General features: G+C 33.0%; 14 protein-coding genes and 1 non-coding gene across 25 annotated transcripts; 7 read left to right on the top strand and 8 right to left on the bottom strand.

The window, feature by feature from the left end:
• Positions 1-13,066: 13,066 nt before the first annotated feature.
• Positions 13,067-15,155, bottom strand: LOC130970296 (protein RGF1 INDUCIBLE TRANSCRIPTION FACTOR 1). 2 transcript variants are annotated; one of them, XM_057896334.1, is made up of 4 exons: positions 15,031-15,155; positions 14,777-14,947; positions 14,318-14,557; positions 13,067-13,423 (listed from the first exon to the last, which is right to left on the bottom strand). In XM_057896334.1, exons 1-4 carry the CDS (start codon positions 15,031-15,033, stop codon positions 13,208-13,210), a joined length of 630 nt encoding a protein of 209 aa, XP_057752317.1. In that variant the 5' UTR covers positions 15,034-15,155; the 3' UTR covers positions 13,067-13,207. The 2 variants fall into 2 exon arrangements, with proteins under 2 accessions (XP_057752317.1, XP_057752316.1); XM_057896333.1 differs by lacking the exon at positions 15,031-15,155 and having other exon boundaries at positions 14,777-15,020.
• Positions 15,156-19,892: 4,737 nt separating this feature from the next.
• Positions 19,893-25,355, top strand: LOC130970639 (serine carboxypeptidase-like 51). 2 transcript variants are annotated; one of them, XM_057896777.1, is made up of 12 exons: positions 19,893-20,269; positions 20,364-20,458; positions 20,555-20,662; positions 20,760-21,044; positions 21,152-21,219; positions 21,830-21,935; positions 22,023-22,249; positions 23,040-23,109; positions 23,195-23,245; positions 23,365-23,417; positions 23,539-23,671; positions 24,973-25,355. In XM_057896777.1, exons 1-12 carry the CDS (start codon positions 20,143-20,145, stop codon positions 25,039-25,041), a joined length of 1,392 nt encoding a protein of 463 aa, XP_057752760.1. In that variant the 5' UTR covers positions 19,893-20,142; the 3' UTR covers positions 25,042-25,355. The 2 variants fall into 2 exon arrangements, with proteins under 2 accessions (XP_057752760.1, XP_057752761.1); XM_057896778.1 differs by having other exon boundaries at positions 19,898-20,259.
• A 4,078-nt stretch (positions 25,356-29,433) lies between these two features.
• Positions 29,434-41,283, bottom strand: LOC130968409 (uncharacterized). 3 transcript variants are annotated; one of them, XM_057893663.1, is made up of 25 exons: positions 40,702-41,277; positions 39,826-39,993; positions 38,842-38,916; positions 38,419-38,497; positions 37,944-38,008; positions 37,770-37,859; positions 37,408-37,497; positions 37,184-37,270; positions 36,904-36,987; positions 36,638-36,757; positions 36,394-36,422; positions 36,176-36,308; positions 35,257-35,721; positions 33,931-34,472; positions 33,767-33,830; positions 33,529-33,631; positions 33,276-33,436; positions 32,671-32,796; positions 32,274-32,344; positions 31,765-31,827; positions 31,191-31,263; positions 30,868-30,987; positions 30,249-30,326; positions 30,025-30,075; positions 29,434-29,939 (listed from the first exon to the last, which is right to left on the bottom strand). In XM_057893663.1, the coding sequence occupies exons 1-25, from the start codon at positions 40,954-40,956 to the stop codon at positions 29,838-29,840; spliced, it is 3,294 nt and encodes a 1,097-aa protein (XP_057749646.1). In that variant the 5' UTR covers positions 40,957-41,277; the 3' UTR covers positions 29,434-29,837. The 3 variants fall into 3 exon arrangements, with proteins under 3 accessions (XP_057749646.1, XP_057749648.1, XP_057749647.1); XM_057893665.1 differs by lacking the exon at positions 40,702-41,277 and having other exon boundaries at positions 37,944-38,003; positions 39,826-39,863; XM_057893664.1 differs by lacking the exons at positions 29,434-29,939; positions 30,025-30,075; positions 30,249-30,326; ... (2 more) ...; positions 31,765-31,827; positions 32,274-32,344 and having other exon boundaries at positions 32,750-32,964; positions 40,702-41,283.
• A 2,844-nt stretch (positions 41,284-44,127) lies between these two features.
• On the top strand, positions 44,128-51,686 carry LOC130968416 (vacuolar protein sorting-associated protein 41 homolog). The gene is made up of 19 exons (XM_057893677.1): positions 44,128-44,701; positions 45,062-45,331; positions 45,450-45,629; positions 45,825-46,085; positions 46,673-46,805; positions 46,892-46,982; positions 47,566-47,668; positions 48,168-48,271; positions 48,347-48,440; positions 48,545-48,700; positions 48,780-48,842; positions 49,006-49,071; positions 49,414-49,614; positions 49,994-50,071; positions 50,153-50,272; positions 50,362-50,442; positions 50,588-50,673; positions 50,928-51,009; positions 51,106-51,686. Exons 1-19 carry the CDS (start codon positions 44,438-44,440, stop codon positions 51,535-51,537), a joined length of 2,865 nt encoding a protein of 954 aa, XP_057749660.1. The 5' UTR covers positions 44,128-44,437; the 3' UTR covers positions 51,538-51,686.
• Positions 51,687-56,935: 5,249 nt separating this feature from the next.
• Positions 56,936-62,769, top strand: LOC130970736 (protein argonaute 5). Its single transcript, XM_057896905.1, has 22 exons — positions 56,936-57,579; positions 57,728-57,954; positions 58,094-58,249; positions 58,342-58,475; positions 58,600-58,706; positions 58,951-59,054; positions 59,160-59,298; positions 59,400-59,516; positions 59,588-59,695; positions 59,780-59,851; positions 60,070-60,192; positions 60,288-60,438; positions 60,514-60,635; positions 60,725-60,862; positions 60,955-61,097; positions 61,179-61,241; positions 61,334-61,397; positions 61,544-61,679; positions 61,832-61,905; positions 62,006-62,100; positions 62,198-62,229; positions 62,330-62,769. The coding sequence occupies exons 1-22, from the start codon at positions 57,151-57,153 to the stop codon at positions 62,491-62,493; spliced, it is 2,898 nt and encodes a 965-aa protein (XP_057752888.1). The 5' UTR covers positions 56,936-57,150; the 3' UTR covers positions 62,494-62,769.
• Positions 62,770-63,095: 326 nt separating this feature from the next.
• On the bottom strand, positions 63,096-67,192 carry LOC130970737 (aspartic proteinase 36-like). Of its 2 annotated transcripts, XM_057896906.1 has the most exons (10): positions 66,712-67,192; positions 66,359-66,488; positions 65,989-66,239; positions 65,649-65,876; positions 65,099-65,261; positions 64,932-65,005; positions 64,721-64,817; positions 64,249-64,315; positions 63,865-63,936; positions 63,096-63,732 (listed from the first exon to the last, which is right to left on the bottom strand). In XM_057896906.1, the coding sequence occupies exons 1-10, from the start codon at positions 66,942-66,944 to the stop codon at positions 63,575-63,577; spliced, it is 1,473 nt and encodes a 490-aa protein (XP_057752889.1). In that variant the 5' UTR covers positions 66,945-67,192; the 3' UTR covers positions 63,096-63,574. The 2 variants fall into 2 exon arrangements, with proteins under 2 accessions (XP_057752889.1, XP_057752890.1); XM_057896907.1 differs by lacking the exon at positions 66,712-67,192 and having other exon boundaries at positions 65,989-66,252; positions 66,359-66,440.
• Positions 67,193-70,900: 3,708 nt separating this feature from the next.
• Positions 70,901-72,775, bottom strand: LOC130970470 (uncharacterized). Of its 2 annotated transcripts, none has more exons than XM_057896561.1 (4): positions 72,555-72,775; positions 72,364-72,463; positions 72,191-72,252; positions 70,901-71,124 (listed from the first exon to the last, which is right to left on the bottom strand). In XM_057896561.1, the coding sequence occupies exons 1-4, from the start codon at positions 72,678-72,680 to the stop codon at positions 71,008-71,010; spliced, it is 405 nt and encodes a 134-aa protein (XP_057752544.1). In that variant the 5' UTR covers positions 72,681-72,775; the 3' UTR covers positions 70,901-71,007. The 2 variants fall into 2 exon arrangements, with proteins under 2 accessions (XP_057752544.1, XP_057752545.1); XM_057896562.1 differs by lacking the exon at positions 70,901-71,124 and adding an exon at positions 71,764-72,074 and having other exon boundaries at positions 72,555-72,729.
• An 895-nt stretch (positions 72,776-73,670) lies between these two features.
• On the bottom strand, positions 73,671-76,128 carry LOC130969769 (GDSL esterase/lipase At5g22810-like). Of its 2 annotated transcripts, none has more exons than XM_057895653.1 (6): positions 75,986-76,128; positions 75,245-75,653; positions 74,980-75,110; positions 74,514-74,747; positions 74,102-74,357; positions 73,671-74,016 (listed from the first exon to the last, which is right to left on the bottom strand). In XM_057895653.1, the coding sequence occupies exons 2-6, from the start codon at positions 75,498-75,500 to the stop codon at positions 73,823-73,825; spliced, it is 1,071 nt and encodes a 356-aa protein (XP_057751636.1). In that variant the 5' UTR covers positions 75,501-75,653; positions 75,986-76,128; the 3' UTR covers positions 73,671-73,822. The 2 variants fall into 2 exon arrangements, with proteins under 2 accessions (XP_057751636.1, XP_057751637.1); XM_057895654.1 differs by lacking the exon at positions 75,986-76,128 and adding an exon at positions 75,929-75,939.
• A 4,607-nt stretch (positions 76,129-80,735) lies between these two features.
• Positions 80,736-81,470, bottom strand: LOC130968976 (putative phospholipid:diacylglycerol acyltransferase 2). Its single transcript, XM_057894512.1, has 3 exons — positions 81,294-81,470; positions 81,016-81,093; positions 80,736-80,921 (listed from the first exon to the last, which is right to left on the bottom strand). Exons 1-3 carry the CDS (start codon positions 81,468-81,470, stop codon positions 80,913-80,915), a joined length of 264 nt encoding a protein of 87 aa, XP_057750495.1. The 3' UTR covers positions 80,736-80,912.
• Positions 81,471-89,535: 8,065 nt separating this feature from the next.
• LOC130969114 (UDP-D-apiose/UDP-D-xylose synthase 2-like) lies at positions 89,536-92,674 on the top strand. The gene is made up of 9 exons (XM_057894708.1): positions 89,536-89,965; positions 90,164-90,256; positions 90,371-90,478; positions 91,033-91,147; positions 91,242-91,375; positions 91,478-91,579; positions 91,690-91,782; positions 91,876-92,011; positions 92,110-92,674. Exons 1-9 carry the CDS (start codon positions 89,675-89,677, stop codon positions 92,220-92,222), a joined length of 1,185 nt encoding a protein of 394 aa, XP_057750691.1. The 5' UTR covers positions 89,536-89,674; the 3' UTR covers positions 92,223-92,674.
• Positions 92,675-93,325: 651 nt separating this feature from the next.
• LOC130971745 (U4 spliceosomal RNA) lies at positions 93,326-93,458 on the bottom strand. Its single transcript, XR_009082956.1, has one exon. It is a non-coding gene; the product is annotated as a U4 spliceosomal RNA (small nuclear RNA).
• Positions 93,459-95,665: 2,207 nt separating this feature from the next.
• LOC130967656 (BTB/POZ domain-containing protein At3g44820-like) lies at positions 95,666-98,883 on the top strand. 3 transcript variants are annotated; one of them, XM_057892611.1, is made up of 5 exons: positions 95,674-95,864; positions 96,083-96,152; positions 96,686-96,770; positions 96,867-97,879; positions 97,956-98,883. In XM_057892611.1, the coding sequence occupies exons 1-5, from the start codon at positions 95,815-95,817 to the stop codon at positions 98,526-98,528; spliced, it is 1,791 nt and encodes a 596-aa protein (XP_057748594.1). In that variant the 5' UTR covers positions 95,674-95,814; the 3' UTR covers positions 98,529-98,883. The 3 variants fall into 3 exon arrangements, with proteins under 3 accessions (XP_057748593.1, XP_057748595.1, XP_057748594.1); XM_057892610.1 differs by having other exon boundaries at positions 95,666-95,864; positions 96,686-97,879; XM_057892612.1 differs by lacking the exon at positions 96,083-96,152 and having other exon boundaries at positions 95,669-95,864; positions 96,686-97,879.
• A 1,348-nt stretch (positions 98,884-100,231) lies between these two features.
• On the top strand, positions 100,232-101,735 carry LOC130970605 (transcription elongation factor 1 homolog). Of its 2 annotated transcripts, XM_057896737.1 has the most exons (5): positions 100,232-100,297; positions 100,552-100,710; positions 100,971-101,041; positions 101,309-101,330; positions 101,447-101,735. In XM_057896737.1, the coding sequence occupies exons 2-5, from the start codon at positions 100,595-100,597 to the stop codon at positions 101,511-101,513; spliced, it is 276 nt and encodes a 91-aa protein (XP_057752720.1). In that variant the 5' UTR covers positions 100,232-100,297; positions 100,552-100,594; the 3' UTR covers positions 101,514-101,735. The 2 variants fall into 2 exon arrangements, with proteins under 2 accessions (XP_057752720.1, XP_057752719.1); XM_057896736.1 differs by lacking the exon at positions 100,232-100,297 and having other exon boundaries at positions 100,413-100,710.
• A 1,255-nt stretch (positions 101,736-102,990) lies between these two features.
• LOC130968214 (AP-2 complex subunit alpha-1-like) lies at positions 102,991-111,730 on the top strand. Its single transcript, XM_057893384.1, has 27 exons — positions 102,991-103,425; positions 103,927-104,058; positions 104,265-104,390; positions 105,308-105,370; positions 105,444-105,541; positions 105,631-105,838; positions 106,018-106,089; positions 106,166-106,258; positions 106,733-106,834; positions 107,024-107,121; positions 107,414-107,495; positions 107,659-107,747; positions 107,851-107,956; positions 108,038-108,103; positions 108,313-108,419; positions 108,512-108,616; positions 108,708-108,828; positions 108,927-109,127; positions 109,220-109,450; positions 109,785-109,865; positions 110,034-110,198; positions 110,276-110,362; positions 110,466-110,591; positions 110,711-110,791; positions 110,886-110,957; positions 111,078-111,157; positions 111,243-111,730. Exons 1-27 carry the CDS (start codon positions 103,294-103,296, stop codon positions 111,385-111,387), a joined length of 3,069 nt encoding a protein of 1,022 aa, XP_057749367.1. The 5' UTR covers positions 102,991-103,293; the 3' UTR covers positions 111,388-111,730.
• Positions 111,731-111,759: 29 nt separating this feature from the next.
• LOC130968213 (DDT domain-containing protein PTM-like) lies at positions 111,760-120,360 on the bottom strand. Its single transcript, XM_057893383.1, has 9 exons — positions 119,212-120,360; positions 118,388-119,080; positions 117,017-118,169; positions 116,390-116,675; positions 114,849-114,973; positions 114,294-114,757; positions 114,156-114,184; positions 113,342-113,899; positions 111,760-113,252 (listed from the first exon to the last, which is right to left on the bottom strand). Exons 1-9 carry the CDS (start codon positions 120,006-120,008, stop codon positions 112,366-112,368), a joined length of 4,992 nt encoding a protein of 1,663 aa, XP_057749366.1. The 5' UTR covers positions 120,009-120,360; the 3' UTR covers positions 111,760-112,365.
• Between the last annotated feature and the right edge of the window lie 20,719 nt (positions 120,361-141,079).

Below are 141,079 nucleotides of genomic sequence, written 5' to 3'. Positions count from 1 at the left end.
ATAATTTTAAATCTTAACTCTTTTCTTCTCTCTATGCAGTCATAGGATTAAAATTTAGAATTTTTAAAATTAATATATATAATCAAAAGATTTTAGTCATTTTTTATAATAAGAGTATTATAGTCATTTTTTATAAAAAAATATTAATTTATATCAATTCAATATTTGATTTACCGATTTTTCAGTTAAACTGGTTTGTTTGGTCTAATTTTGACAAAAATAACATAATTTAATCGATTATATAGATTGAATTTTAATTATTAAAAAACGTCTTTTTTTAAAGATATTTTAAACGTCTTTACGTGAGTGGCTCTTAAATATTTAAACTATGTTAGAGGTATAAGATTTAATGTTCGTGTATCTTAAGTGATTAGATTCTCAATTTGTTCAAGAGAATTTATGTAATCTCTTACTACTAATAGATAATCAAGAGGTGAATATCAAAATTTGAAATTAAAAATATAATAATTATTATAGGAGCAAATAATTTTTTTTGTGAATCATAAAAAAAAAGTCAATTATCACCCGATTTTTTTACAGAAATAAGATAAAAATATATGTTACATTTAATTTTATAGACTTGCATGCTAAATGTGTGGACTGGTTTTGGGTTAATATTGCTGAAAATTCTAATTGTTGATAAAGAATGAATATGCATAATTGTGTTTTTTAATAGAAAATTAGAAAGCCTTGTTCTCAAACTAAAGACCTTATTTTTGGATAAGACTAATTTTATATTGAAGCTAGAGATATCTATTAGGACTTCACCAAATTTGTTATGACTATAAAGAAAATGAAATTATGTATAATTGAAGCCTGACTGCCTATCCGATTCTTAAAACTAATTTTTCTAAATTGAATTTGTCAAAGTTATTATGATTACATTTTAATTTCGGTTACTATTATTGTTAACATTATCTTATGCAGATAAAAGAAGTTCTAGATAGTTTGTTAAGATTCTCTCTATTTTTTTATATTTTTAATTATATATATGTTACAGATTTTGAATCACTATACAGATAAAATTATTTAATTATATTCTTCTAGTCATGAAATAGTTTTATAATTGAGATTATTATTATTAGCTTTACACATTAGAATTATGTTGGATTATATTATTTGAATTTACATGTTATGAAAACATATTAAAAATTTGTGGCTTGAATTTATAATTTTGTAGGATTATAACTATATAAAACTTGTTAGATATATTATTTTTTGAAATACAATGTTGGGTATTTTTGCAAAATTCTATTTTGAGAAGGAAATCTTTGATATTATAGTATTTGTATATATATAAATTATTATTTATAACGAAAATAATTTTTGTAAAAATTAATAAAAGAAAAATCTGATGCTAAAAATATTGTGACAGTTTTGATCTGCCACAAATCTTTAAAAAGATAAATTTAATGTTAAAGAAATTGTGACAATTTAAAATAGTTATTAAATATAGAAAAAATATCATAGAAATTAGTAATTTAGAAGTAAATTTAAATGATTGCTAGATATATTGTGACAATTTAAAATAATTATTAAATATATGAAAAAAATTATCACATAATTTAGCAATTTAGTGACAAATTCAAATCGTCGTTAAATATAACATAAAAGACACCCTACTACTACTAACTAACCGTAATAGAACTTAAAAAAAAATTTGAAGCAAAAAATGTAACGAAATTTATTTATTTTTTAATCAAAATTCTTTATTGTTTAAAAATCTTTATAAGCATGATACTTATTATTCAAATTCATTAAATTATCTTTATATCATAAGATAAAATTCAAATAAAAAATATCAATGTGATAAATTAATTCAATGATCGAAATATATGGAATATAACAATATTATTTTGTGTTATTTTAGAAATAATTTACATTAATAAATTAGTAAAACATGTATTTTAAAAGGAATAAATTTTTAATTTTTTAAAAATATTGTGAAAGCTAATAAAAGACAAGGAAGATATAAGATTGTATAATTTGAAAATAATTGGAATTGTGATTTGAACCCACAAATTTATAAGAGAAAAAAAAACTTAGTAAATTAGCCAAATCAACTACAAAACACTTGTATCATCATATGTATGCCTAATAATTTTTTAAAACTTTAGTTGTCATTACCCAATTGTTTCTATTAAACTCCGCTTCTCGTAACAAGTATTATAAATTAGTGACGATTTTAAATTTTATTCTATTTTTTAATATATTTTATATTTTAATACTATTTTATATTGATAATTAATTTTAATGATTGATTTTAGTATATATCTAATAAAATTATTGTTCATACCCTGGCTCAATAATAAAAGCCAAAATCTAAAAGAAAGGCTTAGTCCAGAAGATTGAACCTTACTACGCACCAACTTGGTGTCAAGAAGTCGGTATTGACTACGATTTGTCTTAAAGAAGTCGGGCACGAGATTAGCTGGCAGGTAAACACTCATTCAAATGAGTAACTGCCCCTAAAATCTCTCTAACCACTTCCTCGAACCATATCTTAACCTCCTTAAGATAAAGGGACGGTTAGCATCCTAAAAATATGGCACTACTCCAACGGTGGTTATTGGCTCACCACTATAAATACACTGACACCCCTCAGGTATCTCTAAGCCCAATACTCTCTAGACCTGCTCACACCCTTGCTAACTTAGGCATCGGAGTGTCTTTGCAGGTACCACCCCCAATTCACTCACGAACACAAGTTGGAAGGAGGCTCCAACGTGCAAATCAGCTCGGAAGCCACCATCCGCGGGCGATTGGGCCAATAAAAGCCATCTATCTTATTAATCTCCGGTTACCCACCGTAACATTGGCGCCGTTGCCGGGGACCTGAGAGATCATCCATCGATGGCGGATAGATCCCACGAAGAAGGCCATGTGGAGACAGATTCTGGACAAGAGAATCTGGATACAGGCAACAACGATGTGGAAATCGATAATCAACACAGGGAAGGTACTTCTGGAGTAAAGAACCCGAAGGTAAACTCTTCAGAAGGACACGAGTCAGAAAAAGAAGGACCACCCCATGTAAATGAACTCATGGGATTAGTCCACAGCCGCCTAGAGCAGTTAGAGCAGGAGCGAGAGCGGTAAAAGGAAACTGAAAAGAGCTTAAAAGAGGAGATGGAACGACGAAAAGAGTTAGAAAGAAAACTCTTAAAGTTGGAATCCTCCCTCAAAAGTCGCAACTCCCGCGACGAACAAGAAGAACCACCCTTAGGTGGGGAGGATCCCTTCAGTGAGGACATAATGAGGGCTAAAGTCCCGAGAAACTTCAAAAGCCCTGATATGGACCTCTATGACGGAACCACGGATCCTAAGCATCATCTAAGCAACTTCAAAAGTCGGATGTATCTAGTTGATGCTTCCGACGCTACACGATGCAAAGCTTTCCCGACCACTCTATCGAAAGCAGTGATGAAGTGGTTCGATAGCCTCCCCCCGAGGTCGGTTACTAGTTTTGAAGACCTCTCGAGGAAGTTTTTGATGAGGTTCTCAATTCAGAAAGACAAAGTGAAACATGCACCGAGCCTCCTGGGAATAAAACAGGAGGTCAAAGAATCTTTACGAACCTATATGGAAAGGTTCAACAAAGCATGTTTGGAGATTCAAGACCTATCCACCGAAGCAGTAATAATGGGGTTAGTCAATGGACTTAGAGAAGGTCCTTTCTCGCAGTCCATATCCAAAAGACACCCCACCTCCTTGAGTGATGTACAGGAAAGAGCTGAAAAGTACATCAACATGGAGGAAAACGCCAAATTAAGAGATCTGAGTTGGCAACCGGGGCCCCCTCCCTCAACAAAAGAGAGGGAAAGGGAAGCCAAGAAAAAGGAAGAACTCGGTCTCAAAAGGCCAAGAAAATATCACTCTTATACTCCTCTGAAAGTTTCTATAGTGGACGTATATAGAGAGATTTGTAACACAGAGAGATTGCCACCCCCTAGACCCATTAAAAATAAAAAAGGGGGAAGCCGCAACGACTACTGCGAGTACCATAAAATATATGGTCACTCCACAAACGATTGTTACGACCTTAAAAATGTGATAGAAAAGCTGGCTAGAGAAGGTCGGCTTGATAGATATCTCACAGAAAGGTCGGACGGTCACGGAAAGAGAAAGCGAGATGACATGGATATAAGAGACCCACCACCGCAAACTCCAGAAAGACATATCCATATGATCTCAGGAGGGTTCGCGGGAGGGGGACTTACCAAATCCTCTCGCAAAAGACATCTCAAAAGAGTTTATCAGGTCGGAGAAGAGTCATCCGACCTCCCTACCATTTCATTCACAAAAGAAGATGGGCAAGGAATAATCCCTGGACATGATGATCCAGTAGTGATAACCATGATCCTAGCAAATGCCGATCTCCACAGAACCCTAGTAGATAAAGGAAGCTCGGCGGACATCCTTTTTAAGCCCGCTTTCGACAAGCTAGGGTTAGATGAGAAAGAATTAAGAGCCTACCCCGACACCCTATACGGATTAGGGGACACGCCAATAAAACCACTAGGATTTTTGCCCCTTCACACTACTTTTGGAAAAGGGGAAAAATCAAAGACTCTGAGTATAGACTTCATAGTCATTGATGTAGGGTCAGTATATAATGCTTTAATCGGCAGAGCTACCCTCAATCGGCTCGGAGCAGTGGTATCTACCCCTCACCTCTGCATGAAATTCCCGACCTCAGCGGAAATAGCAACGGTAAGGGGAGATCAAAAGTTGGCAAGAAAGTGCTACAATGAAAGCCTAAATCTGAGAGGAAAAGGCAGAGAAGTTCACACGATAGAACTCGGGGGTGCAAGGGCCAAAGAAGAGCTGCGACCACAACCGGGAGGAAAAACCGAAGAAATACAGGTCGGTAAAGAGGAAGGGAAAAATACTCATATAGGAGCCAATCTAGGGGAGACCCTAAAACAAGGATTGGCTAAGCTCCTAAGAGATAACTCCGACCTCTTCGCTTGGAAAGCTTCGGACATGCCTGGGATAGATCCCGAGCTCATGTCCCACAAACTCTCGGTTTATCCAGGATCCCGACCTGTGCAGCAAAGAAGACGGAAGCTCGGCCCAGAACGAACCCTAATAGTAGAAGAACAAGTACATGCACTCCTGGAAGCTGGCTTCATCAGAGAAGTCAAGTACCCAACATGGCTAGCCAATACAGTGCTAGTCAAAAAACAGAATGGCAAATGGAGAATGTGTGTCGACTACACCGACTTAAATAAGGCATGTCCCAAGGACCCTTATCCCCTACCAAATATTGATACCCTAGTGGATTCCAGCTTGGGGTATCAATACTTATCGTTCATGGATGCCTACTCGGGATATAATCAAATCCCGATGTACGAGCCCGACCAGGAGAAAACATCATTCATCACACCCAGAGCTAATTTCTGCTACGTGGTCATGCCATTCGGATTAAAGAATGCAGGGGCCACATATCAAAGGTTGATGAATAAAGTGTTTTTCCCTTATCTGGGAGTCTAATGGAAGTATACGTCGACGACATGCTGGTAAAGACCAAGAAGGAAGTCGACCTCATGTCAGACCTCTCTCAAGTCTTTAACACCATAAGACTACACGGGATGAGACTAAACCTCGCAAAGTGCGCCTTCGCGGTGGAAGCAGGGAAATTTCTAGGGTTTATGCTAACACAAAGAGGGATCGAAGCTAACCCCGACAAGTGTAGAGCCATCCTAGAAATGAAAAGTCCGACTTGTTTGAGAGAAGTCCAGCAGCTAAACGGCCGACTTGCAGCTCTCTCCAGATTTTTGGCAGGCTCGGCATTGAAATCCCTGCCACTATTCTCCTTATTAAGAAAGGGATGCCAGTTCGAATGGACTCCTGAATGCGAGGAGGCATTCCAGGAGTTCAAAAAGTTTTTAAGCCAACCTCCTATTCTAACCCGACCAGTACCTGGGAAAGACCTCGTCCTGTACTTATCCGTAGCAAACAAGGCTGTCTCATCAGCCCTGATAAAAGAAGACGAGGTCGGACAATGTCCAGTCTACTTCAGCAGTAAAGTTCTACAAGGCCCTGAACTAAGGTACCACAAACTAGAAAAGTTTGCCTACTCCTTAGTAATAGCCTCACGAAGGCTACGACCCTACTTTCAGGCCCATAAAATAAGAGTCCGTACGAACCAACCCATGAAGCAAATCCTCCAAAAGACGGATGTTGCAGGGAGAATGGTCCAATGGGCAATAGAGCTTTCCGAGTTCGACTTAAGATATGAAACTCGGACAGCGATCAAAGCTCAATGCCTCACCGACTTCGTTGCAGAATACGCAGGGGAACAAGAGGAAAAACCAACTACATGGGAACTCTATGTAGATGGATCCTCCAACAAAACGGGAAGCGGCGCAGGCATAATATTGGTAGATGAAAGAGGAACCCAGATAGAGGTTTCTCTAAAATTTGAATTCCCAGCCTCAAATAATCAGGCAGAATATGAAGCCTTGATTGCTGGGCTAAAACTAGCAGAAGAAGTCGGTGCTACAAAGGTGATGATATACAGCGACTCGCAAGTGGTGACCTCCCAAATAAATGGAGAGTATCAGGCAAAGGACCCAAATATGAAGAGGTACTTGGAAAAAACTTTGGAATACCTTGGGCGCTTTGCAGAAACCGAGGTCAAACACATAACTCGGGATCTGAACAGCAAAGCAGACGCCCTATCTAAGTTAGCAAGTACCAAACCAGGAGAGAACAACAGAAGCCTGATCTAAGAAACCCTTCAGGAACCCTCAGTAATAAAAGACAAGCAAGAAGTACTTGAGGTAGTCGGTTTAGACCTCGGATGGATGAACCCTTTAGTTGAATACATGAAATTCGACATCCTCCCCAAAGAGGAGAAAGAAGCTAAAAAGATCCGGAGGGAAGCACAACACTACACCTTGGTGAGAAATATCTTTTACAGAAGGGGGATATCAACACCACTATTAAAGTGTGTACCAACCTCAAGAACTGACGAGGTGTTGGAGGAAGTACATAATGGAATCTGCGGAAACCATCTCGGAGCAAGGTCACTAGCCAGGAAAGTAATCCGAGCTGGGTTCTATTGGCCGACCTTGTAGAAAGATGCCACAGAATTTGTGAAAAAATGTCAACCATGTCAGATGCATGCAAATTTCCACGTGGCTCCACCAGAAGAGCTCATCAGTATCACTTCTCCATGGCCTTTTGCAAAATGGGGAATGGATTTGCTAGGTCCTTTTCCCCAAGCGCCAGGACAAGTCAAATACCTGATCGTGGGAATAGATTATTTCACAAAGTGGATAGAAGCAGAACCATTGGCCACCATCACCGCCCAAAGAAGTCGGAGGTTCCTCTACAAAAATATCATCACAAGATATGGGATACCTTATTCCATTACTACAGATAATGGGACCCAATTCACCGACGCTACCTTCAGAAGCCTAGTAGCCAGTATGAAAATCAAACATCAGTTCACCTCGGTGGAGCACCCACAAGCCAATGGGCAAGCCGAGGCAGCCAACAAAGTCATACTGGCAGGGCTAAAGAAGAGATTGCAGGAAGCAAAAGGAGCTTGGGCTGAAGAGCTCCCTCAAGTGCTATGGGCTTACAGGACAACCCCCCAATCCGCCACTGGAGAAACGCCCTTCCGACTAGTCTATGGCGTGGAAGCAATGATACCAATAGAAATCAATGAGCAAAGCCCAAGGGTAATTCTCCACGATGAGATCGGAAATATACAGGGGCACAAAGAGGAGCTCGATCTGCTCCCCGAAGTTCGAGAAGATGCCCAGATAAGAGAAGCAGCATTGAAGCAGAGGATAACTACAAGGTACAACAAAAAAGTCATTCGAAGAACATTTGCCCCGGATGACTTGGTACTAATCAGAAACGACATTGGAGTTAACAAATCAGGAGAAAGAAAGCTCGCCGCAAATTGGAAGGGACTATACAAAGTCAATGAAGTTTTAGGAAAAGGTTATTATAAATTAACCGACCTGAACGGTACCGAGTTCCCGAGGTCGTGGCATGCTTGTAACATGAAAAGGTACTACAGTTAAAAGCGAACTCTACTCCCTGATGTACTCTTTTCCCAACTTCATGATTTTTTCCCAAAAGGATTTTTTCTGAAGAAGGGTTTTTAACGAGGCATCATAGTAGAGGCTAAGGGAAAATAGGCCATTAAAACCCTTAGTAGCAAGAAGGTACCTCCCCAATTAATAAAGATCTTTACTCATCTACAATATCTCTTATGAATTCCTTTCTATTTTTTCTAAGTCTCTCTACGAAACGCGCCGACTTAAGCTCGACAAAACGTGAAAATCCCATGAACCGACCTAGATGGTCGTCAGGATAAAACGACGAGGTACAAGTCGGTGTAAAGAGGTTATATGAGTTGATCGTAAAAAAAACTCGGGAACAATCCGATTCATAAGTCGAAACGAGAACCCGAGTAGAAAAGCTCGGAAATACTTCGACCCGTAAATCGGAATGAAGGACCGAGTAGAAGAAAAACGCATCGTAAAAGTAACCTAAGTCATAAAAACTCACTAAAGCAAAGTTGAGTACAAGGGATGATAAAAAGAGATTGAAAAACCTAGGAAAAAGTTTAAAGGCTGCCCCAAAAGTCCTTAAACAAAAGGCTCAGAAAAACAAACAAGCCAAAGGTTTTCAGAAAAGATCAAGGGGACTTCGAAAAATCAGAAAAGCATACACGCATAAAGGTAACTTAAACCCTTATCCAAAAAAAGGGTATTCGTTTCGCTAACATAAAAATCCCTTATTAAAAAAGGGTACTTATAAAATATTTTGTTTACGGCCTTAAAAGGCCAAAAGAAATTGTTCAACCAACCAACAAGAAATAAAAAAGTTTAAAAAAGGGGGGACTCACAGGCCGAGCCCCCATATAGCCATAAAAAGGTTATTTTTTCAGGGGAGTAGACGGATCACCACCATCAGAGTCAGGAAGAGCGCCATCAGGACCAGGAAGAGAGGCAGCCACAGGAGATGAAGAGAAAATCGGAGGAACAACTGAAGAACTCGGAGCGTCCTTAGAACGAGGAGGGGACTCAATGATCCTCTGCCCCCGAGTCTTCAATTCTAACTCGGAAACGATCACGGGGACAGGAGGATCCACAATAGCACTATCAATAACAACTTTGTCAGGATGTAAAGGAGAAAGATCCAAGTCGGGAGGAATAACTCTGACTTGCTCCAGAAAAATCCTCCAAGACTCCTCGGCACCATCAGCGATAGAGTCCTCCAACTCGGCGTACGCATTCTGAGAATTCAGCAAATCCTTCTTCACAGACACAAGATCTTGAAATAAACTCTGATAACTCTCCTATGCTGTCTTCCTCAAGTTCGCCTCCATGTTCCATTGGGCCCGCAGCTTGCTCTCCTCTCCCGAAGGCTATCTCTCTCCGCCCTCAGTTTAGCTACCTCCTCCTTCAACTCCCTCTCGTGGTCCTGGTAAGAAAGAAGCCTCCCCTCCAACTCTTCAACCTTCGAGGTTACCCCCAAAGAGCTGAGAGGAGTCTTCTCAAAAATGTCCAAAAGCTTCCCGCAAACACCCGCCGCCCTAAAACTCTCCTCAGCCAGAGCGGTGAGGTGGTTTCGAACAGAAACATCATCCATACTTATATGAGGATAGATGTTCTTTCGGACGAATGCGAGAGCATCCGCCTTAACCCCACCATCAAAAGAAGAGCCAGACTCTAAAGTCTTGCGCTTCTTCTTCTCCGGCTCAGGAAGAAGACGGGCGGAAGGGAGTGGCCGAGACAAAGTTGAAGAAATCACAATGGGCTGAGAGGGAGTCCCCACGTTTTGAGGAGGAGGAGGAGGAGGAGGAGGAGAGATGATTGCCCTGGCACCACCTGCCCTGGCCCGGGACTTTGCCTTAGCCTCCTGAACTCTCTGGTAAGATTCCTGAGCATTCTTCCTTGCCATGTCTGCAAAAGAAACAAATAGCAAAGATTGGCAAACCGAAAGTCGGCAGATACAAGTCGGAAATAAGGAATACATATACTACCTAGTTGCGACTGAACAAAGGTCGGCGATCCCTGGAGGAATTTCCTAGTGTCCAAGTATGGGGCCCTCCTCCACACTTCTCGGAAAAACCCCACAACGGCCGCCTCCACCTCATCCAGGTCGTCTAGGCTGTACTTTTCACAAGGAGAAGCCTCCAGCCAGTATAAAGGAAAGCGAGGAGAGGAGTTGTCGTCCAGAAAAAAGGGGTGGTGACCCTCTACAGCTTGCACTTTGAAAAAGTAATTTTTAAAGTCATGGAAGGACTCGTCAAAAAGGGTAAAAATTCTCCGACCTTGTATGGCTCGGAAGGAAACCCATTGTTGTTTATTGTTTAGCCCACTAAAGGGCTTGGTCATGTGAAAAAGAAAGAAGAAAATCCTCAAAGAGGTCGGAAAGTCCAAAGCATGGCTAATAAACTGATAAATTTTCAAGAAACCCCAAGAGTTGGGGTGAAGTTGGGTAGGGGCAACTCGACAGTGATGTAAAACAGATATTTCAAAATCTGAAAAAGGAAGAAAAACACCCAAACGGGTGATCATACATTCATACATAAAGAAAAAATGAGGGGCCGCCTCATTGGCCCTCCCAAAACAAACCCGGTCTTTCGGACCCGGGATTACCAACTCATATTTTGGCTCGTCCTCCTTCGAAGTACAAACCCTGTGGTGAGTACGAAGATGAGTAATAAACTCAGCATCGACCAAGGGTTCCTCCCCCAGGACCGTAACATCAACCTACTGAGAAAGAACATCTACGGAAGCCATTTTCTTTTTTCTTATAAAAGGTGACAGAAACCTACAAAAAGAAAAAAGAAAAGAAAAATAAAAAAACACGGTTCCTAAAGGGAGGAGACACGAAGCCAAAATCTACAAACCAACCTATCTACCCGCAAAATAAAAGCATGCAAACACAAGGCATGTCATAAAAGAAGAAAAGCTAACCTTTATCTGAAAAGGTGGAGGTTGAAAGAAGCAGAAGTCTTCAAACGCAAGAATGCAGCACGAACGAAGAAAGAAGAAATTTGAAAGATTGCAGAAATGGAAAAATGAAAGAGAGGGAAAGTATTTATAAACATGCTAAGGGGCATAATGGTAAAACCGGAGCAGTCATTAATGAGAGTGCACCGTTACCAAAACCATCAATCCCTAAGTGCATCCCTAACGGACACGACGCTTGAATAGACGTAACTGTCAGAAACAAAAGGTCGCGGAAATCACGTCGGTTTAAAAACCCGTGTTTCCTCCGAGAAAGTCGGCTACGAACCCGAGTTAAATACTTGAATCCAAGCCCTAAAGGAATCTTGAGCTCAAGTAGGGGCACTGTTCATACCCTGGCCCAATAATAAAGGCCCAGGTCCAAAAGAAAGGCTTAGTCCAGAAGATTGAGCCTTACTACGCACCGACTCGGTGTCAAGAAGTCGGTATTGACTACGATTTGTCTTAAAGAAGTCGGGCACGAGATTAGCTGGCAGGTAAACACTCATTCAAATGAGTAACCGCCCCTAAAATCTCTCTAACCACTTCCTCGAACCATATCTTAACCTCCCTAAGATAAAGGGACGGTTAGCATCCTAAAAATATGGCACTACTCCAACGGTGGTTATTGGCTCACCACTATAAATACACTGACACCCCTCAGGTATCTCTAAGCCCAATACTCTCTAGACCTGCTCACACCCTTGCTAACTTAGGCATCGGAGTGTCTTTGCAGGTACCACCCCCCATTCACTCACGAACACAAGTCGGAAGGAGGCTCCAACGTGCAAATCAGCTCGGAAGCCACCACCCGCGGGCGATTGGGCCAACAAAAGCCATCTATCTTATTAATCTCCGGTTACCCACCGTAACAGTTATGTAAATAATTTTATACATGATTTTTTTTCTTGTAATGTTATAAACTAGAATTTAATTTTAAAATACTAGTAATATAATTTTTTATTTTTCCAATCATCTGATTTAATTATTAGATCTATATATTTAAATAATAAATGTTAAAATCAATTGCTCTTATTAATATATCAATACGTAATTAATTATTTATGTAAAATTCCTTTATATTTATGTAAATAAAAAAATTAAATTCTATAAACTATTTCTAGATTTTCTCCTTGTCAATATCATGAACTTTTAAACTTCCCAGTGCATATTATTGCAGATACGTGTGGCACGATTAACATAATTAAAAGATTATTACTCAAAGAAGATATACCAATGATTAACAATGAGAAAAAGCAGTTGCATCATTGTTTCCTTACATAAAACCATTCATGTGTTTGGGGTACATTTACACCTATCATGTTTAATATATTAATTTAAATGAATGCAAAGAACATACATAATTGCACCTAAACCAGCCTGCTATATCTACAAAAGCAACATATATTTTTCTTTTTTGTTCTTAAATTAATGCTACCCGTTAAGCCAGCTTAGGATGCTTGGTTTATGGGTATTCATACCCACATGGGCTTTGTGATCAATGAGCTGGATAAAGACGCCAAATCCACCCTTCAAACTAATCATTTACAATTATATATTTTGACTTTTTATTATATCTTCTACTAGAATAAAGATTAATTTATTGCATAATTAAATTTTATTTGTAAATTTATTATTAATTAATAAATTATTGGTGCATATATTGTATAAGATTTCAACTTTTCACGCTTTTTTAAAGGAATAAGTATTATTTTGGTCCCTAACGTTGAGGCTCAGAATCGAAACCGTCTCTGGTGTAATTTTAGATTTAAAATCATCCTTAATGTTTTTTTTGTATTAAACTAATGAGTGAATTAATCATTTAATATTTGAAACTAAATATAATATTATTATTACTCCTTATTTTATTTTATTTATTTATTTTAACTACATTACATATTGGATCAAATGTAATATATATATTTAGATGCATTGATATATAAATTTATTAAAAAAAATATAGTGACAGATAAAAAAGCACATAGACACAAAAGAGAAAAGTATCATATATATATATATATATATATATATATATATATATATATACTATTTAAACTACTATTTGAGTGTTTGAAACATAAAGAAAACAATAATAATATTATTTTTCTTTATAGGTCTCTTTTTTGTTGGTGTAAAAGAGACACCCAAATGATGGCTCAAATAGCATTGGTGAAAAAAACAATACACATTTTTTTTAATCAATTCTTCTAAGTACTAATTTAGAATCCTAAAGGCGCCCTTTGAGGTATTCCTTTTCTTCTCCTTGAATTATTATTATGATTAGAGCAAGGAGTGCTTATTTGGTATACTTGTTGTTTTTGTTTGTGGAATACTATTATTCCTTCACGCAATAATAATTCTTCGTTTTCTTCTTCTTCTTCTTTCTTTGCGGTTGAGACAAAGCTCCCATTCCCATTTTTCTTTATACCTACAAGCTATTATCATATACATACATACACAAACAATTACATCATTCACAATCATTATTATTAGAAAAAGTATTAGAAAAAGTATGCGCAGACAATGAGAATATTAAACAATATGAATAATGAATATATTGAATGTTTAATTTAATAGGTATTCAGATAATTATTTCTTTTGATTCAATTTACTCATGCACAATTAATTATAGTTCGATGTTCAATTCACTAAATGTGCAGATAGTTATCCTAATATTAAGGTTTAGAAAGTAATTTAAGAGTGAAATATTTTTTTATTTTATTGGGTTAATTCTAAAACTCATTGTTCACGTTATTTATAAAAGTCATTATCACCCTTATTATTATTATACGTTTACCCAAAATAAATAACAAAATAGTAAAACCAACTACTCCAACATCACAGCTATGCTTCCACTTTATTTATTTATCTTTTGTTTAATTAAATAAATAAAGCAAAACCAATAATAACTCCCTAGAAAAAAATACAAGTTTCTAGCTAACTAGCTAGCTACCCTCATGCATGATGAATGTAGCTTCATGACTTTAATTAAATGAATTAATAATGAAACATTTGGGATTATAGAAGCCAATCATCATATATAGAAGAAGATAATTGCAATTCATTTGGGATTACAAAAGAGTATTCCATTTCTTTCAAAAATAAGGAAAAAAAAAAAGAAAAGGACATATTATTATTAAAAATGCTATTATATATACAACTATTAAAAATTAATTATATTTACAACAAACAAATCAAATTTTAATTAGTAACTCCTGCAAATTAACTTAAATAATTTAATAACTTCTTCAGTTTGTGAACCATTTTGCAAATTTTAGAAGGAAAAAGAAAAAGCATAATTAATAAATTGAGAAGAAGAAATAACTAACCTTGCATCCCAAAGAGCAGAAACGAAAAGGATCAAGGAGATTTCTTCTGCATATTTCACAAAAATGTGAATTGCTTTTACCACTATTATTATTATGATTGGCCTTAAGTTGATTCTGTGGCCTCTCATTGAGAAATAGAACTCTAGCACTGTTTATAACATATGTCTGAACACCACTTATGTCCAAAACATTCTGAATCTCCGTTACTCTCACTACATCATGATATGAAGACCTCCTTATCTGCATTATCATTATTATTAATAATAATTAACGACTATATTACGTGTACACTAAATTCAGCCATTAATATAAAAATACATATTGAAATATAAATACACATTAAAAATAAATTAAATCATACATATATTTATACACAAATATATTTGTGATTGATTTTGATGTTCCAATAGCATTTTTGAATAATTAAAACTAAAGAAGATTAATTATATATATACGCACTTGAATGACTTGATGATGGTTATGGAAAGAAGATTTGCAGTAGAAGCAGAATGCATTGTTCCCACAATCGAGACAGAACATGTTGCATTCGTTTCTTGGTGACTTCATGTGTTCTTTGCATATTCTGAAGAATGTGATTCTCAATAGTCCTTCCAGCCATGGAGGTTCCACCTTCATCACACACACTTACACATATCAAATCAACAATTCTAACATATATTATATACATATTGAGTGCTATATATGTACATTACCATCTTGAAGGAATGTGGATTAATTATTAATGATAATGATTATATATAATAGTAATATATATAGTTGATGATAATGATGATTATGGAAGCTGGAATAATACAAGCATGGAGGAGAAGAAGAGAGAGTAATGGCATAAGATTCATCAACAAAACAATAGTAGCGGATGAAGCAAGGAACAAAGCAAGAGCATATATATTATAGATATGCATTTAATTATTTAATTAATATATATAATGTTATGGTGACGGTTCAAATGATGAGAGAGGATGGTAGGTCAAGTGGGTTTTGGATCGTTGGATTGGATGAAAATTATTATTTTAACATTTCAGTGTGTGATTATTTAATATCATGATGTATGTGTATTTAATTTGGAGGGGTTACATTATATATATAGAGATTCTACTAATAATTATGATATATAATTTTTTTTCTTTCAATTTTAGTAATAACTTTTGGCGTCTTCTTCTTTGTTGGTCTATCTTCACCAAATTTTAAGTTTCCAAGTTCCGTGTGATTTGGAGATGGCAGAAAGTGGAATTGTGGAAAGGAAGATGAGACTGGAGGTCAATGTAATTTTCCTAAACTTTGAAATTATCCAATTTTGACATTTATAATATCTAAAGATTAGGCTCCACCAATCCCTTTCTATTCCATGTGACACAATCATTTTATAAAAATTTGAATTTTCTTTTGAAATTATGTGTTGTATATTTATGATCATAGTTATAAAATTGTCTCGTTAATTATCTTTAAAAAAATACTCATGGATAATTTAGATATATATAAAAATATTATATTAATAATATTTTTATAATTTAAATATAAATATGGCATTCTAAAAATACTCTCATGTATATTTTTATTAAAATAAAAAATTATATATTCTAATATAATATTTTTATATATATATTTAAATTATCCATTAATATCATATCTTACGCACCGAAAGAAAATTTAACTCAAAATAATATTGATCTATTAAATTAAAAAATATCATAACTTAAAGTACATATATTATATATATATATATATATATATATATATATATATAAAACCTTATTTATTTACGCAATGTAAAATTTAAAACCCTATTTTACCGAAATGAAGCTCCATGTGTAAATATTTATTTCTCTTAATATTATCTATTATTTTAATATATTTATAAATTCATACATGTGGATACAATTTATATTTAAATACACTAATTATATTACATACATTAATTTATAAATATACCAAAAATTCAAAATGTAGTGGTTAATTTAATTCTAGTTTATATTACATGCATGTGGTTAATTTAGTTCTAATTTTAATAATTTTTTCCCTTCCCAGCCCCGTTGGTAACATAAGTTCAATTCCTTAAAATTGTAGTGTGTCCACAAACTTATTTTTAAAACTATTTTGTTGTTGTTAGAATCACTCATGGACTTTTGTTTTCAGCCCAAAAGATACATGTGTTGGCCCCAAAAAAGATACCTGTTAAAAGTTATTGGAGGGCTAACCAAAAATATCTTCGTCCAAAAAAAAGTTTTTCTCCACAAGAAAATAAAACTCTGTTCATAGTTCATAATTTGTTGAGGAAAATGCAAGTAGGTGAGTAGAGTATGACACATTACACAATGGTCCCATAATTGACAAGTTACTATTTTTTTATTTAGGCTCAACATGGTCCCATATTATATTGAATATAACCATGGTGTTTAGGGAAAAATTAATTACTATTATTGTTGATGATAGGCAACTCAAGTAGGACCTAAAAATTCCTTTAAGTTGTAATGACAATAGAAGGGATAATTAAGACAGCAAAAGTGATAATAATGTGCAAACATATGCTGATGATGCATAATCCTAATTCTGAGCTACAAGGCCAGCTAGGTTCCCATTTTTGTGTCCCGGCCCCTAAAGTTCTTTTATACTTTGACAACGACCTTATACCATAAAAATTATCATTTCTTCCCTCATATTTCGGAACCTTTTTTATTTTTTAATATTTCATTTTAAAGAATAAATAGTCATTTTTAATCACAACAAATTTAAATACTGATAAAATTACCAGTAATAATTTAAATAAATATTGTGCCAATGAATGATTATATTCATTCGATAGTTTTAACTAAACATTAGTCTATAAGTAGCTTCGTTAATTTTTAATCCAATGTGATTGTTGGTTAATAATGTCATTTAAACATTTTTTTTTTCAAAATAGCTATTTACTTTTCTATGGTTAGAACGGTCAAATGGATATAATCATTTATGGGCACAACACTTATTTAAATTATTCATAATCAGTTTTATCGGTATCTAAATTTTTTATGATAAAAAATAATTATTTACTCTTATTTTAAATAAATTTTGATCGATAATGTTTGAAAGAAATATATTTATATCTACTTTTGGCCGAGACTAAATAATATGGCAATGTAGCGTCACATGCATTGTAATAATCTTCAATTAGACAATTAGCAAAGGTGAAATTTTGTACACTTCGTTCATTGCTCATCAACTCCTACTCACCAAAGCATAAACCACTATTATATAACGAAGGACGATGACAAAATGAATATTAATGTGGAGTTTTTCTTCATACCATAAACAGATTTTGTTGACCAATTAAGAAATAAATAAATAAATAATACAAAGTTTCAAAATTTACAACTTTTTCCAAGCTAATAAGCAATATATTATCCTGCTTTTGGGACTTCAATTCCGTATTAGAAAACAATTTATTATAGAACTTAATTAATTATTATGTGTGCTGACTTTTGCCAAGGTTAGCAGCCACTATGGTTATAATCATTAATGAGATCCAAATCCATTGCATGAGTAGTTTTCTCCCTAATAAACTTTTTGCATTCTCCACCAAAATGTTTGACCACTGTGTTTTGGCAATAATAATAATAATAATAATAATAATAATAATAATAATAATAAGCCACCCAAAAGTAATAACTCAATGAAATGATACCAAAAAATATTTTATTAGCTAAAGTTAAAGTGCAAATAATTGAAAATAAGTAAATCTTTTACGCACTTTGTTTCTCTTTTCAAGAGCAAGTTGTTGGGGGGTTTGTACAGGGCATGCAACACGTGATTTATTTTGCAATAAACTAGTTGTTAATTAGGTGCTACCAATTATAAATAAAATTATGTTTAGTTAAAAAAATATTTTCACCATATTTGGATAGATTCTTTTAATAATAGCTAGATCATCAGAAAAAAAACTATATTATTTTTGTTAAACTTATAGATTTTTACCAACCAGAGTAATATTTGTTTAAATCAAATATACTATAAAAACAAATGTTTAATTATTCATTAGTTAAATAAATTATAATTAAATAATATAACATGTAGTTTCTAAAAGTAAGGACTAATAATTAAAGTACCTTAAATTAATAATAAAAGATTCTTATTTTATTTTGATATTTATCCATTTTTATAAGGGTAATTTACGCATTTAAATTGCTTAGAGAAATACATTACCATATTTCAACTTTTAGGATATGCAGACGCAAATGCAATTTTTATAATTATATATAAACTACGACACCCTCTTACAGATTAGGTTGCATGTAAATTGTTACATTCTGTTGCGGTTTACGTTGAATAGTGTGAAAGTTGTTTATGAAGAAATTGGTGCGTGAAAAAATTGCAGTACTCTTTAATAATTTCTTCGAAAATGGTATGCGTATAAAATCCGCTTGAGACAGTAGCGGATTATTCATTTGGAGAGTTTTAAAAATTTGGCATAGAGAGAAGGTAGTGAGAAGGTAGAGAGAAGAAGTTGGAGATAATTTGAATTTCTTGAAGCAATCTCTTCACGCCAAGATGACACAACCGTAATAATAATTTTGTAGAATAATTTTTTCACCCACTTTGTCCCGCACACGATCAATTTTTGTAATATACTGGTTTTTAGATTTAACAACGTATTCGACGATCGAATGAAAACATTCAGATCGGTAAACTTTACACCGTATCTTTTGCTTTTTTTAATTTTTCTAGAGTAATGCACTAGAATTAAAAAGCTTTTCTCACTCTCCATTCTAAAAGTTTTGAATGAAAATGATACTCTACACATCATTTTCTCTTGCTAGTATATATAGGTATTTTCCAAACAGCCATACCATAAAGAAACTGTTATAGGATATCGTGGTTTCTTCATGCATGTAACTTCTTCAAAAATTGCTATATAATGTAGCAAATTCTGTGTTCACACAAATCAACGTAAATTCTTACACCCTGTAATCGTAATACTCTATCGTGGTTTATATATAATTACTAAAATTACATTTGCATTTACATATTTAAAAAGTTGTAATATGATAACATTTTTTTTGAACAATTTAAATACGTAAATTACCTTTTTTATAAATACTGAAAAATAAGTAATACTTTTATAAAATGTACTATTTTAATCTTATTATCCCAAATACCAGGCTGTATTAAAAGCTTATCAGATTTTATACCATCACACTTTATACTATTAGCATTTAATTATCCAATCAAATGTTTGAAGTGGACTCGGAAAAAATTAATAAGCATCCATATCTCTTCAACCATCCCCATATTAATAAGACAATAGGTTTAGTAAAAAATAAATGTGAATTTTCTCTCTCTTTAATAAATTATACATTATCATCTAACATTAATAAGTTATATATTCTCTTTCTACAATATAATTTGTGTAAGAATTTGACATTTTCTCTCATTTAATTTACTAGAGAGAGAGAAAGAGAGAAAACAAGATGATAATTACAATGTAGGACTAAATAACTTCTCTTGAGAAAAAGACAATGATTTATGATATTGAAACAAGACACAAAGTAATATAAGTTGGTGTGGTTGGGTTTGTTGTTGTTCATGGATTCAGGTTGTGTTATGAGTGAGTGTGTGTGTGTGTTTGCAGTAACTAGTTACCTTGCTTTTAAGGATACCCTTTACCTTAAAGAACAGAACAAATAACCTACTTGCTTGACTCATCTTTTGTCTTCCTTACTGACACAATATTTTGACTCAACCACTGTGTCTATATATATATATATATATAGATACCCTTTTATATATCCTTTTATTATCTCAATCACTTTTTTCCCACCTTTATTCTCCAAATGGCTAAGCTTCTTCTTCTCCTATTCTTTGCTCTTCTCTTTCATGGAGGAATTGGAATTGTATCAGTTTTGGGGAAGAGTAACCAAGATGGATCAGAGGAATGGGGCTATGTAGAAGTAAGACCCAGTAAGTCCACAAATTCTTTAATTCATTCCATACTCTCTCATCATCTCCAAATTAATAATTGAATTTGTAATTTTTTATTATTATTATATTACAGAAGCTCACATGTTCTGGTGGCTTTACAAGAGTCCTTATAGAGTGGAAGATCCATCAAAACCATGGCCAATTATTCTGTGGTTGCAAGGAGGACCTGTAATAACTACTTATATATATATATATGTTATGGTTTTATTAGATTGAAATATTGTGAATAGTAATATATAATTGTTAAAACATTTTAATGAATAGGGTGCTTCAGGAGTTGGAATTGGAAACTTTGAAGAGGTTGGTCCATTGGATACTGATTTGAAGCCAAGAAACTCAACATGGCTCAAAAAAGCAGATCTATTGTTTGTGGTAAGTGGTGAATAACTAATTAAGAGATAATAATCAAACATTTTTCTTTTATTTTCTTTTATCAAATTATGACAACAATTTTTTTTTTTTGGTATAGGATAATCCAGTTGGAACAGGGTACAGTTTTGTGGAGGATAAGAGTTTGTTTGTGAAAACAGATGATGAAGCAGCCACAGATTTAACAACATTGTTAATTGAGTTATTTAACAAAAATGAGAGCCTAAAAAAGAGCCCTCTTTACATTGTGGCAGAATCATATGGTGGCAAATTTGCTGTGACGCTTGGATTATCCGCCACTAAAGCCATTCAAGAAAAAAGACTCAACCTCACACTTGGAGGTGTGGCATTAGGTGATAGTTGGATCTCCCCAGAAGATTTTGTGGTATGAAATAATCAAATCAAATCAAATAGAATAATTATAGTTCATCATCCATGTGTTTTTTTTCTTTGGTTGAAGTTAACTACTTTATTCACATTCATATATTGTAGTTCTCATGGGGCCCTCTGCTTAAAGACCTTTCACGCCTTGATGACAATGGACTACAAAAATCTAACAGGTAAATTCATTCAAATTCAATCTCCTCTTTTTCTTCCCATATACCCATTTTCTGATAAATAGGGTTTTTATTTTTTTGCTTGGATTTATAAATTTTTAACAAAATTAAATATTTAAGGCTTTTTAGATAACAAATGAAAAAATAACTATTTTTTGTTGAGATATTTAGATATTTTTTCATAATAAAAATACTATATATGCACTAAATTAGCTATTAAATGAATTACTATGTATTTATGTATAAATATATTTTTTATATATTTTAATATGTATTTTATATTTAAACATACAATAACTTTTTTTGTTAAGACAATTTCGATTTTTTTTGTAATAAAAAATACATAATGTTTAATAAAAATATTATGTATACACTAAAAATTAATTATTAAACTATGTGTTTGTGTATAAATATATATATTATTTTATATATTTTAATATGTATTTATATTTAAACATATAATTTATATGATTAATTAATTTGATGATTTATTTTTAATTAAAAACTCGGGCGGTATTTCAGGAAAAAGATATTAGGAATGTAGCTATATTTTATTTATGGCGTATTGTTGTATATACATTAATGTTTGGATGAAAATATGAAACGAAATCAGTGTGGCTGAGAAGATCAAGCAACAACTTGAGGAGGGTAAATTTGTTGATGCAACCAACTCATGGAGTGAACTTGAGTCTATTATTAGCCAAAACAGTAACAGCGTGGTACCTACCATAATATAATATTAAAAATTCACTATCACCTTCTAGAAAAATTAATTTCATTTAATTAATAAATTAAGCGTACGGCAGGATTTTTACAATTTCCTAGTGGATGCTGGAAGTGATTCAGTAGCGTTATCGTCAGCAATGGAGTTGGGGTTATTTAGGGAATTTTCTATGAAGAAATATTCAAAATATCTGACTTCAATGAGGCTGAGTTCTTCGTCATCTTCATCTCCCGGTGGTGGCAATGATCTTGACACTTTACTTAATGGGGTCATCAAGAAGAAATTGAAGATCATCCCCCAAAACGTTTCGTAAGTGCAAATTTCTATGTTGTTTAGTTAATTATGTTAAATTATTAAATAATTTTCAATTATTAAAATATTATCAAATTTCTTATTATAAATCTAAATATCATAGTTTTGTTTTTGGTGTCAAAATATCATAGTTTTGTTGACATAAAAAAGAAATGTTTACATGCATTTTCGTTTAAATATAATAAATGTAAGATAAATAATAATAGTTAATAAATGTTACTTTTTTTATTGTTAGTTATAAGCATATTTATTTAAATAAATAGAATTAGAATATATATATATATAAAGAGTTATTCAGAGGGTTTAAAATGTCTTTTTTAAGATATTTTTTAATAATTAAAATTTTATATATATAATCGATTAAATTATATTATTTTTGTTAAAATTTGGCCAAATAAATTAATTTAATCAAAAAAATAGTAAATTAAACTTTAAACTGATATAAATTAATATTATTTTTATAAAAAATAATTATAATATTCTTATTAAAAAATAATTAAAATATTTTTATTATAAAAATAATATAATTGTGTTAAATTTTAATTATTAAAAAATATTTAAAAAAATAAATTTTTTAATTTTTTTTATCTAAGTGATCCCATCTATATATATGTATACTGAAATTCTGATTAAAATGATCAATTATTTGGACATGATTTGAAGTCCGAAAAAGTAATGTTAAAATAATAGGAAGAGAAGGACTTCAAAGAAAAAGAAAAGAAAAGCTTATGCACAGTTCCATTTTATTGGAAGGGTTTGATGACACAGATACTGTGGTGACTGACAGGTGGGGAGGACAGTCTGATGGTGTTTTCACCAATCTTGAATCCGATTTCATGAAGCCAAGAATTAATGAGGTCAGCAAATAATAATTACTATAATTATAATTATATAAATGTCAAACCAACTAATTGTTTTTTTTTTTTGTTTTAACATTTTTAGGTTGACCAACTTCTGGCTAAAGGGGTCAATGTGACCATCTACAATGGACAGGTAATACTTCTTTTAATTTCCACAACACTTCATTCTTGCTAATTAAAAATCTTGAGTTCTAGATTTTGGAACAGGAATTAGATGACTATTATTTTGCTTTAATTGTGATTATGTTATAGGTTGATCTGATTTGTGCCACCAAGGGGACCGAAGCTTGGGTTAGGAAACTCAAGTATGCACTATTATAATTTATATCCCTCTTAATTTATACCTTTTTAAGATTAGTGTAAAAAAAAAATCAAGAATGCTTATTCATTATTTTATTGTATGGTTTATATTTGTTACTTATATAGGTGGGAAGGGCTTCAAAATTTCTTGTATAAAGAGAGAACACCACTCTACTGTGGAAGTGACAAAACAACCAAAGGATTTGTTAAGTCATACAAAAACCTACACTTCTATTGGATCCTTGGAGCTGGCCATTTTGTAAGTCAACATCTAACACCTATCTTATATTATATGCATGCCTTTTTAATTTGGCAATATTAATTGCTTTTGGATATTCTAAAATTTATAGTGTAACTTGCCGTGTGCTTCATCCCTCCCTGTTATCTATTAATAGTGATGGATAATATAACCACAACCAAATGTTTTTTTTTTTTTTAATTGTATCATATATTTATTTATTTTTTAATTCGTATTATGTGATGTGAATAAATTATGAATATTTATGAACCTTTTGTTTAAGAGTTTTTGCATTTACAAGATTATTACTCATTATTCTTTCTAGTTTCTACTTACTTGGATTCTTTCGTATGAAGCCACTAAAGAGAATAAAACCCAATAATTAGTGGGAATCATTTTAGAAATACATTTTTCAAGACAATAAAATTAAGGTGGAAAATCAGGTACAGTCAACTTCACGTGAAGTTGATAGGTGAGAGTTGTTAGATAATTTGACTGATTTAACTAAATTTTCATCTTATAACTCTCAGCTATCAACTTCACGTGAAGTCGACTGCACTTGAGTTTCCACCTAAAATTAAATGGCATATTACAAGATCCGATGAATTCTCATGTGTATGACAACTAGCATATTGGAGTTTATCTATTCCTCATGTGATATATAGAACAAAAACGAGTGTCTTGTTAAAATTTAAAATAATTAATTTAGGATCACTTTCTGGTTTTTCTTTATCCGAAAAAAAAAAAGAGAATCATCCTTTGAATCTTGATGTGGGTCTTAGTGGAAGGTACTGAAAATAACATAAGAAATGATGAAAGGCATGAAATTACAAATGAATCATATTCATTTATATATGATGGCGTAATGATACCGGAATGACAAATATATCCAAGAGAAAAAAGTACGAAAATAGAATGATCTGTAATGGATTGTAATATTCGTCATCCACTTGCCTACTTAAAGAAGAAATATAGGAAATTATTTTTTAATTAGTTAATTTTTTTTTATTGTAAAGTTTTTTTAGAGAATTTAGAATTTAAGATAAAAAATTATTTCAAAAAATTAAGTGAAAGAAGTTGGCTCCATAATTCAACTCTATTTAAATATATGTTTACTGAGACTATTACATTTTATTAAGATACACAATTTTACAAATATTTAATATTTTAAGAATAGTAGGGTGCAACTCCATGTGTAAGAGCATATTTGGGAAGCCTACAAAACATTTTATATTTTAAATATTTATTTTAATTAAAGAAATTTAAATATTTAAACTATTTATATTGACACTCTTAATTAACTTGTTTGCTTACCGGTGTAGGTGCCCACTGATCAGCCATGCGTGGCACTAGACATGGTGAGTGCAATTACACAGTCACCAGCAGCATGAAGTTAACCATAGAAGAAAAAAGAAAATAATTAAATAAGAGTATAATTATTATTTGTACAATAATAAAGCGTACAAGAAAAAAGAAAGAAAATGTTGATGATGAAGCAAGAAAGGAAGAGCCAATGCAACAATCAAACTAGAACAGAACAAAACAGAGCAGAGAATAGCAATGACCAGATGAATGGAAGAGCTATATATATAGGGATGCTATTTATTGATTTTTCAATTACAATGTCATTCTTTCTCTTTTCCTTCAAAGTTTTGGACATTCATGTCTTTGTTTTCTGATTATGAATGATCAATGAGAAATATAATTCTTTTGGTTGGCTCTGGATAAAAACAAAACATGTTATTTATATTTATTTTCAGACACACTACTGACATGCAGCGATTATTGTTCAAACATTTATGGATTTCTACTTTATTCTGTTCATGAAGTTAGATATTTATAACACGAGAAAGATTCCTTATATAACATGAAGTTACTAACATCTTCACATAAAAACAACTATACGTGAGTCTTTACCTAAAGTTAAACATAGCTGATGTCAAATATCGTCAATATTAACCAACTCTAGTGCCTATCACACACTTACATTAACTTCGTTTTTGAAGTGAGGCTGAATTTAAGGTCATTTAGCCCCACTTCAAAATTGTGGTTAAACTAATTTACATAATAACCAAGGTGTATGTTTAGTCCCTTGTTGATTAAAGAGTCCAGTTTTAACTGTTTGAACTACCCAAAAGAAAAAGAAAAAAAAAGTCGTTTGAACTGTTTGAAGCTTTTGCCTCACTTTTATAGACTTAAAACTTTGTAGGGCATTGATAAAATTCTTTGCTTGCTTTGGAATTTAAATAGGAATTGACATCGTTTTTTTTTAAAACTTTATCGTTGCTTCTAAGATTTGATTATCGATCGAGATGGTTTTCAATGTATAATGACAAAAGGTACCATGTTTGCGACAACTTGTTTGGTGCTGAGAGCCAAAACAAATAAAGAAGCGAGGGTCACTTGAAGCTTCGGTTTTTAAAAGTAATTTAGAGACGGAAATATGTTGTAAGAATGTGGTTTTATGAGCTGAATGGTTAATATAACTACAGATTAAAGCCATGTTCAACCATATATGGTATTCAAATTCGCTATTATAACATTGAACTCCAAAGCTCACCTGTTATAGGCACAAAAAGTAATTAGAACATTTTTCAGGAAGAAAGTTGAAGGTATATAATAAAAACAATTAAGCAGTCTAAAAATGCGATAAAAAAATTATAGCGGTTTAAAAATGTTATACAGGTATGTAACCTGCCAAAAGTTTAAAGCTTAGTGTTGATGGCATGATAGCTAAACCATGTGATTAAAAGATTCACTAGCCATATGATGAACATGAAGTCATGATTAGCCTTAGCAGCAGTCACATGGTATAACAAATTATCTTGATATTTTGTGCTTTTTCATTTAAATCCACAAATGCACTTTTGTTAACAAATTATCATAGGATCGGTGCGTTATCTTTAGCAATTAATTAACCTGGGATAATCTTATATTTTATTGTTTACTATTTTTAAATCTAAAGTGCTAGTTACTAGTTAGGATGTGCCAGATCCCTCACGTATAAGAGCTGGAAGCTGAGAAGCCAATAAGTCTCAGTTACAGTTGACGACAACATTACTATTTTGATTAACAAAAATGCTATTTTCATACTAAAATTAACTATTAAAATCAAATATTAATATATATTTTATATTCTAATATTATATTATTCTATCTTGGTAACTAATTTTTAATATATATTTATCATAGTTATTTATTGAATATATTTTATTTAATCAATGACATGAGACTTTCCATTTAGATATATACCGCCCCAATTATGTGATATGATGCTTTTATTTATAAGCAATTTTAACGTGAAAGAAATAACCAAGAGATTGTGGTCAACGAGGTTGCTCGTAAATCCAATATGGGAGATTTTAAATCATGTCTTTATCAACGTCGCTTGATAATATCTTCAGTACTGGTATCAAGTAATATATTTGTATGGTTATAGATATAAGAAAATGAATATAAAATAATGAAGCTATAAAACTCTAACGAAAACAGATCCAATAATATAAAGTTATGATTAAATATATTTATTAAGAAATATTTCACGTACTAATTTTTTTGCCAATTAAATTCAATCAAATTAAACAATAAAATATAATTAAATGGATGAATAACAGTGATAAAATATTTTTTTTAATATTAGACTAACATGATTGAGAAAAAAAATTTATACGTATAACATTACTCTTGTATAAAACTCTACAACACTAATATTGCGCTGAAATTAAATTTATATTTTAATTATTTATAGGGCAATTTACATAAATAAATAAAGTGGGAGAGTTATTTACGTAAATGTGCAAATCTGTATGTTGTTACGATTTTGTGCAAAATGGATTTATATGTAAACCGTGGCAACCCACCACGGTTTCTAAACATGCATAAACCGTGGGAGGTCACCACGGATTAGGAGCAAATTTTTGTAGGAGGAAACCGTGGTAGGTCACCACGGTTTATGAAGGAAATTTGGCAAGCATAAACCGTGGGGAGTCACCACGGTTTATGAAGAAACTTGTTTGCACATAAAACCTTGTGGGTCACCACGGTTTATGTGTGGTAAATAATGGTCAGAAAACCTTGTTAATTTTATGTCCAAGACACACAACTTATTTTTTATTTTTTTATTATTCTTGTTAAATTTTTTATAATTATATTTTTTATTATTATATTTTTCATCTCAAATTTTTTTAATGAAAAAAATGAGAATAAATTAGATTTTCATAATTTGTTCTAGTTTATCACAAAGCAGAATTACAAGAACACAAAATTTTGTGTCTCTATCCATCAGTGTCTTGTCCTGTCCTATTTTCAGTGTCTTATCCTATTTTGTTGTTGAAAACAAAGGCAGCCTAATAAATACACACTATATAGTACATTTTATAAAGAAAAAAAAATCATCTATTTCTATTGAATATTTATAATAAAATTTTTTCGTTCTCTTTATGTATTATTGACTAATATATACTATAAAATTTTTACATGTATTATCAATTAGTTTTTCATTATGTTTATCCCTATTTTTCATTTTACACTATATTTAAATATTTATTATACTATAAAAAATATTAATGAACATAATAAAATAATTACTTATTAATATTTTTTAGAGTACTCATTAATATTCTTAAAATATAATAAATATTTTTTATTTTAAATTTAACAAATACTAATGTATCAATATACACTTATATGTGAATTTATTAAATCTATATAAAAGATTTAATCAATAAGCATGTTAATGAATATTAATATACCAATATTAACAAGTAATTATTTTATTGTACTCATTAATATGTTATAGTGTAATAAATCTTTATTTTATAAATGAAAAAATAAAGATGTATATAATAAGAGAGGTCACCTTAAGCTTAAACGAACTTTTGAGTAGTTTTTATAAGTTCGCCTAAGATTTTGAAAACTTCATAAAAACTCAAAATAAAAAATAAAAACAGATTCCAAACATTAATGTTAGTGTAATTTATTTTTAAAAATATTTTTTTATTTTATAATAAAAAAAAATCCAAAAATTTCATGGTGTTTATTATTAGAGTCTAATTTTTTTCTAATTTATTTTACATCACAAATTTTAAATATTTTAAATTTATTAAATTTCATCATCTTAAATTAAATATTAATTTTTTATTTTTTAGTAAATAGACATCAATTTTTTAAGCACTATAAAAATCATTTTCTTAGTATTATCTGATTTTTTTTATTGTACTCTTTCTATTATAAAAATAATGATTTTTATAATAAACAGCTTTGTGTCTCTTGGACATAAAATTAACAAGATTTTCTGACCATTATTTACCACATATAAACCGTGGTGACCCACAAGGTTTTATGTGCAAACAAGTTTCTTCATAAACCGTGGTGACTCCCCACGGTTTATGCTTGCCAAATTTCCTTCATAAACCGTGGTGACCTACCACGGTTTCCTCCTACAAAAATTTGCTCCTAATCCGTGGTGACCTCCCACGGTTTATGCATGTTTAGAAACCGTGGTGAGTTGCCACGGTTTACATATAAATCCATTTTGCACAAAATCGTAACAACAAACAGATTTGCACATTTAGGTAAATAACTCTCCCACTTTATTTATTTACGTAAATTGCCCTTATTTATAGTACATCCGTAAGCGATAGGAAGAGGGTTAGAGGGTTTGACGCGTTGCTAGCTAATAATTATCAGTCTCCGATGGAAAATTACCCCACCGACAACCAAATGATAATGAATATTGATGGTTGAATACGAACTCTGCTATACTGACGTAATTACGAAAAATCTCAAAAAACAAATATTACAATTTTTTTTATTTGAGTAAAGTTCAAGGTACATAACTTTTCATTCAAGCAATTCAAATAAAATATTACACCATATATATTGACGCATTAAAGTGTTAGGAAAATACAGAGGGCCAACAAGAAAAAATATACGAGACTTTTATGTGATTAACATTATTGTACAATTACATGTTAATTTTCAAAGGACTATCTACAGCAAACCAGAATAAGCACAGATTTGGGAAAGACACTTAATAATTAATAGGGGACAAAGTATCGTGCGATTGATATACAATACCTTTACAAAGAGCTCTGCCAAAAATGGAAGGTGTGGGCGAAACGGAAGAAGCAACAGATTCTGTATGCCTGACCTCATACGCAACAAGAAGCAACTAAGACGGCAACTCTCATTCAATCTTTTCCAGTACTTCCAACCTCGTTTTCCTCTTCCAACCTTTCATAGTGGCAACAAGGTTGATCAACCCAACAATCTGGCTTTTAGTGTATTCCTGCAAGGAAAGGATGCTTTGTTAAAACACATCGGCAATAAAGAATTAAAGATAATGCATGGTAGTAGAAAGGTGCTGTTCTTACTGGATGTGCACGTGCCCAATGTACATATTCTGTCTCTGGTAGGTAATAAGCCTGGTTTGAAGTCCAAGAAAATATGTCCATGAATAACCAATAAATGTTGATTGCATAAAATAAGACTGAATATTGCAACTGATCAACGTAGCAACACGATCCAACTAATGCTACCCAAGTGACCAAAAGTCACCTGTATTTAGAAACAATACAGTGGATAAGTTGTTACTTACCTTAATGAAAGTTTCAACCATTTGTAACTTGGGCTTCACATTAAACGACACAAAATGCTGTAAGCCATTGATCAAAACCTGGAAGAAAGACAAAAAACAAAGACCAACATTTTTAGAAGAATTACTTAATGAGCAGGAAGATTCATCAATATATTGATCATTGGCTGCATCACATAAGAATTTTTATTTCATAAGAAATTCATTTCTTCTAAGAATAGATTACTACTGCATCCATCAAATTACAATTTTTTAAAGGTTTTGAAACACATTAAGAAATCATAAAAATTGCACAAGACAATACTCTTATTTATAATAATACGGGAACCCTAATCTTAATCAGAGAAGGAAAAAATCATGAAATAAAAATATCAAAACATCCTGCAATATCACAGTAACAGATTCATATACTCCTTTTCAATGTATAATCTCAATTTCAACAGGGTAAGCAGTATCTGTGGGTCTAATTTCCTACTGTAGATGCTGAAATCTTAAGAGACTTGCTAGTGGATGGGGATGATGATGATTGAAATGAAATGAAAGGAGTAATACTCTACCAAACAAGCTCCAAATCCAATCTATTTAAAGCAGTGTAAAAATTTTATTACAGCTCAGAAACAACCTGCAGATCCAATGACATTAGAGCTCTTCCTTCGTCACTACATCTCTTCACCCGTGAAAGTCCTTCAACAAGAGTTTCTGCTACAATTTCGAGCCCATAATCCAATAATAGGTCTTGAATCTACACATACACAAAGCATAATTTTTAAACAAGTCTTGATGCTAGCAATTCTTATCCTCTGTTTTTCTCTCTCCCCCCCCCCCCCCCCCCTTTCTCTTTTCTAGGAGAGATAAATAAACAAACAAATTAAACAGAAAGGGTTTAACACACACTTGAAGAGTATGTCTCACTATAACGAGTAACTAATAATAAAAAAAGAATACCTCTTTCCGAAGTCCTCCATGAGCAAGTCGTGTTTTAAAATGCTTAAATTCACCCAGCAACAAATCAACATACCTACAATACAAGAGCTTAAGTTATAAGAGAAGAAGACAGAACAAATGTAGAAAAAAAGGGGTCTGAATATAACTAAAGCTAAATGACACCAACATATCTAAATTTTCAAAGTTACTCAAATATCAATGAGAATCTGATGATATGAAACACATTCTGCAAAGATTCTTAGACTTGAATAGCAATACAAGCATGTGGAACTAAAATCCTATAGTATAGTTTTCCTAAATTGAAAAATATTAATTAGTAGCTGCTAAACCGTTAGTCTCCCTAATTTCTTCACATAGTAAAAAACCCCATGTTTTCCTACTGTAAAATATCAGTGATCCAATATTGCAGATAAACTTTTGCAAGTGCCTGTAATTAATTGTTTATCTCTTGTATAAATTAGCAACTACCTAGACTTGATGTAATAGATTATAATATAAAGAGATAAAACTAAAAAAAAATAAAAAGAAAAATAAAAAGGACAAATTGGAACTCAGATAATCGCAAAATACGAACCCATTATGCTCCATCCCAAGCTCTTTTACCTCCCATTTAGCATTGGCAATGCGCTCGACATACCTGTAAGAAGTTGGCTAAAAATTGTAAAGCAGAAATTATAGTTTAAAGTAATTACCATGGCCATGCAATAAATAAATAGTTCACCCCAAAAATCATGTCGAGACCTGTTTCCCTGTAAACTATCATACATTCATACCCACTATAAGTAGTGCTCAATATGATGTCAAAGACACTCCAACTTATCATCAAACATTTACTAACAGTTGAGATGGTTATATGCCCTTAAAAATATACTTAAAGAACAGGACACATTTCTTGAGTAATTAGTTCATCTTTAGTAGTTTATGCAAAAAAAATATATATATATATATACAATTCTGTTTCCAGTTCTCTTCAAAGATGATCATTCTACTATTGTGTCAATTCAATTGCAGAATGATCATATTTATTAGCACTCTGTCCAAAGCAACCTTGCAGACAACTAGCTTCATGTACTTTTGTCTTACCCATTAATGTGCAGCAATAATCTAACTGTTGTCCGATTAACATGCTCTACAAGATCAGGTACAGCATCCACCTAAAGAAACCATTATATATTAAAGATCATTGTTATCCATAGTTCAATATTTCATATCAGAAAATAGCCAACACAACCTTATGGCACATAAAGATGAAGAATCAGACAAAACTGTATCCTAACAATCCAATCCAAAAATGAAATTCTACAGGACCTTGAACCTTGATTAATATGTATGCATGTGCAAATATCTAACTGATGTCATATTGTATTATTGTCATTATACAAATTTTTTAGTAACACTTGACAGAATCAAGTTAATAGATCTGTCAATATCTATTTACAAAATAGCTTAACCATCACATGGATATTAAGATTCCACTTACCAGATGCACAAAGAAATCTTCAAGTACAGTTGAATTACTTCGCAATAGCATTGATTGGAGATGAGCTTTGGATCTATTCAATATTTGAGCAACAACAGAGATAGTGTCAACAGCTACACATCTTTCCTGAAAAATAGAATTTACAGGGTCATGTGCTTATGCTACAATGCATCTATATTTTAAAATCTAAACTACAAAAATAAAACAAGCCACAAGAGACTGCAATATAAACAATAATATGAAGCAAGAGAGGAAATATATTTCCTGAAAATAAACTGTCTCCTGAAGTGTAGCCTGGACAATAAACAAAGAAACAACCACAAAATGTTTTATGATGGAGTATATAATGCAAGTTGCAAATAAAAATTAATAAAAGATCTGCTCAACCAAATCTGAGTCCAGAATACTTTCTGTGCCAAATTCCAGAAAATAATAGCTTACACATACTATACAGATGGAATTTTCTAAATTATAACCAAATAAATAAATAAAAATAACAAAAAATTGTAAAGTTGAAAAGCAGTGGATTTTAGCTATGTGAAAACCTCTATTTTAGATACATGTGAGTCACTTTTCTTTGCCACGGAATAAGTTAACATGAATACCTGGAGACCAAAAGAAGTTGCTGAAGAGTGACTGAAATTTGTGTTGGGAGGGCTCGTAGGCTTCAACTCTGCATGTACAAGAGATGATGGTGAAAATGAGTGGGTCTTAATCCACTCATCACAATCTTGGCTTATTCTTGATAAGGCTGTCTTCAACCGATCTGCATCCACAATTGAAGTCAATTGCTATTTACAATAGCTCAATTGTATGTCACTACCAATGTGCAAGTATGTAATACACTATGCCACTTACAGTTGAGAGAGTTGCTTGAGCTTTTTCCACTTGAATTAGTGTTTTGCTGACCAAATATTTCATATATAAAATAGAAAAAAATTTCAAACAATTGGCACATTCCCTGCATCAATATACTCAATCAGGAAAAAACATTTAGAGAAAAATAAATAGATAAAATACCATCAAGTTTATACGTGTAAGTTTAAGAGGAAAAGGAGGAGGTGGAAGGTAAAGTGGTGCAAACTAAAAGCCCCACCTTAAAGAACTCAACATTTATTACTTCTAACTTCTGCATAAGCCTTGCATATTTATCCATAGACCTGAAATGTTCAAGACATAGAACATCCAGTTAAATACTTGTAACAACATAAGTATATGGAGGCCAAAAATTAGTTTTCTAGTCAAGAATGCAAAATTCACCTTAAAAGACACAAAGAAGATCCAGTTTGTGTAGTATTATCTTCATCATTACCATGAGAAGAGGGAACTCTTCGATGGGGTTTAGAACGACGACTTGGCAATTGACTGTCTTCATCAATAAAGTCCGCAAGAAGATCCTCATTTTCATCTTCTGAAACAGAATTGCCACCATTCATCTTGTTGGAATCATTCTTTCCAGGTGACTCTTTATCACCATTAAAGTTGTTATTTGAACCTCCCTCAAGTTCACTATGTATTGATCCATTAGATTGGGAATAACCATGACCTTCTCTAGAGGCTGATAACTTATGCAAAAAAGGGTTTCCACCTTTAACCCAATTAGAGAACCCACTCCTTCTAGCACTGGTGTGAACCATGTTCATTGATTTGTCAGACTGGATTGCACCGGAATTAAGTGATTTACCACCAGATAAAGAAATTAGCGGTGCACCATCACCAGTAAGTCCAGCAAAGCTGACTAGTTGCACTGTATCTGGGGGTAATTTTAGCCAAGTCTCTTTATCTAAAACCATTTTTAGTGCCTAAAAAGAAGAAGTAACAAAACAAATTTAATCATAAATATAACAATGGAAACATTATAGCATCATTTGATCCATGTAGCCAACTCCACCTAGTGCTATAAGACTGTTATTGTATATATAACGGAGACATGCACATCCATGAGGCACAGAACTGGGCAATTCAACTAGCCTGAGAGATTTAACAACTTTAGAGCCAATTAATTAGCGTTGCCAGATTGAGTACCTCAACAAAAAGTATAATTAATTAATTTTATAGCAAGTGACAAGTTATTTACTTTGCAATAGCTTTATCAAACTAGCAAATGTTCATGATTCTCCACACAATTATAGCACAAGAATTTATAGGATGAGCATTCTGGTATTTTAAGAATACATTACAGAAAACCAGCAGCGCTACAGATTGTGGAACAAAATGTATAGGTCACCATTTTTAGATTGAGAAATACAAAAATCTCTGTAATTTTGGTTATTTTATATCACAATTAAATTCATTAGAATACTGAACCAAAAAAAGATGTGCCAGAATGCCCAAACATGCAACATAAGTTCAAATTTTATAACAATGAAAAATATTGATGTTAACATAATCATCTTCAAAGTTGCAACATCACCCACTTAGAGATTACATATGATGCTAGAAAGCATATGAAACAGGAGACTTCATATGATACTGTACCTGCACTTTACATATCATACAAGGCTCTAAGGCACTGTATGAGACATTGCAATCAATATAATGTGAGTCTAGCATCCATGTAGAATGAAAAGGGATAGGGTTACTTACATGCACATTTTGTCGATGAAAAGCATTGAAATAGTTTTCACAAACGACCTTCAACTTCTGCCTGAACTCAACTGCTTCAACTCCACAAAAGGCTTCCCCAGCCAAAATGAAAACACTTAGATCTTCATAATTTCTCAAGAATTGGTGAATACTTGCAGAACATGCTGCAGGAGAAGAAAGTAAGACTGACATACGACTTGCAGTGAGATGCCACAAATTCTTGCGACCTCTTTGAAGGGTTTGTGAAACAAATGCTGTAGCTTCTTTGCGAAGATGGTACCATGGGGATTCACTGCTTGATGCCACAATATCCTCCTTACTAGCCTCATTTATGGGATCATGAGAATCAATGTATGATGGTCCAGTAGCTTCACTGTTTGTTGCAGGTTCCTCCCCACAATTGCTGCGGCTTCTTTCATCTGAATCAACTTCCTGGGCCATAGTTGAAGTTTGTGCTGCTGACTCCTGATATTAATATTGACCATATGCATTAAACTAAATAGCATGTATCGAACAACTATAGACGCTTTAATCATGAATTTACACGACACAAATAACTTGCTTCCCAATCTCAAGCAAATGATGGATGCATAAACTGAAATTTTTTGAGTTGAGAAAAGAATAGTCTGTCAAAGAATGATGATTTGCTCAACTCATCAAAACCAAATCAAGAAGTTATCCAACTCATATGTTGAATAAGATATTAAGATCATTTCTTAATCTTGACTGGATCATAGAACAAGAGAGTACATCCAAGAATGATCTTTTGCCTCCAAACATCTCAGAAATTTGAAAACATAAATAAACGCCAAATTTGACAAAAATTTACACATACATATTTGATAGCTTAAAGTAGAATACAAAAAAAACACAACAAATGGGGAAAATGTGTTTACTTCTAACGAACAAATAGATTTACCTTTCTCTCCAGCTGAAAATCCATAATTTCATGGTATGAACGCATAATGTCAAATAGTACAGCCAATGTTCTTAACAAGCATTGCCTAAATTTAGACTCGGGTATTTGAAGGCATAGGTCGCTGTAAGTGAGCCTGGAATTGAAAAACTAGCATATCAGTCAATCTAATGTAATATGAACCAAAGAGCGATTAAGAAGGCAGTAAATGAGAAATGTACCTACTATTTTGGGAAGCATCCTCCTCATCCTGCAAAAAATACTGATTAAATGAGTCTTAAAGGACCAAAATATGTAAACTAAGAGCAACACCGGTAAGCTTCAGCAACCAAAATATCAACAATTCCACACTAAATTTAATTCACTTGTCAAGTGGGAAAATATGCTATTAAAATATCATGCTTCCCAAACAATTGCATACAGATTATCTAGAAAGAAAATAGGCAAGAAAACATGCTTGCATACCTCAAGCACAATAGCCTTCAATACAGTGTGTGTTTCTGATATAACTTCTTGCATGAAGAAACTCTGTATCTTTTCAGCAAGACCAGCAGTATCCCCTATCAATGCATATGCATCTATTACCTGTATCACATCTAAGTGTTATTTCATTTACAATATGTTTCCAATAGCCTAATTGCGAATCACCGCATAACATAAAAGGTAAATGGGAGAGCATTGAAACACGTCGAGTGCCGGTGGAGAGAGAGAGAGAGAGAGTTGAAACTCACTGTTATATAGCCATTTTCCTTGAATTGCTGACATACCCCCAATAAGAGAGCATCCAGCATCTGTAAAGTTTTTCCCAGCCAAACCTACATCGATAAGAAGATGAAGAATTACAGTCAAGTACACAAATAGTAAACAATGTCACCAGGAATATGTAAAGCTACATAAGTAAATGTGATTTATCCAATTACACAAATTCTACCAAATAAGGAGAATCTCAAGGACAAATCACTGCTCAATTTATCTTTGCTAAATTCTTCCTAATAGTCATTTAAAATTCACCTCCACACCCCGGCTCATCTCTTGTATTACTGAAAGCTCTGACAAACTATCCAAGAGTTGCAAATACTCAGAGAGGACTTGAAATGCCTACATAATAATCAAATATAAAAAAAATAAACAACAGAGACATTGGATAAAGTCCATGAAACTAAGAAACAAACATTTGATCTAAGTTGGGACTAATTATATGCAATCTCCATATTAAAACGTATGTAAGAGCCTACTTTGCAGTAATTTCCTTCTTCCGCAAGAGATTCAAGTGTCGCTTGCATGTCCAACGCACGTTGAAGCTCACTCAAGATTGGAAGAACGTCCTATAAGGAAAATCATGCGTTCAAGAAGTTGTCACCATATATTATATGAATGCACGGACATACCCCAACCCAACCCCCTCCCCCTCTTTTCTCCCACAAGAAAAAGGTGTCCTTGGCTAAATTACATTTATTTCCCCACAATCAATTCATGAATAACATGAAAATCAGTTTTGACAGTACATCATAGAACAATGTCATGAAAATAGGGAAAATTTAAGCACAAGCATTTTATAAAAGCCTCTACAGAGTATGTACAAAAGAGAGAAATATACCAGAAGTGCTTGTTTCTTTTTTGAATGTGAATTCACAATGAGATCCCTTGAAACCTCATTCATAGATGAGGTCAAATGTCTTCTTCCATTCTGCAAACCATTAAAAAATAGAGTAAAGGACATATAGAGCATTACAGCAACAGCAATATTTGCTGACACCGTCATGATACTTACCATGCATATGACATTTGCAATTCTCAAGTCTTTTTCTAATTCTCTGACCAAATCCATCCCCTTCACTGACCAAAAGTAAGTATCAGCTTCTTAGCCATAAAAATCATCCAAAGACGGAACTAGCATTGCTTGCACCCAACTTCAAAATTTGTCAATGAACTTAGACAAAGAATGTTGATTATTTAAACCAGAAATGATATGCCATACTTCCAAATATATTAACTCATTAATTATAGAAATAGGATTCAAACATTATCTGGTCAACCAACAAGCTATTGACTTATTTATACAAGAATCTATCCAATACCCAGGAAAATCAACAACCAATAACCCCAAAATAAGCAAATGTGAGTGTACAACAGAAAAGAAATGCAAAACAATATTTATGTCATGCATGGTTGATGTACTGCAAGTCTGTAACTTGCACATAGAAGGTGACCAAATTCTCTAAATTCAACTCAAGTCTTGATCTTACCCATTACTTCATGATGCTGCATAACATGCCGAGATAAACGTTCTGCTACTCTGTCCAGTTGTGCTAATCTAAGGGCAGCCTATATGAAAGAGGTCAAAGCACCTTGTTAGGGAAATTCATAACATGTAATGGAACTAACTCAATGGACTAACAAGAATCACACAGAGAATAATAACAATAATCATGATAGTGAAACCAAACTAAGAAAAAACGCAATGCTCATTGGAATATGTTCTTAACAGGGGGTCAAAGGGAAACATGAAACAGTAATTTCCTGCAAGCTGATAATCATATGATGGATGCCTTGATTTTTTGTTGAACAGAAGAATGACTTAGCACAAAACATAGAACGATTCCCCCCTTAAAGATAAGAAAGAGTTAAGCATACCCCACAATAGCAGGATTGGAAAACATGAACTATACCTGTTTTTCTAAATATGCAAGCTCATCATCTTCAGCTGGAGTGTGCTCTAGAACATGCTTAATTGGGTCAAAATCCTGCATAGAAGTTTATATAAAATATTTTAGTGGAAATTTGCACAAAACCCACTCACCTTGTAGTGATGATCTACAAATGCAGGTAAATTTTGAATAATCCAATCTCAATGTAGTACAAACATGAGAATAAACAATTATATAGCCTTTTTACCCCCCCTATATTTTTAGCATTATTTAATGTCATTGAATTTTTCAGTTTTCTCTAACAATGTTTCAAAAAAAAATTAGAGGCAACACTACTAAGAATGATTTATTGTTCCCTAATAGTTTGTAGATAGACATGGTTTAGACACTATGGAATTGCTTGACCATTTAATAGTGAGGCAAGGCTCAGTTGTTACCTCATCAGTAATTCAGTATATATGTTAAGTATAAAGCTTATATAAATAGCAGTATGTCATAATGTCAATAGGAGAAGTTATAAGCAAAGGTAAAGATGGTGAGAGAAACACAAGGTTTTGCAAATAAGCCGGGAATCAAAAGAAATAAATTCTCAAACAGAAATTATAAATGGATATGGATTCACATTGTCAGAAGCTTGGTTCTAAGTAGGACTATCATATATTACTATATTAGTGAGGGATAAGTTTGCAGGTACCAATTTTTCTAACATCAAGTGTAATATCATTAGGTTAAAGCTACAAGACTAATTCTTACAAAGAAGAATGACGTGCTCTAAATTCTAGTGTTCACAACCATGTCAAGTTTTCTTGAAACAGATAAATACTCAGAAATTCCTACAAGTTTTTTTATAATTGTACAATCTTCCAATAAACATGGACATATTTAATAGTTCTCTTCTGATTAAGCAACATGAACTCCATATAACAACAGTTTCATTGTCACAAGGGAAGTTGCAAGAAAAAATCAATATGAAATTAAAACTAAATAGATACATGCAAGCAGCACCTCCTCATAAAATTCATCCTCTAGTTCCTCCACCACTTGGCTATTTGGTCTGCTACCATATATTGAACTCAGTTCTTCTGAACTTGATGAAAGACAATACCTCTGATGAGGAGGTAATCCTGCAAGAGCACGAGCTACAGCAGCTGCAGCAGCAGCTCGAGCTGGAACCTGTTCAACAAGATTTATAAAACATGAAAACAACAAGTCAAAAAAGAAGTCATTCGTTTGAATAACTGAACACTACCAGCAAGAATGCAAATGTGAAAAGCAACATAATTATAGAGAGCATTCACTGCTAGGTTCACTGCTACGTTTAAGACATTATCAAAATATTAGTAGACCTAAGCTACCCAGAATTCAGAACCATCAACTTTCTGGACAATAGCTCTTCATCCTCACTAAAGAGTCAAACTACTGCAATATTAGAACAAATTTCCTAACAAGTTGCAAGTCAATGTGAGAGCGGATGCAAATGTCATTCCAAATTAGAAGAAGACTCCATGCGTATGCAATGCAACCACGACTTAAATCCATGATCTCGTGCACTTCTACGCCGAAGCACACTTACAAACTTTTACATCCTAACCTCACAAGTTCATGCACGAAATTTTAAAGTGACTTATAATCAGTACAGCCATAACATCGAAATTAGAATCCCGCAGTTTATTACCAAATTCAAAACTCTGCACTACATACATATAAACACATTAGAAGCAACAGAACTTACGCATCATCACATTCCCAAACTGACAATATCCATAACCAAATCCTCCTCACAGTTTAACAATCCAATCGCACTACATTATCCAAAACCAAAACCAATAAAGCATTACCAAATTCAGCTCCACGTGAATTTCGAGTGACAGAATCGATTACCTCGGGGCGATCGGAGACGGAAGGGATCAAGCCGAGAGACCTAGCGGACCTAACGGAACTCAAGATCTTTTCGCCGACTTTAGAGAGATCCATAGCTCCTCCTCCCTGAGAGAGCAAGAAGAAAGGGAGCAAGAAGAAAACCCTAGAGCTATCGATCCCCTCGCTTACTTCGCCATTATCAGTGTTAAAGCTGCTAGTATTGAGTGTGAACGGATTCCCGAGAACGCTTGCAAAGGGGAAAAGATTCGGCTGCATAATCTAGCTCAACGCCACTCTCATGGTTGTTCACTGGAGAGCGAGTGAGATCTGAGCGGTTAATGGTTTATATACTAGCAGCGAGTGAGAGATAGAAGCTCGATGGGGAAAAACAAAGTGTGTGTGTGTGTGTGTATCGAGTAAGGTGTGGTGGTTGGAACTAGTTACTGATTGTGTGGATGCGAAGGTGGTTGTTACTTGTTTGGCGGTGCTTTGTGCTGAAGAGGAGTGGATTGGAATTTTATTCTGATCGGAGACTGACTTTTTGGAGCGGAGGAATGGGGATTAGAAATCAGAAACTATGAAAAATCATGGCACTATTTTTTTTTTTTTTTATCGCCTAGAATCCTAGATAATTCACGTCGTCCCGGTGGAATTCAAAAGAGAGTAAAAATTAGCTACGCGGAAACTCTATTACCATTTTCGATTTTTCGCTCCTTTTTTCCGGTTTCCCCCTTTTTTATAGTTAATTTTTTTATGAACCGGAAGTAATAAAAATTCATAAACCTGCCAATGCATACTAAATCCTATAAAATACCGTAAATAATTTAGTAGGGAGATGTTTGAATTTAGGTTTGAACTTTATCGTTATAATGATATATTGATATTGATTCTTTTAAAATAGTAATTGTAAATTTAATTGTTTTACAAATTTGTATAAATTTTTCTTTTGTAATTTACACTAATATTTTATAGAAGAGAAAATGACATATAAACTTTTAATTTTTTTTGAGACAATTTCATCCCTCAATATTAGAAAATAATAAAATATAACACCATCCATTACTATTTAAAAGGCACGACATATGAAGCTTTTTAATTTTTATACAATCTTTTTGACCAAACGTAACAGAGTCAACTTATGCGATGTACAAACTACAAACTACAAAGTGTCCATGTGTCGTCGATGTGTACGTAATGGGACTGAAATGGCGTCATTTGAAAAATAGTGAGTGTAGCCATTGAATTTAAACATAATACTAAGAATGCCATTATATACAGTCACACACACAATTATATCAAAGCCTTAGTACATAGAAGAGTGACGTTGTCCGTAAAAAAAAACAATGATTGATCATTGTTGTTCCACTATTGTTGTTCTAGGAAGTAGCTATGATCAAGCTTTGCTGGTATAGCTGTTTTTGTCTTGCAGAGTGGTAAGTACATTTTTCTTGAAACTTATGGTATAGTATTTAATATTTGTGCTTTTTGCTAACAAATATTGCAAATAGGTGATGTGTTTGTTGTTTCAGTTTTTTTATCATAGGACTACTTTTCAAAAGCACCCATGGGTGAGTTAGTTTATCTTCGCAGTCAAATTGAGATGTTTTTACCAATGAACTTCGATTTTATCAATTTTGGTGATCTAATCACACTGTTAAAAGAACTAAATTATCAATCATAAGGAAGCCTACTGTATGATCCGAAGAGAAATGACATAGAGTTTGAGAGGTGATACAAACATCAATCGAATGGGATCGGCTAAAACGAAAAACAAAAACACTAATGAATTTTATATTTTTTTTATCATCTTCTTTTAAATATTTATTGATCATCCTAATGATGATCCAAAGCTTGCAGAAAGTGCTGATAAAAAAGATGTGGATCTAGTTGAGGTAGAAAATTTAGGTGACTTATCTTCTATTTATGATAGCTACGAGATTATAGAGGATAAGCATCCTCCTCCCGTTTATGAAAATAACCATAAGAGTGATGAAGATGGTGATGATAATGGTGACGGTGGCAATATCATTAAATTATTAAAAAAAAAGATGAAAGAAGTATCACTATCTTTTAGGAAAAAAGAATAAGTCAAAGAAAAAGTTAAAAAATTAGTCTACACAAGTGTCTAAAAAGAAGAAATTTAATGCAAGAAGAAGAGGTTGTAATAGAAAAGGGTCATCAAAGTTGAATAGTTTTGCTGATCAGCCTAATACAGATGATTCGAGAGAGGAGGATTTGAATTTGGAACAATGTTTGCTACAATTGAGAGGTTCAAAGAGGTTGTTAAAGATTTATTTATTGTTGAAGAGAGAGAATTATTTTGGATAAAGAATGACAAGAAAAATGGTGAAAATTGGGGGTAAGGATAAAGAGTGTTATTGGAGCTCCTCATTTGTCTTACAATAAGGTATTGCAGTGCTTCTAAGTTAAAACATATAAGATTGAGCACATTTGTATATGACAGTTATAAAGCAATATAGCTGATCAACACTGGATCAACAAAAAAATGGAGAAAAAGATGACCATCCATCTACACATGACTACTCATGAGGCCATAAATTTTATGAGAAAAGAGTTTGACCTAACTATATATCTAAAGATGTAAAAGAGGTAAGAGAGATGATCATTGGTAATGAGAAAGAATAATATAAAAAGTTAAGGAACTACTTGTTAGAGATCAGAAATAATTCAAGATCTACTACACAGTTAGATGTAATTCTAATACCATAGTCATTCATTTTTGACAAAATGTATGTTTCGAAGCTTGCAAACTTGGGTTTTATGCATAATTTTATGTGTATATTTTAATCTATTTTATCAGATAATTTTATTGGGTATGTTGAAAGAATTTATTAATTGATTCAAAGACAAAGTCTTCGTAGATTTGAGCTCTATTTAAGGGGTTTATTATCGGCTAATGAGTTGCTGCATGTACAAAGTGTAATTCAAACTCCAGACATTTATTTAAACAGACGAGTGAGTTAATCAATCAACCAATCTAAATTGGTTTAATGAGAATTTTTTAATTGGACTATTAAATCCATTTTTACTCATTTACATTTACAAACAAAGGCCGAAACTCATCTTTGTCTAACATAATAAAGCCCACGACCTCCATTGAATGCACCAAATTTAGAAGGGAGCCTGAGGAGGTGTGTGCTGGTTTATTTGTGGGCTTAGGCCCTGTCCACGAAATGACCCAAAAAAAAGACGAAAGGGAGCATGACTGCATGAGGGATTGATCTCAAGGGAAACGCTGTTGACCTCACAAAAAAAAAAAGGAGGAAAAAATCAATAATAAGGACTGCAAGTCTGCACCGCAAAAAATAAATAAAAAATTGCTTCTCACTAGCACAGCACAAAATTACAACACCCTTGACGTTCTATCCTTTGTCGTTTACCCCGTTAATTAATCACCCTAACTACTACAGTACTCCTACTGATGCTAGTTAGCTAGCTAAGCACCGTTTCTACTTTCTAAGCATTTTCAATTCACGAACCTTCCATTCATCACTTCCCACTTTCCCCCCTTTGATTCACCATTCAACTTCAACGACAATTTTCCATTTCAACCACAATTAAGAAGAATATATGTAACATAACAAAATAGTAAAAATAAGAACGGGGGTTTTCTCAGAGAAAGAGAAAGAAAAAGGAGGAAGGGAAAATATTTTCTGCTGCAACCAAACAGATCCGTTCTCTCATCGGAGGAGAAAAGAAGTCCAGAACCACGAGGCAGCCGGGGATAACCATCCGAATGGCTCCGATTCCGTCAGAGAACGGTGTAGATGGAGACGACGAGAGAGAAGAAGAGGAAGAGGAAGAAGTTGAAGAAGACGAAGAAGAGGAGGAGGAAGAAGAAGATGAAGAGGAGCCACGGCTTAAGTACCAGAGAATGGGAGGGAGCATACCTACGATGCTTGCCACCGATGCTGCGTCATGCATCGCCGTCGCCGAGCGGATGATCGCGCTAGGCACTCAGTGCGGCACCGTTCACATCCTCGATTTTCTCGGCAATCAGGTTCACTACTAACCTTTTTTTTTTTTGTAGTTGTCGCACTTTGTTCCTATCCTAATTTACTGCTTCAGCCTGTGTGAATTCGAGCTCTTATTGCTCAAATTGGACCTCGATAGATCGAATTCGAGGGTGAATACTGAATACAATAGTTCTTGTGTTCGATGTCCATCAATATACTGGTTATGAAGTTTGCGCAGCATATTCGGATAAATTTATGAGAGCTAGGTTTCTCAAATTAAAAGTATTTTTATGATAGCTAGGTTTTTAGTTAGCTGTTGTCACTTGTCATGTGATAGTGATGGCAGAATGCTTGAATGATTGTGGTGTTGTTATTTTGTAATTTGTTAGAGCCACTTGTTGCAGGTGAAAGAATTCGCCGCCCATGCTTCCGTTGTCAACGACCTTAGCTTTGACATAGAAGGGGAATTTATTGGAAGCTGTTCTGATGATGGATCAGTTGTTATAAACAGTCTCTTCACTGATGAGAAAATGAAATTTGAGTACCAACGACCAATGAAAGCGATTGCATTGGACCCTGAATATGCAAGGAATGCGTCTAGGAGATTTGTTGCTGGTGGTTTAGCAGGTCATTTGTATTTAAATTCGAAGAAATGGTTGGGCTATCGTGACCAGGTTTGTAAGATCATTTTAACCTTTTCAACTATCTCCCAATGTTACTTTTTGGTTTGTCAGCTAAATAAATACCCTGCCCTATACCTAACGATCTCCCCACATCCAACAAAAAATAAAGGTTTTGCATACCGGGGAAGGCCCAATACATGCTGTGACATGGAGAACAAGTCTTGTTGCTTGGGCAAATGATGCAGGGGTGAAGGTTTATGATACTGCTAATGACCAGCGTATAACATTTATCGAAAGACCGCGAGGAAGCCCACGTCCTGAGCTTCTGCGTCCTCACTTGGTTTGGCAGGTTTGTCAACAATTTATGTTGGAATGCTATTGGGTTATATCATGCTGGCAAGCAGAGTCCACTGCTATGATTGAAGACTTGTTTAACTGCTTTCAAGTTTGAATATCAGCAGTAGCATTATTTCATTTGTTATTGCATCTTTACTTGAGAAAAAATGTTTCAAGTTGTAACTTAATATCTGTTTGATGCTTACAGGATGACACCCTCTTGGTTATTGGCTGGGGAACATCTGTGAAAATTGTTTCTCTAAGGACAAATAACCATAAAGCAGCCAATGGGACATACAGGCAAGTTCCTTTGTCTGGTATGGTGCAGGTTGATATTATGGCATCCTTTCAAACTGGCTATTTCATATCAGGCATTGCCCCCTTTGGTGATGTATTGGTAGTTCTAGCTTATATTCCTGGAGAGGAAGATGAAAATAAGGATTTTAGTAGTACCGCTCCTTCGCGGCAGGTAATATATATTCGTTTCATATGATGGAAAAATCGAAACTCTAACTTAATGCTCGCTGTACGTTCCTTTCTTTACCTCTTATAAGCTATAACCATTAATCTGAGTTCATTCTTTTGCATTATCACTTAAAATAAAGGGAGCTGTTTTTGAGAATCTTAATTTACACTTGTCATTCTGGTCCACAATACTTTGATATATTGGAAATTTGCAATTTATTTTATTTTTATGTGATGTATAAAATAATGAACTGGCTTAAATGGAAAATCTTACATTTCTTTATAATATTGGATAAGGTACAGTACCAAACTTATTGAGGGTATATATCATTTTAATTAATATTTTTTGTAATTCAATTCCTAACTTGCATAATTTGCTTCTGTAGAGAGCGTTTTAACACATAATTGCATATTGTTAGCTGCATTTAATTACGTGATGAATAAATAAATTAATTGTGTTTAACACGTAACACATAATTCCATGTTGCATGTTTTAGAATGGAAGAGAAGTGAGGTGTACTTATGTTGTCCTCCTCATTTAATTTGGAGCTTTGCTATGTTTTTAAGGCAAATAAATATAATTTTCAACAGGGCAATGCACAAAGGCCAGAAGTTAGAATAGTATCATGGAATAATGATGAACTTTCAACTGATGCTCTACCGGTACATGGGTTTGAGCATTACAAGGCGAAAGACTATTCTCTTGCTCATGCTCCTTTCTCAGGTTAAAGTTTGGTTAGTGTTGTTTAGGTTTGTGTTTTCAGAATGGAGTAGTTCTACCTCAAAATATTTGTTTTCATTCACATGTAGGTAGCAGCTATGCTGGTGGTCAGTGGGCTGCAGGTGATGAACCACTTTACTATATTGTATCCCCAAAAGATGTAGTTATTGCAAAGCCAAGGTTACTTTTAGTTTCTTTATCCTTATTTGATGTTATCAAGTTTTGATGCATTCACATTGAATTATCATCACCATTCACCATTCACATTGTCACCTTGACTTGCCAGCTGACTGGTTGGCACGGAAGAATGTACCGACCATTCTGTTTCACATATTGATGTTGTCAATGATATTATCAGGAACATCATTGGTTAATCTTTTTATTAATAACAGTTGATGTCTCGTGGTGCCTACAAAATATTGCTCTCCTCTGTGTGAGATTCTTTAACTCAACAATTGCCAAAGGAATACAATCCTTCTTTAAAATATTTTTTTTTTTGGTTTTCAGCCAATAACTCACTTCCCCTTCAATGTAAGCTGTTATTGCCATTAGCACTGTGAGCAAATTACTTCATTCATCACTACCCTCAAAGGACTTGAACTGTTGAACATTCAAGTCAAAGCAAACTAAGTTTGTCCTGGGTCAAACTTCGCTGAAATACTTTATATTATGTTTAAAATGTGAAGTTTGTGCTATAAGATTCTATAGAGTAAAAAATAGTAAATTAAAATTTGGATAGAAGTTGATGCATTTTAATAATCAGGGATACGGAAGATCATATTGCTTGGCTTCTTCAGCATGGGTGGCATGAAAAAGCTTTGGCTGCAGTTGAATCTGGTCAGGGACGCAGTGAACTTCTTGATGAGGTAGAGATTTTTCAAGTCTTTTTATAATAATTAAAGTTGGATGTGTAAAAATGTAGAATAACATAGAACATAACTGGAATAAGGACATACATATATGCCGCTCTGAAGGCACTTGTTTATGTTGATTGCATGTATCTGAAGGTTCTTCAAATATTCTGTTTCTCAGTAAATCTTTTACTTTTTTCATAATTTATTTTGCTCCCAATAAAACTACATAATATTATACACTCAAGATGCAAGCTCAAAAGAAAATGAAATGCAATCTCTATATCTGCCCATTTAGTTAATTAACATTGCATGTATAAAATTGATTTCTTTAATATTGAAGCTTGATTGGTGTTCTATTTTTCATCTCATTTTAATATTTGTTTCTATAGAAAAGCCATACCATATGTCATGTATTACATGTCTTGGTCAATGAATTGTTACCTTCTGCAGAATTTGCCCATTTTTTAGCTAATTAAGACTTAAATTTTCATTTTTACTACTATCTCTGCAGGTAGGATCGAGGTACCTAGATCATTTGATTGTGGAACGAAAATATGGTGAAGCAGCTTCTCTATGTCCCAAGTTGCTGCGAGGATCAGCTTCAGCATGGGAGAGGTACTGCATGGCATTAGTAGTTCTGTTTGCAGTTTGTAATTTGTTATTCAGTTACTGATGGAATGTATTCAACAGATGGGTATTTCACTTTGCCCACCTTCGTCAACTCCCTGTTTTGGTTCCTTACATGCCAACAGAAAACCCTAGACTGCGTGATACTGCTTATGAGGTAGGCTAAAACAAAGCAGCGCTTTCAAAACTGATGTGCTTACGTGGTATCTGTTTTGAACTGATGTGGGACCAAAAACTTTGATTTTGATTTTGGTTCTACAGGTTGCCCTTGTGGCATTGGCTACAAATCCATCTTATCATAAGGATCTCTTGTCCACTGTGAAATCTTGGCCATCTGTAATTTATTCTGCGTTACCTGTAATTTCAGCCATCGAACCTCAGCTCAATACTTCATCCATGACCGATTCGCTCAAGGAGGTTAGCCTGATTATTATGTTTTTCTTTTTTGAATCTTTTTTACCATTTTGGACATTAACTTGTACTTGTTCTTTGCCAGGCATTGGCAGAGTTGTATGTTATTGCTGGGCAATACGATAAAGCATTTTCATTTTATGCTGATGTACGTTTTCTGATAAATTTTTCCAGTGTTCAGGCAGCTATTAAATTAATTAAATATCATTCAAATGCTTTGATAGTAGGATAAATAGTCTTTAGTCTATTTGTTTTGACTGTTAATTCACTTCCCTTTTCTTTTTTCTTTTTCTTTTATTTGAAATTTTCAGCTTATGAAACCAGAACTCTTTGATTTCATTGATAAATATAACCTACAAGATTCAATCCATGAAAAGGTAAAATTATACTTTGTAGCAATTGATCTTCAAATTTCATGTTTTTATATGATTTTGTGGTATTCTCTGATGTGCAAAATCATATTTCTCATCTTTGTTGGCATTCTATTGCAGCATCCGATGAATTTCATTTACAAGCTTCAGTGCAATATATTAGAATCTTGAACAAACATGTTTGCAATAGTTGTGGATTGAGATTGAACATTTCTCAGACATTTATAGGGTTAAAAAAGTAGATTGATCTTCTTCTTGAAGATGGACATATTTTCATTTTCTATCTTGTTTTTGTTCTCATTAACTGATAAATGGACTGTTACTTGTTTACTTTTGCTGCTTGTTCAGGTTGTCCAATTGATGATGTTGGATTGCAAGCGTGCAGTTCCTTTATTGATCCAGCATAGGGACTTAATAAGTCCACAAGAAGTTGTGAAGCAACTTCTAAATGCTGATGTTAAGTGTGACTGCAGATACTTTTTACATTTGTATCTCCATTCACTATTTGAAGTAAATCCGCATGCTGGGAAAGACTTTCATGATATACAGGTAGGCTATTTTCCTTTAATTTAAGCATTGCAGGCTTCCTTTTGTTTGGGTGCTAAGGTGAACCTTATTGCTGTAAATTTGTGTTTGCAACCTTTTAGGTTTTAACAGACTCTAGCCATGCCCTGCTTTTGTAATGCATTTCTTTGTGATAATCCAGCTACTTCATTATGTGCTTCAATTGTAATACCATACCCATATTCATATACCATATGCATTTTGGTGATGGGGTTTTCCCCATTTATCTTCAAATAGTGCCTGGTTGTTATGATATTTGTTTTGTGCTGCTTAACACGAATAATGGTTCGTATGTGCTGAATGCAATTAAAAGTTACTTTTTATGACATTCAATAATCTGGTTTTTTTGGTCTTGTGTGCATAGGTAGAACTCTATGCAGATTATGATCCAAAGATGCTGCTACCTTTTCTACATAGCAGTCAGCACTATACTCTTGAGAAGGTTTGTGGTGAACCAATGGCAACTTTGACCATTGTATGTATGCATTCACATGTGAATCAAATTCTCAATTCATCTTTTCAGGCCTATGAAATTTGCACTAAAAAAGAGCTACTGAAGGAGCAAGTTTTCATCTTAGGAAGGATGGGAAACTCAAAGCAAGCCCTAGCAGTTATTATAAATAAACTGGGGGACATTAAGGAGGTGTTTCTCTTTCTCTATTGAAGTGGTTTTCTGAATCTTGAATCAAGATTTAGGGATTTTAAGTTTGAGGTGGTTTTTATGTTATACAGGCTGTAGAGTTTGTCACTATGCAGAATGATGATGAACTCTGGGAAGAATTAATCAAGCAATGCATTGACAAGCCTGAAATGGTATATCATGATAACTGGATTGTGCATTTAAATATGGGATTGTTTTGTTGCTTTTAGAAAAATTTGTTCCCTCTAAAATAATTTGTTGCTTTTAAATATCCTGCTCTTTCTCAGCCTACTCTGAACGTGGTTTTTTGAACAACAGGTGGGCATGCTATTGGAGCACACAGTTGGAAATCTTGATCCCCTCTACATTGTAAATAAGGTTCCCAATGGGTTGGAAATACCTCGGTAAGTAATAAAATTATAAAGGTGATTTAATGTAACAGCAATCATGGAACATACATAGGCAAATTGTTGGTACACATAAGATTTTCAATGGGTTGAAAATACCTCAGCAAGTAATAGATGTGGTTTAAAATAGAACATATGCAGGTAAAAGTATTAGTATTTGTAGTTCTCATTAATTAGGGACCACCTTTCTCACTATTTCTGGTTATATGCTGCATGTTTGCAAAACTTTAATTCTGTTTGCTTTTCTACAGGCTCAGGGATCGTCTGGTTAAAATTATCACTGATTACAGGACTGAAACTTCGCTTAGACATGGGTGCAATGATATCCTTAAGGTTTGTTTTTCCTCTTCACTGGTCATCCTTCACTAAGCAGAAAGGAAAATTCTAGAATCTCATGAACTTGATACCTTACAATATCTCACTGAATAGGCGGACTGTGTCAACCTTTTAATCAAGTACTACAAGGAGGCACGGCATGGAATTTCTTTAGGTAGTGAAGAAGACGAGCCACGAATCAAAAATAGTGATACTCATGATTCTTCAAAATCCCTTGGTCTGAGAAACATGGAAGTGAAGTCAAAGACCAGGGGAGGTGGAAGATGTTGTATATGTTTTGATCCTTTCTCTATACAGAATGTTTCAGTCATTGCTTTCTTTTGCTGTCATGCTTACCACACAACTTGTCTCACGGATTCGTCGTACACTAGTAATAATAGCAAGAAAGAGATTAAGAGCAATTCCCGAGAAACATATGATGATTACAATGATTATATGGATGAGGAGGAGGAGGAAGAGGATGAAGAAGCCGAATTGGGTGCCCCTCGAATGCGTTGTATATTGTGTACTACTGCTGCTAGTTGAATGTGCTTGTGGTGTTGTATGTGTCGACGGCTTTTTTGTTTGCATGATTTGAGGTTTGAGTATAGTTCCCATGCACGAGGAATGTGTGTATTATCATCTTGTCAATTTTTTCAATATGATTATATAGTTTTTCTTTTTCTTTTGTGTAATTACCTTTTTACGTAGTTTTTCTTTTTCTTGAAATGTGTTCTTTTCGAGAGATCACGATAAACTTAGTAGTTGAATGAGTACATTTGGAATTTCAGCAAGTGGTTTCAAATTCGTAGTATTCCATCGAGTGATAGGTACTTCAAGAAGCGAAAAGTGAAATATGACTAAATTTTACATCTGAATTTCTTCATGTCACCTTCAATGCTAAATGACCCAAAAGAAACATCGTAACAGCACTAAATTCGAAGGTATGTTACGGTAGGTGATTCACCACATTCACAATCTTCTTGCCCCCTAGGCATTAACTCATTAATTTACCATTATAGTATTTCGAAGAACTGAAAATGCTGTATTAAGCAAAATGCTTCAATTGGGGTGATTAAGACCCTTTTCATGTATACACATCGAGAGTTCAATTTAGAGAATGTTCAATGCTGCTTTATAACAGGCATTTATCTTTTGAATTCCTCAACGTAGCTTTCTTAAGACCAGGTCAGTGGTCATGATGATTATGGCTTACTAGAGTTTTAGAGTAATACTACGAAAAATATGAAATTTTTCGCTAACAAGTATCTTAGTTTTAAGGTACAAAATTGGAAGAATAAAAAATAGGTATTCTGCCTAATCTGATGTGTCTATAATAAGTTGAAATTCTTAATTACTGCATATAAGCATCAATTCGAGAGCAATTCATGAAACATTTTAACTTTTTGGGCATAATACATCAGTAGAGAACATGATGCATGATGCTATGAAATGAGGGAAATACATGGGATTAATAGTTGTCAAATCAATAATTATACAATACACACAAAATCAAATCAATCTTTCAAGGTGGAAACTCAGGTGCAGTCGACTTCACGTGAAGTTGATAGTTGAGAGTCATTAGATGATTTGACTAATTTAACTAAATTTTCATCTAACGGTTCTCAACTATCAACTTCACGTGAAATTGACTGCATATGAGTTTTTACCATCTTTCAAATGTAATATGTTGGTTCGAATCTTCTTTGGTTGTGCTCTTCTATCACCTTTACTGCATAAAAAGCCAACATATTCCATCTATGGTCTTCAATTATTGTCCTTGATTTTCGCTCCTTTCTTGACTTGTATTCACTTTCTCCTTGAAACTAGACATTTGTGTTATGGAATATGTCTTTATGCTGCTTGTGTTGTTTCTTAAAATCTCAACTCCCAATTTATATCCATCCTATGTACCTACTTTACAATGTATTTATTATCAACCATCGTTTTTACATGTTTTTTGCCCATCTCTTCCGGACAAATTGTAAGGACATTTACAACCCAACCAGTAATACATCTCCTTTTGACTCACCACTCACTAAATCGCCCATATAACAATGTATCTCTCCATTTGGTTCCTATAAATGCCCACCAATATAAAATATATTTCTGTCTGATTTATACAAAATACAATTCCACCATATGCATCCTCCTCAAATTGGATAACAACATATTATGAGAGCCAGAGACATAAATAATAATTCTTTTAATTTATTTAAAAAAACATTTTCACCAAATTAATTATTGATGACCATTAATCCTTTTTATAATGCAAAATATGAACCTAGTTTTTAAGAGATTTGCTAGCAGTATTATTTTTTTTCATGAATTGAAAGATCCATATACAGTTCATCCAGGTAATCCCAAATAAAAAAATAAGTATACCTATTTAAAAATAATTATTTTTGTTATTAAATATATACAAAAAAAATAAATATAAAATTAATTAAGATAATAAATACTTTAACTAATATAATATATATTATGTATTGCAGGGTATTAGAAAGTTTATCAGACAGTCTTATTTTTGTTCACATTAATATATCAACCTTAACTTCTTTACTATGAAAGAGCAATTTTAGTTATTTGTTTTGTATTAATATTGTTATGCATAATATATATAATTGCATTGGAGCTAAAATTATAAGCATTATTACTGCAAGGTCTCAATGCTTGGACATACTTCAAGCAGAACAAAGTGACCCACAATGGCTGGTCAATCAGAGACAAATTAAAGTCAATATAATTACAAGTGGGATTGTTGAGCATCAAATTGATCGATTAGTAAGTTAATAAATAAAGAAATAAACCCACAATAATAATAATAACAAGAGTATTTTCATAAATCTATGTAATTATGTGTTATGTTCCGTTGACTTGTATCAACATAATGTGTAGTAGTGTATCCAAGTAAAGACGAAATTCATGACAACAACAAAAGCAAGTTCCCAAGCATAAATTAGTATTTGTGCAAATTATTATTCAATCGGATCAATGACATATTTAATTCATACCAAAACAAACAAAAAAATGAAGTATATTCTTAAATCCCAACTCCCAAACCGTTCTAAGACCATGCAGACACCCCAGATGTTCAGCCATAAACGCGCTGCAATGACCCATATTGGCTTCTAGGCACTAGCTATAGAGAATTTACCATCCCATAAAATATTCCATACCTGATCCCTTAGCACCTATGATCTCAATGATTTCTTGTTGAAAGTGTTCTTGTAAGAATTGAATATCCCATCCCCCCCTCTTCAGTTAGAGCAGCCATATTGAGGTCCTCCTCCATGTTACTAGTGGTTTTATGTATTAGGCTTGGTTCATTCCTAATCCATGATCTTAATAAGTTCGTAGCAGATAATTCACACATCTTACGGGTTATGGGACTAAATCCTCGTTTTGGTCTTTGAAATTCACGCGATTACTCAATTTGGTTTTCGAAATTCAAAATTACTTATACTAATCTTCCAAATTCAAGTTCGGGCACTAATATAGTCCCTCAATTCTTTCTGGCAATGATTAGATAAACGGAGTGCTAAAATGACACCCTCCCTGCCACACTGATAATTAGTAAATGACGTTGTTTATTCTTAGTGTCCAAACAAGTCAAAAATAAAGAATAGTGGAAGTAGAAAAGAAAAAAAATATTTTATTTTGAGTCTCCATCGTTTCTTCTCCTTTCGTATAAAAAAGCGACGACAATTCTAACTTGTTTAGATGTCAAGGGTAAACGAAGTCATTTACTCATCATCCAGCATGGCAAAAAAGGTGTCATCTCAGCATTTCGTTTGTTTAGTCGAAAGATCATATTGGTGTCCAAACTTAAATCTGGATGACCAATATAGATAATTTTAAATTTCGAAGACCAAAACGAATAATCGCTTAGTCGGGTTATTGGGTTATGACTCGTGACGCAAGGTTACGTTACAATGATGACTTCACAAACGTGTGAAAATATAAAAAATAGTAGCGAATTGTTTTTTTTTTAATTTCAAGATATAAAAATGGAATTTTAAATCGCATAAAGTAATATAAAGAGGACAACAAATTGAAAGAGAAAGTGAAATTTTAATGACTTTCATATTAAACATATTATAATGGGATCGAGTAATTCTATATACATAATTTTTTGTGTTGTGTGTTAAAAATAATTGATAAAAAATGAAAACATAAAACAATTGTCTTTTATAGAAAAACATATGTGCATAAAAATTTGTGTAAATATTATTTTTCAAAGTGATCCTGTACCTAATGATTGTATCATTTTAAAAATATTTTTCGTCAATCTTAAAATATTTATCTCTATTCACAAAAGAAAGGTCCTTAATTAAAATGTATTATACTCGGAAGTAATGAAGGGTCAATTTTTTCGTTATGGAACCCATGAATGTGATGTGCCTGGATATGAAAATAGGGCGTGCTAGACAAAATTGTGGGACAGTTAGAACTCGGACCCTGCGAGTTCTGTGTTGGCAAAAATTGCTTAACAAATCGGAGGGTCCGATTTGGTAGGGGCTGAAATTTGAATTTCACAGCATGCAAATCGGATGGTGCGTTTTGTATATATATATGAATTTTTGTATGAATCCGTATTCTTAGCTACAACTCGGACCGTCCGACAAGCTATGAAGAACTCGTATGGTCCGATTTGTGGTGTTCTGATACCACACATAGGTCAAGCACCTCTCTTCTCCATAATCACGTCCAATCCAACCTTTGCCTCCATATTAAAATTAAAAAACGCAAGTAATGAATATATACCTTACCTCTCCAAACAGGATTTATCATCAACTTAAAATAAAAAGAATAATGATCAAAAAATAAAAGATTTGGATCTTCTAAAGTTTGAATTTTATTTTATAGAGTAAAGTATAATTTCTCATAATTTATTTTATAAGTAAGACAAAAAATAAATATGAGAAAAAAATTATTCAAAAATAAAAATTATATTTTATTCTCTAAAATACAAATTTAAAATTTAAAAGATCCAAATACAAAAGAAAAAGTAAAACGTCTGTTGACGTTCAAGTTTGGCTTTTCTTTTGAGCTTCCATGAAAAAGCAATGCAATTAAGGAGTTGCCATGTAAGCACTAAGCAGCCTCTCGATCTCTCTCTCTTCGAAGCTTCCAAAATCAAACTTCAAACGCCAATGCCTTCTTAACGAAGTTGTCAACTATACGGACGCGCATGGGAATTTGTTTCTATTCTTCAACTCCATCCATGGGCCCCCGTTTTTTATTTGCTTAAAAACATATTATTTCAAAGAAAATAAAATATTTAATTAAAGTAATAAGTGTTGTAACACTTAAGAAAAGTAACATCGTAGTTTTTACAATCATGCACAGAGCATTTTTGTGTTAAGAAAACAAATGCAAATATTTAATGGAATCTATAAATCTATAAAATTATCATTTTTCGGGTTCATCAACCTTAGAAGAAGTTGACCCGTGTTTTTCGTTTCAATTTTGTATGGAAACATGGAATCCATAGAAATTGGTGGAGCTGGAGCTCAGGGGCCGCAGTGTTGTGTTTAACTGTTAAGTGTAAACGATTGAGGAATTTGAAAAAATCAGAAATAAATGTTAAAGCAATCACTCGTCTCCGCCGCCTGATGTGCTCATGTTATCGGTTTTCTGTTTTTGTCTTGATTTTCCTCATCCATTTACCTCACGCGCTTCTCACTACACCCTTCGTTTATTATTCAGCTTGCTCCACACGCCATTCACTTCTCAGGGAGCGTGCACCTTCTTCGCCATCACCGTTAGGTGACATTCCTCTCAACATATATAATAATAATACCAACACACACAACCAAATTTAAATATAATAATAATTACTAATTAGTAATTAGTAACTTTGATTTGTGATTTTCGATTTATTGATTTTATTCGACTGAATCATTATCACTAGGGAAAAGAGAGGGAGGGAAAATAAAAAGAAAATAAAATAAGAGCAGGAGCAAAAAGTTTTCCAACTTCGCCACTACACCACTCGTCCCTGTTTCTTCAGTTTCGTACGGTTTAGTGTGACTCTTCTGTCACCAAAACCGTGCGCTCTATAAAAGCACACAATCGTCACTACTAACCACTCGCCACCTACACTCTCTATCTCTATAACCGCTTCCCCTTCCTTCATTTCCTTCTTCTCCGACAATGTCCCACCGTAACAAACCTTCTCCATCTGATTCCGCCGCCGGAAGAGGCCGCGGCCGTGGTCGTGGACCTGGTCCGGCGCAATCCGTTCCTGCTGTTCGTCCGTCAGCTCCGACAACGTCATACGCTCCTCCTGATCCGTCAGTGCCATTTGCACCTCCTGCTGCGCCGGGACCCGTGATCGGTTCGTCCACCTCGACTCCTCCTCTCGCTGCTGTTGCTTCTGCTTCCGCGTCGAGCTCGATGGCGCCAGAGGCGGTAACTGCCGGCGTTGAGAAGCTCGCATTGCAGCCGGTGGCGCCGCCTTCGTCGTCGAAGGCACTGCGGATTCCAAGACGGCCAGGTTTTGGAACACTCGGAATGAAGATTCAGGTTCGCGCGAACCACTTCCTGGTTCAGGTTGCTGATCGTGATCTCCACCACTACGACGTGAGTGAAATCCTCTCAAAAGTTCTCTTCCATTCTTTGCTTTTCTGAATCTCTTTACTCTTTCTCACTCTGTTTTCCTGTGTTGAATTTTGAAATTAATGTAATGTATGATGAATTAACATGCATAAAATTAATTTGGTTTCCTCAGGTTGCTATCACTCCTGAGGTAACTGCTAAGAGCATTAGAAGAATTCTGGTGAACCTACTGGTGACGAAGTATCTCAAGACGAACCTCGGGAATCGCATTCCAGCTTTTGACGGTAATAAGAACCTCTACACTGCTGGACGGTTACCGTTTGAGTCGCAGGACTTCATCGTCAAGCTTTCCGATGATGATCGCAAAGGTTCTGCTGCTGCTGTTTCTGGTTCGGCTAGGTTTGTGTGTGCTTAGAAAAACTTTGTTGACTATATATTTCAGCTCATTTCATCGTTCTAGAGAATGTATATTATGAAAATGCTAACTAGTTATTTGATTTTGTGTGTTCTTTTTTCACATTTTATTTTTATGGAGCAGCAAAAAAGGCGAAAGGGAGTTCAAAATTACGATCCGATTTGCTGCGAAGGTGGAACTTCAGAATCTTATTCAGTTCCTTAGATGCCAGCAGCAGGAAATTCCACAAGATACCATACAAGCTCTTGATGTTGCCTTGCGTGCGTTGCCATCCGAAAAGTGGGTTTCACTCTATCTTTGGTGTTGCATTCCCATTTTTTAGCTCAAAATAGGTTCTATAGTGATGTTGTGTTTTTTGGTTCTGTATTTAGGTATAATATTTCGGGGAGATCGTTTTTTTCGCCATTGCTGGGGCAACAAGGGTCGCTTGGTGGTGGGATAGAATACTGGAGGGGTTATTATCAAAGCCTTCGCCCCACTCAGATGGGACTTTCGCTTAATATTGGTTTTGCTTCTTTTTTTTTTTTTTTTTTTCTTTTTAGTAGTTTCTTTACATGATGTTCTTGGTTTTGTTGATGCTAAGTGCATTAAATAACTTACTGTGACAACTGACTATCCTTATTCTGCAGATGTGTCAGCAAGGTCCTACTATGAACCAATTCTTGTTATTGACTTCATTGGGAAACACTTTAATTTTGATTTGTCTAGGCGTCTGTCTGACCAAGATCGTGTTAAGGTATTTTATTATTGGACTTTTTCTGTTGTAATCATCGAGTTTGCAAAATCCCTTGGTAGACAGATACACAGGATGAAAGTTTGTTTTTGGTTTTCTATAGACTATAGAGTACTATAACTTGAGTATGTGAAAATAGACAGGAGGGAAACTGAAACAAACCATTGGACTGTAATATTCCACAAGAAATTTGTTGTTCTTTCATTGTGAACTGTCTCTTATATCTGTTATTTGCCTGGGAATTTAGATTAAGAAAGCTTTAAGAGGGATCAAGGTGGAAGTTCGCAACAATGAGAATATTAGAGGCTACAAGGTTACTGGAGTCTCAAAGGAGCCCTTATATGAGTTAACGTAAGCAGTTTTTCATTATGACTCAATTTGTACCATTATCTTTGTTTACTTTCGCCATTATATGTAATGACTGACTATTGGTTTCTGTACTTTATTGCTTCTTAGGTTTACTCTTGATGACAATGCAACAAAAAAATCAGTTGTTCAATACTTTCATGAGAAATATGGTATCCAATTGAGATATCTGAATCTTCCTGCTATCCAAGCTGGAAGCGATGCAAAACCTGCCTATTTGCCTATGGAGGTTTATTTCTTAACTAATACTCTTGTTTACACTAATTGTTTATACACTTGCATGCTGTTCATTGTTTTATAGATTTCATTTCTGCTTACCTTTTTTTATAGGTTTGTTGGATTGCTTCTGGACAGAGGTATACTAAGAGATTAAATGAGACCCAAGTAACTGCACTTCTGAAGGCAAATTGTCAGCGTCCTCAAGAAAGGGAAAACTACATCAAACAGGTAGCTTTGTATTGTATTGTATCATTGTCATGTGATGGTGTGTGCAAATATTCAGCATTCTGTTCTATCAGATTGCCAGGCAAAACAACTTTAACAATGACAAATATGCTCGGGAATTTGGGATTAGTGTAGCGGCGGATCTGCCATTGGTTGATGCTCGAGTCTTGCAACCTCCAATGGTATATGCATTACTACTTGAGAATTGAGATAATTTTGTAGCTTCTTTTCCTCTTTATTAACTGATGTATTTACCTTTCTTGCAGCTGAGATATCATGATACTGGAAAAGAAAAAATGGTTAACCCACAGATGGGTGCGTGGAATATGATTAATAAGGTTAGCACATGAATGTGAAAAGTTTCATTTTAATGGGTGTTTTGTACTTAGTATAATGACCGATTTGCAATTTAACATGATCATTTTGCCAACTATTTTAATAAAGCTGAATATTATTTTACTTTACAATATTGTTATTTCTTTTATATTTTATTATATCATTTGTTTTTGTGGTAAACTTAATTTATACACTAAGATAACCTTTCTATGTTTTATAGAAAATGTATGGTGGTGGGACAGTGCAAAATTGGACTTGTATCAATTTTTCTAGAAAAGTGAACAGAGATTTGCCGTCTCAGTTTTGTGCTGAATTGATCAGCATGTGTGTTAGTAAGGGAATGGTATGATATACTTTAGATACTTGCATGATTATTTTACACGATTCACAGGCATCTTGAACATAACAGCATTGTTTTATCAATTTTTATTTGGACAGATTTTCAAAAGAGAGCCTCTAATTCCAATAATTTCATCTCATCCCAATGCAATAGAGAGAGCTCTTGCTGAAGTTCATGATAAGTGTAAGAAGACTGGGAAGAACCTTGACCTTTTGATAATAATTCTACCCGACTCAAAGGGGTCTTATGGTAAGTTCTCTTTACCCCAAATCAAAATCCAAGTTGTAAGGTTTGTTTCTTCATGCTTTACTGGTTTCGTTGTAGGAACAATAAAGCGGAAATGTGAAACAGAACTAGGAATAGTGTCTCAGTGCTGTCTACCAAATCATGCTTATCAGATGAAGAAGCAGTATCTTGAAAATGTTTCTCTCAAAATAAATGTCAAGGTAACCTGAAAAATGTGGAGCTCTGCATTGTTTCTATAATTTTTTTGTACTGCTTCAAAATTATAAATTTGCAATTATTGATTGTTCAGGTTGGTGGTCAAAACCTGGTGTTACATGATGCAGCTCTCCGTAACATTCCCTTTTTATCTGATATGCCAACTTTAATCTTAGGAGCTGATGTAACACATCCACAACCAGGGGAAGACTCAGCTCCCTCTATTGCTGCAGTAAGCAACTTGTCTCTCTCTCTCTCTATCTCTCTCCCTTACTGAAGTTTTATACTGGAGCTTTTTTTTTCTACTGTTTATTATTTTTGTAGGTTGTGGGATCCATAGATTGGCCTCTGGTCACACAGTACAGAGCAATTGTTTCTGCCCAGATGCACCGTCAAGAAATCATTCAGGATCTTTATAAAACTACAGTGGTTCCGAATAAGGGAATTGTGCCTGGTGGAATGATCAGGTAAGTGTGATTATAAACGTGCAATTCCATTTCCACTTTTGAGGGAAACTTGATTGATAGTCTCATTTAATTTTATCACAGGGAGCTGCTCATGGCCTTTTACAAAAAAACAAAGCAGAAGCCTGACAGGATTATATTCTACAGGTTGGATTCTGTCTGAACAAAACATGTAATATAATTCAATGATCATTTTTTTAAAAACATTTGATCGATTATATCAATTCTTGCATTGGCAGAGATGGAGTCAGTGAGGGACAGTTCAATCAAGTTTTGCTTCATGAGATGGATGCAATAAGACAGGTGTGGCTTGCTGAAGAAATTTTTTGGTGCAATAACCTTGTGCCTTTTAGATGGAAAAAATAGAAAGAACTTCCTAAGTGACTAGTATTCTTTTACTTGTATTTTTCAAAATACACGTTGAATGTAACAATTTTGTTATTCCCCAGGCTTGCGCCTCCTTGCAGGCGGATTATCAGCCCCGAGTTACGTTTGTCGTTGTTCAGAAACGCCATCACACTCGCTTCTTCCCTGCTGATCACAGAAGACGTGATCAAACCGACAAAAGTGGAAATATACTGCCAGGTTTCACATTTTCACCAAAAGAACTTTGTCATTTGATTATTTTGTACCAAATTGGGTTCATATCCTTCGACATGATGTCCATGTGTTACATTGTATTTCTATACGCTCTGCATTGTACTTAGAGTATTATTTTTATGTATAATCCTTTAAAGGTACTGTTGTTGACACCAAAATTTGCCACCCTTGGGAGCACGATTTCTACCTCAACAGCCATGCTGGAATTCAAGTAATAATCACTTTTGTGCTTGACTCAGCTATGGGTTATTATTCAATTACGCATTTCATTTATTACAATTTTATTTAATCATTGAAAAATTATGACTCAGGGAACCAGTCGGCCTACTCATTATCATATGCTGTTTGATGAAAACAACTTCACTGCTGATGGATTCCAGACTTTGACTAATAACTTATGTTACACGTAATTTTCGTCACTCAAATATCTTTCCTATAGTCGATTTGTTTGGTTTGTATATCCGGTTATTCTTATACCTTTGTTATTATTAAAATACATTCAGGTATGCCAGGTGCACTCGTTCAGTATCAATAGGTTAGATCCTCTCTATTTGCTATGTAGCTCTAATACTTTGATCATTCTTTTACCGTCATCATCACCATTTTAATAAAAACAAATTGATTATTGTTTGCAGTTCCTCCTGCATATTATGCGCACTTAGCCGCATTTCGAGCTCGCTACTACATCGAAGGTGAAATGTCAGAAGGGGATTCTGCGAGTAGGGGCGGCGGCGGTAGAGTGATGTTAGACTTGCCTGCAGTCAAGGACAATGTCAAGGAAGTCATGTTTTATTGCTGAAATGCGCCTCTAGTTGATTTATCAGTTTTCAAGCAACAAGTTAAGCTACTCTTAAAGTACGAAAGAAATGGATTTTATTACGTGTTTTTGGGTTATAAAACTGCATGGATTTAGGATTATATTAAGAACTCATTATGGGAATAAAAGTTTAGTAGAAGATCACATATAATTGGAAACATTTGCTTTCTTCCCCAATGCACATATAATTTATGGTTACACCAAGCTAAGTTATTAAACAATTATGTCACAGGTAACATTATATGTTCGTTGTTATTATTTTAAGCCGTATAATATTTAATCTTTTTATACAATATACAACACCCGATAGGTTACTTTTGTGCCAGTGAACTTGAAAATCAGCAATGCCGTTTTAATACACCATCATTTTCGTAAATAACAATGTCAAAGCAGTAATATTTTAATTGTCAAGAAACTACAGGATTTAATTACCATGCAGATATTTTGTATATTGAACATAACATATTTTGAGATATACTCTAGCATGGCACTAAGCCATTTTCAACAATCATTTTATGCTGACTAATAAAAAATACAATACAAAAATAAAATGAAAGTGATGCAAAATGCAGCAACCGAAAAAATGTACAAATGTGTGAATATAACTTTTTGTAAGTTGTAACTACAACTCAATATTAACCACCTGTGAATTTACAATGCTACCGCCAAAGAAGAATAAAAAGAACCCCGAGGAACAATTTGATTCCACAGGGCTCTAAATAAAGAGCTGTGACATAACTAAGCAGGCACCTGAAGCTAAAAAATCAAGCCTATTGCACAAGTGACAACCCAAATAATGTTGTGAGAAACTGAGGATAGATCTTCTAATTTGTAAAGCTTTACATGATTTAGTCGTGTGTAGATTTTCACTATGAATTAGAATTTTCAGTGGAATCAAAATTTTAACCACCTTCCTAATCAACGGTGAGAATCTACACGACTAAATTACGTGAATTTTTCACTATGCATTCCCTAATATGTGATCTTGCCGATTGCCACATCTTAGGGCATATACATATACAAGGCCAAAAAGAAAAGAAGAATTAGTTACAATCCTCAAATGCTACAAAACTAGAAGGTATAAGAAGAAAGCCATGACCCCAATGTGTATCAACTTGTGAGGTCCATCTTGTAACGAAGTGCTTCCACTTAGCTCTCCTGCATTCACAAATTCACTTCTTCCTCCCCCCGTTGATGCAGTGACGTTAACGGACAACGAACCTATAGAATTTTTAAATACAATCATATATTGGCTTCAAAACTAGCATCCCCTGCTCGTTTTTTTTTTTTTTTTACATTCAATTATATAACGCCACATCAATAAAGTGTCTGAGTAGTGTAGCTGTAACTTACAGTCATAGTTAGTCCACCCAATGCGCTGATGAGCAAGATCATAGATAAAAATTTTATCTTTTAATACAAGGTCTGTAAGAAAAGAATGTAGTGTTATCAGGGTCTTAGCATTGAAGAGAAGAAATAACAAGGATCACTAACTTGATGATAAACAACTATTTATGAAGAAGAGTAATGTTTTCTAATTAATATTCTAGCATGTTGTGTGTAGAAACATATTCATAATTTGATTATGCATAGTTAGGTAAGAAAAGCTTATCAATATGGCACATTTTCATTCTAAATAAAGCTTTTTAAAGATTCAATTATCTATGCTTTCAAGATATCAACAAATAAAACAGCATTATTGTAGGACTTAAGAAAGTTTCTAAACTATCATTATACCTCCTAGAATTGTTATGCCTTCACCTGGGATTTTTTGAAAGCCAATACACCACACTGCTCCATCAACCTGTACACAAAAGATACATCATTATGAGGAATAAGCATGAAGGTAGTTAATGCCTTAAACCATGTCTATGTTTCACTGTGATGATGCTCTGGAATGAGTCTTAAGACTTTCCCCTACGATAAAAGTCGATTTGATGGTGGTGGTGGTGGAATTATAAGAGATGTTTTTCTTTCCCCCAAGGGAAGTTATTCTATTTAAGAAGTTTTCATGGAAATTGAATAATAAAGTAGCAGGCACATGACACACCTTTATAAAGAGTGGCAAAGTTTTGAAACCATTCTTTAAGTGGCAAACAAGTGGAAGGAAAGAAAAGAATCAGACTGATTGATGATGAATCCTCATCAATTGTCAAATATAATTCACACCAACTATGAAAAAAGATGTCTTTGCAAAACAAGTTCTTACAATAGGATTCTGTTGTATGAGGTAGTCCTGTGGTCTTAGAACCAAAGATGCACCACCGGCAAAATTCAGACTTACTTGAGGAAATGTGTCGGAAACACTGAAAAATTAGAGAAAGAGAGTGTCAAGATCCTTGAAATTTCAGCATCCAATCAGGAGAAAAAGATTGTAATTAAAAAAAAAAAAAACACCATAAAATATCTGCAAACATAACCTGCTGGATATTAAGAAGCACGGACTTCCCTTGGAAAGAACAGTGCGTACAGATGGTGGAACTGCAGCTACAATCTGCATGAACAACGTTGTCATTTACACAGAGCTTCGAAGCAATATCGACCATTGACAAATCGGACAAAAAGAAATTATCCCATTGAAACTCACCGCATTGACAAACGGGTTGTAAGCCTCTTCGGCAAGGTATGCCAAAGTTGTTCCAGAATCTATAATGGTACCTCTGTTGCTTGATGTAGCAAAAACTGTAGGATCAATTGGCAATGGTTGACCATTGACAGAGATGCTCTGCAGATTTAAATTGTAATGAGGCCTGAAAAATTTTCCAAGCAATTAGTCTAATTTCTTTTCTCAAAGAAGATTCCCTCTAGAGATCATTTCAATTGTTTTAGCAGTGATATTCTTAAAATACGGAATTCTAATTGAACTTCTGTATGATATTTAAGGATGCATATTATCGATTGAGTTTAAGCTTCAATAGAAGCCAACATATGAGGAAGAATTTCAATCTTCAAGTCAAATTCATAAACTAAATGATAAATATTGTACTAAAATTTCATTAAAGCCATCAATCTATGCTCCATTTATCGAAGAATTCATACAATCAACAGCATTTATATAGTACTTAACATACACCAAAAAAGCAGGTAATATAAAGAAACCAAAAAATCAAGCATTTCAATTCAATGAAAGAACTTACTGTGATGGAACAAGTGGACTATAAATTATGTTTGGTTCCACAATATCTCCGAGTACCAATATCCCCCCACCACTATTATCACCCTTCAGGCAATGCGAGAACACTCTCGGGGCTATTCCTTGCGAAGAGAGCTGGGAGATGACAGACATTTCCTGCTGCCCAAATCCAAATATTCCATCAATCGCTCTATCAGACTTAGTCAACTCCCCGGTCTGTAGATTGCTACAACTGCTCCATACCACAACATACAAAGTAATTATTTCCTTGTTTAAACTAATAAACACTGGGGGATAAATTAGGGAATGCTGCTTTCAACTATTCGAGGCTTGTGATTTCTCACCCGAAAACTATAGGCGTCGAAGAATTTGCTGTCACGGATCCCTCGAAAATACTTGCAAAATGCATCAAGTCTGATACATAATAGCCTGAAGTCCCACTACCATCTCCATACTGGAATGTGTAAGTGCATTGGTTGCTCTGAGTAGAACAGCTCGTATCCGAGGACTCCTCTCCACTCCTACACCTTTGGTCCAAACAAGAGATCAATGAGGATGTTGATGAACTCCCCGGGTCGAAATAATTGAGCTGAATCTGCAACAAAATTCTACCAACAATGATAACATTGACAAGTCCTAGCATTATATTGACCTACTGTAACATTTATATTGGCATTGAACTTAATCTTTCAAATGAGTCAAAACTGAACTTACTTGAAGGCCACTTGTCTCAGGGCAACCATTGCAGGAACCACAACTAACCCAAAGAACATCACTGCCAGTGTCAATCTGCACATGAAACTCCCTTGGAGGAGAACCCAACCTCACCTTTGTATAGTAAAGCCTGCAACAACCCAAATTTTCATTGAACAAGCTAATAAATAAACAATTCACTCTGCTACCATTACAACAAGAAAAATTGAGAACTGATAATAACAAAAAGAACTAAACAAAAAGCTTTAATTTTGCATTTTAAATTAAAAGAATCTTCTTTGACAAAGACCGATGAGAGTAACTGAGTAACAGAAGAAATGAAGCAAATTTGGAAGTGAAATTGGAGAAATTACCCGACTTGGGATGGATCGAAGGTGCCCCTAACAGGGAAATCGACAACATAGGTAGTTGTTGTTTGCTGCAACAGCCTTCGATGTCTGACAGAGTCCCATGCTTTGAGCTGGCTCAACTCCACTCCATGGTTCGTCGGAAAAGCTCGCTCGAGCGGGAGAGTCACCGGAGAAGGCCACACCGCCGGAGCTAGAAGAAGCAGCAGTACGGCGGAGAAGAGAAGTGCGGCAGGCATGAGTGTCGGTTGTTGGCGTAAGAATAAGAATAAGAGAGGGGAAAAAGCAAAAGTGGGCGAGAGAGAGAGAGGCTAGAATATAAGAACAAAGAGTAAAAGAGAACAAAGGTTAAGGTTATCGTTAAGGAGGTGGTTGTTATTTTTGGTTGGATTCATGATCGTAATTTTTGGAGATACAGAAACAGAAGAAGAGAGAGAGAGGATTCGAAAATGCAAAGTCCAAGTTGGAAGTTGGAAACTGCCAGTTCCAAAACAGACTCATCAATTGGATTTACGTATAATGCCTGCTTTTTATATTACACTCTGTCACAATTAAAATACTCCTTTTTTTTTAAATAAAATAAGTGATGCTTAGTATTATATTAGCACTTCATTTGCAATGTTGGTGTATATTACAAATCAACAAATATTAAAAAAATTACAGACACAAAAAATTAATATATATTAATTAATTTTGTAACTAACCTTTTTTTGTATATGTAATATTTTTGTTTAATTTCTACACAATTCTTTAGTCTTTTAAATACAAAATAATCAAAATAACTATATAAAGAATTTAGCCAAAGATGGCCCAAAAACATTGTTAAGAGAAAGATTTATTTTTTCAATATATTAAATACATAAAAACTTACAAACTATTATTTTATTTATATTTTTATAATTTTTTTGTTATTTGACTTTGGGCCAAACCAAGCCTCTTTATTTTTAAAACATATAATTAGCTAGGTTTCAATTTAAAAGATGTATCAAGTCAAATTTCACATTTTAAACCAATAAAATAAGTTCTCCATTGGTCAAATCAGGTCTTAGGTTCCCCTAATTAGTTTCTCCTATGTTAAGCGCTGTGTATGAACTTAGTAGCTACCCTCTTTAATGCATGAAAGATAAAATAAAAAAATAAAAATAAAAAACATATATATTTAGGTACAGAAATACTAATATTCGTCCTATAAATGATAAACTCGTGCTTAATGATTAAGTCATCTTAATTTTGGACACAAATCTCTAGGTAAATACTACTCCACTTTCTTTTTGGTTTTTACTAAACTTGTAACTCACTCAAATGATTGGTTTTGAACTTTGCCAGAGACAGAAGTAGAACAACTGTGCAACCACAATAATTTTCTGCATGAAAATTATAATTTTCTTTTCAAAGTTATTAAAAAAGTTTATGAAATTCGTCCGCCAAGATGAGATATTTCTGCTTACCAAACACAGTACCCACACGCCAGCAGTCCCACCTTTTTTATGTCTATATAAAATTGTTGTTTTTAAATATATTGAATTTTTTTTCTATAATAAAATGAGTTTTTTTTTATTTTTTATTTTATTTTAATGAAGCCCATCAATTCATTGAACTCTATTGTTATAAATTTAATTAATATTATTTAAATTGTAAAATAGATATGGAAGATTATTTATATTATTATTTCATATTTTACAATTAAAATTAAATTGGTAAAATTATTATAAAAAAATAAAGTATATTTTTTTCTGAAATCTACTAAATATTTTAAAAACACCCACTATTTTAATTTATTTTAATTTTGTTCTAAAAAATTTTAATCTATATTAAATATATTTTTTATAGATAAATTTTTAAAAAATTTAGGACTAATCTAACAATAATGTATGATATATAACTATGACTGATTTGTTTATGTCAAAGGTTGTTTTTGTAAAATTGTTACTGAATTGTTCTTAATTTTTTTAAAAATTAACGGTTAAAAATATATTTGATGCAAATTGAAATTTAAAAAAAAAATTATGAGTAATTTTAAAGCTTTTAACAAATTTCATAGATAAAAAATATACATAAAAAACGTTTACTTACAATCATAATACTTAAAATATTATTTTGGCTTATAAGCTAATTTTTAGTTTAAAATTATCAATTTCGATTATAAAATTTTATTTAACAAAAAAAATGCCCCAATTTTATACAGACTTAAACATACATAGAATTTTCAACATCAAAAGTAGGGCATGACCAGAAAAAAAAAATCGAAAGTAGGAGAAATATTCTTTATTTGTTTCCTTTTAAACTAGTAAATTATTGGATCAAACGGATAATCCATTTTCCTTTTAAAAAATGGGTGCCACACTTGGGTGAAAAGTATCATTAATCTTATATAGAATCTTGCTATCAATGGTTCTGTTTATTTTCTATTGGTGAGTAGAATATTAGTATAGGAAAAACACTATAACTCAACCTTTACTTTATTTTCTCACAAATATGTAGGAAAAAATATGTAGGTCACAAATATTTTTTTTCAGGAAAATAAATAAACAAAATAAAAAATTCTTTCATATAGTGTTTTCCCCTCAAATTGAAGTTGCAATAATATAAATATTTTCTCAAAACATATGATGAGAACTACTTAAAGTATATATCTTTTGCGTGATAAAACTAGCTATATAACCAAAAAGCTATAATTATAATTAAGAATTTTAAATAATTACTTAATCACTCATCATATAAATACATACAAATTTAAAAGGTCATAAGAAAGTGAGGGATTGGAAAAGTATTTTGATCTTTTGCTATGTTCAATTTTATATCACTTTTAATAAATGAAGGTCCAATCCCAACTATCCAAAATTTTAAAATTGACATTAGGTTGTCGGTTTTTATAAGGAAAATGCCTTCCACATCCTCTGTCCACCATATTCATCTTTTGTGCTGCAATGTGGAAGATAATTATATTTTATATAAAGCCGAAAATAGCCAAAGTTCCTATATCCCTATTTAATTGATTATTTGTTTTTTGTTTGTCTTATTTCTCCTTACAAATATATTGCTTTTGTTAACATATATCATTTATTGATATTTGGTCAGACTTATTTACAATAAGACAGACTAAATTGATAAAAGAATGCAAATCTAAGACTATATCAATAAAATCTTATATACCATTCTAAACAATAATAATAAGCACATACAAGACCAAAAACAAATCTCCATGCTTCATTCACATTTTGATAACCACAAAACATATTTTGAGCTCATCCCACTGATCATATATCTTAGATGCGATATAAGATAAGACCCACTATTTATTTATTTTATTTTTAAGTAGTAATATAAAAATGCATGTGCATGGGAAGTGAACAGAAGAAGAGAGAGGGCATGGATTTGCAATAGTGAGGTGAAAGGCATTGCCATTATTATTTATTATGCAGATGCTGTGTCAGAAAGTTAGGAAGCTGCGTGCGGAGAAGAGAAACCGTGGAGGACAAGTACTTAGTACGGTTCTGTTCTTTCTCAATGGGAAAATGGACAATGCCCACGCCAGATATTTATTTTTGGAAAATTTATTGCTGTGTATAATTTTGGTGTCGAATTTGTCGAAGTTATTTTTTATGTTAAGTTTTAAATATTAAAAAATTATTTATTTTATATTTTTTAATTTAAATACTAATTTTATCTTTTTTTTAATAAATTAGATAATTATATATAGATACCATAAAATTTACCTTAATTTTTTTAGAAAACAAAACTTTATATAAATTCATCACAAATTCGTATGTCATATTTCCACAAACCTTGTGTATTTTATTAATAGAGAAAATGTGAAATTAAGGTTTTCTTTTTTAAATGAAATTGAGTATGTTTTATTAACTATATGAACCGTATAAAAAATCAATATAAAAATCATAAAGATAATGCAACTTTTTCCCTTCTTTTCCTTATCCAGTTAAAATTGACCGAAAAGTGCTGGGAAAATAGTACCATTGGATGAAGTGATTGATAGAGTAAAGTGGGCTATATATAGTTTCATTTGCTTGTGCATAAGGGTATACCATATCAGCTTTTTGCTTCACCAACTTATTCTAAACTTTTCTTGCAAGATATACGTGTCTGATGCTCCTCCACTTACATCAATAATTAATTGAAAAATCACGAAACCTCTCTCCCTTGTACAATGAGTTGTTCGTCTTAATCAATGAAATTATGAATGTAATGTTCAATAGTAATCCATGCTTGTGTATTATCAATATTCTATAGTCGTAGAAAGAAAATGCTAGGGCCTCTTTAGTCTTTACTAGGAAAAGAAAATCTTTAGGGAGTGGGTCTATTCTCTGGTAAGTAATTGTTGCAAGACTCTTGCCACTTTACGTTGTTTGTTTCCTCTTTGGTCCCTTCCACTTTATAAAGGTAAAGCTGCCTCTGTCTAATCTGTATAGTAGGAAATTTAAAAGACAAAAAGAAATTCAGAAGAACATAAATTTAAGTTCTTATCACATTTGGGTTTCTTAATTGTGTATGATGTCTATAACAAAGTTTAATACTCAGAGATCATAGGGCCTACCCTATAATAAACGTTAATATTTTCAAAAGTATCCAATGATTGGTTGGCCGTTGGCGTCTTGGCGAAAGGCGATTACATATCTTCTATAAAAAAAATCTCTGTGGACAACAAACGTATGTGTTTTTAGTCCAAAAATTGAGATGCTTCAATTTGCTACGTCCTGTCTTATGGCCCAACTTAGCAATAGAAAGATTTGGGCGCGAAAAAAATTGGGCGTTCAACCACAAAGCACAAATAATTGACAGACTTTTTTTGTTAAGAGACTTATCATAAAGAGAAAAGAAACAAAAAAGAATAGATGACTTCTCAGCTCTCAGTTTTCACGTTGGCATGTCTTCATGTAAAACTCATACTTATCATATAGGAAGAATTTCGGATGTACCGGGAATATTATTTCAATTAATATATATTATATATATTTTTTATAATTTAAATCAACAGTTAAAAATTAAAACAACTAAAACACTAATATTCTCGATATATCTAAAATTTTTCCTATCATATAATTGGTATTATATTAAATAATTTAATAAAAAATATCAAATTATCTAATAATTTTCGAAAATACTAACCATCTAAAGAATATTGCAAACAATATTTAGCACAGTCTGACTCTATTCTCTTGCTTTTACTACATATTTTTCATTCCACGTCTTTTGACTAGAGTGATATACATTGCTCAAGATTCATAATGTGTTTGGGATTAGATGAAATCTTCAATAAGAGGCTGATAGAAGAGTTTATATGCCTCCATCACTTCAAGATACCACATTGCCTCTCGATCAGGCCATGATGAAAGATCAACAATCTTATGAACCTGTTATTATATTACAGTTCATTACTACATTTTGCTCCTAATTCCTTAATTATCCATCATCACAAGTTCTATAATCGCCTGATTCAATCAGAATTACAGTGAGAAATGCAAATTACCTTTACCATGGGAGCGTCTCCGGTACCGACAACATAACCTCCAACTACCATCACATACATCCCTGCCATTGATGAATAAAAACAAAGAAAAACGATTAATTAATTAGTGAAACTAGATCTGAAAATAGTTGCAGATTTTGAGGAGGAAATGTGAGGTTGAGTTGGATGATGACCAGGTTGCCAATGGCGGTGGAGGAAATCGCGGCCGACGGACAGCTCAATGACTCCGGTGCCGTCATCGAGAACCAGAGGAGTGTCGGAGACCAAAACGCCCTAAGAAGAAGAATCGAGAATGTTATTTACGGTTGAAGTTAAACGGCGTCGTTTAGAGAGGATCGGAAACAGTTGTGAACTTAGTAAGTACCTGCAACCAAACGCGTTGGAAGAGGATGCCACCGAGTGTGTAACTGCTTTGAGAGTGATTTTGAACCTCACGCGCGTGCTGCAGCTGCGAGCACACCACCTTCAACGCTGCTACGCTGTAATCCATCTCTCTCTCTCTCTCTCTCTCTCTTCCCCCTCTCTCCGCCCTTTGCTAATTTGCTTTGCGATAATGGTGAAGCAAAAACCAGATTGGGCTTCAAAATCCTTGATTGGGCTGAAACATATATTGGGCTCCAAAAACCCGATCGGGCTGAAAAAATATATTGGGCTCCAAAACACAAGAGATAACTATCTTTGTTTTTAACCAAGTTGGGTTGGTCTAGTGGTTAGCTCACTAGTCCGCTTAAGCAAGTGTTGGGGGTTCGAATCCCGCTTTGTGCATGCAGCAACCCATTGGCCAGCGGCAAACCCTTAAATGGAGCTCAGTACCGCGACGAATTAGTCCTTGGCCTGCCGGGCTGGGGGATACCGTGGGAAACCAAAAAAAAAAAAACTATCTTTGTTTTTACTTTTTAATTTGCCTTCTTATTTTCAATATTTTTTTGTATGAGATAAAAGTAGAAAATAAAAAATAAAAAATAAAGACACAAACCACACACATTCTAAATTATCAATATAAAATAATATTTTGTTTATATGAGCATGTTTTGTTTCAATTTTGGTCCCTTATTATATTATTTTGGATTCATTTTTTTAGATATGAGAAACATGTGTGTGTTGTGCGTTGTTGTGGAGGATGTGGATGTTAGATATGAATGTGGGGCAGCTTTTTTTGAAATAAGGGATGAACAAATCCGACCATTTTATTTCTTTATAAAAAAAATTAAGCCTACTAATCGGACACTTCGATTAGTATTTCCAAAAATCGGACAGTCTGATTTTTGTTCCTGACACCATACACTCCATAACTTAGTCCTATATCATTCTCCCAATCATATCTAAATTAAAAAGTGGTTAGATGAATGTTAGTTTTAGTTTCTGTTAACTCACCTCGTTTTATTGATATTAAATAGAGTTAAAGTGAAAAATAAAATGTGTTGACATGATAAACAATAAAAAATATGATAAATTATATAATAGTATATTATTAGTGTTGTTCAATTACCCTTACAGAAAAGAGAACACACAGGTAACTTTGCAATAGAACATAAGAAACCAAATTTAGAATTTGACTTTTACATAGTATAATATAAGGCAAGTGCATAGAGCATTACAATAATCACAAGCATAGTGAATGTTTGTGATTAATTAGGATATGAGAGAAATGCCAGCAGCTAACAAATCATTGGCCAAAACTTGGTTTGCAGCCTCTGTGGGATGAAGACCATCCCAGAATACATACTCAGTTGCATTAGCACATGTTCCTATGGACTTCTTGTTGCACAATATTGCTGTCTCTACCAGCCCCGTTCCACAACAACCTCTCCTTGCTTCAGAAAATCCTATCATAGTGTAATAATAATCAGAAAAACTTGCAGGGATTGTACTGTTAAAGAATAATAATGTGACATGATTAAATTTTGGTACCATAGTCTTGGGGCTTAGTGACAAGGTCATAGAGAGGCTGATAGATATCAAGGATGACCAAGTTGAGTCCAGGAAGCATTTGTCTCAACTTCTGAGAAGTTGCATTCAGCTTTGCATTGAAGTTGATAGCATCATTGTTGAAATTCGACACGCATTCGTTGCTGTGAGGATTAAACAGAGTTATGCATGCTGGCAAACAACCCATTGGAGGCAATGTTGTTACACCTATTCTCCTTGCTCCTAGTGCATGCAAATTCTGTTCATTACTAAATATTAATATTCTTTTAGATAAAATGCACATACCCTTAAGATGAATAAGCTTAGGTCATACTATTTCAATTTATTCAATAACCAAACATGCCCTTGGATTTAATTACTAATAATAAGATGTCAAGGTTGAGAAAAGACATGCCTGAATGAAATTGGAGTAGCGTTGCAAGAGAAGATCCGAGAATTTATCAGCTGTATAAACCTTGTTTAGCAAAGGATTTATGTAAAAGTTTTGAATAAAGTCACTGCTGCCTGCGGTAACAATATATATAGCATCAGATATAATTGATGCAGCCTTTGATTGCCCTGCTGTTTCCACCAATTGGTTCTGACAATCCTTGTAATATTCCAGCTGATGGCTCAATGAAACAGCATTCTACACCCCAAAAAAAAGGTGGGAAGAAAAATTGAAGATCAAGGCTCGCTAAGATGCTGTTTATATTCACTATTGTCTCGCACACCAAGCTGACACATTCTTTTGAAGAATGATATGTCAGCTCGATGTGCGAGATAAAATGAGTACACAAAATATTTTTCTACAATGAGAAACTAGGGAGGAGGATTGAAAAATTTGAAAGAGTTGAGTTTTAAACTTGTAAATTGTTTACATATAGTGTGGCTGTAGCATCTAAGTAACCAGAAGCAGCTGAGGCAAAGTTAGTTCCATTCAAGAGGTTTTTTCCTCTAGGCTTTAAGTCCATGTAAGCTGGTGGATAAGAGGTAAATCCAAGAATCTCAACTGCATTGAATGAATTAATGTAAGGAGAAAAGTGAGTTGATTTAGAATCCAAGAAAAAGTTTAGTTCAAATAACACAACTCTGTGATTAATCAAGGATTATGAGGGGAAAAGGAGAGAGTTAAGGAGAAAGCACCAATGAAATCTGTGGCCAGCTTTCCATTGCAGAACCTTCCCGTTGGATAGTGATTTTGGAAGTCTCTTCCATAAGGAGGGAAGTTTGCTTTAACAAGAGTTAATCGGTGGTTATTGTTGCCAACATCAACAACTGAGTCCCCAAATATGAACAATGCAGGAACTAGTTGTCCATTCCCCACATTCACCACCAAAGCAACAAAAACAACAACTACAACAACAAAGGAACGAAATATAGAACTCCTTGAATACCCCATAAGTCACAAATTTGAAATTCCTCTTCAAGCAATGAGCTTCTTCCTCATGCAAACACACACACAAAGCAGATTCTCAAGATGGTTTGTAATATTGGAAAATATGTGATGACTTTAATTTACTCTTGTTATTTGAATATGGCTCTGCTAAGAAGTCTGCAAGTTCCAAGAATTGTAACATTAATGTATCAACTTATTAAAGGAAAATTTAACCACTGACAATCATATCAACCTCAGAAGTATGCTTTGAATGTAAGAAGTAGTTGGCATTAACAATCTTAGCAGAAATCAAGGAGATTAAAAAATAAATGGACTAAACTAGAAATCACAATATGTACTATTCACTCAAATTCTAATAAACAATGTCACTCATCAAATGATTGAAATACATGCATGGAATCACTTGAATCTGAATGAAGTATTCATCGTACAAGAAACTAGGGACAAACAATTACGGCAACATTAAAGGATGTTGGTTGGTTACTAACCTCAAATAAGTATAACTGTGTTGAACTATTGACACTTGATGTCTTGAATCTTGAGCTGTCTCAGGCTCCTATGACTAGGCCACACCAACATTATAAAAAAACTGTGGGGGCAAACATGAGATATTGACTAGAGTATAATGCGGTTGTTGTTGGTGACCACTTAGTGTTTTTGTGTTGCGTGCCTTATTTATTCTGTCGGTTATCACTGTCACAATATTTGACTTGTTTGACTTTAAAAGCCTTTTTTTATGAACACTTAGAACTTAGCTGTTTTTGCTTTTTCTTAGTTGATAGGATTCTAACACATGGTGGGACTATTAATATGTTATTTATATTGCTATTTTTGTTGTATCTATCCATCTATTTATTAATATACTAAATCTGAATTTTTTTCAATTAATAAAAAAATAAAGTATCAATTTTTTATAAACTCATTTTTTTTAAATAAAAATATTATGCTCTTTTTTTAAATTTATTTTAAAAAAATATCTTTATTATAATTATATTATAATTAATATTTAATGAATAATATATAATTATACTAATTTAGAAAAATATCTTTATTATAATTATATAAAATTAATATTTAATACATTATCAACTAATAAAAGTGAAGTATTAATTTTTCATAAATTCATTCTTTTTTCAAAATAAATGCATTGTTCTTTCTTTTAAATTTAGAAAAATATCTTTATTATAATTAGATTACAATTAGCATTTAATGAATAATGCATAATTATACTAATTTAGAAAAATATCTTTGTTATAATTATATAAAATCAATATTCAATGCATTATTTATCTACTTAATATACTAACACTAAATTTCTTCCAACTAATGAAAATGTGAGGTATCAATTTCTCATGAACTCATTTTTTCTCTAAAATAAAAGTAATATTCTCTCTTCTAAATTTATTTTAAAAAAATATCTTTATTATAATTATATTACAATTAGTATTTAATGAATAATATATGATTATACTAATTTAGAAAAATATCTTTATTATAATTATATAAAATTAATATTTAATACATTATCAACTAATAAAAGTGAGGTGTCAATTTCTCATGAATTCATTTTTTTCCAAAATAAATACACTATTCTTTCTTCTAAATTTATTTTAGAAAAATATCTTTATTATAATTAGATTATAATTAGCATTTAATGAATAATGCATAATTATACTAATTTAGAAAATTATTTTTATTATAATTATATAAAATTAATATTTAATGCATTATTTATTTAATATACTAAAACTGAATTTCTTCCAACTAATAACAAAATGAGGTGTCAATTTCTCATGAACTCATTTTTTCTCTAAAATAAAAGCACTATTCTCTCTTCTAAATTTATTTTAGAAAAATATCTTTATTATAATTATATTACAATTTTATCACAATTAGCATTTAATAAATAATGCATGATTATATTAATTTAGAAAAATATCTTTATTATAATTATATAAAATTAATAGTTAATACACTATCAACTAATGAAAGTGGGGTGTCAATTTTTCATGAATTCATTTTTTCTCTAAAATAAAGGTACTATTCTTTCTTCTAAATTTATTTTAGAAAAATATCTTTATTATAATTAGATTACAATTAGCATTTAATGAATAATGCATAATTATACTAATTGAGAAAAATATTTTTATTATAATTATATAAAATTAATATTTAATGCATTATTAAACTAATTATCAATCAAAAATATTTTTAATTATTTTAATTATATTGATATAATTCTAATTCTTATTCATTATGCAATAATTTTATTAATGGCAAGTTGTTACATTAATGGTGACTTATTTATATTGATATCAATTAACAACAACAACAACAACAACAACAACAACAACAACAACAACAATAATAATAATAATAATAATAATAATAATAGATCTCAATAATTAAATACTAACATAATTGTCAAATATTGTCTATGATTCTAATCATGACAAAAATATATATGATAAAAATGTATGATTCTAATCATAATAAAAATGTATATGATATGATAATGGCATAGATTATTCTAATAATGATAAAAATCTATGATTGTAATTATGATATAATTGAATCTTATAATTTTAACAAAACAAATATAACGTAAATAATAAAAATTTAATTTAATAATAACTAATTTATATAATTATTTTTGTTCTAATAAAGGCATATAGTATTTTTTTGTGGATCAAACTCAGAGATATAATTTTAATGATGGGTAATATGTTCAAATTTTCTTATTTTAAATTTTTCATAATTAAAATTATTTTATAACATATTTATGATTTTTTTTTTCAGAAAGTACCGGTCTTCTTTTACATTAATGTAATGTCATTGAGGGAAATAAATGTCAATTTAGTTTTTTGGTGTGGCAATTCTATACCTTGCCACATTGCATAGATAGCGAATAATGAAGCTTATTTAATAAGGGGATGGTCTGAATTTGCACAAATTCTAAATGTTCAAACTTACTATATTATTTCAGTTGATTATCGTTACGAATGACTCTAATCTATACATGTCTAAGGACTAGAATAGATTCAATATTATTTAAATAATTTAGTTTTAATATTGGTATTTGATTAAATTAGTTTTAGAAAAATTTAAATTGTTACTTCAATTTATATATTACAACTATTTTTTTAGATATGTTACTTTTAAAACTTTTAATATATATTTTTTTTAATCAAGCAGAACAAGTGACAAATTGATACATACATTAATGGTGACAAATTGATATTGATATCAAATAATAATAATAATAATAATAATAATAATAACAGAAAATGTCTAAACAACACACGTTATACTTTAAAAAAGCAAAACATATTTTTAAAAGGATATATTAAGATATCAATCATTAAAAATAAAAAAATAAACATAAATTTGTAATCCTAATTGTCATAAATATGATATTAATGTTGATAGTGGTAAATTGATATTGATATCAATAATTAATTTTCATAATTATTTTTGTACTATTAAAAGTTATATATAGTATTTTTTTTTTGCGATTTGTAAATCTAGATCTAAGAATCAAAGCATTCTTTTTGAACGTGATATATAGAATAATAGAAAAAATTTTGAGAGCTTATAATAAAAAGGTTATTTCTAAATTTCTTAGTCAAATTTATTAAAATTTATTATTATCAATTAAAAAAATTAAAAAATTTTAGGTGTTAATTAGTAATACATTCTTATTTCACATTTACATCTTGAGAATATTAAAATTATTATAATATTATTTCAGGTATATATTTTACAATTATCAAAAAAAAGTGTTAAATTATTTTTTATTGATTTTAAATTCTTTACGGTTTATTAAAAAAAATTGTGTATTCGAATTCTCTACTAATTTATTATTATTCATTTTAAGCTAATTTTTTTATATTTTTACTTCACAATAAAACAATGTATAAATATTTATTAAAGAATTTAAATATTATTAAATTATTTAATTTAATATTGAGTATATATATCTAACTTATTAAAAATATAAATTAATAAAAATGATTAATAATTATATTAGAGTTTATACATTTAATATTAGATTAAAAAATTATTTTAAATGTATAATATGTATTTTTTTATTAATCAAATTATATAATTTAAATTAATTTTAATAAAATAACTTAAAATTATGATTTTAATTTTATCACATGCTATGCACGGATTATTACACTTGTATACTATTATTATCCTTTGCTAATCAGATATTAGCAATGTTCTAATATGAAAACATAATATAGGTTTGGTTTAATAATGTTTGCGGGAACTATTTTCAAACTTGTTTTTATTGGTAATCATTATATCTATCTTTTCCTAATAAAGTATGTTGTTGTGGTCGAAACGATTTCTGATCCTGTGACACCTGTTTTCCCAAAGGGCCCCACAAGCATTTCAGCCACATAATTTGAAGCACAAAGTGATTCGCATGGGCATTTGTCATACATTCATAATTGAGGTGTTACATAATGTTGCTAGAGAAAACTTTTCACCCTAACATTTTTTATCCATCATAATTCACCCTTTTTCCTTCCTTGATTTAATAATTGCAAGTGCAAATAAAAAGGGTATGTAATTGTTCAACTTTAAGTTTTAACTATGTTGAGTAGATATATTTATAGTTATCCATATAAACAGTGTAACCGGAATTTGTATATATGTACTGCAGTTAACTATTTTAATGGAATAGTATATAGTATAATTAAGAGGTGATGACCTCTTTGAAAACAAGTAAACAACCATGAACATGCAACCACCTTTTTAATTTCTTCGTGGCAGATATCTACAGAAGATTGCATCAAATTCCACCAACAAATCTATATTATTTTTAGTGACATTGCTCGTTCATCCTCTATTATGAGCTTCAAAATTTATTTATACACTAAAATCAACTACTAAAATCAGTGATTAATATATTTATATATAAATATATATATATATATATAATTTAATTTATTTTTAATATATATTTAAATTCTAATATGTATTTTATACTGATAGTTTATCTTAATAGTTTATCTTGACTTATTTTTATGTATAAGCATGGTTGTTTCGCATTAACATTTGCAAAACACCTTCTACACATATCTACAGATTATTTACAAGATAACTACCGAGTTTGATAACATTTCATGCAAGAAAATCAAAGCATAAAACTGATAAAAATTATTTATAATCTGAGATTTATCCTCTCAGACATCTCATGATATCTGAGAATATCCTATCATCACCAATATCTTCACCAGTGGCTCCAGCAGCAACTCTCAAAACATCTTCAACCAATGCAACATTTCCCATAATAACTTGGTACTTGGTAGTATAAAAATTATGAATATCTCATAACTTCCTATACTTACTTGGTTTCAAGTGGATTGGACCAGTATCTGTAATGAGCATATTTTGGATCATCTAAGTTCTCTGCAATTCCATGATAGAAGTGAGCCTTAGCACGCTTCATCGTTTTTGGAGCTGCAAAATTAAGCAGATCAATAACAGTTCTTGCTGTGTAAACCTTTTCTGTAGCAACTTTTTGGGTGCTTTCTCTGCTCATCTCATCATGTTCAGTCCATACATCATCACATGCAATTTCCTGTTGATGCCCGAAAACATTATTGTTCTAAAACATGTAAACAAAGTCTCAGTGATCAAATGCCTTATAAAACAAGATATAAATGTACAACCTTAATTTGATCAAATGTCTTGCCAAAAAATGATGGACTAGTATACTTCTCCAATGAGAAAAATTTTGTCAGTTTCAAATAGAAAATACTCCTGAAATAATAATTGAACCTCAGTATTTTGGAAAGAAAGTCTCCAGTCATAGGAAGTCATGTACAAGTTCTTCCCTTCATATCCAAATTTTGCCAAATTTTGAATTAACAGAGACCAAAAGGAATAAGCAGGAACAAAGTTATCTGCAGCAACAAGCCCAGGTACTGCCCTCACTCTAATGCCTGGTGGATCCATTCCAGTTTCATTATGCAGAGAAAGATGTTCTAAATAGCACAGAGGCCTGAATTCCACAGAACAAAAAAAGATTATAGTATATGGAATTGAATCGATTCACAGTACTATTATGACACCAACAATGGACAACTCACAAGTCACTACTTCTCAACTAGAATTAAAATTAGGAATGTCAAATTGCCAAAAACACTATAACTAATAACTGTAAGGGTATGTTTAATTGGAGACAAAATGATGCGGAAAATTTTATGGATAAGCTCTATTTATAAGTGTATACCTCAATCAACCAACTTGAGTTAGTTCGAATGGTGAACTCACTCGTCCCTTTAAATAAGTGTCAAAAGTTCGAATCCCAACTTATGCATACAACAACTCGGTCACTCCCTCACTGCTGCTGGTGACTCTTGTCCATGAAAACCACCTAGTGCAAGCCACAAAACATAGAAGCCACCAAATTGTGTAAACATAACCAACCACCCAAAAACACTCATCAATGTGCCTCCACTTCATAGACTCTTGGCATGAGTCAAGTTGTATATTAATGTTCTGCTAATAAAAATGATTACGTATATGACATACACTAATTACTCTTGACATGTAATTCTGCTAAGTCCTTATTGGTGTTTTAGACGTACACTTGTATGTCTTGAATTTTGCATGCAAGCGTGGATGATCTACGTGTCAAAAGCCAGAGCGAGACGTTTCTATGCTTCTTATGTGGCAATGGCACCACCCTTTTGGAAACTTTCCACCACCACCGAGTCCTAAAGCCTCTGAAAAAAGAGTGTGATATGACAGTATAGAAATTTCCTATAGTATATGTACTATATTCTTATCTTTATTCTGAATTCGATGCTGCTTTGGAAAAATAAAAAATGTGAATTTCGTAGAAAAATGATAATGATGGTGCCATAGTATATCGATAAAATAATTTGAGGTTTTCATAAGATATACATGTAGTTCAACTTTCAGGAGTCAAGCCAAGTTGAATTATATATGAAACTTAATATGAAAAATTTAGATTTTTTAAATTTTAAATTTTTATTTTAAAAAATAAAATAAATTTTTTTATTATTGAATATTTTTTTATATTTTTTTTAATCTCACTTATAAAATAAATAATAATAAAAGTGAAATTCAAAATTTAAAAAATCTAAATCCTAATCTGGAATGTTCATGAATAAGGAAGAGGCTAATATAGAAGCATCCATACTCTATCATTTGTGTTTGTTCCTCTTTGTTTGATGGATTTTATTTGTGCTTGTTCTTTATTTCTTTTGAGATTTGATTCTTCCCTACCATTTTAAAATCAAATATTTGGAATAATTTCCATCAACTCTCTTAAATGAAACTCGATATTATATTTAAGAGTTTTATTAACAAACGTTCTAATGCAAGCTTTCCATAAAAGAAATCATTTTTTTAGTACTACCTTGAAAACTATACTTAAATACTAGCTCTTATTGAAAAAAAAAATTTAACGAGAAAACTCAACACAACAAGTTAGGGAGCATTTTTTTTTTTTGGTGACTAAGTTAGGGAGCATTTGAACAAACATATAAATAAAAGAAAACAATAAAGCCAAATATTTAAATATGTTTTAGGGTAATCAAGATATTCCAATAAGGAGTTTATTGGTTATTGTCAATATTAAGTTCGATGTTGGTTAAAATGTGTGATGATGCATCTTTACTTTTATAGGAGGGAATACTATTTGAGATAGAATAATAAAATTTCTGGGAACAATAATTGGTTCATCCTTAAATAAATTTTAATTTTATATCAATAATCTAGATTTAGAGTTTGAGATTTAGGATTTAGAGTTTAAAATTTAAAATATTGATTATATTATGTATATACTAAAATCAGTTATCAGTATAAAATATATATTAAAAATAAATTAAAATACACATATATTTATACATAAATATATTGGTGACTAATTTTTGTGATTAATTTTGGTGTACAAATAATATTTTTCATTAAAATTTAGCATATAGAATTTAGAGTCTAAAATTCAAAATTTTGGGTTTAAGATTTAAATTTTAAAATTTAAAAAATATTGTACCCTTTGCTTTTTTTTTTCGAAACATATTAACATGAGTTTAATTTTGATACACTAATAATGTAACACAGTTATATAATTATATCGGTCTTTTTTATGACTATTCAAACGATCAATATAAAATGTAGTTATTTTTATTAATATGATATTACACAATTAAATATATATATAAAACTATTTTATCCTAACAGTATATCAAAATTAAATTCTATAAACATTTGCCATAATAATTGAATTTACTTTTCATGCGACAAGAATAGTTTACACAAATATTCAATCATATGTTATTATAATAAAATAATTAAATTTTAAATTTTATTACTTATAAAATATTTAAATACATAAATTTAATTAAATAGTTATATAAATATTTTATATTATTAATTTAAATTTATAATAATTTTTGTAAGAATTTTGTTATTTTGTACTTTAAGGATATTGGTTAAACATATTATAGAAAAAATATTTTAACACTTTTGATATATTTAATGTATTGAAAACATAAAAAAAATTATTTTTGAAATAAATAATATTATTTTTTTTATGATATGTTTAATCAATATCGTTAAAGTAGAGGATAGCAAAATCCTTTTTGTAATAAACCTACCATTTCTAAGAACCCTTAAGTAATACGGCTTATCAAGTGGCCCATTAAGGTTACATTTTTGTCAACACGTTGAAGATTAATTTCGTTTGTAACTTACACATAGCACATTGAGATGGGCTAAACAATAAACTAGAGGATGTTAACATTTTGGTACATATAACAAGCTGCTAAACTAAACAAAAACCAAGCTGCTTAAACTTTTATCATTGTGCCAATGAGCTTTAGCTCAAGTGACACAAGTTTTTCCCTCTTATTAAGAGGTCTCAAATTCAAATCTTATTTAGTGCAAATTTGACTAAAAAAAAGGAGATATCATGTGTGTGTAGATATGTTGTGTGTGAATGTATAACCTAAAATTGGAAATTATCCAATCGACCAAACAAAAAAATAAAACTTTTATCATTGTGATTTGTGTGTTATGACTGACCGAAAACAAAAACACCTTTATCATTATTAATTGAATTAACATTTAAGAATGTAGGTTCACGACCAAAAAATATGTAGGTTTATACCCAGAAGAATTTTTTTATATCTAGAAATGTTACTTCTAAAAATTTATGTCCAAACAACTAACTTGGTTGGTTGAGTGCTTAACTCACTCGTCCGCTTAAGTAAGTGTCGGGAGTTTGAACCCCGCCTTGTATATGCAGCAATCCATTTGCCAGCGACAAATTTTTAAATAGAGCTCAGATCCGTGACGAATTAGTCTTTAACTTATCAGGTTGAGAGATACCATTTGGGTAAACTAAAAAAAAGTTATGTCCAAACACTATTGGAATTTTGTAAAAGTTCTTAGATTTTTTTTTTTTCTCTCTAATCGTGGTTGCCCTGTTACAAGACAGGATAAAGAGCGTGGTGAAGGTTGGGCGCGTGAATGAAATAAAAGGAGATTTATTCTTTTAAATTTGGAAATTTATGTGAATATGTGAGATAGTGTATGAAGCACGTGAGCATGAAACTTGTACAGCTCATGGCTTATGGCTACGCCACTAACCGTGTCTATCTCTTTCTCCTTAATTTTCACGTGTTCCCATGATAATATGACTATATGACGGTGACTGAACTCTATTTTATTCTCTTCTTAATTTTATTTTTCGTCTCTCATTTTTATTTAGTAAAATACCTTTTGTTTTTCTCTCATTTTTGCCATAAATTCTATTTTTTTTTTTTTGGAAAAAATAGATATCGATGGATATTTATAAATATTAAGTTTTACTTTTTTTTGTTATAAAAAAGTTATATATAATTTAACTAAATATATTAAATTAAATATAATTTAAATTTTAAATACAAAATTAATATAATAGTATATACATAAAAATTTTACTATATAAATTAAAATAAAATAAATTATAATTACTTATACAACTTATATGTATAAAGATATTTGAGTACAATTTTTTTTATAAATTTTTGTAGAACGAATACTCAATCTTCTCTCGTATCTATTTATTTGTGGAGATGGATATCTATCCTCAGAAAATTTTACGAATTTTTATTAATCTCTTTCGTTGTAGATAATCTCTGGAGATATTGAGGTGCAAATATTTTAATTTTACTATTTTTAGATAGTAATAATAAAAATGTGTTGTTAAGGACGTTTCTTAACAATATTACAAATCATTTTTTATTATTAAACATTATTGATCTTTTATTTTAATATTCTTAACCAATGTTTGTAGATATCTTTAACTAAACCAATAATAAAATAATAAAATAGCAATATCAATAATCCAAAATTAGTCAAAAGATAGTAGCATCCTAACGCCAAAACGAGTTAGATATTTTCATTCAAACTATATTTAATTCACCACGCCGATAGCATTGTTACTTTTATTTTTGTGAACTATATCATGATTTTTAATAGATTATTTGTATAATGTGTATAATAGTCTATTGAGTTATAAAATAAACATTTTTTATACTATCTAGAATAACCATTCGAATACTAAGGATAATAAACATCTTTCTGAAAAATTAAACTGATTTTAGGTTTTACCAAGAAACAAATTCTTGACCTTTTGAATCTAGCATTCTAATACTATATCATGATACTACTCATTCCAAAAACTTCAACTGATGAAAAAAAATAACATTAATAATTATATATCTAATATTCAATAAACCTTTATTATACATATTATATAAATATTCTATTAGCTACTCGTACCTTCCCTTAAAATAAATAAATCACGATGAAGTCGCATCATTGTTTAAATGCCATGAAATTATTATTATTATTATTATTTTGAAAGGGAATGCTATGAAATTATTACATATAGGGAATGATGCATCAAATTATATTGACTATATCTAACATTGTTCAATAAAAGTTTCACTATATATTTGAAAATGACAAAGTAGATATTGACGGTCACATTATAAAACTTTGATATACAAAATCATTTACCATAAATTGACTAATAATTTCTACTTATAACCTGTGCTGGTTTAGTAGTTGTGTTTTGTTTGATGTTTGTATCATTTAATTTGGTCTATATTTGATGTAAATGTCAAAAAAAGAATTTGAATTTAAATTTTAAATTTTTATTTTTGAAAATAATTTATAATTTCTCACACATTAAAATGTTTTTTTTATTTATTTTACTTATAAAATAAATAATGAGAAATTACACTTTATTATCTAAAATAAAAATAAAAATTTAGAGGATCTAAATCTGTACAAAAGATTATAAATTTTATGACATCATTTTATCTCTTTTCACATGTCGAATTTGCAATAAATTATTTAAACTGCTTATATTTTGTGGTTCTTATTTACTTATTTACTTATAGAAAAAAAGAATAAAAAAATAGAATACAAAAAATAATGATGATGATAAAAAAACACCAAAATTAATTATATAAAACATAAAAATATAATAATAATAATACTGAAATTAATTATATAAATTTTGAAATTTTATCCCGATAAATACATAATTTAAATTGATCTCTACGTTATATTACAAAATAATTTGTTGTTTAGGATTTAGGAATATACAATTTAATTTTAAAAATAATTTTGTTTAAATGAAATTTTCTATTTTTTAAGTAAAACATGAAAAGATACAGAAAAAATTTTATATCAATAATATAACATGAAAAAAGAAAAATAAAGACATGTTGGGAGAAGGAAAAATAAGATATAATAGAAAGAAAAAGAAGAAAATATATTAGTCGAAATTTTGGTGTTACAATTAAAAAATTTCGGTGTTATTTTTAAAAATTTTTGATATTATTTTTATTTTTTATAATTTTCAATTAGTTAAAAAAAATTTTGTATTACTGTTAAAAAATTTTAGTATTCAAATTCAAAAATTTTCTATGTCGATCTTAAAAAAGTTTTGATATTATTTTTTGATAAATTATATACAATTAAAATTTTTTTTCTGATCTTTATCATCGTTATCTATTTTTTCTTTTTTATTTTATGTTTTTTAATTTATTTTTTCAAGAATAAAAAAAACTATAATAACACTAAAAAAAAGGAAGAAAAAGAGAAATAATAATAAAAAAACAACAATAATATAAAAAATAGAAGAACGATAAAAAAAAACACAAAAAAAGGTACATAATTCACACATGCTTATGTAGATATTTTTGTTACATTTTAGCCAATTTAATTGAATTAAACTGATAAAAATATTTAAATATATAATACAACTCTTTAAAAAAAATACTCAATTAACTTTAATAAAGCATAAAATAAAAGACAACTTACAATATTACAAATCCAATAACTACCCTCCATTAAACGATTCCCTTTGAAGATATATAATAATTACCTAATCTCCATGCTAAATTAAATATGATTCATGAATTTTATAGTTGCAAATAAAAATTAATTATTTAATTAGTTATTATATATTTGTATAATATAAATATCCTTCAATTTAATTTTAATATATATTTTATATTTTAATATATATTTATATTATTAATTAATTTAAAAGTTTATGAGGTAGACAATAATTTTTATAAATAAAACGAATAATAAATTTTAAAATTAATTCAATAAAGTATAAAAATATTTCATTCTAAATTACTTTCTAAATCTTAACACTATAATAACGCACACCTAATGAATTGAACATCCAATCATTGTTAACTGTGCATAGATAAATCGAATCAAAAGAAATAATCATCCAATTAAAAATAATCAACATAATCATTTGGATACCTATTGAATTGAACATCTGACATATTTATTTTTTTTATAACTATCCGATATATCCATTGAGCTTTTGACTTATAAAAAGTTACAGTATTAATGTTTGGTGCAATTTTCAAAACCTTAGCAATTTTTTAAGGAGCTATTTAGGAGCTTAGACCATCTTCAGTAGAGAATTCATTTCAGTTTCTATTTATGGGACACTTGTCATAAAAAGTAACTCCACGTAAGTTTTTGCGTCATAAACAATAAATAAGAACTCAAAGTATCTCTTTCTTCTCCATTAGGAGGAATTAACTTTAGTCTCTATTGTGACCCAACTTAATTAATTAATTAAAATTAATATAGTTAATATTTTTTGTAATAATATTATTAAAATTTATAAATTTAAAAATAAATTGAATATTTTTTTTACAGAAATTGATGGTACAGTACAAAATTTTTCTCTCCTAATTGAGGTAATTAATATAAATTATTAATTGAATAAATATATAATTATTTAATATAATTAATTATTATAATTATTAATAAATTAAATACAATTTAATTATTTAATTAATTATTATTTAAATGATTTTATTAGATAATTAATATAAATTAAATAAAAATAAAAATATAATTATTTAATATAATTAATTATTATAATTATTAATAAATTAATTATAAATTTATATAATTATTTATTTTATAATAACTTGCCACATGACAAGTTATTATTGGATGATAAAAGTTTCTATTTAGAGGACTCTCTTCTCTTGAAAATCACGCATGAACTCATTTTTTTTCTTTTCCAATGGTGAGCCTCTACTTTTGTCAGGAACAGGGACTCATATTTTGGCTATTAGAAATATTTGTATAAAAAAGTTAAAAAAATTACTTCTCTCATAATATTATTATCTTTTATCATATTTTTATAAAATACACAATTTTAAAATTAAAAATTCAAATACAAAATAACTTATTTATAAATTATTTTTTATATATTATTTAAACAATTTTTCAAGAAAAACATAATCAAGTTGTTTATATTTTTTCATTAATTTAATGGTTAATTTTTTGTATAAGGAAAAGAAGTGAAGAGAGATACACGCGCGCAGTGCTGAGAGTAAGAAAGTGGCGCGACCGCAAGGGTGTCCCAATCATATTCTTTTCTTTTCCCTCTCCTGATTCTCTACATTTTCTTCTTCTTCTTCTTTCGCTTCTTCTTCTTCTTCTTCCTTCTTCCCTCTTCTTCATTCTAACTATATATAAATAGCGCACACCTCACACACTTCGTTACTCGTCATTTTCCCATAACAACCACCTCTAAAGAGAGACACACCTCACTCTCCAAAGAAACAAAGAAAAGCAACAACATAATGGCTTCTTCTTCTTCTGCTGGTGCCTCAGCTCGCGTGGATCTGGATGGGAACCCGATAAAGCCATTAACGATCTGCATGATCGGTGCCGGAGGGTTCATTGGCTCACACCTTTGCGAGAAGCTCATGTCCGAAACGCAGCACAAGGTTCTCGCATTGGATGTCTACAACGACAAGATCAAGCACCTCTTGGAGCCCGATAACCTTCCATGGCACGGTCGCATCACCTTCCACCGACTCAACATCAAGCACGATTCAAGGCTCGAAGGTCTCATCAAGATGTCGGATCTGGTAATTTATTTCTTAATTAAATGCCCTAATTTATCGTAATTGAAGCTTTTCATGTTCTTGGATATGTTCTCAGAATGCCAATTTGATGTGTAATATAGCTCGAATCTAACTGCATTCTATAATTATTGATGTTATTGTTCTTGGATTTGTGCTTACATTGCGAAATTGAAATTGAACATTTGTATGTGTGTTTTTCAGACGATAAATCTGGCTGCAATTTGCACCCCTGCGGATTACAATACCCGTCCCCTTGACACAATTTACAGCAACTTCATCGATGCTCTCCCTGTGGTACGTGTTCTTCGTGTTATTAGGTCAAATTGTAAATAATTAAAGGCCAAATATTCATGTTAGAGCTGAATGGGATGTGCGATTTTGATTTTTGATGTGTTGTTTCTGTTTCAGGTGAAGTACTGCTCTGAGAATAACAAGAGGCTTATTCACTTCTCTACTTGTGAAGTGTATGGGAAAACGATTGGAAGCTTTCTCCCCAAAGATAGTCCTCTTCGTCAGGTAACCTTTCCTTTTCTTGTTGATTTTATTTTATTTTATTTTTTTAAATATTTCTTTGTTTGTTAAAGGAAGCTTCTTCCAGATCTATGCATATTATTCAAAGTATTTGTTTTTTAACAGTACAAAAGTGTTAAAAATGTGTCGGTGCGAATCTCATCACACCTCCCCAAATTAAGCTCCCTTATAAAATTGCATTACCTCTGTTTTCTTTTATATGTTCAGTCAATTTTTGGTATGTATCTTTAACAAATGAAAAGGGAATATAGAGTTTTTTAAAGTTAAAAGGACATTGACATGTTGTGATTTGTGTAATGTCCTAAATATGCATATGATTGTTCCTTTTTAAGATTGGGTTTCTTGGCTTTTTATTATTCAGGTTATTTGGGAAATGATGGGGGACTTTTTAAAAATGGACTGTCCCTTTCTGTCATTTTGTCTGTTTCGTTTGCCTTTTCATATTTTGTATTGAGATATAGGGAGTGCTTTGCTTGTTTCTTTTTGTGATGAGCTGATCAACTGTGCTATATACTGTTCCCAATATTGTGTGGTGATAGGATCCTGCATACTACGTTCTTAAAGAAGATGAGTCTCCATGCATTTTTGGTTCGATTGAGAAGCAGAGATGGTCCTATGCCTGTGCAAAGCAGTTGATTGAGAGGCTGATTTATGGTGAGCTGAACTTATTTCCTCTTATCTATATAAGGACAGGGATCATTTCCAATATTGGATTGAATAGTCTCAGTGACATTGTGATCGTTGACAGCTGAGGGTGCTGAAAATGGTATGGAGTTCACAATTGTGAGGCCTTTTAATTGGATTGGACCTAGAATGGATTTCATTCCTGGCGTTGATGGTCCTAGTGAGGGTGTTCCCCGGGTTCTTGCATGCTTTAGCAATGTAAGCTACATTTATTTGGCTCTAGGAGTTTGTAGGTGTTTTATTACTTTGCCTTCTTTGCCAATATTATCCAATTTTTTTTTCCTTTATTCATCTTTGCAGAATCTTCTCAGAGGGCAGCCCCTCAAGCTAGTGGACGGTGGCCAATCCCAGAGAACCTTTGTTTACATCAAGGATGCTATTGAAGCTGTAACACTGATGATTGTAGGTTCTCATACCCCTAGTGTTGACTTTTATTTTTCATTCTGAATTTCTGATCGTTTGATCTTTGTGGAAGTCCTTCTTAAACTGTTGTTACCTTTTACTGTTAACAGGAAAACCCTGCCAGGGCTAATGGACATATCTTCAATGTGGGTAACCCCAACAATGAGGTTACAGTTCGGCAGCTTGCTGAAATGATGATTAAGGTGAAATGATCAAATTATCCACCATTGCATATCAGAATGCATGCACGTTACTCCTTCTGGGGATTCAAGAATTATTAACCTTTAATTCTACAGGTATACTCAAAGGTTAGTGGAGAACAACCTCCAGAGACACCTACAATCGACGTCAGCTCAAAAGAATTTTATGGCGAGGGATATGACGATAGCGACAAGAGAATTCCTGACATGACCACAATAAACAGGCAACTTGGTAGGTTTCCTCATTCATTCATTCATTCATTAATCGAATTTGATATTCAAGTTGTCAAGCTTCTTTACTTTTTTATGGTTTTGTTGTTCCTCTCACAGGATGGAACCCAAAGACCTCACTTTGGGACCTGCTCGAGTCCACACTGACCTATCAGCACAGGACATATGCTGAAGCCATTAAGAAAGTCATTGCTAAACCTCTTGCAAGTTGAGCTTATGCAGTAATGGGGTTGTATACTACTACTATACTACAAACGTTTCAGAAGGGTTTTTTTCCTGGTCTTAAAAGTGTTCCACTAACCCATCATGGGGCCATAACGCATATTTTACTCTTGGTTTTGCATACATTGTGAAAATGTTCGTAGCCAATAGGAATTTAGCCCAATTCCAAAATCAGCACGTGCTCTAAGGTGCGTCTATTGATTGATTAGTTGGAATTACATATGGGCAATTTGTGTATTTTTAATAGCTTTGTGCTTCTAGACATGTTGAAGGCCTTTTATAGAGTTTTATTTTTTGTTCTTTATTTTCATATTTTGGTGTTTTAGATGGCTGTCGGTCACTACTGTGTTGTCATTCCAGATCTGATGTAAGTGTAAAACATTTTGTTTGACCCTCTAAGCCATGTGCTCTAAATTATTTGTCATTAATTTATTCTGTTAAATGGATTGCATGTGTTGTACAACTTATATTATTATTATTCCCCTTAATTGCAATATTAACAATCTGCAATAAATTATGTTGGAGAAATAAGTTGGAACGGAGAAAATTATGTACTCCTATGTATTCTCTATTAATTAGGCAATATTTGGTAAGCACTGTATCGTCGCTATGGTGATGATGGGAAAAACAGTCAAACGCTAACAAAGGTAGGGTATAATCATATAAGCAATTGGAATTGATCTCCTAACTCAAATATCTGTTTGATCATGTCACCTGTAAATTTTGACTGTTGACTGAAGTTTTTTTCAATTTATCTTAGGATTGACTTTGTTAACTGATGATTTTATTTTATACTGTCCACCCTTTTTAACTAATGACAAAAGTCTATACTACACGGCTTCACCTTGTTACAATTAAGATTACACTGGTAGGCTTGAGAGTTACGCAGAAACCAATTTTAAGCATCTCATTTTCTTTTGATTAATTGGTGCCAGAAGTTACAGGAAATAAACTTAGCAGAGACCAATTCTATCTAAAGTGCAAATCACACGCATGTATCACTGTATCAGTGTTATCACTATCTATCCTGTTTCCTATTTAGTACTAACACTAGCTATAAACATAAAAATAAAATTTGAAACTAAACTTGTAGGGCTTTACCAAAAAGGAGCCCTTCCAGAAATTCTCGAAGGCCTGGGTTTGGGTTTGGAAATAGTTTTCAACCAGCAATAGACGCGCCTCGGTTAGAACCTCACTAGCTGCGTCATTGCCCCAAGCGCAAAGATAATTTTCTCGTTCTCGTTGGTCTCTTTATATATGACAGCTTAGCGTGCTATAATATGCTCCACCACGGATGTGAGACTATAAGGCTTTTTCTTATTTTTGCTTCCACATCGAAATAACCTCCTAATGGTATCTACTAGTGAGTTGCTTGTCATATCCATTCCTAACACCATCTGCAGCTAGAATCCATTTATTGTTAAAGCAACGCTAATTCCATGTTTCTGGCTAAGACTAGAGATCAAATAATGATCAATATACACCCCATAGCTCTCCATAGTCACAGGGCATGAGCTCAGCTTTCCAATGCAGTGCCAATAACGACAGCAAGAACTAAAAAAAAACCAAGGACCACTCCACTTACTAGCATCATCATGTCTCTCTGTCGAATCTAGCAAAGAAGATTGATGAAAATTTTCTAAATGGTGTGGCCAACTTTTTCTTTAATTCAATTTTTTTTCACATGTATTAGTGAAAGGTTTTCAATTATAATTTTGTTGAATGTAAGAATATGATCTTTTTTATTTTATTCGTGATTTATATAATTAAAATTCAACTTATATTTTTTAGATATTTCCTTACTCATTAATCTATTATCTTTTGTGTATGTATGCATATTTATACATGTAACTGTAATTATACAAAACTAAGTGGGTTTGTAAGGTGAATTACCGAATACATCAAAACCTTTGGGGGCACATGGAGTGCTTTCTGAGTTCTGACGATGATTAGAGAACATTCTATCTTAAGAATATATATTATATAGAACCATAGCAGAACCAGTAAAAGCTTTGTCATTGTAAACAATTATATGGGGTGACCATTGTCACTTTCCTTCTACTGCACTTAAAGGTTTTCCCCTAAAGTTCTAACATAATTAGTGGTCCTCTGGTTTGATATTTCTAATTTACTTTGCTACGCTTGTCTGGATGTTTTGAAATTTGTTCAATTTCAGGAATTAGATTTTGTCAAATGTCCTTGTACCGCCAATTAAAATTACAAATGTTTTAACTAAAGATATATGTTTTTCTATTTTATTTTATAATCCCTTGACCCACATAATTGAATAGAAAGAGCCAATAATTTTTTAAAACAAATGGCAAGAAGGAAAGGAACAAAGCTTGAGACAAGGAAGGGGACACCAATGATTTCTGAGCCGGCTAAATCCCCGCCGGGTGTGTCATTTGTTTGTATAGTTTTTTTTTTTTTTTGCCCCCTTTGCGTTACTACTAATGTTATTTTTATCCTATTTCAATAAAGTATGAGCCATTTTCATTCAAGTGTTTATCAAATAATTTCTTCTAAGATTACTAATTTGTTTGGGAGGGAACTAATTATATACAATTTAATTTATGATAAATTTTATAATACTTATTATTATTTAAGTCTGCATTTGTTCCTGAGAACAGGACAAGACATTGAAAATAAGATAAGACAAGACATTGATGGACAGAGACACAAAATTTTGTATTGTTGTATTCTATTTAGTAATAAACTAAAACAAATTATAAAAATTCAATTTATTTTCATTTTTTTTATTCAAAAAATTTGAGATGAAAAATATAATAATAAAAAAATATAATTATGAAAAATTAACAAGAATAATAAAAGAAAAAAAAATAAGTTGTATCTCTTGTTAGTGTCTCCGTGTCATTCCTGTCAGAATGGATACAAAATACACTAATTCATGTCTTTAGACATATTGTCTCTGTTCATATCTTCTCTACCAAACACAATTTTATGTATCTGTATCCATGTCTCAGTGTTCTGTCTCTGTAAACAAACGCAGCCTAATATCTAATATTTATCTAACTTATTTTTTATAATAAAATTTGAATAAACACTATTTTTTAATTATTATAGCAATCACCTTAATTTTTTGGTGCCTACATTATTGTGGTTCCGACTTTAGACGACCGGACCGTCTTTAGCGTCGTGATCCGTGCGTCATTTTTCATTTTTTTTTTACCACAAAATCACTCCCTTTTTCACTGAAAAGAAAAATTATACTTTTTTAACATGAAATTTATTATTGTTAATAAATAAATACATAATAAATATATTAAAAAATTGAATTGTGAATGTCACAATGTTATGTTTAGAGTGTTTAATCGGGTGATTTTCTTAGCTGACCCAATCGTCACTGTTGACTGTTCCATACATGACCTTATTTATATTCATTTGACTCTTCCATTCATTATATCCATTCTTTCTCTTCTTTTCTTCGTCGTTCATTTTCTTATTATTCCTTTTTGATTTTTTTTTTTACCAAATCGGTTTTTTTGGCAACAGAATGTTGTTGTTGGGTTGGTAGAGATTATAATTAGAGAGAGAAAAAGGAAAAGGAAGGGTCCTTCAGATATGGCTCCAGCTGGGAAGCATTCTGGGTTTCGTAGAGAAGGCAATCACTGGTATTGTTATCACTATTACTCTTTTTAATGTTCCTTTTCAATCTTAATTTCGATTCATTGTTATGCTTCCATAATTTATTGTACACGATCGGTTTGAATGAGCTATGGGCTTTGATTTGTTGTTGTTGAGCTTTTTTTTGTGTGCTGCATGCATTTGTGTGTATAGAAAGGAAACAGTGTTTGATTGGTGATTTTTTTTTCTGTGTGGTTTTTGGTAGGTTTTGCAATGGTGAACTGCCTAGTGATATTAGTGTTTCCATTGAGGGCGTTACTTTCCATCTTCATAAGGTATACTATGAATGTCTTCCTTTATTAATTGTTATTCCTTCTACTACTTTGTGCTTTGAGCTCCAGTATGAGGTGTTCAGTCTGCTACTTCTATGCAATTAATTGCTTAGATGCTATTGGTTGAGAGTTTTATTTTAATAAATGAGAGTTTAGCACCCCTCTGTAATTAAAAGTATAATAAGACTCATTGATACTTGCTGCTCATGCTGTACATTCTTCAATGATGACAAAAGTCAACCATATTGGATTGTTTTGAAGGATCACTTGTTGCTATTTTGAGTTTATGCATAATTTGCAGACATTTAGGATTGGATACGGGTTGGAAAAGCATTGGAAACTTAAAGTTATTGTGTTTTCAATGAAAAACTTTCTACATTAATCATCTTAAGGCACTTTGTTAGCAAAACTCTAATAATAGTAATAATAATAATAATAATACAAGGAATTGTTTTATGTTAGCCATAATGTTATGTATTTGATATGAATATTCTTAAGTTGTACTTTGAATAAGATATTCTTTGGCAACAATGCAGTTCCCTCTTGTGGCAAAATGTGGAAAAATTGCACAAAAACATGAAGAATCCAGTAATATGGTGCTGGTGCTGGAAGAATTCCCTGGTGGCCCTGACACTTTCTTAATTGTGGCCAAATTCTGTTACAGTTTTCGTGTGGAATTGACAGCCAGAAATGTAATTTTAGTTTATTGTGCCGCAGACTACCTTGAAATGACAGATGAATTCGGGGAAGATAATTTGTTATCGAGATCAGAGGGCTTTTTCCATAAGAATATTCTGCACAATTGGAAAGATTGTATTTTGGCTCTCCAAAGTTCTGAGCCTGTTCTACAGAAGGCTGAAAAGCTTCACTTAGTTGACAAGTGTTTGAATGCTCTCTCAGTGATGGTTTGTACAGATCCTAGTTTGTTTGGATGGCCAAGGATGATGTATGGGAGTTTACAAAGTCCTGGTGGAAGCATTCTATGGAATGGTATAAATACCGGCGCAAGAATTCAAAGCTCAGAGTCTGACTGGTGGTTTGAAGACATCTCATTTCTGAGTGTGAGTTTGTTTGAGAGGCTTTTTAAGACAATGCAAGTGAGGGGTATAAGACCCGAAAACCTTGAAGGTGCCATAATGTACTATTGTAGGAAATACTTACCAGGTTTGGATCGTTGGCAGAGTGGACAAGGTAGCAAGACTAGAACGGTTGCAAGCTTCAGTTTGACACCAGCTGCCGTTGATCAGAGGGTTCTATTGGAAAGTATAGAGAAACTCCTTCCTTTCAGGAAGGGAACATCCTTTTGTCGTTTCCTACTGGGGCTTGTTCGCGTGGCTTTGATATTGAATGTGAATCAGACATGCAAGGATTCATTAGAGAGGAGAGTAGGTACACAATTGGAACTGGCAACTCTGGATAGTCTTCTCATTCCTAATTATTCAGATTCCGATGCGCTGTATAACACAGACTGCATTGAGCGGATTGTCCATCACTTTATGTCTACAGAATCAAATAAAACCGCCTTTTCTTCTTCATCGGTTGATCCACAAGCACTACCATCATCTGAATCTTTAATGAAAGTTGGAAAGTTGATAGATAGCTACATTGCAGAAATTGCTTCTGATGTAAATTTGAAACCTGGAAAGATACGCTCCCTCGCAGAATCCCTTCCAGAGTCATCAAGATCATTGCATGATGGACTTTACAGAGCACTCGACATATATTTCAAGGTTTGTGTTTCTTGAGATGCACTTCAATTGAAAGGCAATTTGCAATTGTTTTAGTAACTGCTGTGGTATTGTGCAGGCACATCCATGGCTCTCAGACAAAGAGAAAGAAGAACTGTGTGGCATTATTGACTTCCAGAAACTCTCAATCCATGCCTGCACACATGCATCACAAAACGATAGGTTTCCCCTCAGAGTTGTTCTTCAAGTGTTGTTCTTCGAACAGCTGCAGTTAAGAACCGCATTAGCCAGCTGTCTCCATGCATTGGACAATGAAATCACCCCGGCAGCTCCTTCAATTGTTGCAGGCGATACGGCAGGTCAAATCGTACAAAGGGATGGATGGGTGACTGTGGTACGCGAAAATCAAGTTCTAAAGGTGGATATGGAAAATATGAGGTCTAGAGTTGGAGAACTTGAACAAGAATTTGGTAAAATAAAGCAAGAAATGAAAACCATATCAAAATCCCATAGTTCCCTTAGCTCTCCTCGGTTAGTTGCCCGGAAAATTGGGTGGAAGCTTGGTCGGCGTCGATCTTCAGAGACTCAACCAGAAACTCGTGATCGCACTGGTCATCGATCAAGAGCATCGATTGAATATGAACCTCAATCACATAGGTCTGCACACAGAAAAAGTTTTTCTTTGGTGTAATATAAACAAATAATGGCTCCTCTTTACACATACATAGCAGTTTTGCAGTTTTGTGTGGTTTCTAAATTTCTACAAAGGAAAGGGAAGGAAAATGTTTCTTGATCCATTTCTTTTATAATAAATTTCAGAGAAGTTTACAAGCTTCAAGCTTGGACAATGGACATTTTCCATTTCTTTCCCTTGTGTATAACATGTAGACTTCATAGAAGTAAAATTTCACCGGGAAACATCAAATTTTCCTAATTGGAGGATGTTTTTGTTCTTGTTTTGAATGGGGGAATGCTATTATATTTATCCCTTTGTATTTATTCTTCATCAACCATATGATAAGCTAGTGACATATCACTTTTATACAGATGGAAATTCAAAGTTAGTGTTGTGCCATGAAATTGACAATTAAAGTTTAGCAAGATGTACATTATGTTTTAGTTCAGAAATGTATCAATAATATTCATAGTTGATGATGTACATCCATTCGAATTTATCTACACTAGTGTATTAGAAGGTACTAAGGTGCTTATTAATTTATCTTTTTATAAATTAAAATAAACAATAATAACAAATTTGAGATTAGTTAAGACAGTAAATATGTTATACAAAAGTTAAAATGATATGCTTTTAACTGTTATAGTTAACGCTAATAAGTTATAACTCAAATGACATAGTCTTCTCATACTCAATATAATTTTTTATTAATTATATATGATAAAAGATATTTTGAAAAAAAATTGTACACTATTTTTTTTTAATATAGATATAGACATATATAAATTTAGATGTAAGTGAAGTGTTCTTTTTAATTTAATGTTTTGTCGATCATTTATAAGCACCAGTTAAAAAAAGAAAAAAGTATTATGAGTAGACAGGGATGGAAATAGGTTAGGTCAGGCTAGACTTTGTTCTTAATAGGTCTGGTTTGTCATATAGTTAATTGCCCTGCAACTTGATATATGCTATTTTTAAAGTACTAAATTTAACCTATTATTCAACTTGGCTTGACTTAAAGCCTGTTAAAAAGTCTGATAATTTTTTCTTATAAAAATAAAAATATTATTTAAAAAATTATATTTTAATAAAAATATTTATATGTAATATGTTATATTTAATATTTATAAAAATTTTTAAATTTTTAAAATATTTAAAATGGATAAAAATATTTATAATTAAATATAATAAATTTAAAATATCTCATAATTTTATTAATAATAAAAAAATTATTTATATATATAATTATATATTAATAGATCCAAATAATTCTGATAAATATAATAAAATTAATTAATGAACTTAGGATTGAGCTATTAATATATTAAGACTTTTATAAAAATTTAAACATGTATTTATTTTATAATAGATCAAATTAAATTAAACTAAACACAAACCAAATTACAGACTTTTGACACATCGCTTGACTTTTTTCACTCCTGTGTGTTGTAGTATATGATTTTAGATAAAACATGGAATATTGAATTTGCTACTTCGATACGGATTTTATCGAATCATTGTTTATGACAAGAAATTGTATGAACAATTTGTAAATAAACAAAACGTTGACCGTTGAACCTTTTTGGGTCTTTCCCTCCAAAAGTAAACTACCTCGTGACGACGTCGTAGAAACAATAGTATCCAGAAACTTCAATGGCACCGAGCAAGAGCCAGCATATAAATACAAGTGTCACTGACTCACACCTTGCTTCAATACTAAAAACTCTATAAATAATCTTTCTTCTTTACGCATCTATTACTTTTGCACTTCCAATTCAATTCAGGTACGTTCTCGGTTCTCATTGCAAATTTTCTCACTATTATTCATCACACTGTTATTCTTTTCTTTTCTTTTCTTTTTTTTCTTTCTAAAATACGAGTTTCTTATTTCTTTCTCTACGTTCCAAGCTTATCATTATTCTTTTTCTGTGTTTCCGAAAAATTCAGCTCCTTGCACCGTTAACAGCAAATTTTAGACGTTTGTGGTTTTTTATTTAAAAAATGTTAGTAATATTGAATATTGTGAATGATTGTAAAGGTGGAGATACGGTTTGGTTTTAATTTTTTTCAACACGAAACCGATGGGGAAAAGGAAATCAAGGAAGAAGGCTGCAGCGCCAAAGAAGAAGAGAGAAAAGCTTGAAACTGTTTTCAGTTGCCCCTTCTGCAACCATGAGAACAGTGTTGAGTGTCATATGTAAGTTTGAACTAAACTGTGTGATTGCTCTTATTGATGTTTTGCATGTCGTGGCATTTATAATTTTCTTGCAATGTATGAATAGATGTTAAAGCAATGATGCCATTGATACTTGATAGAATAGATACTGCTATGAAAATAATTAACATGGGGATGGCAATTGCATACCCAATTGGCTTTAATAATTAATTTCAACTGTGTGCGTAAACTTTGATGCTTTGAAGATTTGTTATTTGTAACACTAGTTGTGATGGGTTCAGTGATATGAAGAATATGATCGGTGAGCTTGCATGTAGGATATGTCAGGAGAGTTTCAGCACAGCCATCACAGGTAAATTGAATGGTAATTGATGATTTAAAAGAAAAAGTCTAGGGGTCAGCAATTTTATTGCATTTTGGCTAGCATGCAACCAGTAGAAAAAGGTGAGTTTGGATGAAATCTCACCCTAATCTCACACCATCAATTGCTGCACCCTAGCATTGCTCGATTTAAAATTCCCCCTAATCCGTAGTTACGTTTATTAAGGCTGCTATCCTGGTTTAAGGGTTTGGGAATTTATACTAACTAATGTTATTTTTTTTAATCCTGTTGCTGCAGCTTTGAGTGAACCAATAGATATGTAAGTGCCTATTTTGTAATTTATCGGAAACTTCTTTCCTTAATCACTCACTATATCTTGGATTTCTTACATAACTTTGATGTGGTTTTACCGTTTTATATATCATCTAAATGCAGATACAGCGAGTGGATTGATGAGTGTGAACGAGTGAACAAACTTGAAGAGGAGGGAGAGGAAGCATAGGAAAATCGACTTCGTTTTTTTTTTTAGTAAATTTTGTAAATGGAATCTTAGTTCCTTAATCGTATAGTTATAGACTTACAGAAGGTTGTTAGTTGTTACTCGAGAATAATTAAGTCTTATGCGGATCGTATGGACCTTTGTAAAACTAGTGTGCTATTTTAGTTTTTAATGTATATGGTGGGATATTAAAATTAATTAAAAAGTTGCGTTTTATTTTTGTAAGTCCATTTTTTTCTAATTTTAGTTGATCTTTTCGGGTAATGGTTATTTTTCTTTCTAATTTTATTTTAAAAAAATTTGCATAAAGATATATAGTCTTCAATGGATACCTTTTATTAAAAGGTGTGAGACATTAATTTATAGTTGGATTTGATGAGTTATGGAAAGAGTAAGAGTTGAAATGTGAACTAATATAGTTGGTGAAATTTATTGGTTATTTTAGTAAGTTGTGATTAAATGAGAGTTTACTAATAAGTAATAAGAGAGTAAGGCAACTTGGCATCCAAATAAAATTACTCCTTCCAGTTTATAATTGTAGTGTCTTCTGATAAGAATTCAATAGTACTAAAAATAGGAAGAAGGGACCAATTAAGTTAAAGAATTCTTACAGTTCGATTACATTACTATTTAAGCAGGTCAGCCTTATCTCACAAAATTAATGGTGCTCAACCAACCGTGTAAACATTTAAGCTGTTTAATATTTCTGAAAACTTTAATTTGAATGAACTTTTATAGTGTCAGCTAAAGTATGCGTCACTTCAGGAGGTTGAATTATGGTGTATGGTACAAACTGCAAAGTGCATCACACCTGTTTCCCTCCATTTTGACCCAAGTGTATGATACATTGATACCTTTGACTTCAACCATTGAAATTGCGAGTACAAAAGAGGATTGCAACGAGAGTATGAGGCACAAAGTCACAACATAAAATATAAATTTTAAAAGTTACCAATCTCAAATTGCTGCACGAACAAAAGAATTGCAGTATTATAGATCAGTCAGAGAAAAAAAAAATCATAATCATAATCATAATTATAATAATAACTGAAAAAAGGATTAGGTGAAATGGAATAATAATGAATATGCTACAACATGAAGATATTATTATTATGGAAAAGTCTAGGGGCCAGCAATTTTATTGCATTTTGGCCAGCAGCAGAGAAAGGTGAGCCATTAGATGAAATTTCACACCAATCTTATACCATCAAATCATCATTGATGGCTAGTTGATGGCTACCAATCACAAATGTTGCTGGCCCCCTAGCATTATTCATTATTTATATTTGTACATCTTAACCTAGCTCTTTAAGTATAAAATTTATCTTTATGTAAATTTAAATTTTATAACTTATAAGTATAATTTTGATACAGAAAAATATAAAGAATTGTATACGATTATTTTATTTAATTAGATACATAACATTTAAATTATTCTATATTTGGTTTAATCGTAAAGTGTTAAAATATAGCTGCTTCCGCGAGTGTGTTCCAGTTTTTACAATTTTGTTCGTTTGGTCTTCACTCCATTTTTTCTCTCTTCTTTCTGCCATTGTATCTCTCTAGATTCTCTCTGAGCATGCATTTTCGTTTTTCCGAATCCGTGAGCTGAAAATCTGAACCTCGTTCATACACCAGAATTTTCCATTGGTGATTGGATCCATCGAACTTCAAATCCGTCATCATCGGAGCCACGGTGGAACCTGTCTACCGTTTTTTTTTCATTCGAAAGAGTACACGGCGGGATCCGCTTCATCTCCCGGCGGATCTGTGAGCTGTGGAGATGGCGTTATCGGGAATGAGAGGTCTGTCGGTGTTCATCAGCGATGTCCGCAACTGTCAGAACAAGGAACAGGAGAGGCTACGCGTCGACAAGGAGCTCGGAAAAATCCGAACTCGCTTCAAGAGCGAGAAGGTTAGGAACTTAGGATTCTTTGCTTTTATTTTATCTTCGAGTTTGATTCGGTTTTCGCTATTTGATTTTTCGCGTAGGATTTGAATGTCCCGTAGAATTTATCTTCGAGTTTATGTGGTTGAACTATTTCATTAGCTGTGTAGTTCAAGTTCATGTAGAATGACATTAGAAAGTGTTGTTAATATACTTGATGCTAAAGTTCTCTAAAACTCCGATGAAGAATTTTGTTGTTGAAGCCTGGTAGTTAATTTTTGCTTATTACTGCATTTGAGCTGTGTCATTTTAATTATCATTATGCTAGAAGATCGTTTCGTCAGATTCAGTTACATACATTGCAAATAGGGATAGTTACTCTGCATAATTTTTTGGTTGCAAATATTTTTAAGGGGGAAAAATCCTATCATTCAATGTGCATATTCTGTTGTTGTTTTCTATTAATCAAAGCAGTGTAAGTGTCATGGCAATGCATGTTGATCTTATCCCTTTTGATTCTATGTTTAGGGTTTGAAACCATATGACAAAAAGAAATATGTATGGAAAATGCTTTACATATATATGCTTGGCTATGATGTGGATTTTGGTCACATGGAAGCCGTTTCTCTAATATCTGCTCCAAAGTATCCAGAAAAGCAGGTAAAATCTTTCTCTCTCATCTTTCCACAATGTTGTGTTACTAGCTATATATATTAGCAATTCTTAGATTGTTCAATAGCATACTTCATCTTGTAGGATAATTGGACAAGACTTTGTTGTTGTTGTTGTTGTCATTATCTTAGATTGTTCAAAGGTAAACCTGGCAGAGAAAACATAGTTTCTAACTTCACAATAACTAATTGCAGGTTGGGTACATTGTGACATCATGTCTGGTCAATGAAAACCATGACTTTCTGAGATTGGCAATAAATACTGTGCGGACTGATATTATTGGTCGCAATGAAACATTTCAGTGCTTAGCATTGACTATGGTATGGTAATGGAAAAATTGTCAACCTTCTATAATTATGTGGCTTACTCTCTTATTAACTGTACAACTGTGCTTCTCTTATTCAAAATGCAATAATGAGAAGCTCTAGAAAAGAGGCCACGTTGTTTGTATATTGCATCTTATGTTTTGCAATTGATCAATGTCATGAATATTCAACTAAGTTTTTATGTTGGCTGTCGAAGGCCTAACACAACTCTCCTCCTTTATCCGGGCTTGGGACCGGTTATGTACCGCAGGTGTAGCATAGGCGGAGTTATGTTTTACAATTGACACTAAAAAAAAAAATTTTAATGGCCATATGGACTTCCAATGAGTATACATTTCATAAATTGATGAGTTTCCCCATTATATTGTTATTTGTTTTCCCTTTTAGTCATTATGATCATGTGCTTAATTTAATCAGATAAATATGACCATATTAAAAGCATTAATAGTAAATTTCCCTACCTTTCTTGCTCTTATTTTATTCTCAGTACCACTCTAACTGTTAAAACATGTATTCAGATATAGTTTTCAACTGCTTGGATAAAATATCTCTGAGGTCATATAGCTCTCTGGGATCTGATTATGGAGCACTCCATATATGGTTCACTATTCTGATTTGTAATATTTGAGAATGCAGTTTTCTTCTATACATAGAGAGTGAGAACTTTGAAACATTTGGTGGAGCTTTATTTGTTTGGTTTTGATTACCCTAAAATTTGAACCTTTTTTCCAACTTGAGTACAGGATCAGAATATCTGTAAATTTCTTTTTTGTACATGCTATCACTTTTTGCTCTCTGAATATTGCATGTGTTCACTTGTTTGTCCTGAAAAAAATTATCCTTCCAATTCCAAGCTATGTAAGCTGGAATGTTATTTTCGTTGCTATCATATTGTGTATTCTATTTTGCAGGTTGGAAATATTGGTGGAAGAGAATTTTCCGAGTCCTTAGCACCTGATGTACAGAAGTTGCTGGTAAGAAATTATGCATAATTATTAATTAATTAATATTTTCCATGAGAAAATAATTTATTCTTTTGTGATCTAGGTATCTAGCAGTTGCAGACCGCTTGTGAAAAAAAAAGCTGCTTTATGCTTACTGCGATTATACAGGAAAAATCCAGATGTTGTCAATGTAGATGGGTGGTAATTTGAATGTCACTTTGCTGGTAACATGCTGTCTTCAATGTTTTTACCTCAAATGTAACTTGATAATTCCTTATAATATATTTCAGGGCGGTTCGGATGGCACAACTTTTGGATGAACGAGACCTTGGTGTTTTGACTTCTTCTATGAGTCTCCTTGTTGCTTTGGTGTCAAACAATTATGAGGCATATTGGAGTTGTCTTCCCAAGTGTGTAAAAATTTTAGAACGCCTTGCTAGGAACCAGGATATTCCGCAAGAGTACACTTACTACGGCATCCCATCTCCCTGGCTTCAGGTGTGTAACTTTTACCCTTTTCCTTTGATAGCTTTGGATTTAAGGAGATTTTGGGTGCTATTCTTGCAGTGTAGCTTTTAATGAAAGTAAAAAGTATGCTTCCCCAATTTTGCAACTCTTACTTTCCCTTACGACACTTGTCAACCTTGTATTGCTTGTTTGGTTCGTTCTTAACATAGGTCAAAACAATGAGGGCCCTTCAGTATTTTCCGATCATTGAAGATCCAAATACCAGAAGATCACTATTTGAGGTTTGGATATTTTAACACATACAAATAACTTTGTTTAATTATTAAGTCTTGCTAACTCTTGGATTAATCATTTCAGGTCTTACAAAGGATATTGATGGGCACTGACGTGGTAAAAAATGTGAACAAAAATAATGCATCTCATGCTGTTCTTTTTGAAGCCCTTGCTCTGGTATGTACATTGGCATTTTATATTTTAAACAAGAAAAGCATTTTTTCTTTACGTTAATGATCTTGTTATGAATGACTCGCTAAATGCAAATTCTTTATTTTGAATTTATTTGTCAAATTAGCTGAGGTTTTAGGAAAATTTCCTTAGAAATTATACTATTCTTGGACAACCGCATTCATTCTCATGATTGATTTCGTTTTTTGAATGTAACTGCTCAAATATAATAGATGCTGTTGTGAACCTAATGACAAATGTTACCATGTGGCTTAAATTATACTCTTCTGTGTATGCATGTGGTAGGTTCTGTAGCCTGTCATTAATAGACACATATGACTCTTCTGTAGGGTTTTCTACCATGCTCTTAATTGAATTGTACAGTGCATCTGGTAGCCATATGTTCATTCTCTTCCTCTTATCTTGCAATTTTACATATAGTAATTTTGTTATATTATCTATTCCAATTGCCTGCTGCAGGTTATGCATCTTGATGCTGAAAAAGAGATGATGTCTCAATGTGTGACTCTTCTTGGAAAATTTATTGCTGTTCGAGAGCCAAATATTCGATATCTAGGCTTGGTAAATTGCTGTCACTGACACTGTTCATTTATCCCTAATTTTGTTTTAAGTTCTCTTTTTGGGGAAGAACCGTGCGACATAAAATATAAATACTATGCAGTAGAAGATATCATATTTATAGTTTAAAAGGCTAAAGTTACTGTCAGAATGCAATGTAGAGTTCATAACATAAATGCTATTGTGATGCAGGAAAATATGACTAGAATGTTTATGATTACAGATGTGCAAGATATCATAAAAAGACACCAGGCTCAGATTATTACCTCATTGAAAGATCCTGACATCAGGTTATACACACTGTCCTATGTTGTGAAATCATCAATTCTTTATAGTTTATATATCTCATCCCCGTTATTTGTGTTCCAAGTAAAGCTTGCACAAATTGGATATAATTATTGTACGTGCATGTTAACGTCTTACTCTGAAGGGAAAAATGTCCTTCCATTGACGATATAGTTTTCTTCTACTAAAAACTCTAAAAGTGCTTAAAATCTCCAGTATGATACATATTTAATTCCGTTATTCTTAATGTCATTCTTTGTTGAATCTAGTATTTCTAAGTGGTTGGTTTATACTCAGTATTCGAAGGCGTGCTTTGGATTTGCTTTATAGCATGTGTGATGTTTCAAATGCAAAGGATATAGTTGAAGAACTACTGCAGGTATGAACTAGATTTACGGTGATTCCTGTGAATTTGAAAATCTCATTTTAAACCCTTTGTATCCTTACCAAATGAAGTTTTTTTATTTAGGGAAAAAAAAACTGATGTTACAGTTGAATTGAACCACCCAAATTATTACTTTGTAACTTCTACTATGTTGTAGTATCTCAGCACAGCAGATTTTGCAATGCGAGAGGAATTATCACTAAAAGCAGCTATTCTTGCGGAGAAGTTTACACCAGATCTTTCTTGGTAATGCTATTGCTATTTGTCGCATTGCTGAAGTACACTGTACTGTATTTGCGTATTAAAACTACTATCCATCATGAACTGGGCCATCCTTATTTTATTACAGGTATGTAGATGTGATCCTTCAACTAATTGACAAGGCTGGAGAATTTGTTAGTGATGACATCTGGTTTCGTGTGATACAATTTGTTACAAATAATGATGATCTACAGGTGAAACAGAAGTTCGTATCAACTCTTACTTCTTCCTAGTATATACATTGCTAACAGGGACTTTTTTATGTCTTTGATCAGCCTTATGCCGCAGCAAAAGCTCGAGAGTATCTTGATAAGCCTGCCATACATGAGACAATGGTTAAGGTTTGTGTGCTGTTGTCACCATTTAGTAAAACACCCCCCCCCCCCCCCCCCCTTCTTCCCCCCTCTCATGTTTATTAACTTTTAGTTTGTATTAAATTCAGACACAGATAATTGGTTTATACTTAATCAAAACACCGTGATATAGGCATATAGCATGAGATCTGATTATAGCTCATTATTAATTTTTCTAGTTGCATGCATTTCAACAGGTTAGTGCATATATCCTTGGAGAGTTTGGGCACCTTCTAGTGAGACAACCTGGGTTTAGTCCAAGGGAAATATTTAACATCATACATGAGAAGCTTCCTACTGTATCGTAAGCAGAATCGGTCCATATCAGCAGATACCTCGCTTAATTCATAGCTGGGTTCCGATGTTCCGTTTGACCTAGATATGCTTTATTTTCAGGATTTCTACTATTCCTATTCTTCTATCAACATATGCTAAAATTCTTATGCACACTCAACCACCAGACCCTGATCTACAGAATCAGATATGGGCAATATTCAAAAAGTGAGTTATACCTATTCAATTTATTTTTCATGAGTTGGTCTATGGTTTGTCATAAAGCTTGAGATTCTGATGCATTTGCTCATATCTTTAGATATGAGAGTTGCATTGAAGTTGAGATACAGCAGCGGGCTGTTGAATATTTTGCCTTGAGTAGAAAAGGTGCAGCATTAGTTGATATATTAGCTGAAATGCCTAAATTCCCTGAACGGCAGGTATTATTGCCTTATTGGTTCAGTATTTTAGAGGCAGCTTATTTATAATTTTGTTTCATCAGTTTATTCACCAATGGTTTAATCTACTTTGGCTTCAGTCTGCATTGATCAAAAGGGCTGAAGACACTGAAGTTGATACTGCAGAACAAAGTGCAATGAAGTTGCGAGCCCAGCAACTTTCTCAAACATCAAATGCATTGGTTGTATCTGACCAACACCCTGCTAATGGTACACCAGCAGTCATGGTCAACCAACTTGGTCTTTTAAAGGTGCCCAACCCCAGCACAAGGAGTAACATGGTTAGTTTAAGTCTCATTCTATCATCCTCAGAAGAAATAACACGTTTGCCCCAGTTGCTTCTTAGTTTGATCTGGACTTCATGTTTTAATAGGATAATGATTCAGAGGATCAAAGATTACCCCAGGTAAATGGGACTTTGAGTAAAGTAGATGCTCTGCCTCAATATGCCGACCTTGATGGTGTTCTCTTGGATACATTGGCTATTGAGGGCCCACCCAGCAGCATTGTCCAACCTAAGTCAAATTCCAATTTGGGATTGGGAGGTATTGCAGTTGAGTCATCAGCCCTCGTTCCTGTTGATCAGCAAGCTAATGCTGTGCAGGTACTTGTATTGATTATAGTACCATAACAATTCTGAAGTCTTTTAAGTTTTAACTTTACCCATTTTATTGGAATGTTACTAGAACATTCCATATTTAAATTTTACTGATCACTTGAGGAAAACATTCGTGTTAGACTTTTTTCATTTTCATAAATGATCCGGCATGAGTCAGATGTTGGTTTCTGTGCCAAAGGCTTTTCTTTACATGAATGAAGAATACTTTAAGATAGACCATTTTACCTATTTGATGGAGACTTGTCATCCGTTATTCAACATTAGAAAGATATTACTGCCTGTATGTATTGGAATGTAACGAATACCACCCGTTGTGCAGCCAATTGGAAATATCGCTGAAAGGTTTCGTTCTTTGTGCTTGAAGGATAGTGGTGTTCTATATGAGGATCCTTACATTCAGGTTTTTCCTCCAACATTATTGTTTATATTTTTTTTGTAACATCAGTCCAAAATATACTTGCAGTTCACCGACAGACATCTTTAGTATTTTCAGTAATTAAGGGTCAACGTTATATAGTAGATTCTTGGTGTCCTTACTTTTTTGTATGTACATTCATTTTTGCAACAGATTGGCCTTAAAGCAGAATGGAGAGCTCATCAGGGACGCGTTGTTCTTTTTTTGGGAAACAAGAATACTTCTCCTCTCCTCTCTGTTCAAGCTATAATATTGCCACCCACTCATTTAAAGACGGAGCTCTCATTAGTACCAGAAACTATACCTCCCCGGGCACAGGTGAGACAACACGACCAATGTTAAATGTTGCTGCTTTAATAATTTGTTCACATTTCCCTGACTTCTTGGCTGCGTAGGTGCAATGCCCACTTGAAGTTGTTAATCTCCTCCCAAGCAGGGATGTGGCTGTTCTTGACTTCTCATACAAGTTTGGTAATGATATGGTACGTAAATTTGAACCTGTGTTTGTTACTATCTGGAAAAATCATTGAGCTTCATTCCCAGTACCCTATGTGTGTAACTGCATACATATGTGTCCTTTCACAGGTCAACGTCAAACTTCAGCTTCCAGCTGTCCTAAATAAATTTCTTCAGCCTATATCTATATCTGCTGAAGATTTTTTCGCTCAATGGAGATCCCTATCTGGACCACCTTTAAAGCTTCAAGAAGTGGTATGTATTATGTGCACCTAGAGTAGTATACTTACTCTAGGAAGTTGAATTTAACTTTGCAAATGTATATTGTTGAATATGGATCATGCAGTCATCAGTTTATTTTGTTATTTTTGCAGGTTAGAGGTGTCAAACCACTTCCGTTGCTTGAAATGGCCAACTTATTCGATAGTTACTCTTTGACAGTCTGCCCGGGGCTGGTAATTCCCAACTATTATTTTTTATCTTTCGTATCTTCCTATTGTACACTAATTGATTTATATCATAACTCTTTCTGCTATCTATTTGTTTTAGGATCCCAATCCAAACAATCTTGTTGCGTGTGCAACATTCTATTCAGAAAATACAAGAGCCATGCTCTGTTTGGTTAGTATTCATGTTTGCTTTAGGAATCTATTTACTTAAGAATTCTACATCGTAGAGATAATACACAGCATTATTGAATTATTGATGGATGAAAGAAGTTGTAACACTTTAAATATTCAGATAAGAATTGAAACGGATCCAGCAGACAGAACCCAGCTACGAATGACGGTTGCTTCGGGAGACCCAACACTAACATTTGAGTATGCGATTTAGTTTTCAATTTACGTGACCTATCAAACATATTTGAAAGAGCTTTTTCTTCATATAATTTGCATTTGGTTTCAGGTTGAAGATGTTTATAAAGGAAATGCTAGTCAGCATTCCCCCAGCAATCCAGAAACCTCCACAAGCATCTCCAACACCACTTCAACAAGCCAGTGATGTAGCAGCATCGACAGACCCCGGGGCTATGCTTGCTGCTCTTCTGTGACAAAGTAGATAGATGCATAAGCCAATGATTTATTGTACGTTATTGAGGTGGATTTATCGTAAGCCAATTGAGTTGCATATACAATTTCATGATGCGTGGACTGGCGGAATCAGAAAACTGTCAGTGTAGTCTCGGTAGGTCGGCATTTTTTAAGATTCTTTCCCCTAGAGTGAGTGAATTCTCTCGAGTGTTTATTTAGTTCTCTTATCCGTGAGCTCTTACCTATTTTTACCAGGGTGTATTTATAATGTAAAATATTTTGCGTCATAGATTAGATTGTATGTATCACATGTTTACTTTCTTTTGCCAATAATAATACTGGATTCGGTGCTATGCTAACACACGAATTAGGCGGAAAACCTGAGTTTAATATAAGACCACAATAGAGTTAAGGCCAGGCCAGCATTGGATCCTAACGTGCTTTCTTTCACTATTACGAGTGAAAATGAATGGAAGCAGTATAGAAGCTTCTTTCGTAATAGATCGAAGCTTCATAGTTTTAACCAACCTCCATAAAAAATTGAGGATTCTCATCTATACAAATAATTCCATCAGATAAGCGTCACAAAAACAATGCTTATCTACGAACCGTAAAATGGGAAAACAATCCCCCATGCGAGTGACCGACTGATTTGATTAAAAAATCTCGTTATAGGATCAAAGCAGACTAACGACAAACTCACCAGATCCTTTCGTCGATTGAGTACACCGGGTCCGCTGGGCACTGCACAGGCAGTTATAGTTCGGTGAACAGTGCACAGAATAATGGCAAGACAAAGCACACAGCATAAATTTGCCCTTGAAAGATTCGCAAACAATTCACCTCGTCCACGGGGAGATACTGCCAAGAAAGTGCAAATATTCATTTGAGCTGACTTGTACGATTTATCACTGTTAAGGCATCAGAAGCTTCAACCCACTTCAATCCAGAGGGAGAATTTCCCAAATTCAAATTCAACAAAATGACATGTGAATCAGCTATTGCCATTCCCGGCAATTGCCACACCTCCAATTTCCAAGCCTTGATGGTGACTCAACCCAAGGAGAGCATTGACTGTGAATAAAAATCCCACAAATCTCACAACACAGATCAGGGGCTGGTTCCATTTGCCCGCACTGCCAACAACTATAAACAGCGTCTTCAAAGGATAGGGCAGGTTCTGATTTGTCATCTAAAGTTACACCGCATTCTTCAGGAACTTGTGTACAAGAATTCCCCAAATATCCTGACAATTCACCAGGTGCATCAGCTCCCTCAAGCTGGCTACTATCATCTGGGAGCAGCAGTTCCGTTACAGAGAAGTAGGTATGAGGTTCAAAGTCCGCAAATTCATACTGTGAACCTTCCGCTTCATTAAGCAGATTGCTATCATTCGGCACGACAGTGTCATAGTCTAAAGGCTCGGGTTTGTACATATCACCCGCTTCATTATGTGCCAAAGTTTCATCATACAACGGTTTCTCTACGTAAAATCCATCACAGTCCCCCTCACGTTTAACATGCCGTCTCACTGGTAGTTTCCGAGGCCCAGGGCCAGAGAGAGTACTCCACTCAGCATCCTCTAACTTAGGTTCTGTAACCAGCTCCACACTTGAAAGAGAGAAAAGTAGAGGATCATCCTCTACTGGGAAGACGGGGGTAGCAGGCTCACACTCTTTCATATCAGAAAATGTTCCAGAATCAGAATCTGGACCAGAATACTCTTTCTTTGAAGTCCTTGTCCTCTTACCCTCTTGTGTCTTGCGCTTAGTATCAGCATAAGGACAATCAGGTGATTTTATCCTACGACACTTGCAACATTTGAAGCCCAGTACATCAAAAATTTTGGACTCATCGAGTTCAACAGCTTCAGCATGATACCAATCTGTCAAAAGCCAAAACCAAAATACAGAGATAAAAAAAATTGAAAAAAAAAAGCCTTTAAAAATGTGTAGGTTAATAGAGAATACTTACTTGAGCAAGATTCACAGTGAATGTACATCAGATCGGAACAGTATTTCTTACGGCACAAGTGACAAATTGGTGGCTCTTGAGGAATTCCTGAAGCTCCCTTTAAAAGTATGTTTTTGAGCCTAAATTCATCGCCTGTATCATCAATATTTTTCTTCTTCCATATCACACCCCAAGAACAATTCCTACGACGGGTTGCAGTTGCCGAGCTGGAACCAGAAGCAAGTTGTTTTCTGTCTGGATGACTATCCTTTGACCTGGCGGAAGTCTTTGCTTCCTTCAAAACTGTCATTGAAGCAACTTGTTTTGCTTCTGGACGGCTATCCTTTGCCTTGGCAGACTTCTGTGCTAGATCAGAATATTTAGACTTTAATCCCTTTAGGATAGGAAGAGAGTTGTTTTCACGTCCTTGTAAGAGTAAGGGGCTGGTTGGAGATTCATTACTGGTCTCCTTTTGAGCAAGGAACTTGGCATGATAACATTGGTTGCACGTGGTCAAGTACTCAACTTTCTTATTTGTGAAGATTGTTGACCTTAGGGAACAGCCCTCGTGACAAAATCCTAATGCTCAATCGAACAAAATTTTAAACAGGATACGTTAATGAACTATAATAGCAAAAATAAAATAAAGAATGAAGAAAACCATATAACACAACCCCAATGCCAAAGTAGCAGCAAAAAAATTAGTTCTGGATTTACTTTCAATGATTTACAAAAGGCAAGGTTCCTTTTAACATGTGGATCAAATATAACTGAATCATATCTGCATATACAAGAGACCTATGAAAGCATAATAGTAAAAGGATGACTGATATACCTTGACAAGTATTGCACTTGAGCGCATTCCTGAAACCATGCCAGATAAAGATTAATGTCTAGCAAACAATAGGAATAAAGAAAAGGCGCAAGGGAAATTAAAAACAAATCAATGAACTAGTAGTAAAAGTTAGGCAACCTTAATGGAACACCAGTATGACATACAGAACACAAGAACATGTCCAAATTGTCTCTCTTGCAGGTAAGGTAGAAAAAAATATCCTTGCGGGATGCTTTCAACCACCGACTGAGCAATTGTTGTGATGCAGTATTCAAGTGCTCGCAAACAGATGGTCCGTTTCCATTGCTTTCTTCATACTCTTTCACCAAATATAAAGGAATGCGTGTTTCGGAAAACCAATACTTTTCTTTTCCTTCTATACCTTGCTCAATTTCAATAACATTTTTCATTAAACGAGTAGAAAGATGCTTTTGGCTCCCAAATGCTACTCCGTAACAAGTTTTCCCCTCTACAAGCTTTTTATCACAAATATTTGCATTTCTGAAAGCAGAAGCGTCAGTTTCTTGACCTTTACCATCCTGAATATTCTGCTCTGGACGAATTAGATCACTCCATCTGATATAAAAATCTAGATATCTGACCTGATGCAAACAATTTATATCATAAGTAGCAATCTTTGCAACATTCAATTTGCTCAAAGAAGAAAGCAAACTGACAATAAACTATACAAACCTGAAGTGCCAGCTGTGATGCAGTCTTACACATCTGTACTGCAACTCTCCACACAAACTGTCTGGTCCTTTTAGGGATTTCAGATCCATCAGCATAGAAAATGCCAGAGATTTTCCTCGAACCACCTGTTGCTCACAATAAATAACATGCTTTATTGACTTCACAAATTTAATGAACTTAAAACCATACATGTGTAGTAGCATTACGGGGTAGAAAAATTATACAATAAACATTGTGAAGCATAAATGCTCCATATGTCAAGTTTTTCTCATACTATACTTTATATATATTGGAATATTCTAACCTACATACACATATTTTTTGAGACATAAAATCCACTATAATTTATTCATGACTAATTAAAAGTAAGAATAAATATGTAATATTGTCATAATCATATTAATGACTCATTTACCATTTTCTCTTTCCTCGCAAATATTCTCCCTGCTATTTTTTCTAATTAAATAATTATTGTTTTTATTGCTGAAATACTTAATAATATATAAGTGATCTTAAATATAACTCTGTCATAAACAAGATTTTTTATTTAATAATTTGTGTTCAATTTGTTATATACTAAATTATCATACTCAAGCTAATTAGGGTTGTTGGAAAAATTAAATAAAAAAACATATTATATGTAAAGCTTCTATTTATATTTGGAATTTTATTGTTAATGATATATCCGTGCATATTTGAAATGTCATATACGTATGTTGTATTTTTGGGTTCTTAAATAATTTCAATTTTTGGCAATACACATAAGATATTTGTTTACTCTTTACAAATAAATAATGTTGAACAGTATATATTACTAGATGTTTTGTTAGGAAAAATTACTATTATTTTATTTAAAAAAAAGGTAACATTATTCTAGAAAGCAAAATTAGAAAACAGAAACTAATAATACTACATATACATAATTTAGATAGAGGAAATAGTGGAGGGTGCATATTAATGAGGAAAGAGAAAATATTAAATGACTCATTAATACAAGGCAATATCACACTTCCTTATTTTTTGAATTGATCATCAATATATTGTCGTAGTTTTTAATTTTAATGTGTAAATAAAAAAAGTATATGTTGCTGACATATGCATGAATGAGAGTATCCCACCCCATATTATATATACACACCCCTATAATCCCCCCCCCCCCCCACCCCACCCACACAAACAAAACCAAAAAAAAAAAAAAACTCTTTCAATTCCCTGCGCGCCTATGGGAGTCACAAACTAGTTTATATATAATATATGCATACACTTAGTAACAGTTCGGCTGAATCTCAAGTCTGGTTTTTTATCATTACTTGTTCTAACCAGAGGCAGTATATTAAGTAATAAGTATACAAATTCAATTAATTTATTCTTAGTATTAGAAAAAATAAATAATAAATAACCAAAAAAATTATAATAAAAATGAAAATTTTAGAACATATTTCAAATCAATATGTTCTTTGTTTTAGAAAAATCAAATTCAGGATTTCTTACTCAGGCTCATCATCATTATGGTATAATTTTTTGAGGCGAAAATAGAATACCTTGGCGTGCAGCTTTCCTGACCAGGGATCTTGGCAAAACAGCTTTTTGGAATATAAACTTGGTGAATTTCCCACCCCGCCACCACTCAAAGCTTTCATGGCAACCATCAGCTGTAGGTTCTTCAGTAGCTGAGCGTTTCTTGTAACGCCTCCCACTTGGTGCACGTTTCTGTGTTGTTCCAAGAGCAGATGCAGACCTTTGAATCATAGAAAATTCAACCAACCAATCATCCATCAACTTATGCCAATCCCCGCAGAAAGTAATCATGCGAATATTTTCCTCAAGCTGAAAATGAAAATTCATCAGCTACTGGAAAAATAATGGCTTAACAAACCTACTCATATAGTACAACCTATAAATGCATCATAATGAAGAATTTTGAGAAAGGGTAACATGCACATATGTACAGAGCATTCTATATCCAATAACAAGGACACAAACTGTTAAAATTCACCAAGTTTAGCACACTCCAAAAGTGCGATAGATAGTGAGCTTCACATACAGAATTTGAAAATCAAAACAAGTGTTAAATTGACTAAATAAAAATGTATGTATTCAATTTATTAAAAAACATGCAGAAGTAAAATACAACATTCAACCAAATTGGAAAATTAAATGCCACTCACATCAAGCAAGAGTGGTTTGATAGAGCTAAATGTTGTGGCCTGTTCAACCCGCATTCGCCATTGCTTTCTATAACTTGGACTTAGAAAGGGCCCAACTATTAAACCATGTAAACATTCCTCCATGTATAAAATGTATGTTGCAATACTAGGAAGGATTCCCTCTCCACTCCTTAGTGGAGGAAAACCAGCAAGAACTTTCAGCGCACTTTTTGTGGCATTTATAAGGGCATGATTTAACATGCATCCTCTCTTGCTTGAAACAGGGGCTTTACAAGAAAAGCACCAGCCACACCTCTCTCTTGGCACCTCCATTAGCTTCTTTTCAGTAGCTGGCCAAAAGAAACGTGAAGCTATTTGTGAGAATGCTTTTGCTTGCAAATATGTGATCTGAGCTATCGTTTTCTTCTGACTGTCAGAAACATGACCCTCTGACCTAGATTCCTCTGAGGATAGAACGGCCAATTTGGCAGCTGCTGATGCAGCAAAATCACCATGCATATAGTTATTAATGTATGACAAAGGTTTATAGGACAAACCCATGTACCCAACATTGTTAGTTGTTTTGTGTTCCACCTTTCCAAAGCCAACTCGGGTGCTCTCTTTGGTTTCCAGAGAAAATTTCACTGGCAGCACAATATCATTTGAATGGGCATTATTACTATATTGGCTGTTTATCAAAGAGCGTGAAGAAGCCAGCACAGTTAACCCATTGACAGAACTTCGATAGTTCAACTCAGACTGATTACTAACAGAAACAGACCCATAATCATTTGACATTAGTGACACCATCCTAGTTTCCTGAGGAAGCTTCATATTTGTGGTAGGCAGCTCATTACCACTGCTTTCGGGACCATGATTTACAGTGTTAGTTGTTGAGGTATCACATGAAGGGACTACATTGCCACTATAAATCAAGCTCAAAGTGTGAGAGTACTCTCCATTCACCAAACTAACAGGCTTATGACCATCTTCACTTGACGGAGGAGGAAGAGGCAAGACTCTTTCAGAAATATTCCAATATTGCATAACTGCCATGCAAATATCATAGTATATTGGTCTATGCTGCAAGGATCCGCAAAGCACTTGGATAACATTAGGAATGTCACTCTGGTTGTAATATTTAAGACAGAATTCATCATTGTTGACATTGAGCCTGCAATCATCCATTTTTTTTAAAGATCATGAAGATGAATTTGGGAAGTTAAAAGTACATCTACTCTAAGGAGGATAGCAAAGGGATGGAAAGGAAGTTGACTAAAGCACAAATTTCAAAAAAAGTAAGAAAAAATAACACAAAATAGAACTGAAGCACCAGTAGTGATATAACAAAAAAAAGTAAGAAAAAATAACACAAAATGATGTTGAACATACACCAATAAGTGGTCGCAGGAACTCATGAAAAGCTGCCCGTACAAATCCATTCCAAATATTTCAGCACCTCTAAGTGATGTTCCCTTTGCAACTGTTGGCCCAATCATGTTAATCTTGCATTCTGGACAATACCACGGTCCTTCTGGTATATGCATTTTCATAACACCAATACACCTGGAGTGATAAGCAGAGGGGCACCCATCACAACAAATCAAGGTCCCATCCATACCACAAAGACGACATTCATCTCCATTTCTATCATCGCCATCACCAACGTTTCCTGCATTTCTGGAATTGGAATTATTAGGGTTAACATGTTGGTTCACAAAATTTGATGCCAAAACTATCTTCATGGCTCCTTTATCCTCACAAGCAGTATTGGCATGTCTTGGTAGGACTTTTCCAGGCCCATTTTCTGCAGCAATGATATCTTCTGCGTCATAATCCACCCCAACCTCTGATTCTTCCCGCATGTTCATTTCAGCTTTTAGCTCCTCTGAATCCAAAACATCATCGCATAGTTTTTGCAATATCATTAACTTCCTACTTACAGGCAATAAATAATACTCGCAAGCAAAAGCCTCATCATAAAACCCTTTCCATTCAGGTCCTTTTGTGTGTCCATTAACTAATAAATATTGAATCACAAAAACAGGCCAAGTCAATGCATCAAGCAAGCCCCAATCATTGCACCTGCAAATACAACAACTCCAATCTAATCAAAATAAAGTGTAGACAAACCATTTCTACTATCAATGCAGTATACATGAATCTTGCCAAACCGAAAAAATAAATAAATAAATAGTAGAAAGAAATTTAAGCACCTAAGGCATTTCGATGCAAGCTCTGAGCCTTCAGATGAAACGGATTCAAGATGATGCCTCAATACCCGCAATAGGGAGACGTGAATAGAATCAATCAAGCTGTTAGCAACTCGGCAATTAAGACAACCAACAAAATCATCTAAAGTAAACGGTGCCAGGAACAACCTAGTGCTGAATGATCTCAAGAAACCATAAACAGCAAACAGGTGCGAAACACACTGCTCCGGCACACCAATAGTCCCTGACGATGGTGGCAACTGCAACAAAGGCGGCCGCGGTGGCACCGCAGGAACTGCCTCAGCATCTGAATCAGAATAATCATCACTCAACAAATCATCGCCACCTTCAGCTTGTTCCTCACCGTTTTCACCGTTAAGTTCTCCCGAAACAGGTCCATCAACCTTGGATTCATCTTTATTCATCTCATCAGAAGCCTTCACCGACTTAGCTTGAACCTTTACACTATTCTTCAACACTAATTGCTCCAATTTACCCTTCCTCTTAGTCAAATCATCATCAAAATCACTGTCATTTAGTAGAACAGCACGAACCTCACCACTATCCAAATCCTCGAAATCACCGTCCTCATAACTAACTCTATACAAGCCACACTCGTAGTACACAACTTTACCGAGGAAAACACCGATTTTCGGGAACTCCTTCAGCACGAATCGTCCAACCAACGCTATCGATCTGGTTGCCAAGGCTTGCCTCTTTGCTTCCAGAGCTTCCATTTCTTCCTCTTTTCTTCTACGCTTCCGCGGCCTCCCTCTCGATCTAACAACCGGTGGCTCCATCGCTCTTTCAAACGGAAACTAAAATTTCAGAAAAATCGGAACCCTAACACTTCGATTTCCTTCGGAAACTTCTAATTCTGATCCACCGGAGCTCTTAAAGCTAGGAATTGTTCGGATCTAAAAGAAATGAGCGCAAATCGAAGGAGGAACTTGAAACTATATCGAAGAGTCGATGGTAAATTCGAGAAAATGGAAGGGGAAAAAACGGTTAGAAACGAAAATTCGTGAGACGGAAAATGAGAGAGAGTGTGAGGTGAGTTTGAACAATTTATGGAGTGTGTGTGATTTTTTGGAGAGATAAGAAGAAGGTGCGAAAGAAGACGATAACCCTAGAGAACGAGAAGGAAGAGGGAAATTGGTTTCTTCTGGAGACTCAGTTACCGAGTTTTTTTTTTATTATTCTAAATCAAGGTGAGTCAACTCGTCGTTATACTCGTTGCGTCCGAGTCGGCTCACCCACTCGTCCGAGTCATTGCGCCTCCTAAATTTGCCAATTTTTCTTATCTAATTATTAATTAATGTGTATATATATTATATGTTATCAATATAAAAAAATTACACAAATACTTATCATATATTCAGATCAGCAAACAAAAAGTTATTAGTAGTCGTTTAAAATAAAACTTTTAGTACACTAGAGTATGTATAGGATGTTTGGATTATTATTGGAGTATTTACAAAAAAAAATAAAATATAATAAAAATGAGATATAATTATTTTCGAGAAAACTATTTCATATGTATTTTGATTACAAAATATTTTGAACATTAATAAATTCAAAATTTATATTTAATTATCAGTATTTATAAAACAAATTTTAATCAAATGGTAAATTCAATTCGGGAAAAAGTATTTACAAAATTAAAAGTTCTAAATTCAAGTTAGGATAAAAGAAAAAGAATACAAATTTAATAAAACCATTTTTTTGCTATCGAGTCTTTCAATGTTTCCTGAACTTTTAAATAAAATATAAGATTAAAGTATAAATTTTGTCTCTGAAATTTAGTCAAAGTTTTAAAAATACATCTAAGTTTTATTTTGTTTTAATCTTTTTTTATAAGTTTTCGATTTGCTTCAAATATATTCTTAACGGTTAAATTTTCAAAAAATTTAAGACCAAACTAATAATAATGCATGAAAATTATGTTTGATTTATTTGTGTTGAGCGTTGTTTTTATAAAATTGTTGTTGAATTAGTCTTGAATTTATTGAAAAATTAGCTGTCAATGTATATTTAATGTAAATAAAAAACTTTTAGGATAAAATTAAAACAAAATAAAATTTATGTGTATTTTTAAAATTTTTGTCAAATTTTAGAGACAAAAAATATACTTAACCCAAAATATAATTGTACTAAATTGGTATGATGTAAAATTCTGATTGATGATGAAAAAACAACTAAGAAGATAAATATAAAGTTATATTAAATTTATATAATTGTTTATTAGATTCTTTGTTAATAATTTTTATTTACAAAATGGGATATAAAGCACATATCATTTGGTTAAAGAATTCAGTGAAGTATAGATCATACCTTATAGTTATTGGACATTGTTAATATGTTACACCATTTGAAAAGGATAATTACTTCATTTTTTTAACTGTATACTTTGTTTCTAATAGATAAATTTGTCCAATTAAAATAACATTGAGAACGAATTCAATAGACTAATTTATCTTTTGAAACTTTTAATTTTATAATAAATTTTGAATCTAGGGTAATATACATCAAACAATAATTTGTTACTCTATTGCATAAGTCTCGCCGGTGGGTTAACTAATAACTGCGAGTAAGTGTAATGGATATATTCATTTATTTTCTTGGTTTGTTTACTATTTTATTTTATTCATAATGAATATACCACGATAAAATATTGCCATTAAGCCGTAACATAATTCTTTAACAAAAACCGAACGAAATGAGTTGACACGGAACGAAGTGAGTCAAAATAGTACCAGCATGGTGAAGTTGAACGTAACTGTGAAGTGGGAAGGTCACAGTTTTGTAGCGTGTCAAATTATTACTAAATTATGTGAATTAATTTATGGCGGGAACAATATAATTTTCGCCACTCAACTCAATCTTATTTTCGCGCGAACTCTTCAAATAATGTGACTCGGCTCAATTTATAGAGACAAAAAAAAATAATAATGATGCAACCGCAATGCACGTTTTGGTCCTTTTGAATCACTTGTTAGCTGTTGCTGCCTCAGGATGTAAATTGAGCAATGCATAATTAATTAATTATATGATCCAATTAGCAAGTGTTGTTTTAAAAATATTTTTATTCATTAAAGTTATTCTGTTTTAAATTTTTGGAATAAAAAATTGATTGCCTATTACAGCATGACGTTGAATATGTTTCATATTAGTTCATGTGTCAAAACAATTGAAAATGGCTATATAAGTTGTTGTTGTATGTTGTATCTATTTATTTGTGCTTAAGAAAAGAAAAGAAAAAGTAATAAACTAAGGAATATGGTTGTTCAAATATGTCAAGACATCGTTGCTTGAGTGCATTTGAGCAATTATACGATTATCACTACGAATAAAAGATTACATTCATTCATTCATATAGATAATTGAAACTAAATCTTCAATTTTGTAAATTCAACATCCACAAAACCGGTTAGAATAAAGTTGTCCTGTGCCAAACTTCCATTACTATGATATAAATGTAGCTCTAAGACAAGTAGAATAAAGTAGTCTGATTAGAATTTTAATGTGTTTTCATTATTTAGGTGACGCATAAAGTGCTATTTTTGTTTTCAACATTTGTCAAACATTTTAAAAATTATCAATGACACTGTTGACTCAAAATACAAAATACATGCCTTAGAGGTGTGTTTATACAGCACTTTGACTCTTAATTAAGTCAATGCATGCACCAAGAAAAACGGTTACATAGCTCAAATTTCAAAATTAGATACATAATCTTTGTTATAATCTTTATTAAACAAGTTGGTATAAACGGATGAGAGTTTGATATTTATTAAAAGATGGAAATAGAATTTATTTGTTAAAAAAAATCGTCCACTTTATACTTCTACTATAGTCTATACTTGAGAAATTAATCATTGAACTTTGGCCTAATAGATATCTTAATGCAAAAAAAAAAAAAAAAAACCATAATCTTTAGACATTAAAGATGTTTAGCAAATTACCAAGATACATTGGCTATCATATGATCTCATGTCCGAACTAGGAGACATGATGAGGCCACAATAATTTGTAAGCTTGATACATTGAATACATTAATGTTATATGTACTAGTGTATAAACATTAATGTAATTATTAATCTATTTTTTATATATTAAATATATGCTAAATATAACATTCTAATTTTTTAAAATTATGCTTAAGTTATTTAGATTATAGTTGTTGTTGATATTTAAATTTTTACAAAAATTTAAATATAAAATATTTATGTAAAATAATTTATAAAAAATTGTGGATAACTAATTTTTTTTAAGTCATTTGAAGAATAATGAGAGTCATGATCATTAGAATTAGAATCGTAACTAGTTGAAAAATATAAAAAAATATGGTGATACTAATGCAGAATATAAATGTACTAAACTATAAAGACAAAAATAATGACAAACTTTATTCAAAAAGAAAAAAAAAACATCATGGCTACAATTGTAGTCGCTCAATAAAGATCAAGCAAGACACATAGAAAATTCTAACTCTCTTACTTTGCATAACTATGACTAAAACAATTCACTTATTCTCCATTTTTAATATAAATTTGGGTAAGTACTTGACTTTCTGTGTCTAGGTCTTTGATATTTAGCTCATAATCATTTTATAGTGTATTGGTCTTTTTAACTCAATCAAGTAGCGTATTACTTCGTGTCGTGTCATTCTTGAAAATGGTACAAGGAAATGGATGAGAAACAAAAGTTTCTTAATAGTTTATCTATATAGTTTCATCGTATTCATCCTCAACCACTAGTGTTTCAGCCCAACTGTAACACTTTACCATACAGAACTATATGCTTAAGTCATAAAACAAAGGTAGTGTGATATTACGACCTCTAATATATATATATATATATATATATATATAATTGAAAGAACGTAGTATACTAGGAGTCTTGAAGAATAGGTAAAGCAAAATCGTAAAATTACAAGCGCAACGTTTAGGAATAAAGATTACTTGAGTACGAAGAAAGCTAAGGTTCATAAACATATATATACATAAAGCGAGAATAGAGGGTCAAGTGTACAAAATAATAAGCTCCTAACTCAGCCTACGAAGCTAAGGCTGATCGGAGAATATTTACAATGTATAAAATCCATAACCCAAAATACACAAAAGAAACCCTAGTTTTCCATACACTTCTAAGAGTTCTATATAAACAGTACACAAAATAATGTCCCAAAAGATCCATTTCACTGTAGAACTCTAGACGCCTAGCGAGGTGCCTCTCGACCTACATCTGAAAAACACAAATATCCGTATGAAATGAGAACCGGAGGTTCTCAGCATGGTAAAGGTGCCCGCATACATAAAATATAAGGTATCGGAAAAGCCAGAGACAATCCTAGAATTCTGACACTCAAATTATAAAACTTAAAGAATTAAAGCAGAAACCATAAACAGGTGGTCCTTTAAGGTTCTAAAGTTAATCAAAGCTTAACTAAAACCCTCAATTTCTCCGCATTCCCTCCGATCCTCCAACTCCAATGAAATCACACAGACAAACAAGCAGACAATGGCAAACACTGGTAGAATACAAGTAATGCATATAGCAAGTATAACAATTAGCACATTAAATTTACTTAGGCATTCCCAATTAATGCAGAAACAAACAATTCAAATAATATGCATATGATGTATGCATGTCCTATGGCTGATGAGTCTCATCTATCGGTTATCAAGCCAACCTGACAAGTCCGGCTGCTAAACCCTGGACTGTCCCTCGTCGCGCATCCCTAAGAGTCTATACATAGCTTTTTCTTATATATAACAATTGCTCATCGGGGGTATCCTTCCCAGGAATTTATACGTGCCCGGTCACCCTTACGACGTAGGGTCAACATAGTATCGAGTCTCAACCTGGAACACGTGGTGGCAAGCCACTATTCTTTACCTAGGGAAACTCGTATCTCAGATAAATTTGAGTGCATAAGCCGTATAAGCATTCATATATAATCAATCATAATCATTCATTATAGCCATGACATCACACATATACTTCATATCTTTGCACTTTGATACATAGTTCATTATTTTCATTCTTACTTCATCCCCAAGTTATCACTTTTTTCTAGTTTCATCTTATTACTGGACATACTACTAAGATCTAGGGGCTAAAAGAGTAAAAATAGATATTCAGATGTTCGAAACCATGTTTTAAATCATAAAATATAAGTTGCTGAAAAACAAGGTGCGTGCGTGCGCACACTTGTACAAAGTTTCAAAGGTATCCGTACGATCCAACGTGCGTGGACGCTCTCAACAGCAAGCATGTCCTTGTGTGTGTGTACGCACGTTTGCCGTAAATCACAGGGTGTGCGTGCACACACTAGTGTGCGTATGCACAAGCAAAAACATAGCCCCTGCTCGGCGCGTGCGTACATCAGTGTGCGTATATACACAAACCAGAAGTTATGGTTTTGCTGTAACTTGGAAAATTCAATTTTTTGCACGATTTTCGACGTCCATAACTTCCTCTACAAAATTTCATTTTCCACAAAATTTATATCATTTTAAAGCTTGTAAAACATCTTTGTTTTGAAACAAATTTCATTTCCATCCAAAATTTGAGTCTCTATTTATAGACCGCCGAAATTTGTTAAAAATCAAGTTTTCATCTAAAACATCAAACCTCTATTTTTACCACATTTCCAACTCAATTCGAAATTCCAAGTCTCCAAACCAACCACAAACAAACTAGATTTAATCCCAATCCTTCTCAATCATTCCTTTACTCATTAACATACATATACCTCGATTTCAACCTCAAGAATTCAAAACTCAACATAATCTTCAACTTACTCATTAACATAACATTATTCACACATTACCAAATCAACCATCCACCACATTCATATCATCCAACATCACTCCCAATTATTCACATACAACCCAACACACATGACATAAACTAAAACCATCTAACATGCATCAAACATACAATTCAACTTATCTTAAGTCATCTAACCTAAGTTTTCACAAAACATTATATATTATATACGAGAAACCAAAACTATACCTTGGCCGATTTCCTCGTGTAACCCAGGACAACACAATTAGGCAAGACTACAAGCCTTCAACACCAAAATTCAGCAACTAGAACCAAAACCAAGCTTCCAATTTTCACAAATATGCTCCAATTCTTATACATATACCACCTAATTCACATTGCCACATTTATATACCAAATTTCAATACCCAAACTCACAAAAACTAAGAATTTGCAAGGTTTTGAGAGCCCTTACCTTATACGTGACTTGGTTAAACAAAAACTCACAAATTCCTCAAGCTAATCTAATCATAAACATCAAAATACCAAGTTTTAACAAACAAACCCCCAAAATTTCAAGAATCAAGGGAATTGAGAGGCTAAGATGAGAAAGAAGGTTTCTTACCGAAATTGGTTACCGGGCTTTGTAGAGCTCGGCGTGCTGGACGTGTGGCCGCAAACGGTGCAGTGATCGGAGCTCAGAGTTGAAAGAAATGTGGATTTAAAATCAATGCAAGGGTTTGAGTTATTTTTCCCTTGTTCTCCCACCCAAGAACGTGTTTCCTTTGGTTTCGGGATGAAATGAGCTGAAGCTTATTGGGTTAATGGAGTGTGGGTTGGGCCTTAGGCCCAATACGGGTTCGGTTCGGCCATTTCGACCCAATCTTGGGCTAAATTTTTTAAAATTAGTATCAAAATTCTCATTTTAATTAGCTCTATCTTATTACACTATAAATTCACATTTCTAATTTCTTTTATTAAAAATTAGTTTATTGATTAATTATTCGCTAATTTTACGGGGTTTACATCGATTATCCGTATTAGGTTGATCCAGCGCCTGAGCCAGTGATACCAGATGTACCGATGCTCGACTATCAGCCCTTAGGTTCTTTGGTTGAGCAGTTCGGTCCCTTAATATAGGTGCAAACACCAGTCTTAGCTAAAGACTTTCTGTCGACTTCATCCAATGAGATTTCATTTTAAGACATTCCAGCCTGGGAAGATCAGATAGTTATAGATTTGGTTTCTAGTTCATTAGAAGAGGAGATGACAGGAAGAGGTGAGCCACAACAACTCCACAACAGCCACCCGTGAAAGACTCGAGCTCATCACTTCTTTTGAGGACACCCAACAAAGATCATACTATTTGAAAACTAGTTACTTTTTTCTCACTTTTAATAGAGTTACTACAAAAAAAAAGAGTTTAAAATGGCAATTATATTACAGCGGTTTTAATAATATTTAGATATTGCGGCATTTTTTGTTGTTGCCATAATTGATTTGTATTTTGTGGCGATTTTGGTAATTCTGGCGGGTTTGAACCGCCATTGTCATTAGCTATATTTAAAATGCACAAATCGACCAAACCCTCATTTCAAAAACGCTACCCTGTATCACTGTGTTTGAGCAAAAAGTTGAAACACTATGTGATCTCCTCATGCGTTCTCCTTCAACGGCGATCTTCTTCGATGATATATCCCCCGGTGACGATCTCCTCTGACAGCGATCTCCTCCAGCGACGATCTCCCCCTGCGACGTTTGTTCCAACGACGATCCCCTCCGGCTTCCTCCTTGTCGTCCTATGTGTCCTCTCTGCCAAATCTTCAGTGTCTCCCTTTTGTTCTGGATTGGCAGGTCAGCCTGCTACTTTTTCACATTCTAGGGTTTAAAGTTACGAATTATTTCTCTACTTTGCTTATTTTTTGCCAATTCGATTGAAACATGAGAGTGCATGAATACGTGGATATAAATTCCTTGTGATTTTTGTTGTTATTCATTTGGTACTGATTTTTAAGCTGTTTTAAATTTGTTATTATTGGAAAAAAGCGAAACTATGTATTTTGATTTTCTTTTTTTTTTCAATGTGCTGTGAGGTTTTGGTAGTGTGTTTGTGTTTTGGCTTGTAAATACTAAGTGGAGTATGTGAGAATAGTGCAGGGAAGTGAAAAAGCTTTGGTGTCACTTATAAATGAGGTATTGGAGCAGGCAAAGATTGAAGCTAGTAAGCTGGATCTTGAAGCTTCACTATTCGTCTTGCGTGCTGTTTTGGATGATATATATATATATATATATATATATATATATATAATTATATATATATATATATATATATATATATATAATTTGCATAGTTGGCAGCTTATATATCAGATGAGGTTCCTGAGCTGTTAATAGGTGATGCAATGTAGAAAGGTTTCGACAGATAATTACCAGTCTTATGGGTAATTCAAATAAGGTAAATTGAAAATTGAAACATATGGTCTATTTGTAAAGCAAATATGATGAAAAGTGATTATGCAATTATTTGGCGGTTCATAGAGAAAGGGCATATTTATGTGACTGTCCATTTTGTTGCCACCTCAAAGGGCATATTTATGTGACTGTCCATCTTGCTGCCACCTTAACTTAGTTTTTCAATGTGCTGCGAGATTTTGGTAGTGTATTTGTATTTTAGCTTGTAAATACTAAGTCATTGATATTTTTTCAATTCACATGATGAAGACTGACTCTTAAATGTGTTAATGGAGAATCTATGGAGGAATATTCGTATGTTTCTTTATGTGGATATAAATGGTAATTGTATTCTTGGAATCATTGTTATTAAAATTGAGATTAAAAAAACGGATTTGGATTTTCAAAATTTAACAGTAACTTTTGGAGTTTGTATTAGAATATAATTAGGGGATAAAATAAGAAAAATATCAAAGAGGATCAGAAAAAAATCAATGTAATTTATTAGGATATTATTCTATAATTAGCGTATTTTTCGTCTATATATTGGTAAGAACTTTGTAATCACAAATGAAGAAATAACAAATGATACTTTTTTAAATAAATATTCTTTTTTTTTTTCTAAACCTTTGTACCATGGTAACATGGTATCAGAGTAGAGTTAGGTTCTAAAAACTCAAAATCAACCATTTCTGACGAATTGGCATTACAAATTGCAAATATGCTATGCAATAGTCTTGGAATGCGATCACCACAAACTAATTCTGACAATTTGTCAATTGGTTTCAAATTAAATAGAGATAATTATTCATTATGGGTAACTCTGATGAAAAAAGCAATTGGTGGAAGAAGAAAAAAAGAAACACACCAAAGAAAACTGCTTTAAGATTGTGGGTTACCCAAATTGGTGAAAAAACAATCCCAAATCATCGAAAAATCAGAGTAAGGGAGCCGTCACTGTGAGCATCCCAAAGGTCACCAGCAGCAGTGGCGAGGCCAGAAGAGAGAAAGCAAGTCGCGATGGCAAGGCAACAGCAGTGGTAACAGCAAGCACTACTGAACTCCTTAGCTGCTCAATCCAGGGCCGCAACTCAATATAAAAGGGAGACCCAAAATTAGAATCAAATTAAAAATAAATGAATGGATTTTTTATCGTGGGGCTACTAATACTATGACTCATGACCTCCATGATTCTAAAAGCTTGACTATACCCTCAAAAGCCCATATTGAAACTGCTAGTGGAGAACTAATTGATGTTAAAAAAATTGCCTCTATGTCCCAACACTATCATCAAAATTTTTGTCTGTTAGTCAAGTAATAAAGAAACTAAATTGTGTGATACTCATGTACTCTACATTCATTCTTACAAAGGAGATCATTGGGCATGGTGCTGAGCGAGAAGACCTTTACTACGTTGATAAAATAGCACACCAAAGTCATGCTATGCTTGCTCACGGAACGGTTATTAGGCAACTTTGGTTATGGCACATGCGTCTCGGACATCCTTCATTTGGGTACCTCAAGTTTTTATTTCCTAGTCTTTTTACAAGTAGCACTAAACCCTCAAATATGTAACTTGTATTCGTGTAAAAAATCACAAAGTTTCTTTTTCTCCAACCAACACTAGAGTCAATTCCAGTTTTTCTCTAATACACTCTGATGTGTGGGACCCAACCCCTATTTTCCACAATAATTTTTAATATTTTGTGTTATTTGTGGACGATTTCTCTCGCATGACTTAGGTATATTTTTTTAAAACACAAATCTGAAGTCCCTAATAAATTATTTGCTTCTATCAAATGATTCAAGCTCAATTCAACAAGAAAATTCAAGTACTTCGCTCAGATAATAGTGAGGAATTTATACACCAATCAATGCGTGATTTTTTTGTGCAAAATGGTCTTATCCATCAAACTTCCTGCCCCAGTATACCCCAACAAAATGGTGTGGCTGATCGGCAAAATCGTAAGTTACTTGAGATGACTCGAGCCATGCTTTTTGATGCACAAGTTCCAAAAACATTTTGGCCTAAAGCTATAGCGACCTCTGCCTACTTACTAAATTGCCTACCTACCCAAGTTCTCCACCATAAAACACCCTTACAAGTTTTGACTACTCAGACTGCAATCCCGCCTATTCTAACCTTACCACCTCGAGTATTTGGATGTTCCGTCTTTGTCCATATCCCCAAAGTCAATAGAACCAAACTTGATCCGTATGCATAAAAATGTGTTTTCGTTGGGTATGCTACACACCAAAAGGGATATAAGTGCTACAATCCAATCACTCGTTGCAGGGGCGGAGCTACATACTGGGAAAGGGGGGCAACGGCCCCCCTAATTTTAATTTTTTATATGTAAATTATATGTAAATTTCAGTTTAGCCCCCCTCAAAAATTTATTTTAATATTATTTTATTGTGTAAATAATTTTGACCCCCCTCTAATATTTTTTCTAACTCCGTCCCTGACTCGTTGTATTCATGTGACCATGGATTGTGATTTTTTAGAATCCAAATTTTACTTCAACCGCCAACATGGCATTCAGGGGGAGAACAATAATGAACCACCAAGTTGGCTAAATAACCTTTGTTGCCTAGAAACTATTCAAACAGAGCAAGTAGATAGAGTCACTGAGCATACATCATTCAATGTAGAAAATAACTCGGTACATACAACCAGTGAGAGTCTTTTTGAGAATGTCAAACAAGAGGTAAGTAATTGCCAATCTGATAATTTACTCCCTGTTTTTAATGAGGCCACTAACAATAACAATATAGCACTGGAACATGATGAACCAGAGTTCATTACCTTTATTCTTCCTCCAAGAAGAAATAGAGGGATGCCTCTTGATCGGTACTCACCAGAACATGTTTTCCATAACTGAAGATACTCGATAAGGGTGGCTAGAGAAGGAATAGCAAATATTACAAAGATTTTTTATACCACACTCTTGACAGAAGACATTTCAAGAACTGTCCGAAAAGCCAATGAGAAAGCTACATGGCAAAAAGCCATGAATACATAAATGGAAGCTCTAGAGAAGAACGAAACTTGGGAGAAATGTATCCTACCGATAGAAGGATAGTCAGGTGCAGATGGGTTTTCACCATTAAACACAAGACATATGGCACCATTGAACGGTACAAGGCAAGGTTGGTGGCAAAGATTAAACACAGACCTATGGTATCGACTACACTGATACTTTTTCACCGGTTGCAAAGATTAATACCATCAGGGTGTTGTTTTCGATAGCAGCAAATGAAGATTGGCTACTCCAACAATTTGACATCAAGAATGCTTTTTTGCATGGAAAGTTGAAAAAAGAAGTGTACATGGAAGCTCCTCCAGGTTTCTCAACGGAATTTAGAAAATATGAAGTTTACCGGTTAAAGAATACTCTTTATGGGCTTAAACAATCTCTACATGCCTGATTTGGAAGATTTACATTGGCCATGAAAAGGTATGGGTACAAGCAAAGCAACTCTGATCCTACCTTTTTTTAAAAAAACGGGGAGATTTAATCATTTGGCTAATAATCTATGTGGATTATATGATCATAACAGAAAGTGATGCTGAAGAAATTGCAAAATTGAGAATGAACCTATTTATAGACTTCGAAATGAAGGATTTGGGAAGACTAAAATATTTCTTAGGAATAGAGATTCTACGATCCAACAAAGGAATCTTTATCTCTCAAACAAAGTACATTTTGGACCTTCTGACAGAAATAGGAATAGTGGATTACAAACCAATAAATACACTCATGCAAGTTAATCACAAGTTGAAGATAGTAGAAGGTGCCACCCTAGCAGATAGGGAAAGGTACCAACGACTGGTTGACAAACTAATTTACTTATCACATACTTGACCTGACATAGCTTATGCTGTGGGAATAGTAAGTTAGTTTATGCATAAACCACGAGAAGGGAAATCATATTCAAAAGGAATGACCATTTGAAGGTTGAGACATACACTGACGCAGATTAGGCGGGCAACCCAAATGATAGAAGATTAACAGCTGGTTGCTTTACACTTGTTGGAGGCAACCTGATAACTTGGAAAAGCAAGAAGCAGAAAGTTGTAGCACTTTCAAACATAGAGGCAGAATTTCAAGAGATCGTTAAAGGCATAACTGAAGTATTGTGGATAAGAAAATTGATGACTGAGATTGGGTTTCCATCATAATTGCCAAGCTTGTTGAAATGTGACAAGAAAGCCACAATTAGCATTTCAGAGAATCCCGTACAACATGATAGAACAAAACATGTTAAGGTGATATTCTTACTAAATCAGTTTCAAGACAAGCCCTTGCTAAAGTTCTAACTAAGCTAAGTATTGGTGATCCCAGTACTCACCTTGAGGGGGAGTATTAGAATATGATTAGGGAAGAAAATCAGGAAAATGTCAAAGAGGATCAGAAAAAAATGTAATTTATTAGGATATTATTCCATAATTAGCGTACTCATTAGCGTACTTTTAGTCTATATATTGTTAGGAACCTTATAATCACAAATGAAGAAATAACAAATGATACTTTTTTAAATAATTCTTCTTTTCTTTCCTAAACCCTTTGTACCATGGTAACAGTTTGATATTTGTGAATTATATAATTATACTGTTATTATTGTAACACGTTTTTCTTGGAGAATAATTTTGGTTCTCAATTACATTTTTGGCAGATGAGATGGAAGATAATTATGTCTCTACTTGGATGCTCTTTTGGCTGGAATGGCAGCTAGTGCTGTAAGGGCTTTGATAAACTCTCCGTTTGAACTTATCAAGCTTCGTGAACAGGTTTTCTCAGCTTCATACATTCTGAACTCTACTTTTACTTTGAAAAAAGGAGCCCAACCACCTTTAATTTCAAAAGTGCTTCTGTATGGTCAAACATTTTTTTAAGTCAAAAAGCTCAACACAACAAGATGGAGTAAAAGAAAAGAAATAAAAACTCATAACACTAAAATAACAATCCCTAGCCATCTTCGATATTGCCATCAACAACTACAGGGACAGGCTCACCACTAATCTACTTATCATAACTTGTAAAGGATCTGTTAATGATGTCCACCACACTTAAACTTTGATTTTTGAAGATTTTATCATTTTTTTTCTGACTAAATTGTCCATATGACCGCAAAAAATCCAACCAATCACCACAATAAATTGTCCAGATAACTCAGACAAATTGATCTCTCATATTCACTTGGGTCTGTCAGACTTAACAAAAAAATCAAATATGACTCCTGTTGTATTAACCTGGTTGATATGAATGTACACGTGAGAGAGTTTTTAAAATTAGTGGACAAATTAGACTCATGAATCAATATGTCTAGATTTTGAAGAGGTCAAAAATTTAAATATATTTTTAAATTCTCAAAAACTTAAATATCTGTAGACTAAAAAGTCAGAAATCAATTTGTCTTTTTTTCTGTTCAATAAACCACTTGGAAACACATTCTTGGAACTTTTTACATCATGCATGTATTTCACTCTATAATACAACAAAAAATACACCCACTTCACCATTTTTTTAATTCTCTTTTGCCAAAACAAGAAACTTATGGCTTGTGATTATGTTTATTGTTGTCTCGTGGAAATTAAAAATTGGATCTCAATATTTGATTTTTGATCCAATATATACACATTGGTTATAGTTATTAGCCGAATGAGTAACGTAATAAATGGGTCCCATTAATAATTTTTTTTAACACCTTTTTTTTTTGGTATTTTTTGTACTGCTAAGGTGATAGTTATGTTTTGTTTCATAAAAAATATCAGCTTTGTGAAACATATTGATTTTGAAATTTACAACCTGGAGTTGATGGTATTTAAGTTATTGTTTTGATTCCTACTTTTAATTACTTCTAAATAGGTTTAGTTAATTTCAATTTTCACATTTAGGTTCAATATTTTTTTATTATTTTTTTTATTATTCTCATTTATTTTTTATACTTATATTTTTTTATTATTATATTTTTTTCTAATTTTTTTGTACAAAAAAATATATTTTTATAATTTATTTATTTTTATATTTAGTTCATGATCAAATAAAATATAAAATATTAATTTTTATACGTATTTATTTTTTATGTCTTATTTTTTATATTTTATTTTATTTTATTTTCGGAATCAAATACAGTCTTTAAATACACTCATAAGTATTATATATATATATATATATGGAATAGAAAATACAACCATCTTTTTTTGTTTATGAGATATAAAAAAATTTGTGTCTATATTCTCATTAAAACTTCTGCATAAATATTATAGCTCCATATCATGTATTTCCCATTTTTTCTTTTGCATTAAAACTTCCGATGGTGGTTTGAAAAATTCCTAGTAAAACAATTTATAACGTGCGTTTAAAATTTAATTTATATTTATTAGTTATTTTATATGTTTAATACTGATTCATATTAATATAGTATGTATTGTAACTTGTAAGTGGAGTCCTAAAGAAAACGTATATTATGCGCTACACTGATAAAAGAGCGTGAATTATAAATGAACCGGTATCGGTTATGTTTAATAAGAGGAGCCATTTTTGGAGAATGAAAACTTTGGAATAATTTCATGAGTCTACTATGTGAAATGGGAAATTGGCAATTTCAAATAATCGTATTAGAAAAGGGCACATGACATTTCTCAAGAAGGCATTCTTCTATATAATTAACTGTTATGGATTATTATATTATTTTCTTTCTGAAATTTTAAAAAATAAATGATTTGTTTTTAAAACGAACCCCGTTATATATTCATGTATGTTATATCCTCTTAGATTTTGTAAAATATTTTCAAATAATAATTATATCTTTAAATCCTCTTGATTTGGTATATATGTGCTCTTTTTTTTTTTTCTAATTTCTCTGTTTGGCAACATTTAAAAAACATTTGATGAGAGAAGAGAAAAGATAGTCACATGGAATTAGTGGAATCCAAAATTCATAATAATAAAATCCTAATTAATTAATATAAATGGTTTTTTTAAAAAAAACCACTAATCCCCATGAGTTTAACCACTGATAATTGAGCCTCATTGTCATTGACCATAATTAAAGCTCGTATATTCTGATTTAGGCTTCATCAAGGAAACTTATTAATTTCATTATTTTGGTACATATTTGTAAGTAAAAAATTTAGGATTTATTTCCATATGATATTCTGTTTTTCTTTTATACTATGTATAATTGTATACTATGTTGCTTAATACTTTAAATATTTCTTCTCAAAAAAAGGAATTAAATACTTTCACAATAAAAATACATCTTGTGAAATTTATTCTACTATGATTTTTAGCATATATTTTCTTAATTTTTTTAATTGATGCATATAGTCGAGGAGAATTATTTTCCTAATATAAAAATTAATGCCATATTAAAATCTAATCAATATTTAGGTGATAAATAAAATTTGGAATAATATCTGAAAAATTATTTAAAATCATTAAATTTTTTAATCACAATAAATAAAATTTTAATTGACAATATCAAAATTCACACATATTATCTTTTATATATGATAATAGTAATAAAAATTAATAAGAAATCAGATTCACTCGCATACCAGAAACAATAATTAGAATCAGTAATAATATTATTTTGTCATTTTTAACTTCAAAAGTCAAAGTTAAAGAGAGCATTCACGTCACATACACAAGCAAACAAGAGTATTTAATTATTATTATTATAGTTATAAAATATTTCCTCCTTCTAATATTAATTTGCTTGAATTAATTATTATTATTATAGTTATAAAAATTAAATTAAATATAATTTAAAAATAATATATCATAATATTAACTAATATAAAAAAAGAATAACAATAAATGTTAACATTTACATAAATTAATAATATAATTGATCATTTAACAATAATTTTTAAAGAATAAAAAATAATTAAATACACACAAAATGACAATAAAAGAAACGAGAACAGGTAATTTTCATTATTCCTCTAAAGATAATTGTTACGGTAGGTAACCGGAGATTAATAATACGGACGGCGTTTGGCGGCCCAACTGTGTGATGGAAGTGATTTTCGGGTGTGTCCGCAACTCGGGAAACTCCTTCCGACTTGTGCCCGCGTGGGAATGGGGGGTGGTACCTGCAAGGACACTCCGATGCTTAAGTTAGCAAGGGTGCAAGCAGGTCTTAGAGAGTATTGGACTTAGGAATACCTTAGGTGTGTCAGTGTACTTATAGTGGTGAGCCAATAACCACCGTTGGAGTAGTGCAGTATCTTTAGGATAATAACCGTCCCATTATCTTAGGGAGGTTAAGATATGGCTTTATGAAGTGGTTAGAGAGATTTCAGGGGCGGTTACCCATTTGAATGAGTATTTATCTGCCATCTAATCTCACAACCGACTTCTTCGTACCAAGTCGGGGTTGACACCGACCTCTTGAATGGAGGTGGGTGCTTTGCTAGGCTTAATCTATTGGATCAGGCCTTTCGATTGGACCTGGGCCCTTAACATTGGGCCAGGGTATGAACAGTGCCCCTACTTGAGCCCAAATTTTCTTTAAAGTTTGGGTTCAAGTATTCAACTCGGGTTCGTAGTCGACTTGTTTGAAAGAATACGGATGGTGAGAACCGACGTGATTTTCGCGACTTTTGGTTTCTGACAGTTACGTCAATTCAAGCGTCGTGTCCGTTGAGGGATCATTTAGGGATTGAGGACTTTGGTAACGGTGCAGTCGCATTAATGACTGCCTCGTTTTTACCATTATGCCCCTTAGCCTATTTATAAATACTTTCCCTCTCTTTCCATTTTCCGTTTCTGCAATCTTTCAAACTTCTCCTTATCCTATTTGTGTTGCATTTTTGTGTTTGAAGACTTCAGTTCTTTCCAACCTTCATTTTCGGCTAAAGGTTAGTTCTGCTTTTCCCATGTCATTTTTGTTTGCATGATTTGTTTGGCGAGTAGATAGGTTGACCCGTAGATTCTAGTTTCGAATCTTTCTTCTTTAGTGGCCTTGTTTTTTGATTTTCTTTTTTCCTTTTTCCCTTTTGTAGGTTTTCTGCCACTTTTCTTTACATAAAAAATGGCTTCTGTAGACATTCTTTCTCAGTGGGTTGACGATACGGTCCTTGGGGAGGAACCGTTGGTCGACGCTGAGTTCGTCACCCACCTTCGTACTCACCATAGGCTCTGTACTTCGGACGAGGACGAGCCCAAATATGAATTGATAATCCCGGGTCCTGAAGACCGGGTCTGCTTTGGGAGAGTTGATGAGGCGACCCCTCACTTTTTCTTTATGTATGAATGCATGATCACCCGTTTGGGTGTTTTTCTTCCTTTCTCGGATTTTGAGATATCCGTTCTGCACCACTGTAAGGTTGCCCCTACTCAACTCCATCCCAATTCCTGGGGTTTCTTGAAGATCTACCAGTTTATAAGCCACGCTATGGACTTCCCGACTTCCTTGAGAATCTTCTTTTATCTTTTCCATATGACTAAGCCCTTTAGTGGGCTAAATAATAAGCAACAATGGGTATCCTTCCGAGCCATTCAAGGTCGGAGGATTTTCACCCTTTTTGATGAATCCTTCCACGACTTCAAAAACTTCTTCTTCAAGGTTCAAGCTGTAGAGGGTCACCACCCCTTTTTTCTGGACGAGCATTCCTCCCCCCGCTTTCCCCTTTATTGGCTGCCGGCCACCCCTTGTGAAAAAATTGGTCTAGATGTCCTAGACGAGGTGGAGGCGGCCATTGTAGGGTTTTTCCGCGAAGCATGGGGGAAGGCCCCATACTTGGATACGAGAAAAATCCTCCAGGGGACGTCGGTATTTGTTCAATCTTGCATAGGTAGCGCATGCATTTCCTATTTCCGAGTTGTATTTCACCGACTTGTATTTTATCGACTTGTATTTTACCGACTTGTAACTTGGTTGTTTCTTTTGTAGATATGGCAAAGAAAAATGCTCAAGAGTCCTACCAGAGGGTGCAGGAAGCCAAGGCAAAGTCTCGGGCCAGGTCCGGGGGTTCCAAGGCGGTCGTCTCTCCTCCTCCTCCTCCTCCTCCTCCTAGAAATGTGGGTACTCCCTCTCAGCCTATTGTTATTTCCTCCTCCTCAAATTTGGCTCGACCACTCCCTTCTGCCCAACCGTTCTCTGAGCCAGAGAGTAAGAAGCGCAAGACTTCAGAGTCTGGCCCTTCTTGGAAAGGTGGTGTTAGGGCGGAGGCTCTTGCCTTCGTCCGAAAGAACATCTATCCACTTATCAATATGGATGATGTTTCTGTTCGGAAACACCTTGCCACTCTGGCCGAAGAAAGTTTTAGGGCGGCGGGAGTTTGTGGCAAACTTTTGGACATGTTTGAGAAGACTCCTCTTAGCTCTCTGGGGACTTCCCCAAAGGTCGAGGAGCTGGAGGAGAGGCTTCTTATGTTTGAAAAACATCAGAAGGAGTTAAAGGAGGAGAGGGATAAGTTAAGGAAGGAGAGAGACGACCTCCGGAAGAAGGAGAGCGAGCTGCGAGCCCAATGTACTATGGAGGTAAATTTAAGGAGGGCAGCCCAGGAGAGTTACCAAAGCCTATTTAAAGATATGGTGGAGGTGAAGAAGGATTTGCTGAACTCTCGGACTGCTTATGCTGACTTGGAGGACTCTATCGCTGATGGCGCCGAGGAGTCTTGGAGAATTTTCCTAGAGCAGGTCAGGGTTATAGCCCCCGACTTGGATCTTTCTCCATTACATCCTGACAAAGTGGTGATTGATGGCGCCATTGTTGATCCTCCTGTTCCCGAGGTCCTTTCAGAGTCAGACCTAAAGACTCGGGGGCAGAGGATTATAGAGTCTCCTCCTCATTCCAAAGATGCTCCGAGTTCTTCTACTCCTGCTCCGACTTCCTCTTTAGCTCCTCCTTCCAGCCCTGGTGATGTTCCTCATGGTGGTGGTGATTCCAAAAAATGACTTCTTTAATTTTATGGTTATATGGGGGCCCGGCCTGTGGGTCCCCCCTTTTTTAAACTTCTATTTATTTGCTGGTGGTGTTTGAACAATTTGCTTCTTGGCCTTTTGAGGCCGTCAACAAAGTATTCTGTTTGTTGCCCTTTTTTGGGATAAGGGTTTAAACAAAATAAATTCCCTTTTTTGGATAAGGGTTTTCTAATCAAAGTGGGTGCCCCTTTTTGAATAAGGGTTTACGTTACTTTGCGCGTATGCATGCTTTTCTGTTTTGGATATGTTTGATCTTTTCGGAAAAAACCTTTTGTTAGCTTGCATTGTTTTCTCGAGCCTTTTCGTGCAAAGGCTCGTATGCAACCTTTAAACTTCTTCTAGGTTTCTCAATCTCTTTTGTTTATCCTTTATACTCAACTTTGCTTTGGTGAGTTTTATGACTTAGGTTATTTTTGCGATGCATTTTTCTTCTACTCGGTGTTATGTTCCGATCTGTGGATCGAAGCTTTCCGAGTTTCTCCACTCGGGATCACTTTCCGACTTATGAGTCGGGTTAGTTCACGAGTTTTTACGATCGACTTGTATAACCTCTTTACACCGACTTGTACCTCGTCGTTTTATCCTGACGACCATCTAGGTCGATTCATGGGATTTTCACGCTTTGTCGAGCTTAAGTCGGCGCGTTTCGTAGAAAGACTTATATAAAAATAGAGAAGGATATTTAAGAGAAATATATTAATGAAAAAGATCTTTATTAATCGGGAAGGTACCTTTTTGCTACTAAGGGTCTTGACAGTATATTTCCCTTAGCCTCTACTATGATGCCTCGTTAAAAACCCCTCTCCAGAAAAAACCCTTTTTTGGGAAAAAATCATGAAGCTTGGGAAAAGAGTACATCAGGGAGTAGAGTTCGCTTCTAGCTGTAGTACCTTTTCATATTACAAGCATGCCACGACCTTGGTAACTCAGTGCCATCCAGGTCGGTTACTTTATAATAACCTTTCCCTAACACTTCTTTGATTTTGTATGGCCCTTTCCAATTGGCGGCGAGCTTTCCTTCCCCCGACTTGTTGACTCCAATGTCGTTTCTGATTAGGACCAAGTCGTCTTCAGCAAATGTTCTTCGAATGACTTTTTTGTTGTATCTGGTAGCCATTCTTTGCTTTAATGCTGCTTCTCTTATCTGGGCGTTCTCTCGGACTTCGGGGAGCAAGTCGAGCTCCTCTTTGTGCCCCTGTACATTTCCGACCTCATCATGGAGAATTACTCTTGGGCTTTGCTCACTGATTTCTATGGGAATCATGGCTTCTACGCCGTACACTAGTCGAAAAGGTGTTTCTCCTGTGGCGGATTGGGGAGTTGTCCTATAAGCCCACAGTACTTGAGGGAGCTCTTCGGCCCAAGCTCCCTTTGCTTCCTGTAATCTTTTCTTCAAACCTGCCAGTATGACCTTGTTAGCTGCCTCGGCTTGCCCATTGGCTTGTGGGTGTTCTACCGAGGTGAATTGATGCTTGATTTTCATGCTGGCTACCAGGTTTCTGAAGGTGGCGTCAGTGAATTGGGTTCCATTATCTGTGGTGATGGAATAAGGTATCCCATACCTTGTGATGATGTTTTTGTAGAGGAACCTGCGACTTCTTTGAGCAGTGATAGTGGCTAATGGTTCTGCTTCTATCCACTTTGTGAAGTAATCTATTCCCACGATTAAGTATTTAACTTGCCCTGGTGCTTGGGGAAAA

This window comes from Arachis stenosperma, chromosome 3 (genome assembly GCF_014773155.1).
Source record: "Arachis stenosperma cultivar V10309 chromosome 3, arast.V10309.gnm1.PFL2, whole genome shotgun sequence".
Lineage (NCBI taxonomy): Eukaryota > Viridiplantae > Streptophyta > Magnoliopsida > Fabales > Fabaceae > Arachis > Arachis stenosperma.
This window is presented reverse-complemented; position numbering and strand designations above follow the sequence as displayed.

What these genes read in the sequence shown, in the direction of transcription:
- LOC130970296 (XM_057896333.1), bottom strand. Translation starts at nt 14,953, where the DNA reads ATGAAGGTGGAACCTCCATGGCTGGAAGGACTATTGAGAATCACATTC. An exon ending in ACCATCATCAAGTCATTCAA is followed by an intron (nt 14,558 to 14,776) that starts GTGCGTATATAT and finishes ATGATAATGCAG; the next exon opens with ATAAGGAGGTCTTCATATCA. An exon ending in TCTGCTCTTTGGGATGCAAG is followed by an intron (nt 13,424 to 14,317) that starts GTTAGTTATTTC and finishes ATATGATAATAG; the next exon opens with CTTGTAGGTATAAAGAAAAA.
- LOC130970639 (XM_057896777.1), top strand. Translation starts at nt 20,143, where the DNA reads ATGGCTAAGCTTCTTCTTCTCCTATTCTTTGCTCTTCTCTTTCATGGA. An exon ending in TGACCATCTACAATGGACAG is followed by an intron (nt 23,246 to 23,364) that starts GTAATACTTCTT and finishes ATTATGTTATAG; the next exon opens with GTTGATCTGATTTGTGCCAC. An exon ending in GCTTGGGTTAGGAAACTCAA is followed by an intron (nt 23,418 to 23,538) that starts GTATGCACTATT and finishes TTACTTATATAG; the next exon opens with GTGGGAAGGGCTTCAAAATT.
- LOC130968409 (XM_057893663.1), bottom strand. Translation starts at nt 40,956, where the DNA reads ATGCAGCCGAATCTTTTCCCCTTTGCAAGCGTTCTCGGGAATCCGTTC. An exon ending in CCGTCTCCGATCGCCCCGAG is followed by an intron (nt 39,994 to 40,701) that starts GTAATCGATTCT and finishes CTTGTTGAACAG; the next exon opens with GTTCCAGCTCGAGCTGCTGC. An exon ending in ATTTTCAGCTGGAGAGAAAG is followed by an intron (nt 35,722 to 36,175) that starts GTAAATCTATTT and finishes TATTAATATCAG; the next exon opens with GAGTCAGCAGCACAAACTTC.
- LOC130968416 (XM_057893677.1), top strand. Translation starts at nt 44,438, where the DNA reads ATGGCTCCGATTCCGTCAGAGAACGGTGTAGATGGAGACGACGAGAGA. An exon ending in GCAGTGAACTTCTTGATGAG is followed by an intron (nt 47,669 to 48,167) that starts GTAGAGATTTTT and finishes CTATCTCTGCAG; the next exon opens with GTAGGATCGAGGTACCTAGA. An exon ending in TCAGCTTCAGCATGGGAGAG is followed by an intron (nt 48,272 to 48,346) that starts GTACTGCATGGC and finishes TGTATTCAACAG; the next exon opens with ATGGGTATTTCACTTTGCCC.
- LOC130970736 (XM_057896905.1), top strand. Translation starts at nt 57,151, where the DNA reads ATGTCCCACCGTAACAAACCTTCTCCATCTGATTCCGCCGCCGGAAGA. An exon ending in GAGTCTTGCAACCTCCAATG is followed by an intron (nt 59,696 to 59,779) that starts GTATATGCATTA and finishes CCTTTCTTGCAG; the next exon opens with CTGAGATATCATGATACTGG. An exon ending in GACAGGATTATATTCTACAG is followed by an intron (nt 61,242 to 61,333) that starts GTTGGATTCTGT and finishes TTGCATTGGCAG; the next exon opens with AGATGGAGTCAGTGAGGGAC.
- LOC130970737 (XM_057896906.1), bottom strand. Translation starts at nt 66,944, where the DNA reads ATGCCTGCCGCACTTCTCTTCTCCGCCGTACTGCTGCTTCTTCTAGCT. An exon ending in AGTCCACTTGTTCCATCACA is followed by an intron (nt 65,262 to 65,648) that starts GTAAGTTCTTTC and finishes AAAATTTTTCAG; the next exon opens with GCCTCATTACAATTTAAATC. An exon ending in TGGGTGGACTAACTATGACT is followed by an intron (nt 63,733 to 63,864) that starts GTAAGTTACAGC and finishes AAAATTCTATAG; the next exon opens with GTTCGTTGTCCGTTAACGTC.
- LOC130970470 (XM_057896561.1), bottom strand. Translation starts at nt 72,680, where the DNA reads ATGGATTACAGCGTAGCAGCGTTGAAGGTGGTGTGCTCGCAGCTGCAG. An exon ending in CCACCGCCATTGGCAACCTG is followed by an intron (nt 72,253 to 72,363) that starts GTCATCATCCAA and finishes CATCAATGGCAG; the next exon opens with GGATGTATGTGATGGTAGTT. An exon ending in GAGACGCTCCCATGGTAAAG is followed by an intron (nt 71,125 to 72,190) that starts GTAATTTGCATT and finishes CCTACTATACAG; the next exon opens with ATTAGACAGAGGCAGCTTTA.
- LOC130969769 (XM_057895653.1), bottom strand. Translation starts at nt 75,500, where the DNA reads ATGGGGTATTCAAGGAGTTCTATATTTCGTTCCTTTGTTGTTGTAGTT. An exon ending in GCTGGCCACAGATTTCATTG is followed by an intron (nt 75,111 to 75,244) that starts GTGCTTTCTCCT and finishes CATTCAATGCAG; the next exon opens with TTGAGATTCTTGGATTTACC. An exon ending in ATGCTACAGCCACACTATAT is followed by an intron (nt 74,748 to 74,979) that starts GTAAACAATTTA and finishes TTTGGGGTGTAG; the next exon opens with AATGCTGTTTCATTGAGCCA.
- LOC130968976 (XM_057894512.1), bottom strand. Translation starts at nt 81,470, where the DNA reads ATGGATCCACCAGGCATTAGAGTGAGGGCAGTACCTGGGCTTGTTGCT. An exon ending in TTTCTTTCCAAAATACTGAG is followed by an intron (nt 81,094 to 81,293) that starts GTTCAATTATTA and finishes GGGCATCAACAG; the next exon opens with GAAATTGCATGTGATGATGT.
- LOC130969114 (XM_057894708.1), top strand. Translation starts at nt 89,675, where the DNA reads ATGGCTTCTTCTTCTTCTGCTGGTGCCTCAGCTCGCGTGGATCTGGAT. An exon ending in TCATCAAGATGTCGGATCTG is followed by an intron (nt 89,966 to 90,163) that starts GTAATTTATTTC and finishes TGTGTTTTTCAG; the next exon opens with ACGATAAATCTGGCTGCAAT. An exon ending in AAGCTGTAACACTGATGATT is followed by an intron (nt 91,580 to 91,689) that starts GTAGGTTCTCAT and finishes TACTGTTAACAG; the next exon opens with GAAAACCCTGCCAGGGCTAA.
- LOC130967656 (XM_057892610.1), top strand. Translation starts at nt 95,815, where the DNA reads ATGGCTCCAGCTGGGAAGCATTCTGGGTTTCGTAGAGAAGGCAATCAC. An exon ending in TTACTTTCCATCTTCATAAG is followed by an intron (nt 96,153 to 96,685) that starts GTATACTATGAA and finishes GCAACAATGCAG; the next exon opens with TTCCCTCTTGTGGCAAAATG. An exon ending in CACTCGACATATATTTCAAG is followed by an intron (nt 97,880 to 97,955) that starts GTTTGTGTTTCT and finishes GGTATTGTGCAG; the next exon opens with GCACATCCATGGCTCTCAGA.
- LOC130970605 (XM_057896737.1), top strand. Translation starts at nt 100,595, where the DNA reads ATGGGGAAAAGGAAATCAAGGAAGAAGGCTGCAGCGCCAAAGAAGAAG. An exon ending in AACAGTGTTGAGTGTCATAT is followed by an intron (nt 100,711 to 100,970) that starts GTAAGTTTGAAC and finishes TGATGGGTTCAG; the next exon opens with TGATATGAAGAATATGATCG. An exon ending in TTGAGTGAACCAATAGATAT is followed by an intron (nt 101,331 to 101,446) that starts GTAAGTGCCTAT and finishes ATCTAAATGCAG; the next exon opens with ATACAGCGAGTGGATTGATG.
- LOC130968214 (XM_057893384.1), top strand. Translation starts at nt 103,294, where the DNA reads ATGGCGTTATCGGGAATGAGAGGTCTGTCGGTGTTCATCAGCGATGTC. An exon ending in CTGATGTACAGAAGTTGCTG is followed by an intron (nt 105,371 to 105,443) that starts GTAAGAAATTAT and finishes TTTGTGATCTAG; the next exon opens with GTATCTAGCAGTTGCAGACC. An exon ending in GAGAAGCTTCCTACTGTATC is followed by an intron (nt 108,420 to 108,511) that starts GTAAGCAGAATC and finishes CTTTATTTTCAG; the next exon opens with GATTTCTACTATTCCTATTC.
- LOC130968213 (XM_057893383.1), bottom strand. Translation starts at nt 120,008, where the DNA reads ATGGAGCCACCGGTTGTTAGATCGAGAGGGAGGCCGCGGAAGCGTAGA. An exon ending in TCCTGCGACCACTTATTGGT is followed by an intron (nt 118,170 to 118,387) that starts GTATGTTCAACA and finishes GGATGATTGCAG; the next exon opens with GCTCAATGTCAACAATGATG. An exon ending in CATCACAGCTGGCACTTCAG is followed by an intron (nt 114,758 to 114,848) that starts GTTTGTATAGTT and finishes TGTTTGCATCAG; the next exon opens with GTCAGATATCTAGATTTTTA.